The sequence below is a fragment of the Muscardinus avellanarius genome (genome assembly GCF_963383645.1).
Source record: "Muscardinus avellanarius genome assembly, chromosome: 1".
NCBI classification, from domain to species: domain Eukaryota; kingdom Metazoa; phylum Chordata; class Mammalia; order Rodentia; family Gliridae; genus Muscardinus; species Muscardinus avellanarius.
In genome coordinates, this window is record NC_137786.1 from 140,436,470 (window position 1) to 140,580,648 (window position 144,179).

Consider the following 144,179-nt stretch of genomic DNA (forward strand, 5'->3'; position numbering starts at 1 on the left):
GAAGCATGTGGTTGGAGCTGCTGTAAATTGCCCCCACCAAAGCAACACATAGTGGAGCTGCAAGGCTGAGATGCTGCTGAGATCCCAGAAATATACTGTCACCAGCACGTAAAACCAGTGTCAGAGAGTTGCAGTCTTGAGATTCCCAACCCAAGAGAGCTAAAGTGTGGGCTAAGCCCAGAAAAACCATAGAGACAAGTCTATTTGACATCTTGGAGTCCTAACCCCGACCCCCACCGTGTCCAGAAGGTGGTACATGGAGATTATTCCCTAGCTGGATGACTTAATGCCTGTCATCCTGAGTTTGGATTGGCTTGGGGGACTGTTACCCTTTTCTTCTGGACTATTTCTCCATTTTGCAATGGAAATTTCTACTCTATGCCTGTCCTGCCATGGTACTTTGGAAGCAAATAATATATTTTGATTTTATAAGCTTATAGCTGAATTTTGGATTTCCAAGTTGGTAGTAGAGTAAGTTAAGACTTTTTGATTAGTGAGATGGGATGATTATATTTTGCATTGCGAAAAGGACATGAGTTTTTTTTGGGGGGGTGAAATGCTATGGTCTGAATATGGTTCAATCTCTCTGAAACTCAAGTTGAGATCTAATTGCCATTGCAGTGGCATAGGGAAGGGGGCCTCTTACAGGTTGTTAAGAGGGATTAACACCACACTCATGGACCTGTTTGAATTTCTGCAGGAGTGAGTGAGCTCTTGTTTTCATGGGACTGGATCAATTACCGTAAAAGTGTTTTTGCCATGTGTTTTTGCCTCTTCCACGTGTGCTTGTCGCCCTTCCACTTTTCTGCTATGTTATGATCCAGCAGGAAACCCTTGCCAGATGCAGTTGCCCAGTCTTGGACTTGTCGCCTCCAGAACCATGAACCAAAACACATTTCTCTTCTTAAAGTACCCAGTCTGTGGTATTAGTTTATAGCAACAGAAAGTGAACCAAGATAGTCCACTCTCTCTGAATTCTGTGGTCTAAGTGTGAGGGAGGCAAAAAGAAAGTATAGCATCATCGCCAGAATCAGAAGAAAGCTCTTAGAGATAGGATAAGCAAGTACCCGTTGTCTAGTCTACAAATAGCAAGTCGAGAGCTCAGGCCCAAGGCAGAGAGCTGATTTGTGTTCATGAGCCTCATTAGGTCAGGGAGTTCCTGGCCCTTGGTTTGTGCTGATTCCAGAGTGTCTTCAGAAATAATCCACTTGGGGTCACCTTTTTAGCCTCTTGCTGATGAACAAACATTTTCTACCATCCCTACAGAGAGTGATTTTCTTTTCTCAATGACTTTGGTGATAGGAGCAAATAGCCCAGTTATTTGAAATGTCTATATTTCAAAGACACCATTCCTACTTCAATACCTGACCTGAATTTCATATGATTCCACCAGTTCTGAAAAAGTAAAGAAAAAAAGCACATATTTTTTGTTGCTCTTTTAATGAGCCTCAGATGTGTAGTCTAGCTAGGACTAGAGGATGGGAACCCCTAAACTGATACCACTTAATAGAGTATTGTGCCACAGTAAACATCTAAGAGACAATGAGACTAGGGCCGTGCAGCTCTAGTTGTCAGAGGTACCTCTCTGGTGTTCAAGAGAGTCTCTCTTCTTGAATGGGTAATTAGTACAGGTCAAATTTATTCTGATGTACTTAAAATTTGCCTGTATTAGTTTTCCATTACCATAACAAAATACCCAGGGTTGAGTACTTTATATAGAAAACAGTTAGCTCACAGTTCTGTAGGTTCCAGAGCGTGGCACTGGGATTGATGTGGCTCTGGTGAGGACTTTGTAGCAGAAAGCATCACAGAACTAGGAACACTGTGAGAGATATCATTTAGCGAGACAGAGAAAGAGACTGGAGTCCATGAGAATTATGTTAAGACCTTCCAAGGGCACACTCCCATTGACCTAATTACCTTTCATTAGGCTCCGCCTCCTAAAAGTCCCATCACCTCAACACTGCCACACTAAGGACCCAAGCCTCCAACACATGATTAGACCCTGTGGGTTTTCCTACTCCTCAGAGACATACATAGCAGCTACCACCATTCTTCCTTGGGGTACAAACCATAGCCAAACCATAGCACTGGTCCTGGGACAAAAATTCCCAGCTGAATCTAGAAGTGAAGGCTTTATTATAAGTGAGGATTTGTATCAGTAGCCAAGATTCTTTTATTTATCAACTGCTACAATACTTACAGGAGACGGATAGGCTTCTGAAGACTTCAAGTTTCCCTTGCTTGAAGGATACCAGGAACCTTGCTACATCTGGGCTTTGGAGCGGTAACCCCACAATACAAGGACTGAGTTTTGGAGAATCTTCCAAGCCAGCCAGGTGCCTTTTCCCTCTGATGGAATGTTTCTGTACCTTCTGTCTTGGGGTTCATCATGCATCAGGGGCCCAGGCCCTGAAAGCACCAAGGGAATGTCTCATTGCCTATATCTGACATGTTCTTCCTCTTGATAATGCTTTGCTCGAATTATAGTAGAGATGGATGAGAAAGTAGAATTCATTCTGCCCAAAGTCATGTTGAGCTACCTAGCAGAGTGCTTGGTGCATAGTAGGTACCTGATACGCACATACTGCATGGATGAATAAGGAGCCTTTGGGGAACATCCTGTCATTTAAGTAACTTTGGCTGAGGAGCTGCTTGATATACACATAGACCCTGGGCTCCTGCCCATCAGAGGGAGGACAGCAGTGTCTGGAAATCTGAGCATCTCTATTTTCACAGTGAAAGCAACGTGGCCTTGGCTGCTTTGTCACCACACCGCCCCTCTGCTGTGCTGTGCCTGATCAGAAGGGAAGGTAATCCTTTGCCGAGGAGAGATTTAGGCTGTTATCTAACAGACTGCTGATGGATTAGCAAGGTTTACTAGTAAAACCTTAAAGGGGTTAGAGTTTCATTTTCCTCTTCATGCTCAGGGAGCAAAGGAAAGGACCAGGCTAGTTGACTGTGCTTGCAGTTTAGGTTGGGAAATTAATGAAAAGAGAGGCAGGGTCGCAGTTGTCTGCAAGTTCAAGGCCATATGTTGGTATTGGTGAAGCCATGATTTCCTTGGGTATGTCTGGCCATGACACTGACTCTCCAGGCCTCTCGTCCCTTAGCTTCAAATGGGAAATAACAATGGCTGCCTGACAGGGACATTGTGTGATATAATGAGACCTCTGCCCTGAAAAGTGAAAAGGCTTTGAGCAGTTCAAAGTACTTCCCAGTGTGAGGCTGTGTCCCCCCCCCCCCATGCAGATCTCACACCACATGGCCCAGGCTTGTCCTGCAATAGCGGGTCCCCTGGGGCCCTGAGGAATGGCCTGTGGCTCCATTTGCTCAGAGGCTGCATGAAGGGGACCGTCCTGCTTTATGTCGTGTGGGTATTGGGAGGGAGAATGATGTAGCAGCTATGTGTGTCTCTGAGGAGTAGGGAAGCCCACGGGGTCTAATCATGGCACTGGGCAAAGGTGATATGGCAAGACGAGAAAGGAGAAGCCACTGGCAGTGCAGGAGACTCCTCCACAAGATCTTGACTCTTTATTTATTTATTTATTTTTATTTTTTATTTTTTGGTGATACTGGGGTTCCTGGAAACCCTTCTACCTCCGGGCTATGCTCCCAGACCTATTTTATACTTTTTTAAATTTGGAACGGCCGGGCGTGGTGGCGCACGCTTGTAATCCCCGTGTTTGGGAGGCAGAGACAGGAGGATCGCGCAGGTTTGAAGCCAGCCGTGCGTGCTGGCTTAGGAGACCCTGTTTCCAAATTTAAAAAAGTAAAAATAGGTCTGGGAGTGTAGCCCAGAGGTAGAAGGCCTTCCAGGAACCCCAGTACCATCAAAAGAAACAAACAAATAAATAAATAAATAAATAAGTAAATAAATAAGTAAATAAATAAAATAAATTTGGAAACAGGGTCTCTTAAGCCAATGCGGCTGGCTTCGAACCTGCGTGATCCTCCTGTCTCCACCTCCCAAGCGCCGGGATTATAAGCGTGCGCCACCACACCTGGCATGACTCTTTTATTTTTTTAATGTGGTACTGGGGATGGAACTCAGGGGCATTCTACCTCTGAGCTATACCCCCTGCCCTATTTTTTAGTCTTTATTTTCAAACAGGGTCTCATTAAGTTGCGGAGGGCTTCACTAAGTAGCTGAGGCTGTCCACGAATTGTGACCCTCAGGTCTCAGCCTCCTGAATGCTGGGATTACAAGCATGCGCCACCACGCCCGGAGTCTCTTGACTCTTGAGGACAGGGCCAAGCAGAGACTCAAGGTCGTGCCCCCCAGAGTCACCTGTCCTTAGAGTAAGTTTCTTCTTGTGGGGGAGGAGAGAGAGAGAGAAAATGAAAAGGAGGAGGAGGAGGAAGAAGAGGAGGAGGAGGAGGAGGAGGAGGAGGAGAAGAGTGTGTGTGTGTGTGTGTGTGTGTGTGTGTGTGTGTGTGTTACTGGGGGTTGAGCCCTGGGGTAGGTATTGTACCTCTGAGCTACACTTTTATCCCTATTTGATTTGTTTTTTAAATCTTGAAACAGGGCCTCGCTAAGTTGCTAAGGGTGGCCTCGACCTTGTGATTCTCCTGTCTTAGCCTTCCAAGTACTGAGATCACAGGAGTACAATACCATGCCTGGCTTAGAGCAAGCCTCTTATAGTCCTTTGGTATATCACTAATTCTCTTTTTCTTGTCCATAAGACTTTCTTAATTGATTTAGGCTCTAGTTGGAGAGGAAAATACAAAGACACAGAAGAGAATTTCATAATGATGAAAATCTAAAAGTGCAGCACACCACAGAAATTCAGAGAAAGGATGAATAATGTGGGCTGGAGATGGCTCCACAGGGAGAGGGGGCCGAGTGCCAGCAGGTGGGTGCAGATCTTAGACCAGTTGTTTAACTTCTTTGTGCCTCAGTTTCCCCTGCTGTAAAGGGAGAATAGTAAAGCACTCACCTGACTGGACAGGATCTGAACCTTCTCAATATTTTAAAAAAAGGCACCTGCCATTTGCTTTATGCTGCGGTTTTGTTGATGTGTGGGATTTAAAGAGGAAAGAAAAACGACAAGGAAATGGGGGGACAGCAGGTGCAGAAGGCACAGGAGTGAGCCGAGTGCATGAAGACAAATAGTGGAACCTGGGGCAAGAGAGGGCACAGCAGGGAGTGGTATTCAACAGATATCACTCCGGCTTCCACCAGGTGCTGGGAAACCACGCTGACTGAGCCACAGAGACATGCAGCCCGGGAGAGGGGCTGGTCTCAGTGGGAATTGGAGAACGAGACCTTAAAACCATGTTTACTTGAAGGCTCAGCAAGGTGACACTGGGTTATGTGCAAAGGCTGTTGAAAAGTGAGCACTTTTTTTATTAAAGATAAAAGTAAAGTAAGGGGTAATCATAGACATTCTTATTTAAAACTATGCCTAAAACTAATAAATCATAGTTTGTATTCATATGAAAAGGGAAGACTGCATATATATTTTTACAGCACTGTTATTTATTAAAGATAAAAGTAAAGTAAGGGGTAATCATAGACATTCTTATTTAAAACTATGCCTAAAACTAATAAATCATAGTTTGTATTCATATGAAAAGGGAAGACTGCATATATATTTTTACAGTTGTCTAAGTCAAGTAGGGCAAGTGCTTTATCAACAAAACTTGAGGAAAGCTCTGTGGTCTTTTATCCCTCTACCCACTCACAAGTATGCCCATTGTGCCAGCGAGCGTGCACACACACGGTGGAGGAGTTGGCCTTTTATCCTCGAGACAATTGTGCAAAGGCGTCTGAGGATGGTGCAGCATACTGAAAGTGGTACTTAAGCGGATTACTCCGGCTGCTTGGTGTGGGTGCTTAGATCTGGAGTGAGGCAGAGATGTGCACACAGGCTACTGCAATTATTCAAGTGGACCAAATCTAACATCTGTCTTTCATACTTTCTCCTAATGCTGACTAAGTGGCTCCGTGTTCACAACATGGAATACCATCCAATGCTTGCTGCTCTCCCTGGCATCTCTATTTGGAATCTCACCAACCCAGCCCTCCACTTCTGTAGGCCTGCCCATACCCAGAGAACACTGAGCCTGAAGCCCACCTCTCTACCCCCCCACCTTTGGGGTAGGGCCGCATAGGACCCACACCATGGCAATGGTCCCTCCCTCTTCTCAGGACTTCCTGTGTGCCAAGTACAGTGCCAAGAACTTTACAGAAACCATCTCATTTAATCCTCAAGATAAACTCCTGAGACAGGCAACATCTCCACCCCCCACCCCTACTGACTTTTACAGACAAGGCAATGGAGGGGCAGGCAACTCTGAGGCTGCAAGAGGAAGGGGTGGAGCTGAGCTTCGAGCCTTCGCTCTGATGGCTGAGTATCTGTGTCTGGGGGTCTCTAGGTCTTGAGTCCCTGCCTTTCTCTGAACTTTTAGGTAAGAGGTTCTGGAACAAGGAAAAGAACGTTAAGAATTGCTCACCTGGTCTTTCTGAGTCTCAACTTCCTTTTTTTGTGTGGTACTAGGGATTGAACCCAGGGGCATTCTACCTTTAAGCTACACCCCTAGTAGTCCTATTTATTTTTTATTTTGAGATAGGGTCTCACTATGTTGTGGAGAGCCTCAGGTAGCTGAGACTGGCTGTGAGCCTTCAATCATCCTGTCAGCCTTCCAAGTACTGGAATAACAAGCATGGGCCATCATGCCTGGCTTCTGCTTCCTTTTTGGTAAAATGAGGAGGAGGAGGAGGAGGAGGAGGAGGAGGAGGAGGAGGAGGAGGAGGAGGAGGAGGGGGAGGCATGGGCTAGACATTCTGGGTCAGTGAATTCTATTAAGCAAATGGAATCAGAGAGATTTTATCAAAGTGGATACTGGACATATGATCCCGAAACAATTTTCAGCTCAGATGTTGTAAGAGCCTTTTTTCTCACTATATATTACAATAATTTTATCCCACTGTGTCTTTGGTCCAGCCTAATCCCCTTTGTACATCAGCTTACCCATTTCCATGTGAAGCTTCATTCTCTGCTGCAGAGCTGAGGCCTGCATGGGCTTGGTAGGTGTGGGTGCTACTGCGGCTGGAGGAAAGGGCGGAGGGAGTGAGATGAGCAGATGGTGCTGGTGAAGATTAAAAGCGCAAATGTGAGGTTGGAGATGGGCATGTGACAGTGGAGTGATGCTCAGCTGGGCTGAGTCTGCACATCTGGCAGACAGCCACGGGCATGTGAAGCAGCCCTTGCAACAGGCTGGTGCTAAGCCCCGCTCTAGAACTGGGGAGACCTGAGACTTGGGGTGTCTGGAAGAGATGCTCAGGGGCCCAGCACTCCCTCTGCTCAGCTGGCTCACAGGGGTGGGGGGCTCCCTCCCCATGCAGCTCCAGGGCAGTCAAACCACAGGTGAGGTGCCTCCAGGGAAGACTCAAGCTCCATTCTGCCTTCAGGAAATTGAGATCAAATTTGAGATCTTGTCAAAAAGAAATAAGTCATCCAGCCCACAGCAGATCATAGCAACCCAGGGTTTGGCTGCCCTGCGGGGGTCATGGCTGGGAGCAGAGGAGTGGGTGGGGTCAACTGGGTGCCCCACTAGGCTCAGTTCCCCCCTTTTCAGGGCCTTGGGGCAGGGTACAGTATGCAGCCCTGGGGCTTGAGGAGAAAGGAATGACTGATACCCTGATGATTGTGCGGTTGGAGCGATGATCAGAGGAATCAACAGGTTTTCCTGAACTGAGAGCAAACAGCAAGAAACAGGAGAGGGCGTTAAGGCCCTGATCCTAGCACTGTCCGAGGCACAAGCGGTCCTGCCAGTGTAAACGCAGCTCAGCCCTGGGCCCTGGCAGGGACCAGTCATTCGGTTTCTGGAAGGAGTACTGTCACCCCTCCCTGAGCTTTGAGTATGCTCAAAGAATCCCAGCTGGAACTGGAGTCCTCAGAACTTGCTGCCAAGGAAGTGATACAAGAAGGCAGGTCGAGGGCAGTTGTGCACACCTGTAACCTGCAGCCCCAGCTGTCCTGGAGGCGGAGGCAGGAGGATAGCAAGGAGGAACTTAGTGAGACCCTGTCTCAAGATAAAAAATAAAAAGCACTGGGGCTTTAGCTCGGTGCTAGAGTGCCTGCCCAGCCTGTGTGAGGCCCTGGGTTTAATCTCTAGTACCTACTCTCTTTTGCTTAGTTCCTTTACTAATAAAGTGGAGATTCCTGCCTCAGAGGGTCATTGTGAAGCTTACATGGGGTGGGATCTGTAGGCCGGAGCAGGTACTTAGCAGACCCACAGGACACCAGCCTGTGAGTGTGAAGACCCTCTCACACCGGGAAGCAGAATTAATTCTGAACATGTTTTGTATACTCCTAATTACTCTCTCCTCTGACTAGATCCCAGGGAAAGCCTATATTTTCTTTCTTTCTTTTTTTATCTTTTTACTCACTGTTTTCTAAACTGTTCTGTGAGGTTAGTGTTTAGAGCATGCCTTGTAGGGTCGAATGAAATCTCTTTTTATTTTTATTCTTTTTGTATTTACTGGATTTTTATTTTTTGTTATTTTATTTTATCGGCACACTATATAGTCTCATGTCATAATGTGGATCATATTGACAGGGGCACACATTCACACAGTCCTTGGTGCCCTCCCCCCTGCTTTCCCTCCCCCAACACCGAGTGTCCAAATACGTGTCTAAGTGTGAATGTAGCATGGTTAATCTAGAGCCTGTATTTTCAAATGATGTTAGGTCCATCTATGAAGGTGTCGCTACCCATCTCGCTAACATGTCTGGGGAGGGGAGCAGGAGTGGGTTGGGATGCGGATGCTTCCGACAGCACTGTGTAAATGTCTGTTGTATCACTTAGAACCTCATGATGATGTATAATTACAATGCACCAATAAAGGTATAAAAATGTTTTTCAAGACATTTAGAAAATGAAATCTATGGCTACAAAAGTTCCTGTAGGACTGCTGGATGGGCTGGCCTCAGAACCCTTCCAGGTTCTACTACCCTTCCCCCGTTCTTCATGCCAGGAGGCCCCGTCTGCAGCCAGTCCTCCGAAGAGGCTTCCGACAGCACACCTGAGCCCCGGCCGCACCTCCTGCCCCTGCAGGGAAGGCAGGAGAAAGCTGTTCATTGTCTGTTATTTAGCACCTCTGCGGTGACTCCGAGGGTGCCTGGGCTCCATCGTGGCCACGCACACCTGAGGACAATCCCTTGGACAGCTCCTGGTACCAGCGGAATCCGCTTCCCCTGAACAATCTGTGCCTTGAAGGGCCAGGGTTGGTGCTACTGGTCCCTGGAACAGGACACGCCCCTTGATTTTTATGCGGCCTGGGTTCCCTGCACAGCAGTGCATGTTAGAGGTACTGAGGTGGGGAGGGGTGGCTCACACCGAGAGAACAGAAGTCTGTGAGACATCTCTTCTCACCTGCCAGAGGAAGGCACGCCTCAGGCGCAGCAGACCCTCCTCCAAAACGAAGATTAAGGCCCTCACAGGCACTTGGAAGCGTGAGTAATAAAATCTGACATTCCCCGCTGTTTGGGGGGTGAGGCTGCACCTCTAATAGCCATTTTCAAGAGCCAGGAAGGAGGAGTGCAGCCAAAGAGCGGAGAGAGGGGGGCCTGGGCTTCCAGTCAGACATGAGCCTGTTGGTTATGTACATGGGCAGCTGTTTCCATTTTGAAAGCTCCACTGAAATCTCTCTGAAAACAGATTTCACAGCCTCTAATTTTCTCCTCTGTGCTTTGTTTGGCAGCAAGTCTTCCTCCCTTTGCAGCTCGGTGGCCTCTTGAAGGGTGTTTGTTTGCACCACGGTATGAGTGGGCAGGTCCTGGCTTCGCGGCTGCAGCCTGTTGTCTGCCTGCCACTCAGGGATACTGCTGCGGTGCCATCGGTGACTGCAGCGGGCTCACGCCAACCACACGCGGTGCCCCAGTCCCAGGGCGAGGGGCTCTTGGATTTGGTTTGAAATGTCCCCCAAAGTGCCAACTATCCATTTTTATTTGAGGAACAAAGTTCTTAACATTTAAGCCAATGGCTGCCTCACCTGTGAGGAATCTTCTCTTTGGGTGTGATGAGTAAAATCTCCAGGAGAGTTTTCTTTCCTTTGTGTTTCAGAAAATGTCCAGCTTTGATTTCTTACAGGACGTGACTCTCCCCATTCCCAGACCCCTCAAACTTAACCCCACTGACGTCCTAGTCAGTCCCCCTCCCCACCATTTAAAAATGGAGCTTGGTCATATGTGTGCAGCACTACAATTCCCCAGGTACCTTCGCCTCCTAAGCCAGTCAGCCTTCTGTAACTGGAACACATTCCTGAGATAATCAACTTCTGAAGAAAAAAATATTTGTTGTGGCTCACGGCTGTGCAGTTTCCGTCCATGATCGGGTGACCCGGTGCTTTTAGGCTTTTGGTGAGGACCAGAACATCACGTGGCAGAGCAAACTGCCCACCTCATGGCTGGGAAGCAACAGGGAGGGAGAGACCGCAGGTCCAGTCTCCTTTGCCGGCACGCCCCCAGTGACCCAGAGGCCCCATCCTTAACATCGCCACCACCTCCCAAGAGCACAAAGCCGGGGACGAGCATAGCCTTCAGATCACAACATCGCAGTCAAACGTCACTTAACCTTTACAGCGACAGGAAGCAGATTGGACAAGTTCTATTCTAGTTTTTCAGAGAGGTTAAGCCACTTGTCCAGTCACACAGCAGGGAGGTAGGAAGCTGAGCGTACCATTCTTTGGAACTCTGGAATGGGGCTGTTCACGTTCACTGTACAACACAGATGCCACCTCCTACCCTAAAGTGATCAAGCATTTGTACTAGTGACACTTGCTGGACTTTTCATTTAGGGACTTGGAGTGCACAAGGAACCATGGATTTGGGTGGCTCTGGGAACAGTCTTTAGGGATGGAATAACGGTGCATGGAAATAGGGAAGTGAGCATTTGCACTAGTCAGGGTTCATAAACAGAAGCCCCTGTGCTAGCACTTTAAGCAGAGAACAACGTAGCACAGGAAGTGGGTATGTACATCATCAAGTTGGAGTGCTGGGCGGGACATCTGGGAATGGCTTCTAGGACTGCATTGAGCTCCCAACAGGGAGTCCCTCCTCCACTTCCCCCACTCAGCCCGAGTTCAAGAGCACCCGGCACAGCTGCCTGGGCTTCAGGAAGCGGCCACCTTTGTGGACGCTGCTGCCTTTGTCTCGAGGCCCTCAGAGCAGGGAGAGATGCTGAATGGCCACTGCCAAAAGCCTGCGGGGCCAGCAGGCTGCCAGCAGAAAGCGGCACCGGGCAGGGGGCAGAGTTGGGCTGGCAGAATCTAGCTCCCATCTGCAGCTGGTGCTGCTGGGCGGCTGGGAAAGGTGGCTCTCTGTTAGCTGATGTCCAGCCTCTGCAGAATCGGAGGGAACACTCACCACCAGGTATGACAGACACTGAGAAGGCTGAAGCTGTTCCCACCACTGTAGCCAACAGATATTCATTCTCCTCACCAATGAAAAGCCCCAGACACTGTGAATAAATATTCAGTTCTGGAGTGAAAATTCAAAAGGACTTTATTAGCACAGGAACAGCCCATGACTCAGTTGTGTGTTCACAAAACTGCAGAGGGACACCACATCTCTCAAGGATTGTTGATGTACTTCATTGTAGAATTGAGAATCTCGAACCCGTGGAGCTCTGTCAGTTGAGCAGCAAACCTGCCATAATCAGAACACGAAATCCAGGTCACAAATGCCATGTTTCAGAGCCATGCCACTGGGAAGCAAGCTGCCCGGGGACATCAGCCCTATCACCAAGTAGAAAGGGGAAGTGGCTGAGAAACCCAAACCCCTAAAGATCAAAGGGTACATAAGGCTCATTGGGAGACCATAAAACACCAAAAACACTTGCTGTGAGCGGCAGGTGTGACAGGCTGATGAGATGGGACCACGTTCCCAGGCACTCCCCAGAAGGCTGCCACTTTGAGCTCATCCCAGCTCCTGTGCCTTGCTTTCTGTGGCAGATTTTCTCTATTCCTTCCATTTATCAATAAGAGAACTTGCAAAGACCTCATATGTCATGCGGTCCAGTCCTCTTCTGATACAGAGAAGGAATTAGAGGTGCACAGCTCTAAGGAGCCACCTCACTCCATCCGCAATGGCTCTATATTAGGAATCATGGCTCAGCCCCAGGGGACACCTTCCAGAGGAAAGCATGATGGCATGTTGAGGCTCATTGGAGCAGGAGCAGAGCAGAGCAGGAGTCTGAGCAAAAGGAGCAGCAACGCAGAGGTAAAGCTGAGCTCCCATGTCCGTTTCCTGGGCGGCCTCAGATGTGAGGTTCTGCATGTATGCTTCTCCATGCTCTTTTCTCCAGCAGGAAAATGTTACCCTCACTGGACATTCCTCCAATTGTTTAGACCCAGGAAAATAAATAAATAAACACATACACACATACACAGAGTGGGGGGTCTGTAACATAAAGAGAAATAAATAAAGATAAGGTGCTATAGCTTGGATGTGTGTGTGTGTGTGTGTGTGCGTGCACACACATAAACATGATATTGGAGATCAAACTAAGGGCCTCATGTATTCTAGGTAAGCACGCTACAAAATAAGCTACATCCCTATCCCTAGAGTTTGGATCTGAAGTGTGCCCCAAAGGCCCATGTGCCAGCCTGTATTGGCAAGGACTAGAATCTTTAGGAGTAGGAGATGGGGCCTAGAGGGAGGAAGTTAGGTCATTGGAGGTGTGTCCTTGAAGGTGACACTGGGACCACAGTGCCTTTCTGTCTTTCTCTCTGTCTCCTGGCCACCACAAAGTAAACAGTTCTCCTCTGCCATTCTCTCCTGCTAAGGCCATGTCACCACAGGCCCAGAGCAATGAAGCCAAGCAGCCGTGGACTGAACGTCTGAAACTATGAGCCAAAATAAACCTTTATTTCTTATAAATTGATTTTTTCTGTTATTTTGTCACAGTGATGATACACTAACTAACACAGAGGGAGAGAGAAGGGGAGATGGTGTGAGGAAGACGAGGGACAGGGAGCAGATAAAGGGGAGGAGGATGGAGAGAGGAATGACGAGAATGCACTGGCTGTAGGTGTGGGGGGGAGCACCGTCACACAAATGCAATCCCTCTCTCGAGTTGGTGGCCGAGGGAGCCCCATTTCCTCATGGAGGTCTTCCTCTAGAGAAGCTGTTCCTGGGACCCCACACAGGCCTGTGCAGAAGGCGTAAGGGCTCCCAAGAGTTCTTGGAGTGGTACGTGGTCATTGGCAAGCCCGCTGCTCAGCCTGGCCTGCTCTCACTCAGATGTGACCAGCACTCGGGGAAGCCTGGCTTGCTGGTGGCCTACTGTACCTGGGCTCAGCTGTGCACAGCTTCCCCAAGGTGATGCCTGCGTTCAGCTGCACGGCTGTCTCCTGTGAGTCTCCGCCGGCCAGTTTTAACAGGACCCGCACCAGGTCTGTCTTCAGAAGGGAAGACGCGACATTGGGCACCTCCATGCAGTTGCCAAGGCAGAGGGCAGCGTTGCCCACCAGAACCTCATCCTCTGAGTTAAGCAGCTTCATCAAAATGCTGAACTCTACAGGAAAGGAAGAGAACAAGCCATGGTCCCTCCAGGGCCCCTATATCAGGAGGCTGAGGTGTTGGTGGATGTCAAGCTTCCAAAAACTTGGGGAAGGATGTGTTCACTCATTCATTCAGCCAACATCTACTGCTGCTAAGTGTCCCATGAATTCACGGTTTCTCAAGTGCCCAGAGCAGCACCTAGTACAACACAGCTGCTATGTGAATGAGCCATGTGTGCCAGGTCTGTCTTCTCACAAGTCCCTGTGCTCAGCCTCTATACCCTCCAGGGAGAGAGGTCCAGCCTGGCAGCCTGAGCGGGAGGCAATGTGCCAGCCTCCTGTATCTTTCCAGAAGAAAGATATTTCTTGTCCCATGGTAGAGCCCTATTAAGGAGCGCATCAGCAGGCTGGCTCAGCTGGGAGCCCTGCTCTGTACAGCTAAGGCTGATGAGGTTACTAACCTCAGACTCAGACTCCAGTATTTCTCTTTTTCACCAAAGATTGAGGTGTTTTGTTATTTGTTGCCCCCTCCCTCTGAGAAGGAAGAAAGCTGGATCAGTTGAAGTGGACTGCTGCAGAAGCAATTTCCATTTTACTTGGGGGGGGGGTGAGAGTTTCCCAGTTTTGACCTACTGTCTTCCAGCTGTCTTTTAGCTGGGCCATCTGCGTGGGTGACCTACCTGTGTGAGGCCAAAAGGCTAATGAAATGCTTTCAGGTGTGGAAGTGAACTGGCATCTTGTTCCATCAACACTGTGGAAGTCTGGAGAGAGGCTCCTAGCACTCCTCAGCCACCTTTGCAGCTTCACAGATGGATCCCGCTCTGGGGTGCGGGTGCCCCTCATGAAATTGTCACTTACTTTTATCCAGTTTTATTACTTCTTCCCGAGCTTCGTGGTAACTATTGGTGCAGATAGCTAGTATCTTTATAGCATAACGTGATGCAGACTGGCCTCCTGTCTAAATTTCAGAATGAAGACAGAAAAGTAAAATCAATCTATGATCATTCTTGACCAGACACCACAGGGAGAAGTTATATCAATGTGACTGGCTCTGGAACTTCTACAAGAAATTCCCTTGAGAATGGCATGAGGTTCCTGCTGAGGAGAGACGGACTGTCCCTCCCAAGCCCTCTAGCCTTGGGCAGGAATGTGAGCCTGTCATTACACCTGACACCCCCGGAAGGCCTCATGAGTGAGTAGCCAAGAGGAGCATGATGCTGTCGGCTGGCAGATTTACCAAGGAGGGAAAAGGCCCCTGGATCATTCCACTTGTGAGAACAAGGCTGATAGTTCTCATTGAAAACATCATGAACCTACATCACTTGTAAGAGGTGACAACTGTTAAGTCACAACACTTAAAGTCACCCAATGCAGGTTCTTTAAAATGCACAAAAAGTGTACATGTGCGTGCACGTCACCAACAGCCCCTGGTGGGGTTTCAAGAGTTGCCTGGAATGAACGGTGGTCACTGTCCAAGTGGCAGCCTTAACTCAGAGCCACCACCCCTCCCCCTGACATCCCCCTCCCCACACTTCCCTGCCCGGCTTGGCCTGGGGCTTGGTGCTGTCGCACTAACTTGGGTGAGTGGGACTCACTGGTCATCAGAGGCATTGCAGGTGGGACCCAGAGACTACAGCCTAATAATTCACTTTGCCCTTACAGAGGAACCCAGTTACTCGCTTGGATTCACACTCATTTCATGTGGAAAATTCCAACATCCTTTGGTCACATGGTAACTCTGCAGTCTCTGTATCTCATAAATGGAATTACATTCAATACTCTCCAGATAACTATAAGTTATCTATGAGTTATAGAATGAGTTATATAATGAGCATTATGAGTTGTGAGCAAAAAAATTGGCCTGAGAAGCCTTGCAGAAAGCCATTCGAACCATCTTGTTCAAGGACAGAGGCCATACATTTTGAAGTAAGGCTTGAAGGGTAAACGATTTTTATGGATGAATCTAAAGAGCAATTTATTTACTCAACTATCTTTTGCTGATGTTCAAAGCATTGTCTAGGTGGACAGCAGAAGATAATTGCTATTCTGGAAGTTTAAAATCTAGCAGGAGTGACACAGTGGCACATTAACTAAACAAAGCCTGCCTTCATTCTGTTCCCTGAGTAAAATAAAAGAGTCTTGGAGAATTTAAGAGGTTGTAATCAGTGCAATTATTTTACCTTCAGGAATTTAATCATTTTCTTCACCACTCCTGCTCTCAGGGCCTCCTCGATGATGTTCAGAGAGGAAGAGAGGGTCCGGCTCAGAACACCAGCAGCTCTCTGTGGGAACCAGAAAGAGGACCATTAAATGTCCATTTCAGAAATACTGACAACGTCTAAAAGTTATTGAGGAGTTTGGCGAGACAAAAGCCATTGTTAGTATTGGCAGTAAAATATGCATCTTAGCCGGGCGTGGTGGCGCACGCTTGTAATCCCCGTGCTTGGAAGGCGGAGACAGGAGGATCACGCAGGTTCAAAGCCAGCCTCAGCTGGCTTAAGAGACCCTGTTTCCAAAATAAAAATATAAAATAGGTCTGGGAGTGTAGCCCAGAGGTAGAAGGCCCCTGGGTTTCATCCTCAGTACCACCAAAAAAAAAAAAAAAAAAAAAAAGCATCTTGATTTTAAAACAATACAATGAACACGTAACATACCACACAGCAAGCATGGTTCTTTTATAAAGCTCCTAGGTAGGCAGCCAAAAGGGCTGAAGACATTGTCTCCCACACAGAGAGGCCAAGCTTATCTCAGCATCGCAGGACCAACTGGCTCAACTCTGAGCTGGGAAGCCCTTCCTGGGTCCCTCCTAGAGCTCTGCCTCAGCAGGGGCCCCTCAGGAGCTAGTCTGCTCCTGGATCCATCTTTTGTATCTTTTAGTCCTCAGTTATCCTTACCTTGCTTAATCTCTGTCTTTTAATTCTATTTTATGGGAGATTTCATTTGCTTTATTTCTCAGCTCTTGTTGATACATACACATGCATGCATGCACGCACACATGTGCATGTACCTGCGAGCAACTACTGTTTTAGGGATCTAACTATGTTAAATATTTCTCAAAATGCAAATGACAATTACTATTTCTTTTTCTATTTCCTATATCTCTCTAATTCTTTCTGCTTATCGTGTGTGTGTGTGTGTGTGTGTGTGTGTGTGTATCTTTGCGTTAATGCCTGGTGACCCTTAGCTGCCCAATCACACTTAAGAAAAAGAGCAATAAAGCTATGCTTAGGAACTCTGTGTTTATGGGAAGTTTGTTGAGTGGAGAGGTAGCACCACAAACTTTAGAAAGACTTCAGTTTTCTTTGGCCTTTCAGTTTGTTAGAGAAAAAATTTCCAAGTCTTAAACTCCATCTCCCTTCCCCGCTGCAAAACACTAATGCAGTGGTCCCCATACTCTTTGTCATAGTCCTGAATAAATCTGCCTTACTGTGCTTCAAAAAAAAGAAAACACTCTCATTTTATGCCTGGGGGCAGATGCCTGCCAAATGCAGTTCCCCACCTCGGACTTGGGCCCTCTGCTGTCCCTGGTGTTGTGAGATCTCTATATGCTGGCGGGGGGGGGGGGGGGTGTTGCAAAGCAAAACTGCTCTCACCCAGCTGCGATTCCTTCCTATGCACTCCACATGAAGGTTTGCACAGCCTTGCCCAATCACCACTCTTTTCCTTGTTCTCTATCTTCCAGATATGTATTAAAATTACTTACCCACTGGTAATCTCTTGCCCACAAACATTGTCAATGAGGGATTTTTTCCCCCTTCTTTTCCCAATACCTTTATCTCATTGTATTGAGGTCTCCAGAGGGAGATGGGATAACCTGTGCATTATATTATCACTACTGTTTCCCCAACCTGCCTCCTACAGATGCTAGAATTCTGCTATACCTGACACTAAAAATCCCTCTCTAGGCACAAGACAGTGGAGAATATCCTAACCAAGGCCCAGATTCCCATGGTGAAACTGCCTGGCTCAGCAAGCTGGGAAGCACCCACTGAGACAAGCGGGATCCTAGGAAAATCTGAACCAAGAGCTTCCCTGAGGTGTTGCAGACCAAGTATTAGATCTGAACCGCACAGAGAAGACCCACAGCCCTAAGAGCAGTGATGCTTATCACTGGGGGAGATCATGGGCACATCTGGAGAACTTGATGTAAGCAATGGTGCCTTTTTTAGGTTTTTGAAAAATATTTAATATTTCTTAATTTTAATTTTTTATTTTTTTATTGGAGCATTGTAGTCGTACATCTTAATGGAGTACAAGATGGTGGAGACATACATGCACACATCATCCAATTAGCCCTTCCCCAATTCCCACCCCATTTCCTCCCCCTCCCTTCTTCCCATGCTTGGCTTAGTGATTAACTTTGATATATTTAAGTGCAACATGTGCATTAGAGAGTTTCCTCTTCCCCCCTCCCATCCCCTTAGTTAGGTCACCTTATTTGCTCATCTATAGATTCTCCTTCTTCATCTAAAGTTCCTCCTACGACCCATTTTCTCCATAATTTCTGCATATTAGGGAGAGCATCCATGAGATTATTCAGTTAAAAAAAAAAAAAAGCAACGATGCCTTTCTAATGAAGACGCACATCCACTCAGAATTTTCTATAGAATTACTTGGAGTTCCAGAGAACCTGAAGATTTGCTACTTTCATTGAGCTCAGGTTAAAGTCTCTGCCCTATAACATCTGAACTGATTTCAGGGAAGTTACAAGAGTGCCAGCCCTAAACAAAGTATGTTGGATCTAGGAGAACCTTTTGAAAACCCTGGAGCCAGGCCCCAGTCCACAATCCTTGAAGGGCTGGTTTCTCACTTGGATATGACCTTGATTGTTTTTCTAGGTTTTAGATCCTGTCCTAATAGGTTGAAAAACTAGGGTGATTACTAGTGTCTGTGAAGAACATACCTTAGGATGATGGCAAATGGTCTCTTGAGTTATATTAATGTTCTTCGGGTATACCGTGCTAGCCTCAGGCCAAATGACAGAAGCAAAATAAAGAAACCCATTCCAAGGCCTCCAAGGCCTCCAAGGCCGGGATCGGAGCCTGCCGAGGGGTTAGGCTGGTGCTGAGGCCAGCGAGGCTGGGATAGGAGCCTGCTGTGAGGCAAGGCCGGTGCTGGGGCCTCCAAGGCCGGGATCAGAGCCTGCCGAGGGGTTAGGCCAGTGCTGGGGCCAGCGGCCGACATCGGAGCCTGCTGTGAGGCAAGGCTGCTACTGAGGCCTCTGAGGCCAGGATCAGAGCTTGCCAAGGGGTTAGGCCGGTGCCGGGGCCAGCGAGGCCGGGATTGGAACCTGCCGTGAGGCAAGGCCGGTGCTGGGGCCTCCGAGGCCAGGAGAGGAGTCTGTCGAGGGGTTGGGCCGGTGCCAGGGTCAGCAAGGCTGGGATGGAGCCTGCCTTGAGGCTAGGCCGGTGCTGGGGGCCAGTGAGGCCAGAATCGGGGTCTCCCATGAGGCAAGGCCGCTGCTTGAGCCAGCGAGGTCTGGATCAGTCCACCGGGTAGCCAGGACAGTACTGGGGCTGTCAAGAGTGGGATCGGTACTTGCAACGTGGCATGCACAGAGAAATATCGCAGAAAATAAAAACCAGATGCTTCCCCTAATCAGCAATAACTAGGAGGAGAGGGGCAACAGGAAGAGGTCAAGTTATAGAAAGGGCCCTATAGTGAAGCAATTAAGGTGACCAATCAGAGGGTATGGAATAGGGGAGGATGGAGCCTCCTTAAAACACAGGAGGTATATAAACAAATGTATCAAAGTTAATCACCAGCAAGCATGGGATCGAGAGAGAGGGGGAGGGAATGGGATGGGGACTGGATGAGGGCTAATTGGATGATGTGTGCTTGTATATCCTCTCAAGTCTTGTATTCCAATGTGATATATGATTATAATGCACCAGTAAAAATAAATTTTAAAAAATAAATAAAATGTTCCTAGGCTAAAGATAAACCAAAAAAAAAAAAAAAAAAAAGAAACCCATTCCAGCATCCATCTCCAAAGGGAGCAAACCATTATGCAGAAACAATTTCCAAGATTACTGGCTCTAAAATATGGCCTAATCAAGTCTGAATGTATGCCATTTTCAATATGATCCACATTAAAAAATATATATATTAAAAAAATAAAAAAGCATGGGTAGCTGGACATGGTGGTGCATGCTTGTAATCTCAGCATTTGGGAGGCTGAGACAGGAGGATCATGGTTCGCAGACAGCCTCAGCTACTTAGTGAGGCCCTTTGCAACTCAGTGAAACTCTGTTTCAAAATAAAGAATAAAAAATAGGGATGGGGTATAGCTCGGAAGTAGAATGCCCCTGGGTTGCATTCCCAGTACCACAATAAATAAATAAATTTTGAACCTTACTTTTTCAATAATAGAAAAAAGGAGCCAGGCATGGTGGCACACGCTTGTAATCCCTGCACTTGGGAGACTGAGACAGGAGGATCGTACAGGTTCGAGCCCAGCCTCAGCTGGCTTAAGAGACCCTGTTTCCAAATAAAATATAAAATAGGTCTGGGAGTGTAGCCCAGAGGTAGAAGGCCCCTGGGTTCCATCCCCAGTACTGCTAAAAAAAAAAAAAAAAAAAAAAAAAAAAAGAAAAGAAAAAAAGAAAGAAAAAAGGAATTCTGAATAAAACCTTTTGGCCTGTCTGATCTCAAAAGGATTTCTTGAAATAGGACAAATGAGGCAGATTATACTATATCAGCTGGTCAGAGTCCAGACCATGCAGAAAAGGGATTTGTAACTCAGGTTCTTAAATTCCAAGTGTTGGCAGATGGGACCTGAAGAAAAGTCACCAAATCCCCAATACTATAGGCAAATTTGGAATTTGTGTACTTGTGGGCATTATTCTAGGTGCACACCCACACCATACTTTGGAGAGTATGCAGAATTTCAGAGGTGCCAATGGCAAAAAGGTTAAGGCCAAGTAACACTGAAACAGAGTAAAAACAAGAGCAAGGAAGCTGTTTGTGGACTTCCCTGGAGGAACTTACCGTCAGGATTCCTCCATCCTGGCTGTTCAGTAGAGAAAGACACCTTCTGCTCACCTCCAACATCCAAGCCTACAAGCAGAGGGAGAGGGCAGAGCATTTTAGTACCCTGACCATTGGGCTCCTCTGTGGAGCTCCTGAGCAAACAACCTCACCACTGCCACTCTGTCCAGATATCTCCTGCTATGTCTTGTACTGCTCTTATTCCTTCTCCTGTCTGTCTTCCCTAACTCCAGGCAATACTTGGGTAACAGGAGCCAAATGACTCTGACTTTGCAAATGCAGCCTGCTCAGAATTCACACCCTGGGCACAAGGGCAGTTTTCTGAATGAATACTTGGCTGAGTGACTCATTTTGCCCTTAGCAAAGTGACAAAGTGAACCTCTGGCCTTCGCCATCCCTACCATTGGTATTTGAGTCCATATGCTCCTTTGTAAATATGTGGATGGCTGTATGCAACAGGGTAGGTTCAGGCTGTCCAGGGTTCCAGAGAGGGAGACAGAAATGCCATACCTCTGAGACAAAGGGGACCTGAAGACACAGGTTCATGATGAGTCCCAGGAGTGTGTATATGATCTCTCTGAACAGGTCCACGTCCTCCACACACCTGGCCTTGGAAACAGAACATGTTGACCAAAGACTTTGCTGTCTTACAACTTTTCATGGCCATCTCTTCCCTGATAGAAGGATCTCAGGGGTACCCACACTCCCTGAATCGTTAATGTCATGAACTTCAGTGATGTCAAAAGCTCAGTTCCTTGAGCTGCCATTAGTCTAGAAGCCATGGAAGGAGTCTCTGGTACCTCTCCCATGACCCTCTGGCTTGGCCTATCCCTGGGTTATAATGAAGCGTGAGCTGCTGAAATAGATGAATTGTTCCAGGCTGGGTGAAATTTGATCTGGAGGGCTCTGTGAGACCAGCTTCCCATAAAATCTATGGTCACAGAAGGGGTAAGCCACTGCTCCTGGACCCTGAGAAACATGTTTTGGAAAAGCCAGATAATTAAGAAGAATCCCCAAAGATGCCCCCAAAGAAGGTAACAGACCAATTTGAATAGAAAGGTTAAAATACCAGGAGGCCCAAGCAGGCATCCCCAAATTCTTTGTTGTTTGTTAAGTGTCTTCGGGTGGCAGGCTCAGCACTGAAGTTTCCCATGATGGCGACACACTGGCAGAGAGCCTCGGGGTTCATTATCTTGGGATCTCTCTTCTGCAAGTAAGTCAAAAGAGAAAGCAAAGCCTCAGAGAGTGGCAGGTGATGTCATAGGAATCTTGGGGAGCAACCCTCACTCACCCAAAGGTTGAGAAGCAGAGGGCTAAATGTCACGTGGGGACACAATGGGGTCACTTAGCAACAAACAGGATGGCGGCATACAGGGGTAGACCCCAAAAGCCTAGCTCCTCCACTAACTAGCTGGGAGGATCTGGGCAAGCTTCTTCCCTTCTCAGAGCCTCCATCGTCACAGCTGTGAAATTTAGGGGCATGGCTATGCTTCCAATGGTCCCCAAAGCTTCTACGACTTATCCTTAATGTCCTCTGCCTGATCAGCTGCAATTGCTACACATGTCTTCCTGACAGGGACGATTTCCATTCAGGGCAAAGAGTTGCAGGTTGACCTGAAGACAAGACTTTATGCAGGGAGGGGGCAGATGGCAACTGACACCCTCCTCACCTCCACCTAAGATGCAGCCCCCTTGCAGCTGTTTCTCCTCTGAAACTGGCCCTGCCCATATGCCCATAGGCCGCCTCCACCTGGCCCACCCGCAGCTGTTTTAATAACTGAGACTTGTGTAAATCCCAGCTGTGAATAAGTGATTAATCAACTGAGAGACAACAGAGGCTCTGGGGTGTAAATATGTTTAGATAGCTCTGCTCAAGCTCCCCAGTGCCTGTCATGGAGGAAGGAAGAGGGGGTTTACTCACCAGAACACCTGTGAGTGCAGGGGTAACACATGGGAGGTTGGTCTGGAGCCAGACTTGGAATCTGTTGAGAAAACGTCAGCCAGGATTATGTCTTCATGACATCAACTATAATATACATACAACATCTCAGATAATAAAGCAGTTATAAACTGGGCCTGTGTGAGTTACAGCATGCATAGGTAATGCATTTTGAACTGAAAACAAAACAAAACAACTCACTGGGTATGTAGTGTGGCTTTAATTTTTCTAGGTCTGGAGAATTGTCTTTGATGTTAAACAACAGTTCTCAGATGGCAGAATTCCTAGACCTCTGCCAAGCTGTCTTCACCCCCCTCACCAAGTCTGTATGTCACGTGTTATGCTGTGCAGATGGGATACAGAGCAAGCACATTTACTCATCGCAGTACTAGAGGGCCAGGTGTCTCCACATGCTGGAGCAGCAGTCCACACTCCCAGCCTTTCGCTATTTGGCTGGCTTGTCTGCAAGCCCACCCAGCTCTCTACTGCCTGACTATTTCTAAACTAAGATGCCTAACATTAGTAAAAAAAAAACAAAAATAGAAAAAAGACATGTGATTTAAAAAGATTTAAGTATAAAAATTAAGACCGTTACTATCTTCCCTAGCAGCTAAGCAAAACAAAAGTACAAAAAGCAGGGCAGGAGGAGGTGGTTACTCATAATGTCACTGGCAACGCAAGAGGAGGCTGCATTTTACGGCTTGTTCTCGCTTGCTTACTCATGTTCACTCAGCACAGATGTGCTGGACAGTTACTATGCACCAGGCACTGAAGGGAAGACGCTTCCCTGGCACATAGTAGGTGTGCTCACTGTGAGAGGCACCGTTGTAAGTAATCATCCCTTAATATCTGTGAAGACTGGTTCTAGGACCCTCATGGATACCAAACTCTGCAGATGCCTAAGTCCCTTATATAAAATGGTATAGTATTTGCACATAACCTATACATATCCTCTTGTATACTTTATTTTTAAAATGTTTTATTTGTGCATTGTAGTCACACATCCTAATGAGGTACAAGATATAGAGGCATACATGCACACATCACTCAGCCCTTCCCCAATTTCCACCTCATTCCCTCCTCCTCCCTCTTTCTCATGTTTGGCATAAATGATACTTTATTGTTTAGGGAATGACAAGAAAAACTATTTGTATATTCAGTTTAGATACATTTTTTTTCAGTGTTGTTAGTACACCCAAACCCACTGTGGTTGCCCTCCACTCAGAGGGAGTAGGATAGGAGTGAACAACCACAGCCCCCTGGGAGGCATCAGCCCTCCTACTCCGTGGATCTCTAAAGCACAGTGGGAGACTTCAACCAGCCTTTCTGTACACTGGGCTTCCTCCTCCTCCTCTTCTTTTTTTTTTGGTGGTACTATGGATTGAGCCCAGGGGTAGTACACTGGGCCGCCTCCTCCTCCTCCTCCTCCTCCTCCTCCTCCTCCTCCTCCTCCTCTCCCTCCTCCTCCTCCTCCTCCTCCTCCTCTTCCTCCTCCTCTTCCTCCTCCTCCTCTTCCTCCTCCTCCTCTTCTTCTTCTTCTTCTTCTTCTTCTTCTTCTTCTTCTTCTTCTTCTTCTTCTTCTTCTTCTTTTTGGTGGTACTATGGATTGAACCCAGGGGTAGTACACTGGGCGGCCTCCTCCTCCTCCTCCTCCTCTCCTCCTCCTCCTCCTCCTCTTCCTCCTCCTCTTCTTCTTCCTCTTCCTCTTCCTCTTCCTCTTCCCCTTCTCCTTCCCCTTCTCCTTCTCCTTCTCCTTCTCCTTCTCCTTCTCCTTCTTCTTCTTCTTGGTGGTACTATGGATTGAACCCAGGGGTAGTACACTGGGCGGCCTCCTCCTCCTCCTCCTCCTCCTCCTTCTTCTTCTTCTTCTTCTTTTTTTTCTTCTTCTTCTTGGTGGTACTATGGATTGAACCCAGGGGTAGTCTACTATATCTGTCTACATCTGTGCTACTCTCCCAGCCCTTTTAAATTTTTATTTTGAAATAGGGTCTCACTAGGGTGCTGAGAGTCTCGCTATATTGCTAAGGCTGTCCTTGAACCTGTGATCCTCCTGTCTCAGTCTCACAGTACTGGGATTTCACGTGTGCGCTACCATGCCTGGCTATACTGCATATTTTAACAAAGGTTGATGGTTCAACAAAAGTGGAAGTGTTAGGTAGCTAGATAGAAATGAGGAGGTCAGGGCAGGCCTGGGACACACCTGAGAGAAAGTTAAGTGAGCTCTCATGAAAGGAAACAAGGGGACCCCCTGCCAAACTGTGGTTAGAGAACTGCATGGATATTAGGAGGCTAAATTTACCCACCCTAAGACAGTCTCTGGCAGTTATGGTATCACTTATATTGCCCATTAGGCACCCCCACGGTGTTTCACTAGGCACCCATGGGAGAGCTTCCAACACGGCAAGTACAGTGCAATTGCACCAAGCTGTGGCTGAAAAAGAGGTAGTGGCCTCCTCAAAAGCATATCCATGAGGGAAAATGTTTCCAGACTGAATAAAGTTTGCCACATTGAAGAACTGCCGCCATTTTCCACTTCAATGTGAGGTGTTCTAGACGCTCTCTCTGGAACAGATCTCGTCGTCCTAAGCTGTTTTCCCATGTTGGGAAACAGCCTCTTCTGAGCCCTGTCTCTGGAATGTAACCCCTTTATCATGGCCTTCTCATATACTATATCCCCATGTCCCTAAATAAACCTCTTATATCCCCCTATCTGCGTTTTCCATTTCAATTCTTTCAGGAGAAACAAGAGATTATCATCCTATAATAGAAGAAGAATCACCAATTTCCGGAGCTAAAAAATTACCTCTCCTCCAGAACCAAGTCTGTGAGCAGTCCCATGGCGGTGCTGGCCTTCTTATCTGAGAAATCAAGAAAGGACAGCAGGGCTTCCAACAATCTGCAAAATACCCATGAAAGCCTCAGACTGGGCTGCCCTCCAACCACAGGATCCCCAGAAAGACAACCGTGAAGGAGTCCAGGGAGGAGTCAGCAGCCAGTGACAGGAACTGCAGGGAGGCCAGCCACGTCCTTGCAGCTGCAGGGAGGCCAGCCGTGCCCTTGTTGCAGGCTCAGGGCTCACCCACCTCCCCTCCCTCCAGGGAGCCTGGGGGGCTGGCTGAGCCACTTAATGTGAACTCCTGGGGGTTGGAGAGTTTTAACCAACGCTTACTGATTATCAGACACCACAGTGGAAGGAGTCTCTGGTGCTCTGCCACGTGACTCTGGCTCAGTCAGGTTCATCAGCTTGGGTGACATTGAAATGGCATGCTTACTAATATGCTGATGACTAAAGTGGGAGGCCCCCTAGCAAGGCGGGTGGTAGAACAGAGTTTAACAAGGTCTTGACAGGCTGCTGAATGCATCAGATGAAATTTAGCAGGGTTAAACTTCAAGTCCTCCATGGAGAGCTGGAAATTCTGTGTAATAACAGAACTGGAGACCTACATTCTAACTGGTTCATACAAAAAGGGTTTAAAGGTTTTTAACTGATTGCAAACAGTTTGGGCATATAGTCTGGTGCATGTGTCAAAAATGATAATGTAATTCACACCACCCAAACAAACTTACTGGAACCATAACAAAAGACGTAAGAGCAATGTGCCCGTGCAGCAGCCTTGTACTCAGCTTCTTCAGTGTGATTAGTACTGTGCTTAGTACTTAGCCTCCTACAGTGACACATGTGAAAATAAATAAGGAAGAGAAGTTGTGTTAGGTGATGAACAAGAAATAGACACATACTAAGTGGGCCTCCAAGTCCACCTGGTGGAAGGCGAGGAGGAATGGAGATGAAGGCTTCAATAGCAGATGCCATTTCAGCTGTCTCATTTATTTACTTGTTTAATTAACAACACTGAGTGTGTACCGGGCACTGTGGCAGGTTCTGGGGCCACAGTGATGAAACCTGGCTCCAGGGAGCCTGCAGGCTCATGGGGACGGGAGCAGCCATGCAGGCAGAGCACTGTGATGAGCTCTCGGACCACGAGGTGTGTTTGGGGGCTGCTAGAAACTTCTTACAGTGAGTACTCAGGGTGTCAGGGAAGGACAGCAAGCAGTGAAACAAGAGAGCCAGGTGGGTCCCCATTGTGGCGGCCTTCTGTGGCCTGCAGAAAGTTTGTTCTTCACCCTAGGAGCCCTTGTTCTCCTTGTAGCTAGCAGATGACGGCTTGGTGGTGGACATGGAGTGGAAGCACGGATTCCTGGGCTGCTCTCAGCCTATGAGTGGAAGGAGCTCCAGGAGACTGTGATTTAACCAGGTCCTCCAGTGACTCCTAGATACTTTATATGAAATAGTCTTATAGGCAACAGTGTCATCTCAGCATTTTAGAAAGAAAAATAACAGGAATGATGTGTATTTTGTTTGTTTGTTTGTTTGTTTGTTTGTTTGCGGTACTGGGGATGGAACCCAAGAGCATTCTACCTATGAGCTATAGCCCTAGCCCTATTTTTTATTCTTTATTATGAAACAGGGTCTCACTGAGTTGCAAAGGGCCTCACTAAATAGTAGCTGAGGCTGTTGGCAAACTGCCATCCTCCAGTCTCAGCCTCCAAATGCTGGGATAACAAGTGTGTGCCACCACGCCTGCCCCCCCCCCCACCACAAAGAAGGAGGCATTTAAAAACCAAGACAGAATGATCAGACACAGAAGAGAAGAAACAGAAGCAAACAATCCAGAGGTTGCCAAGGAGGAGCAAGAACGAAGCCTATGACCCTCCGGATGTGGTAAGGGCTGATCTGGGTCACTTCTGGGATCTGGGCTTTGGCAACTAGGAGAATGACTCTCCAGCCTTTTAAAGACAGGAAATTCAGGTAGAGGTCTGGCCTGAAGAACCGCATCCTGATGTGTTAAGGTTTATGGTATTCATGCACACTGAGATATGTCCAGTGGCAGGAGGGGACTCTAATCTGGTACTCAAGAGAGGGACTCAGACTCTCTCTGAACTAAAGCCACAGACAGAAAGAGGCCCCAGGTAGGATGCTGGAGTCCTTGACGTGGAAGAGTGACAGCATATAGGACTGGTGAAAGAATCCAAGAAGAAAAAGCCAGGAGGGAGGAGGAGGGTAGGAAGGGCAATGTCCTGACAGCCACAGTGGTGGAGTTTCAAGGAGGGAGTGGTCAAGAGGACCAAATGCCATAGGGCAGTCAGGTAGGAGAAAGACAAAAAGAGCCCATCGGATTGGCCATTTGGGAATGTGGCATATATCATCTACTTTTAGGGAGTTGGCTCTGCACAGCAGCTTGTTCTAGCAGAGTCCTTGATGCCAAATCACCTGAGGGAACCAGAGAAGATCCGGTGCATTCTGTAGGCCTTCAGGGGTCTGGACCTGCCTCAGTGGGAATGCTACGGGCGGCAGTGTGTGTTCAGTGTAAGTGGATGACTTCCATCAGTGAAAACTGTTCTAGAAGTGGACGGGCTGAATTGGGAGGTGAGCTCCATGTACTCACTAGCTGGGGAAAGACCCCAGTCCATTGGCCATGTGAGTGTCTACCCAAAATCAAATGCAGACCAATATAAAGAAAACACTGGCTCTTCCCCAGGAGAAGCAAGCACAGATGTGGTGGGTGTCATGCAGCTGGGCTGGACTGTTGCTAAGGTCACGGTAACTCCGGGCTCCTGTGAATCCCTGGCTTCCTCAGGAGTGTACTTCAGTGTTCCTGCTGCCAGAAATAACTTTAAAGTTTGTTCAGATTCCTCCCCCCAGTTTAAATCTGTCCTCTTGGTCATGAAGATGGAACCTAGTGAACGTGAGTAGCAGGAGGATGAGACACCAGTCTGAGATCACCTGGGTTTGCTCTTGGGAGACACAGCACAGGCCCTCACCGTGGGATAACGCTCATCCCCAAGGCACGTGCCACCTAAAGAGGACAGTGTGGCCCTTTCTACCTCCTCTTGTCTCCTCCAGCTCAGAGGCTGGTTTTCTGCTCTGCTGCCAAGCAACTGTCCCTGTGGGTGGACTTAAAGGTCAGAAAATGGTCTCATGTAACATAAATGCACCATCACCTCAGTTTATGACCCTGAAGAGAGAAATGATGACAAAAATACTATTGAGTCCATCCCAAGTGCCGGGCGACACAAGTAGCACTGCTTGCTGTGGCCAGCCACAAAGACTTCCCTGCCCTCCTACTCTGCCTGGCTCTAGGACAGAAGCTGGGGCCATTTTCTCCACCAAGGGTGGCATGTAACACAATTCTGTGCCAAAAGAAACTAGCACTTTCTTTTCTTTTCTTTTCTCTCTCTCTCTCTCTCTCTCTCTCTCTCTCTCTCTCTCTCTCATTTGGTGGTACTGGGGATGGAACCCTTCTACCTCCAGGCTATACTCCCAAACCTATTTTTTATATTTTATTTGAAATCAGGGTCTCTTAAGCCAGCGAGGCTGGCTTTGAACCTGTGGGATCCTCTTGTCTCCGCCTCGCAAGCGCAGGGATTACAAGTGTGCTTTTCTTAATAGGAAGGATGGATCCAGCTGGTGCTAATCTGTCTTCAAAAGGGAAGTGAGGCTGGGGGGTTGCAGCAAGGGAGAAATGTGAGCTTGTAGGAAAGGGTAAGAGAAGGATGGAGACCTTGACCTTGATAGCCTTAAGTAATCAGCTACTACGCTTCGTGCTTTCTTGGTATGTGAGAAAAGTGAGCAAGGCTCAAGTATTTGTGTGTGTGTGTATGTATGTGTGTGTGTGTGTGTGTGTGTGTGTGTACACATGTGTATGTGTATAGTACTGGGAATGGAGCCCAGAGGTATGATATCTTCAAGCTACACTGCAGTCCTATTTTATTCTTTATTTTGAAACAGGGTCTCACTAAGTTGTGGAGGACCTCACTAAATTGCCGAGGCTGACCTGCGATCCTCCTATCTCAGCCTCCCAAGTACTGGGACTACAAGCATGCACCACCATGCCTAGCTTCAAGTATTCTTTACAATGCAACAGAAAAAAATTTAACTGACATGGATACATCATCCCCCTTAAACATTATTATAAATCTGAGGTGCAAATGAGATGCTGGGGCCTATCAGGACTAAGCATCTTTCCCACATTACATAAATAGAGAGGAACACGCAGAGGACTTAAATTGAGGACTGCTTGGATCTAAGACCCCAGAACATTACTCAAAGTGACAGTGGCCCCAGGCCAGCTCCTGCCAGCACACGTTCATCCCTCCCATCCCTCATACGGAGGGAAACATTCCGGGAGGGATGAGATGCGCTTGAATTCATGCTGATGTGAGAGCCATGGGACCGTGAGCTGCCCAGCCCTGCTTCATATCATGCCATTTCATAGCAGAGAGTCTGTTACATCTCCTTTTGGCTTAATTTAAGATGGACTTTAGCAAGATTAGTAGTCATAAAAGTAATAAGCTGAGCTTTCCTGACTGTCCAAAGAGAGTACTGGACTGCCTGAGGTAACCGTAAATGCCACTCTCTAAGACACTAGAAAAATGCAAATTGAAATTCAAGCGATTCAAAGCTAGCTTGGGGGAAAAACACTTATGATAACTATAGCTATGTTTACTCAGAGACAAAAACCAAATGAAAGGCGCCCACATGATGGAGGCATTGAGGAAATGACTGCAGAGTCATTTGCAAAGTGAAATGTGCTTTTGGAGAGTTTAACTCCATTAACAATCCACCTGCCCGGTAGGCTGAGCTTCAGAGGGCTGCCAAGGCCTGGCTGAGAGCCACCGAGGCTGTGGCTGGGCAGTGATGGGCAGTCAGGGAGGCCATAGCTGAGGCCTACTGACCACCCTGTCCTCAGCATACGATGAAGTTCATCTCTGGATGGACAGGTGTGCCCCAAGAAGACCCAACAGGGCTGCAGATTTGGCTCCATGTGTGTGTGTGTGTGTGTGTGTGTGTGTGTGTGTGTGTGTGTGTATGTGTGAGTGAGAGTGAGAAAGACAGACAGACAGACAGAGAGGAGATTGGGACCAGATCTGGGAGAATCTGGGAACACCTGGGACACAGCTGAGTGGGATGCTTGGTGCTTGCTGCAGCCTCTTCTGCCCCATTTGTGAAGCAGGGTAAGAACACTTACCTTGTCCACCTCCCAGCATGAGGGGAGAAAAGATAAGGTAACACTGACAAAACTGGAAGACTAACTTTTGTTTTTAGGTTATATCTGAAATGTTGAAAAAGCAGGCTGTTGAAATGTTGAAAAATCATGGCTACAATTTCTTTTCATTTCGCTGAACCATATGAAATGGCTGATGTGAACCCTTTCTGATCTAAAAAAAATGGCAATTTCCTATGTTTGGACTAACAATCTAAGGGCAAACTGAACATTCATTAAATAATAAAAACCCAAATATATCAACTGAAAAGCATTGATCAGGATCACTGTGGTTCAGGTAATTTTGAAAGAAAGACTCCGTGGGAGGGAGGTAACTTCTATTCCTGTACATTCCAGCCTTGGGAAGACCTTGCTCTTGGCAACAGCATGTGTTTTACTGATACTCTACCATGGTTCAGAAAGGGCTTATGTATGTGTCAAATAAACAGGATCTCTTCAAACAGGAATAAAAGGGTAAGGCCAAGGCCTGAGGCTAAAAGGCAGAAGCAAGTGACCCATCTCAAGGCTGGGTTCCCAATCCAGCTATGGAAGCACCACCACTGATACCAACTACACCATCTGTGAGGTGGAGACGCCCTCCAAAGAAGTGAAAGTGATCATGGCAGTGAGTTCAGATAGGGGCTTGTCTTGTAGCACCTCGTGACAGAGTGTTCCCTTCAAAGCTACCGATCCTTCATCAAGGACCACATCAGTGACATGAGGAGGGAGGCAGGCCAGTCAGATGCAATGATGACCTGAGATGGCACAAGGAAGACCCCACTTCATCATCTTACCCGGTCAGGTCAAGGTGGCTGATGACCAGGCTCCGTCCGTGCTCTGTCTGGCTGAGCTGCAGCAGCAGGGCCAGGCTCTGTTGCTGGATGGTCAAGACTTTGGATGCCAACTGGGAGGGTATTAAACTGGCCCTGTCGGGGTGCATCACAAGCACACGCTGGTTTTCCTCTGTAAAATGCAGGAGATATCTGCCTCGTAAATAGTACAATGGCAGTTAAACCGGTTCTATTTTCCACAATCCCAATGGTGGAAACCCACTCTTCCACTTTCATTTCAGAGGCAGGATAAAGATGTGTATGTGCATGAATCTAGAGTCAGACTGCTGAGTCTGAATGAGCAGGAGAGTGACCTTAGCCAAGTTTTAACTCCTGTGCCCCTCCGCTTCCTCATCAGTCAGATGAGGACAGGGACCCACCCCCTGGAGCTCTCAGGAGGATTCTATGAGTCAATACATGATCGTGCCAGACAGGGCCACCACACACAAATTGGCTATGTCATTATTAGTGCCAAAAGCCTCCTTGGTGTGTGATATCTGAAAATAGGAGCAAAGGGAAAGGAATCAGCATGATTGTGGAATACTATAACCAGACTGGCCATCTGAGTTCTTTCTAGGAAACTAGAATGTCACGTGAGAACATTAATTTAACCCAGCATGCCCTCCTTCCCAGATTACACACTAGTCCTAGGAGGTGGCACTGAATATACCCTCTTCACCTGCTTCATGTTCTGGCCAGGTCCTTGAGTTTGCTGAGGGCAGGCAGGGACATAGGCACGGCATGAGACTGAACTATCAAACAGACCTGAGCAAACTAGAATTGGGGGGCATGGGACCCCCCTCCTAGACCTCACTGCCCCGGGGTGAGCACAGTAGGCAGGCAGAGGACACACCGGCGCTCTCACAGCCCTGCCCAATGATCTCACTCACAGCACATGCATCAAACCAAGTCTTCACTCAAACGTTACGTCTCAATCCTACAGTTCACGTTCACGATTACACTTGTCCATGTAAATAGGATCTACTGACTTTCAAAATGAAAAAAAAAATGTATTGGTTTGTTTAGTTTACATATTTTTTTCTTATACTGGAAAAGCAGCTTGTTATAAGTAATTCAAACAATGAAGAAGTAGTATAAAGTTGAAAATGAAAGTCCCCTTCTCTGGTGCCCCCCATCCCTCAGGTAAACCTGTTCCCTACAGAGCTAGTATCCATTCCTCATCAGAACATCAGAATAATGTTAAAATATTTGGCATTCTCTCCTCTAAGTGGCTTCTCTACCCTATTCAACAATGTATCTCCAACATATTTTCATATTCCTACTTTTAAGTATTTCTTTGGCAATTTTAAGCACTGCTTTGCATTTATTGAGATGCAAAATTCATAGATCTGAAGTATAACATTTATTTGTTTGCCTCTTTATATATGTATTTATTTATTTATTTAAGTACTGAGGATAGAACCCAGGGACGTTCTACCTCCGAGCTGTATCCCCAGCCCTATTTTTTTTTTATTATTTATTTTGAAACAGAGTCTCACTAAATTGCAGAGGGCCTCACTAAGTAGCTTAGGCTGTCTTGGAACCTGCAATCTTTCTGTATCCCCTCCCAAATGCTGGGATTACAAGTGTGCACCACCATACTCTGCGAAATATAGCAATTATATCTGAGACTCTGTGGAACAGTAGTCTCAGATGTTAGAAATGTGACTTTAAGGTTCACAGACCCTAAAGTAAATGGGCTGCTATGCCATGATGAGTTGCTTGGAGAGAGCACAGAAGCACCAGGCCCCGCCTTCCTCGCCCTCCTGTGGGGCTTCGCCAACACACGACAGCGCGTGCTGGTCCTATTCAGAAGAGCAAGGGGCCTAGATGATATTTCTGGGCATAACAGTCTTTAGGAAACACCCCCCTCCAATTGTCTAGTTTCCCAGGGTTTATTTTCTTACCTTCTTGAGGAGATTCTACTCTATTTAATCAAGAAAGAGAAAAGTATTACCCTACATTTAGCATTTTAGGGAGTACAAACCACACTGGCAAGTTCTGTCACTGGCTCCTCAAGTAGTACCATGAAAAGGAGACCCTGCTATCATCATTCCCTTTTTTAGTGTTTCGTGTCCATAGCCAAATCTTTTCCCATGAAAAACATTTCTTGAAAATGAGGGAAATAGCTGGGCATGGTGGCGCATGCTTGTAATCCCTGCACTTGGGAGGCGGAGACAGGAGGATCGCGCAGGTTCAAAGCCAGCCGAGCTGGCTTAAGAGACCCTGTTTCCAAATAAAATACAAAATAGGTCTGGGAGTGTAGCCCGGAGGTAGAAGGGTACCATCCCCAGTACCACCAAAAATAAATAATAAAAAAAAGAAAATGAGGGAAATACTTAAAGTCTTTATTTATATCAAAGTTGTAAAGGTGATTAAGAAAGATCATCTAAGAATGTAATGAACTTCAGAAGATTTTGGCAAGAGAAGGTCAGAGTTGACATGAAAATAAAAAACCCTGCCGCACTTCACTGTGTCAATATCAGACACTCATCAGTATCTGAAGATGATGGCCAGTCAACAATCAGATATCTCAAGATGCTGAAACTGGAACTGTGGTCAGCAGAAAGAAACAGGAAACACACTGTACACCCCATTGCCAGCATGTGAGCAGAAGTCATGAGTCTGCAAAGTGCAGGGAGAGGCCCTGGTGAGGAGACCAGTCTTCACACTGACAGTGACCTTGTCCACCATCTACTGGGCAGCTCTGCAGCACCCCAAGGCTGGGGAGGGGTGCACTGTGGACGGCTGGTCACTTAACTGCAATGCAGACCTTGCTTTCAGTCCACAGATGGTTTTGGAGGGAAGGGTGAGTGTGGAGGTGTAGATAACAACTCTTTAAGGCCTGGCCTTTCGGGGGCGGTAATGACTGTGCCAATGGTGCAGCTCTCCAATCAGCCGCGTGTCACTGCTGATCAGCCGTGATGACCTAGGCTTACCATTCTCGCTGCACACTGCTTGCCAGAGCTTAAGAACAGACACACAGACGGTCTCTTCAACCACATCTTTCCTAGTCACAGAAAAACACCTAGAAAGGAGAGGGAAAACAATAGAAGATTCAGAGATCAGGTGGTTTTATTTCACTCCAAGATTCAGCAAATGTGGGTTTAAGAAATTAATTTTTTAAATCCAGAGCCCCAGGTCACCAGGATCAAGGGACTGTCTGCAATCACTGAGCCATGTTCCAAGTCAAGGACACAGGCTGAGGAAGTCAAGGTTGCAATAGGTGGGTGGTGACCCGGGGCCAGGGATGACACAGAAACAGGTGTTGGCAGCTCCTACCCATCGCACCCTAAGCCTCAGGCTTCAGACCAGCACGACTGACATAGAAAATGGAGTAAAAAGAAGCTTAGCGAACCACCTCTTACTGCGTGGATCGTTCTTCAGATGGAATTCTAAGTAGGATCAGTAGGGACCCAGCTGATTCCACTCCCAGAAATGATCAGCAAATTCCAAAAGAGGAAAAGAACAAATGGCAATCTTGCAAAAAGTGGTGGAAGCCAGCAGGAATGGTGATTTCTTTGACTCTGAAGGGCTTGGAAGAGCCCTGGGACAAGCTGCCATTCCTCGCTGTCCATTTGGTGGCTGCACCAGGAAAGGATCCCAGGCTCCCACCTCAGGGGTCTACACTCCTGGGGAGGCCACACTGCTGACTGAGGGACAGGGACACAGTGACATCACTGCCGCGTGATCAGGATCTGGCTTCACACGCAGTGGCTGCCTTCCCTCTCCCTGATACCAGGCTAAGCATCCCTACCTCCTGATGACCTCATTGTCGCTGATGATGCTGAATCCACTGTGTGTTCTGAATAAAGTTCGCTCTGTGCCTGAAACAAATTCACAGAAAACCACGTCAGGTTCCTGGTCTGCCCAGCTGGTGTCTTGCTGCAGCACAGTGAGAGAACTGACTTGACACTCCCAGGAGGGAAGGTCAAGGTCACCACACTGACACTGGGCAGAAACAAATACCTGTACATTCTGCACAAGCAGCTGTCATCAGCCAGTCAGTGCCACCATCAAATGGATGACTTAGAGAAAGAGATCAGAGCTGGAATGGCCGTGAGGGCTAGTAGCACAACTCATCACTCTGCAATCTTTTTTTTTTTTTTTTTTTTTTGGTACTGGGGATGAAATGTAGTTTACTTTACTTTCGAGCTTCACACCCAGACCTTTTTATTTTGAAATAGTGTCTGACTGAGTTGCTGTGGGTCTAAGTTGCTGAGGCTGTCCTCGAACCTGAAATCCTCCTGTCTCAGCCTCCCAAATAATGGGATTACAGGCATGCACCACCACATCCTGCTACGCTGCACTCTGCAATCTCAGAGACCCTCCAGGAGCTGATTAACCTCTGGAAAGAAGCGATAAACCCGTCTGTCCTTAAACATTTATTTTGAAGCCATCTCCAGGCTTCAGAAAAGAACCTATAATCTCCAAAAAAACTGCTGAAAGAGATAGTTGAGCACCCTCCACTGTACACTAAAGGGGCATCAGAAACTCCATCCATTTATATGAACAACATCTGTCACTGAGTAACAAAATTATTTAAACCCTGCTGTCAACATTTATAAGAACTGGTAAAAGAAAACAGTATGGCTCTCATTAGTAGAAGGAGAGCTGATGTTTCCTCTGAAACCAGGTTCATGTTCTAAGCAGCCATTAAGTATACCTGAAGTGAACCCCACAGTTTATCTTACAAAGTCCTGCCTTGTATCTCTCTGTGGGGAGGGGTGTGCGTGCAGGATGTTTAGGGGACACTGTGTCTGGGTGTCTGGGGCATATGTGGGATGTGTGTGCGATGTATGAAGCACGTGTGAGGACTGAGCGTGTGTACAAGGTGTACACTGATGGAAGTATCTGTGATGTGTGTGTCTGTGTATGTTACGTGGCATGTGCATGAAGTCTAAGCATGTACATATATCAGGTGAGGAAACATGTGTGTGGTGTGTATATAATATGAAAACATGGAGTGAGTGCCATGTGTGTTCTGTGTTGCTTGTGTGTGGTGTCTACTGCATGTGTGTTGTGTGTATGCCTCTCTAAGAGAGGATGGGGCAGGGACAGGGTATACTTCTTGTGTTCGCCATTGAGCACCTACACCACAGTAAGTCTTCAGTATTTGTAGCGGGGGGGTGAGGGTGGGCGAGATTCTTTGCCTTGGAAAGCCAGACCTCTGAACCCCGTCCCTCCACACTGACAGTACTCATGACCTCACAGGCATCACTGGCTTACAATCCTTCATCATTTCGGTCAGGATCTCGATCCCCCCTGCATAGAACAAGGGCGTCTGGCTGGGCTTGGAAAGTGTTTCCAGAAGATTTTTGGTCGACACGGCTGTGTTCTTTCCTGAATCCAGCAATCTGAGGGCTTCCTTCTCTTGAAGGTCTGCCTTCTCCTGAAGATCTACTTGGTTCAGGTATTCTAGAAAAACAAGTAGGAAAACCCCAAACCAAACATAACCCTAATAAGCACTGCACACAAGAAGCCCCTTTCCTCCTCCCTCCATCTCGCTCACCCTTCCTTGTCTTTCTCCTCCCTTCCCTGCCTTCTCCTCCCTCCCTTCCTGGTTTCCTTCCTTTCTTTTGCAAGGTTGAGAAGCATAAAGCATTAAAATCATTCAAACTTTTCTTCAGCAAGGACAGTTTCAGGAACAATGCAAAGTTCATGGTCAGCCACTTAAAGCATCGTGGGGATTCAGAGCCGTGTAGAAGGCCCTACAGGAGGGTTATATACAAGAAAAGGAAGGTACGAGTTGAAGTGGGGGAACTGAGGGAAGAGCAACAGAGTGGCCTGGCCTGATGACACAGCGGGCCGCCTGAGCAGGAGCTGCAAGCTGCGGCCCTGGGGCCAGGGGCCCAGAGGTCGGGGAGGCACCCTGGGGAGACCCAAAGGAAGGACCTCAGCAGGAGCAGCCGCACCTTTCACCTGTGTCTGCAGCTTGGGGTTTATTTCTGAGATCTTCTCATAACACTGTCTAGACTGGAAAAGAGAAACAAGACCTTGAGGGGGTGGTTAGCCATTAGGGGTAAGGGTGATTAGAAGAGAGACACTGGGCACCACGGGGCTCTGCCTCTTCATTATTTCCTCCCAGCCCCCTCTGCTCCGGTGCACGGTAGACACGGAGAACACACAGTGCATCCAACTCGCCGGTGAGGCTTCTCTGGTTCTGTGTGGGCTACAAGTATGCGTGCAAACTTCACTTTTAAATGCTGTGCTTCAGATATAGACTGTGATGAAAAATACCCAGGCCTAAATTTTTGAGGATTAGGTCTGTCTGGGACAGAAATAATCATAAGGTAAATGTAAAACTTAAGACATGATATTTGCACTATGAAAGAACAGGCGGCTCCTGACAGCTATGCCCATGGGGAGTTAGGAAATAAATGAAGCTGGAGGCGGTGTTGACAGAGACTCAGGGATAGGATAGAGAACTGCCTGGTTAAGTGCACAGGCTGCAGAGAGCTGGCGAGGGCGCCAGCACCGGCCGCACCTGACTCAGCTGGGGAGCCTCACAGCGAGGGACTCTCACTGAGGAAACTGGAGATAGGAAGTTTCTGGAAAAAGAAAGACTCCAGGTCAGGGGCATTTTGGGGACAAGACAGCGTTGCCCACAGGAATATGAAAAATGACCAGAGCACAATCCAACCCATCACCAAAAGAAAAAGCTGAGGTTAAAAACAGTTCTGAGATATCTTGAAGGTTCCAGGCTCATCTAGAAGACTGAAATCAAGAAATGAATGGAAGGAAAGAACATAGTATTAAAAAGGAGGGAGGGCATGTACTTGGGATACTGAGACAGGAGGATTCCAGGTTCAAGGAAAGTCTCAGCAACCTAGCAAGACCCTGTTTCAAAAGAAAAAATAATGAAAAGGGGAGTGGGGGGTGAGCTTGGAGGTAGAATGCCCTGAGTCCTTGAGTTCAATACCCAGTACCAAAAAAAAAAAAAATCACAAGACAGAAGTATGTACACTAAACGCAACTTCTTCAACCCCAGATCCATCTGCCAGCAAGTGCTATTGGCTTCACCATTATACAAATCCATAAAGCCATCACTTACCCCCATCATCACCACGCTGCTTAAGGCCACAATTGCCTTTTGTTTGGATACTTTACTGCTGTCAGTAACTTTCTTTCTAATTGGCTCTCTGTTCTTACCTTACCATGTCAAAATTTATTCCCACACAGAAATCAGAGTGATCCTTCAAAATACAAGCTAGATTGAGCCAGGCGTGGTGGCACACGCCTGTAATCCCTGCGCTTGGGGGGCAGAGACAGGAGGATCACGCAGGTTAGAAGCCAGTCGCACTTGTTGGCTTAAGAGACCCTGTCTCCAAATAAAAAATAATATAAAATAGGTCTGGGAGTGTAGCCTGGAGGGATGGAGGGAGAAGGGCTTCCAGGAACCCCAGTACCACCAAAAACAAACAAACAAACAAAAAACCAAGCTAGATCATGTCAGCCTTTGCTAGACACTCTGCAATGGCATCAAGGCCCTCTGAGAGTCCTGGGAAGTCCTAGGCCCTGGGCCTCCTACTGGCCCCATCTCCTGTCCCTCTGCCCTCGCTGTCTTCACTCCCGCCGCCCACTCCTTGGACTTCTCTTCTTCTACATCCATTGGGTTCTCTCACGTCACTCTCTCCCTCCTTTTCTTCAGAGAGCTTTCCTTCACCAGTGTAGAAAACCAATCAATCTCATGATTCCCAATTGATCATTTTCAATGACACTTATCACCACCTAACATTATTAAGCTTACTCTATCTAACATACTACCTACTTTCTTATTTGATTGCTGTCTCCCAGCTTCTCCCACCATCAGGACTTGTCCCGTTCACTGCTGTACTCTTGCTGCCTGCACTGACAATGCCTGTCTAGGCTCACAATCTCACTGCTACAAAACACCTGACCACACAACTTAGAGGAAGAAAGACTAATTTGCTCACAGTTTCTTGGGAATTCTGGGTTCAGGCCAGGGTCTACGGATCTCAGGGCAGGGAGGCAGGAGGCAGAGAGAGGGAGAGCACGTGGGCCCTGCTCACATCAGAGGCCAGAAGCAAGGAGAGGGGACCACTGGACTCTGCTCTCACATCATGGCAGCCAAAGCAGAGAGCAAGCAAGGGGATCACAGGCACAAGCACAATCCCTAAGGCCAGGCCCAGGGCCCAGCTTCTCCAGACACCCTCCCAGAGAGATCCTCTACAATGGGCTTATCTACTGATGAGATTACAACCCTCTTGACCTAACTATATGAACCCGAGCCCTTCATCTGTATGTGACCTTAACAGCTTGACATACAGAAAGTACAAAACAAATACTTTATGAATAATTAAGTATATGAGTGACAAATGGTTGATTAAGTGAACAAGTGGTAGAAAGAGAGAGAAAGATTAATAATTTATTTGCATTGACTTCATTATAATAATCCTGTATTAGTTTTACAATTCAAAACAACAAAATGTTTTTAAAAAATGTACACTATGAGGGAAATTATTTAAAAAAATGTAATGTCTTATAAATGGAAAGGTATCCCAGGTTTGTGAATTAGAAAACTTAACACTGTTCAGAGAGTAACAGTCCCATTACAAATTCATACACTAGCCATCAAAATTCCATGTGGCTTCTTGGTAGAAATTAACAAGATGATCCTGAAATTTTTTTTTTTTAATTTTATTTTATTGGTGCACTGTATTCATACATCATAGTGGGGGGGATACAAACTTTTGTAGACATACATGCACACATCGCCCAGTCAGCCCCCACCCGATCCCCACCCCATTCTCTCCCCATCCCTCCTTCCCATGCTTGGCTTAGTGGTTGACATCTAGTATTATAGCAATTTATCCAAAATTAAAAATGATAATCTCACATAACAGTTTCATTTGTCTGATACCAAGTGTTTGATGATTTAAAGATAGCATTTCAATATTTCTTTTTGCTTTCTTTCTTACTAGAGCATATTTTTTTCTGTTTTTTTTTAGGTGAAACTATCATATATTTATATATTTATTTTTCAGAAAAAAATCTATCCTAATATGGAATATGAATTCTAGATACCCAAAACGATCTTGAAAAAGAACAAAGCTAGCAGATATATATTTTCTGATTTCAAACCATATAAAGCTACAATAATTGAAACAGTGTAGTACTGTTCTAAAGGCAGATATATAGACCATTGGAGTTAAATAAAAGCCTAGAGCTAAATTCTTCCCTATATTGTCAAGTTATTTTTGACAAGGTTTCCACGAACATTTGGTGGTGGAAATAATAATCTTTTAACTAAATATTGTTGAAAAATAATAATTACATGGAAAAGAATAAAATTGGATCTTTACCTAATCCCATATACAAGTATTAACTCAAAATAGATAAAAGACCTAAATATAAATCTTAAGACTATAAACTTTTAGGAGAAAATCTGGGTCATTAAACCTCACAACATTGAAATTGGCAGTGATTTCTTGGATATGATTTCAATGGCACAGGCAACAGAAGAATATACAAACTCCCTAAAAAATAAAAGAAAATATTGTATATCCAAAGACAATGTAAACAGAGTTAAAAGTTACTAATAGAATTGGATAAAATATTTCCAAATGCTATATCTGAAGGTATATTAATATTCCAACTAGAAATCCTAAAAATTAACAACAATAAAGGCAAACAATACAACTTAGAGATAGGTAAAAGACTAACATAAATAATGAATCTCCACAGATAACCAATCTTAGTTGTCTGTTGGATGGAAACTCTTGTTTCTCTGGTTCTGGTGAGTGTTACCTATTTCTTCTTTGTAGTTAATCTCTTTGAGTATTTTCTCTAGCGCTGGTTTTGAAGACATAAATTCCTTCAGTTTCTGTTTGTCATGGAACCTTCTTATTTCTCCATCTAATTTGATAGAAAGTTTTGCTGGATAGGAAATTTTTGGCTGGAAGTTGTTTTCTTTCAGAATTGGGAATATGTTACTCCAAGACCTTCTGGCTCTCATAACTTGGTTTGGGAAGTCTGGAGTGATTCTAATTGGTTTGCCTCTGAATGTCACTTGGCCCTTTGTTTTTGTTGCCTTTAAGATTCTCTGCTTGGCTTCCACATTGGTCATTTTGACAATTATATGGCGTGGGGATCCTCTTCTCGGATCCTGTCTAAAGGGAGTTCTATAAGTTTCCTGAATCTGTGTATCAACCTCTTGCTCTATATTTGGAAAATTTTCTGCTATTACTTCCTTGAAGAGATTGTTGATCCCTTTGGTATCACTTTCTTTTCCCTCCTCTATTCCAATTATTCTTAGGTTAGCTCTCTTAAGATGGGCCCATATTTCTTCAATGTCAGATTCCTGCTGTTGGATATTTTTTTCTAGATTAGAAACTATGCATTCATTTTTGGATTGCTCATCTTCTAAGAGCGAAATTCTGTTCTCCATGTGGTCTAATCGGTTGTTTGTGCTTTGAATTGAGGCCTTTACTTCATTAATTGCATCCTTTATCTCTTTTTGGCTCTCTCTGAGTTCTTTTCGAAGCACCTCTATTATTTCTACAGTTATTTTCCTGATTTGATCTTCTAGAAATCTCTGATTTTCTGTTTTATCAGGTTCTGATGTTGTGGGGTTGTGCACATTCATTACTCCAGTGTTATTCCTCTTTCCCATGATTTCGGAGGTTTGTGCCTTCTCTGGGTTCTTCCCTTGGGTCACTATGGCTTCACTTAAGGTGCTTTGGATCTCGAGTCTGTATTATCTCAGACCCCACTACTCCTTTACTGGGTTGTATCACAGAGTCTCCGACCCAGGGAGTCGATAGAGGCTGCTTTAAACTATGGGGGGTGCCAGGTTGCACGTTCTCCTATGGTGTGATATCTCTGCCATCGCCACTCCCTCACTGGGTCAAGTCCCAGGAGGCCCAATACTGCGATTTCTCTCTGTGGCCCGCAATTTGACTCACTGTTCTTGAGTACGCAGATGTAGCTGTACTGGACTCGGTGAATTCACTGCTGCTGCCGCCGCCGGTGGCAATATGGCGCCTCTGCCACGCCCTCGGCCATGAGGCTGGCGTATTTTTTCTTCTCTGGTTTTGATTTCCACTCTGAATCCCTGCAGCGTGTGCTGAGCTCAGCCACTGGGAGCTTTAAATGCTGTCTGCGCCGAAAGATCCCGCCTGGCTGTTCCACAGCGGCTCACCTGGCTTGCTGTAGCCGTCCGTTGAGTTCGCCGCTGCCGCCGGCAGTATGGCGCTGCTGCCGCGTCCTCGGGCTCGTGTGTCTCCTCTGTGGCCCTGAGCTCTATTCTCAGTCCGCTTTCTCTCTGGAGCCTGGTGGTTTTTTTTGGTTTTCTGGTGATGGTGTTTTCTGGCTATGAAAGGTGCTCTTTTTGTGGTAATCTGATCCTGAAATTTATATGATAACTCAAAAGAACCAGAATAATAAGAAGAGAAATCTTGAAAAGAAGAGCACATTGGGATAATTCACAGTTCTCATTTTAAAATTCAAGGCTACAAAAATTAAGGTATTGTGGTACTGGCACAAGGATATGCTTGTAAATAACTGGAATAAAATTTAAAGTCTAGAAAAATGTCATATGTTTATGCTTGACTTATTAAAATAACCCCAAATATAAAAGAATAACCCCTTTAATAAATGATACTGGGACAAATGGATATCTCATGCAAAACAATGAAGTTGAACCTATATCTTACATCATAATTTAAAAGTGAACTCAAAATGGATCAGAGCCACAAAACTCCTAAAAGAAAACATAGGTATAAATCTTTATTACCTTGGATTAAGTGATCACTTCTTAGATATGACACCAAAACACAGACAACCAAACAAAAATTCTAATTTAAAAACAGGCAAAGAATCTGAAAAGATATTTCTTCAACAATGACATACCAGTGGCCACTATAAGCATGAAAAGATCTCAACATTATTAGTCATTTAGAAAATGCAAATCAACATAAGGATGAGATCACTTCATACCCACTAGAATAGACATAATTAAAACAAAAGATGATAACAAGTGCTGAAGAGAATGTGAATATACTGGGATCCTCATACGCTTCTGCTAGAAGTGCAAAATTTTGTGACCACTCTGGAAAACAGTTCGGCAGTTCCTAAGAAGTTAAATATAGAGATATCATATGACCCAGCAATTCCACTCCTAAGAGTTGTAAACATAAAGAGAAAAAGAAAAAAAAAAACCCTGCATATGAATACTCACAGAAACATTACTCATAATAGTCTAAAAGTGGAAAGAACCCAAATGTCCATCAGCTGATTCATGGATAAACAAAATATGGTCTGCGTATACAATGAAATATTATTGAACAATAAAAAAGAACAAAGAACTGATACATAGTATAATATGGAAGAACAACACAACCATACTAAGTGAAATACATGGATCCCCAAAGGCAACATATTACATGGTTCTCTTACATGAAATGTCCAGACCAAGTAAATATATGGAGGCAGAAGACTAGTGGTTGTCTAAGGCTGATGTGGAAATAAAGGGGGGAATATTAAGACTGCTGATGGATACAGGAGATGACAAAAATGTCCTAAAATTGCTTGTGGTAACAGTTCTTCAAATCTGAATATACTGAAAACCATTGAATATATATATATATATATATATATATATATATATATATATATATATATATACATATATACATATATGCCCCTCCGATAGAGGAATAATATCTAGAATATACAAAGAGCTCAAGAAATTCACTGCCAAAAAACAGATAACCCAATCAAAAAATGGGCTATCTATCTATCTATCTATCTATCTATCTATCTATCTATCTATCTATATCTTGGTACTGGGGATGGAACCCAGGGGCATTCTACCTCCAAGCTACATCCCCAGTCCTATTTTTTTTATTCTTTATATTGAAACAGAGTCTTACTGAGCTGCAAAGGGTAAGTAGCTGAGGCTGCCCTTGAGCTGCAATCCTTCTGTCTCAGCCTTCCAAATGCTGGGATTACAAGCGTGTGTCACCACGCCCGGCTGATTATATATTTCTATAGGTGAACTGTATGGTATATGAATTATATATAAAAAGCCATTATTAATAATATACACCTTAGTAAGCTTATATATTATTTGGATAGTTATTTTGGAGTGATGAGATAACAAGTACATTTTTTTAGTTCTTTCAACTTTCTTTCTTTTTTTTTTTATTGGTGCACTGTATTCATACATCATAGTAGGATACATACTTTTGTAGACATACATGCACACTTTTCCCAGTCAGCCCCCACCCAATCCCCACCCCATTCTCTCCCTATCCCTCCCTCCCATGCTTGGCTTAGTAGTTGACATCTAGTATTATGGCAATTTATCTAAAATTAAAAATGATAATCTCACATAACAGTTTCATTTGTCTGATACCAAGCTTTTGATGACTTAAAGATAACGTTTCAATATTTCTTTTTGCTTTCTTTCTTACCAGAGAATATTTTTTTTCTATTTTTTTAGGTGAAACTATCATATAATTATATATTTATTTTTCAGAAAAAAATCTATCCTAATATGGAATATGGACTCTAGGTACCCAAAACGATCTTGAAAAAGAACAAAGCTAGAAGATATATATTTTCTGAATTCAAACCATATAAAGCTACAATAATTGAAACAGTGTAGTACTATTCTAAAGGTAGATATATAAACCATTGGAGTTAAATAAAAGCCTAGAGCTAAATTCTTCCCTATACTGTCAAGTTATTTTTGACAAGGTTTCCACGAACATTTAGTGGTGGAAATATTAATCTTTTAACTAAATATTGTTAAAAAATAATAATTACATGGAAAAGAATAAAATTGGATCCTTACCTAATCCCATATACAAATATTAACTCAAAATAGATAATAGACCTAAATATAAATCTTAAGACTATAAACTTTTAGGAGAAAATCTGGGTCATTAAACCTCACAACATTGAAATTGGCAGTGATTTCTTGGTTATGATTTCAATGGCACAGGCAACAGAAGAGTATACAAACTCCCTAAAAAATAAAAAAATATTGTATATCCAAAGACAATGTAAACAGAGTTAACAGTTACTAATAGAATGGGATAAAATATTTCCAATTGCTATATCTGAAGGTATATTAATATTCCAACTAGAAATCCTAAAAATTAACAACAATAAACGCAAACAATACCCTTTAGAGATAGGTAAAAGACTAACATAAATAATGAATCTCCACAGATAACCAATCTTAGTTGTCTGTTGGATGGAAACTCTTGTTTCTCTGGTTCTGGTGAGTGTTACCTATTTCTTCTTTGTAGTTAATCTCTTTGAGTATTTTCTCTAGTGCTGGTTTTGAAGACATAAATTCCTTCAGTTTCTGTTTGTCATGGAACCTTCTTATTTCTCCATCTAATTTGATAGAAAGTTTTGCTGGGTAGGAAATTTTTGGCTGGAAGTTGTTTTCTTTCAGAATTGGGAATATGTTACTCCAAGACCTTCTGGCTCTCATAACTTGGTTTGGGAAGTCTGGAGTGATTCTAATTGGTTTGCCTCTGAATGTCACTTGGCCCTTTGCTTTTGTTGCCTTTAAGATTCTCTGCTTGGCTTCCATATTGGTCATTTTGACAATTATGTGGCGTGGGGATCCTCTTCTCCGATCCTGTCTAAAAGGAGTTCTATAAGTTTCCTGGACCTGTGTATCAACCTCTTTCTCTATGTCTGGAAAATTTTCTGCTATTACTTCCTTGAAGAGATTGTTGATCCCTTTGGTTTCACTTTCTTTTCCCTCCTCTATTCCAATTATTCTTAGGTTAGCTCTCTTAAAATGGGCCCATATTTCTTCAATATCAGATTCCTGCTGTCGGATATATTTTCCTAGATTAGAAACTATGCGTTCATTTTTGGATTGCTCATCTTCTAAGAGCGAGATTCTGTTCTCCATGTGTTCTAATCGGTTGTTTGTGCTTTGAATTGAGGCCTTTACTTCATTAATTGCATCCTTTATCTCTTTTTGGCTCTCTCTGAGTTCTTTTCGAAGCACCTCTATTATTTCTACAGTTATTTTCCTGATTTGATCTTCTAGAAATCTCTGATTTTCAGTTTTATCGGGTTCTGGTGTTTTGGGGTTGTGAGCATTTATTGCTCCAGTATTATTCCTCTTTCCCATGATTTCGGATGTTTGTGCCTTCTCTGGGTTCTTCCCTTGGGTCACTATGACTTCACTTAAGGTGTTCTGGATCTCGAGTCAGTAGTATCTCAGACCCCACTACTCCTTTACTGGGTTGTATCACAGAGTCTCCGACCCAGAGAGTCGATAGAGGCTGCTTTAGACTGTGGGGGGTGCCAGGTTGCACGTTCTCCTATGGTGTGATATCTCTGCCACCGCCCCTCCCCCACTGGGTCAAGTCCCAGGGAGTACAGTACTGGGATTTCTCCTCTGTAGCCTGCAATTTGACTCACTGTTCTTGAGTACGCAGATGTAGCTGTACTGGCCTCGCTGAATTCGGTGCTGCTACCGCCGGTGGCAATATGGCGCCGCTGCTACGCCCTCGGCTGTGGGGCTGGAGTTTTTCTTCTTGGTTTTGATTTCCACTCTGAATCCCTGCAGCGTGTGCTGAACTCGGCCACTGGGAGCTTTAGATGCTCTCTGCGTGGAGAAATCCCGCCTGGCTGTTCCGCAGTGGCTCACCTCGGCTTGCTGTAGCCGTCCCGTGAATTCGCAGGTGCCGCCAGCAGTATGGCGCTGCTGCTGCGTCTGCCGCATCCTCGGGTGTGAGGCCGGTGTATCTCCTCTATGGCTCTGTTCTCAATCCGCTTTCTCTCTGGAGCCTGGTGATTTTTTGTTTCACTGGTGATGGTGTTTTCTGGCTATGAAAGGCGCTGATTTTGTGGTAATGGAGATTTGTTGTTAGCGGGGCTCTTAAGACCCGCTTTTCTCGGTCGCCATCTTCCCAGAAGTCTCAACTTTCTTTTTTATCGGTGCATTGTAATCATACGTCTTGATGAAGTTCAGGGTGACGGTGGCTTCCATGCACACAGCACTCTTGAGCCCTTCCCAGTTCCCACCCTCTCCTTCTCTCTCCCCACTTTCTTGTGCTCAGCACATTGACTGGTACTGGTAAGTTGTGTATGTACATCGTGTCCATTGAGGCGTCCTTCTTCAAGTCTCCTCCCCACTCCCGTCTCCCTCAGTTAGGTCCCCTCCTTCATTCTACTAGGGTTTCTTCTCCTTTGTCTGAAGGCCCTCCTGTTTCTCAATTTCTCCCTAGCTTCTGCATATGAGGGAGAACATCTGACCTTTTACTTTTTGTGACTGACTAATCTCACTTAGCATAATATCCTCCAGTTCCACCCATTTTCCTGCAAATGATTTATTTTTGTTTTTCTTTATGGCTGAGTAGAATTTCATTGAGTACATATGCCATAATTTCATAATCTATTCATCTGTATGGATACCTCAGCTGGTTCCATAGTTTGGCAATTATGAATTATGCAGATATAAACATAGATATGCATGCGGTACTCTGGTAGTTTGGTTACTATTCTTTTGGGTGGATGCCCAGGAGCGGTACAGCTGGGTCATATGGAAGGTTCATCCCCATTCTTCTGAGGACCCTCCACAATGTTTTCCAAAGGAAAAAAGATAGCCTTTTCAACAAATGGTGTTGGCAAAACTGGTTACTCATATGCAGAAAATGGAAGTAAATCCCAATTTTTCACCCTGCACAAAAGTCAATTCAAGATGAAGGAAAGACCTAGAAATTAGACCACAGACTTTGCAATTACTTGAAAAGGGCAAAGGATCAACACTCCAACATATAAGCATGAGTAAAAACTTCTTAAATAAGACCACAGAGGCAGATTGTGCAGATTCAAAGCCAGCCGCACTGGCTTAGGAGACCCTTTTTCCAAATAAAAAGTATAAGATAGGTCTGGGAGTGTAGCCCAGAGGTAGAAGGGCTTCCAGGAACCCCAGTACCACTGGAAAAAAAAAAAGACCGCAGAGGCAAAAGAAATTAAAACAAGGAGTAATGTGTGGGACAAAATCAAACTGAAGAGCTTTTGTGCAGCAAAGGAAACTACCAAGAACCTCAACAGAGAGTGAACAGAATGGGAGGGTATCTTTGCCAGCTGCTCCTCCGATAGAGGAATAATATCTAGAATATACAAAGAGCTCAAGAAACTCACTGCCAAAAAACAGATAACCCAATCAGAAAATGGGCAAATGAACTAAATAGATACTTCACAAAAGAAAAAATACAAATGGACAATAAAATATGTGAAAAATGTTCAACATCACTAGCAGTCAGAGAGATGCAAATCAAAGCTACCCCAAGATTTTACCTAATCCCAAGTAGAATGGCAATCATTAAAAAATAATAAATAAATGCTGGTGAGGATGTAGAGAAGAACTCTGATACACTGTTGGTGGGACTGCAAAGTTTTACAACCACTTTGGAACACAAGCAAATTTTCTCTTTTTGCTTCTGTGTTTTCTCTCTAGGAATTGAACTTACACTCATCAAAAAGGTTGCCAAACACATTACTACTACTGGTGAGGTTGTACTAAACTGACACCTAACATCTTTCCCAACAGCAAGATCCTGAGATTTACACTGGAACATACTGAAGGGTAGAATAGTAAAGGGTGAAATAGTATCTAATAACCAACTTGGAGGAGCATGGTTCTCCTCTGGGACAATCTGGAGCCACATTATGTGACCAAACATAACACTTACATTCCTCTGAGAACTTACCACACTGTAGTTCTTTAGGGCCAGGTGGATTTTTCCCATGTGGAAATATGCTTTTGTGCAGTTTTCATCACACTGCATAAAAGAAAATGCCTTATTAGATGTTTCAGAAGATGCAGTCATTAGTCACTACCCTACCTACCAGCTAAAAGTGATAGCAGAGCTTTGGTTCTCAAGACAGCTATCAGAGTTGACAGTTAAAACTTTTCTATGCACCTGTGACCAAACTAATTGATGCCTGCAAGAAGCCTGGACACACAGGTAAGCTATCAAATTAATGACACTTGCCAGTTTCATTTCCCTTCGATTTACTCACGAAGCAAATCAGAAATTTTTAGTTTAGAAGAACTCTTAGCACTAGGTAAACATTATAATCACCCAGGTGCTCATAAAAATCCTAACAGGCTGTACCCCACACAAATTAAATTATTCTCCAGGATGAAACCCAGGCATAAATAATTTTTAAGCTCTCATCTCTTAAGGAGATGTAACTGTGCAGTCAAATTTGATAACTACTGGTTTATTAGTAGAGAGAGGATTGACTCAGGGAAATCAGCTGAGTTTGCCAGTATATCTTAGTGGGCTGGGAAGTTCTTACCCCCAAATAAACTACAGTATGTACACTGCGAATTTAATAACATTTAACATGAAATGATGCCCCTTCAAAAGGCAGGATTGAAACTTTTGCCCAAGAATATACCTTTTACACAGAGAACTCTGCACCTTTCTGTCCCTAATTATTATAATGCTGCAGAGAATAATTTTGCACAGAAAAATAAACTAAGATTTAAAATACTCAGATAGTTAACCTTTATCAAACCCCTTTTAGGTGTAAGGCATTGTGCAGGTCAGATCCTCCCTAGGGCTTAAATTAAAGGCGTTTAGAGGACAAGTTCAGAAGTCTAATGTGTTCTGAGGGAATACTTGTTTTGCTATTTGCCAGAAGTGGGATGTTCCCCATGCCACCTACGTCTTTGGACACTCAGTTTCCTCTTCTGGAAAGTAAAGATGATGATAATAGCATCTCTCTATTGTTCAGGTTATGAGGAAGAATCATGTAAAAAATCTACAGCAACCAGGGTAAGATATCATTGGCTGCTATCGCTGTGGTTATAACAGCCATCCACTCCAGAGCAAACGAGAGGATTTTTAAATTTTAATAATAGAAAAGAGGGAGCAAGCGATCATTTGGGGAGAGGCATTTTCATGCGTGCCATTTCCTGGTTCACTGACACTTGGACTGTAGGAAGATGATATGAAGGGTGGAGACTGCTCAGTCCAAGCCGTGTACTAGGTGCTCATCTTGATGGCTCATGTGAATGATCGCGTATGTGCCTGGTCACAATCCAGTGAAACACGTACAGTTATTATCCTCACTTTACAAATGAGGGAACTAGGGTTGGAGAAGGTCAAGATCACATGGACAGTAGGTGGAAGAGCTGGAATTGGAAGTGTAGCTATTTAATGTCAAGACCCAAGAAGGGCTAAAAATGCTATCAAATTTCAATCTTCAGAAACATGCTAGGATAAAGATACACACAATGGAATTTTACTCAGCCATAAGAACAAAATTATGACATTTGCAGGAAAACAGATCAAACTTGAGAATATTATGTTAAGTGAGATTAGCCAGTCTCAAAAGAAAATAGTTGTGTGTTTTCTCTCATATGTGGAAGCTAAGACAGAAATTGGGAAACCAGGGTAACCTCAGCTAGCAGAGCAGAGACTCCAATGGAGGGATGGGGGGCTTAGAGGAGAGAGGAGGGGCAACAGAGATGTTAGGTACCAGTTGAAATAATGCTATGCATGTGTAACTACCAATGCTGATCTTGGAGAGTGTCAGGAAAGGGGAGGAGGAGTGGGCCCTGGGGGGAAGAGCTCCAAGAGCTGTGTGCATGTGTCTTCCCAACGATCTATGCCTTACTATGATGAATAATTACAATGCAACAGTGAAAGTATAAAACAAGGTGCCACAGAAAATGCTACTGAAAAAGTTTCATAGAAGGAAGTCTGTTTAAAGAGATGTGGTTAAAAACAGGACATGAACAGGAGGAGAGAGATGAACTGGATCTTAAGTGATGGGGAGAGGTGAGGAGAGAAGGATGGAGAGGGAAGGGACGGCAGAGGCAGGAGAGCCCAGGGGCTTCTGTGGGCAGTCTGGCTGGGACTGAGGGCTGGTGCTGGGTGGAGGGAAGATGGGACTGGACAGGGCGAGCTGGACATTACTCCACATGGAGGCCCTGAATGCCAGACCAGAGGAGGGTGAGTCATCCATGGCAGCGTGGAGACCAGCTGGTCTGGAGGACACTCAGAACTGACCAGAGGCTGGGAAGGCAGGGGGAGGAACAAGGAAGCCACAGAATCACTTGCACCTTGGCTGATGTCTTAAGTCCTGGAGACATGGGAGTGGAAAGAAGTGCAGACACCAGAGCTATGTCAAGGAAAGACCAGCACCAGCTCACGATAAATGATAAAGCTGGAGGACAGTGTGAAGTCAAACTGAGGTTTGAATTTCCTGGCAGACATGGTGTCTCACTAGCAGGAGGTCAGCAAGGGAAGGCTGTGGAGAGGACAGTGGGAAGATGGAGAACTGGCTTCTGGACAGCCTGAGTTTCAAATGTTGCCAGCACAGCTGTGCAGAAACCTATAGAAGGCAGTTGAAGTGCAACCCTGAAACGGGAGAGGAGGAGGAGATGGGGTAAATACATCTGAGAGTCATTTGCAACGATGAGAGCTGTTTTACTGAGAACAGAGGAAAGCTTGGAGGGAGCAGCTATAGAGAAGAAAGGCAGGAAGGAGGGCTATGAACCTGGCACATCCATGAAGGGTGAAACTGAGGGAACAGGAAAGGAATGGCCAAAGGGAAGAGGGAACTCCAGCACTTCAGCTCATGAGACCCAAATTCTCTCCAGGTTCCCAGTCAGAGCACCAGGTTACACAGAGGGCCGCCTGAGTGCCCCGCTCAAGGCCTTGGCCACAGCCCAGATGGGTGAGTCATCAAGAAGTGGGAGACTTGGGGCTTTGCCTACCTCTGACCCCAAAGCAAGGGCCACTAGTAGATCTTCTCACTACTAGGCCAGTTCTCCTTTGATCAAGTATCAGCTCTCACCAGGATTTAATTAGGTGAACCACAGATTGCTTTTAAAGAAATCCTGACTTGAGAAGAAGATGTACTTCATTATGTGGGAAGTATTCTGCCAATAAATAAATTATTCCCATCCTAATTGAGACCAGTGTTGTGGCCTTATCTTTCTTGACGAGGAACATCAGTCCTGAAATATCATCACACGGGCTTTTCTCTACTGACTCAAAAGTATCAAAAATATTTTATAGGCATGAAAGTACCAATCCTATTAATAATGGAGTGCTGGTGCCAATCACTACTGATATTTTAAAGACTTTTAAACAAAGTGAAACTTTTCCTTTGAATACATGGTTTCGCACAGAACTGACCGTCACTAGATATTAGAATTCCTTGTGTGTCTCTTCTGTGCCTCCAAGTGTTTACTCAAACCTCTTCAACTGGGAGCCTTGCTGGGTATTTAACAAGACTGGCTGCTGAGTGTCAGTGTTTTTTAACATAAGCTCCACTGGGCCTGCTTTGTCTCGGTCTCACCGTTAATTACACTGTGCTTCCGTTAACATTTGGGAACTGGCCAGAGTGCTACCTGAGTCAGCATGACAGTGTCTACTGCTCTGGTTTTTGCAGATCAGAAAAGATACTCCTGGAGGCCCTGCAAGGAGATTTTGTTTCTTCCACAGAAGGGAAAGATATCCACACCCAGAGATTATGGGGTTTAAGGTTTCAGGGGAAAGAATGTTCACAGTAGATGGTTAAGAGCACAGACCAACACAAGCTCTGTGATCCTGCTCACATTTCTGAATTTATCTCTGAGGCTCCATTGTCAAAAGAATAGAGAAAACAGTGGTAGTGAACAGAGGAGAGTATGATGTTCTGAGCAGGCAGCAAATGGTGGGTTTTGCTGTTATTGTTTAAACAAGCAAAACACCTTTGCCCCTCCCTTGTCCTATGGAATACAGGAAAAGAAATCATGATCAAACAAGGTGGCAACATAGGCTAGTGGGTCCATGATGGAGGTGTGAAGACTTGGAATTGTCACCAGCCCTGGACAACTCTTCTGACTTGAAGACCTCCACAGGGGACTGAGGCTAAGTTTACCACATACCATATCTTTAAGGGATAAAGAAACCAAGAGCCCCAGATGTCAATTTTGGAGAATTCCTGATGTTTTATGAGTCATCATAAACAAAGTGGCTTTCTAATTGATCCCCGTTTCCCTTGGTCCCCCATAATAAGAAAAAAGCAAGTAGATGCGGCTGCTGCGCTGCTACAAGCGTGTACTCTTGGCTCAGGGCATGCTCACTAGGCTAGGCTAGGTGTGCTACGCTGGAAAGTTAAAGCCACAGGGGTAAATTTGTTTCATTCTCCTGGCACCTCAGTTTTCCCTGATTCTAAGTTATCTGAAATAATACTGTCATATTAAAACAAAGGGATGCACTTTATAGTGTGCCATACAAAACTCACAAGGATTTTAAGTATGAAACACATGCCTTAAAAGAAGTTTCATGCTTCTTGTGAGGGGCTCATGTTTATTCTCCTCTGTTGTTAGTAGCACTTCGGTGCAGAAGTTTAAAAGTACTAGTTTTGTTTAGTTAAAGCCCCCTGCGACAGAGTAACATAGAAAAATACAGATAAAGCCGGGCATGATGGTGTACACTTGTCAACCCAGCATTTGGGAGGCTGAGAAAGGAGGATCATGGTTCAAGGACAGCCTCAGCCACTACTTAGTGAGGCCCATGCAACTCAGTGAGACCCTGTTTTAAAACAGATAATAAAAATAGGACTAGGGGTGTAGCTTGGAGGTAGAATGCCCCTGGGTGCCATCCCCATTACCCCACACATATACAAAAAAGGATAGAGATAATGAGTTAAATATTTAGTTATCTGAAATAAATTCCCTAAGAAGTGATTGTCCCATTTTAAAAATGAACATTTCTCAGATACCTGGCTTCCATTCTGATACGGGGCTAATATCTAGAATATACAAAGAGCTCAAAAGACTCTACACTAGCAAAACAAACAACCCAATCAAGACATGGGCAAATGAACTCAATAGACACTTCACAAAAGAAGAGATACAAAGGGCCAATAGATACATGAAAAGATGTTCTACATCATTGGCCATCAGGGAGATGCGAATCAAAACTACACTGAGATTCCATCTAACCCCAGTCAGAGTAGCAAGCATAAAGAAATCAAACAACAACAAATGCTGGCGAGGATGTGGGGAAAGAGGAACTCTTTTACACTGTTGGTGGGAGTGCAAACTAGTTCAGCCACTATGGAGATCTGTGTGGAGATTCCTAAGAAAGCTGGGAATAGATCCACCATATGATCCAGCTCTACCACTCCTGGGCATCTTTCCAAAGGGGTTGAACTCAGAGAACTATAGCAACATATGCATACCTATGTTCATAGCAGCACAATTCGTAATAGCCAAAATATGGAACCAACCCAGATCACCATCAACAGATGAATGGATAGCAAAACTTTGGGAAATACACAGAATGGAATTCTATTCAGCCATAAAGAAGAACAAAATTATATCATTTGCAAGAAGATGGAAAGCCCTGAAGAACATTATGTTAAGTGAGATCAGCCAAGCACAAAAGGAGAAGGTACCTATGTTTCCTCTAATATGCCCAAACTAGGGAACACAGAGGACACCAGAGGGACTCCAGATAATGAAGGGGAAATACCAGCAAAGTTTGAATGGAAAGATAGGAGAGGAGGAAGGCTGATCTTGATTAATGAGGGTCTATATCTGAATATGTATAAAATTATGAATATGACATGGTTATCCTGAACAACCATTGGTGGGAGGGGGGAAGGGAAAACAGGGGCAGGGGGAGAGGGCACCAAGTATAGTTTAAATGTATACCATTTATGTTCAATAAAAAATTTGTTTAAAAAAATAAAATAAAAAAATGAACATTTCTCACTTCTACGCACCTTTGATTATCTATTTTGGCCGACTTCAGAAGGAACACCATGCATGGTACTGTGCGACCCACCTGAGGCCTGACTGAAGTGGAGCAATATGCATCCTCTCCAAATAGAGGGTGTTAAAATGTGTTTCTAAGTGATTAGGGCTGGAAGGAGAAGCACATGCTGGGGAGGAAGAGTGAAAATACACAGCAATGACCTCCATGGCAGAAGAGAGAGGAGCCTTTCCACCAGGCAGGGAGCAGAGCAGCTGATATCATGAGAGCAGAGCGTGAGGTGTTGCAATGTAAACCTTGAGAACCGATCATCACAAAGCCTTTCTGGGGCGTCTGCTATGGGTAGGTATTTTATGTGCACTATTGTAACCCTCATTGTTCTATTCCACCCCATTATACAGATGGGGAGACTGAGGCCTTGTGTGCAGAGCCTGCGCCCTTTCCTACTATGATATACTGCCAACTCCCTTCTATTCATCACAGGACCAAGACATCCAGCCCAAGCAGGGCCAGCACCATCAAGTGGGAAAGGAAATATTCTCTTACCTTCAGAGCCCAGTCACAGTCCACCAGTGCCTTCTGGTAGTCCCCAAGTTTTATGTAAGCCTGCAATGACACAAACAGCTGACACTCAAACACAACTCTGTATCGAACAGTCCTTAATCAGTACAGAAATAGAAATCGCAGCTGACCAGGATGGTGGTGAGGAGTAACCTAGCAGGAAGTAGACAGCATGCTACACTGGACCACTGAGGAGAGAGAGTGACAAAGGAGCTAGTCCACGGTGAGGACAGGGTTAGCAGAACTGACAGGGGTGTCCTGAGTCCCAGGGCTAGCCACAGCAGAGCTATTCCTACAGCTGGGACTGGCAGGGCAGAAGGGGTAGCAACGAGGAAAACAGCAGAGGGCAGCTGCATGAAAAGAGCCGCCCGGCTCACCTCACGCAGCACAGAATTCTTCTTCCATCCATGTTCAGCTAGTCACAAAACTGAAGGCTCATGTGTTTTCCTCAGATGTGGGATGTGGGGGAGATCGGGATATAAAAGGGACTCTGGACAAAGTAGGAGAAATCCCAGTGAAGCAATGGAAAGGGTCGAGGGGCGGGAGAGCTGGCGAAAGAAACACTTCAGTTGACGTGAAAGACATACACACAATCACCAATGCTCATCTCAGTATCAATCGCAGGAAGGAGAGGGGGTGGGCGGGGTCGGGGGAAGGGAAGATCACCAAGTGCTGTGTGCACGGATGCTCCTATCCTCGGACTCTCATTAGGATGTATGATTACAATGCACCCATAAAATAAATATAAACACATAAAAGAGCTGCCTGACATGAACTGAGAACTTCACTAGAGACAGAGGCCAAGAGAGCCAGAACCCCAGTCTCACATTCCTCTATCCTTCTGATCTCACTGGATGAGCCCTAACTAGAGGGCTGGGAAGCCAAGACACTGGTCCCAAGGCCGACCCCAGAGCAGAGAAGAATCAGGAGCAGCACATGGACGATGGTCATCACATCCGCCACCTCCGCAAAGGAGTCTCCCCTGCTGGTGACTACTCCAGGACACCAAATGACAAAGGGAATCAAAAAGGCAGATCGTAGTATTAGAAGGGTATAGAAAAACTGGAATTTATGGGAGGAAAAAAATAGTGTATTCATTTTGGAGGATAGTCTGGCAGGTCCTCAAAGGGTTAAATATAGAGTTACTGTGTGATCCAGAACTCTCAGTCCCAGGTGTTTACCAGGAAGACTGCAAACATACACCCATACAACAATTTATACATGATGCTCATAGCAAAATTAATAACGGCCAAAAGTAGAAACAACCCAATGTTCATAAACTGATGGAAAAATAAAATATGGCATACCCCCATACAATGGAAAATTATTCAGCAATAGAAATAAAGAACTGATATATACAAGGGCATGGATGAACCCTGAGAACATTATGCTAACCGAAAGATGTCGGTCACAAAAGGATGACTATTATATTATTCTATTTATATAAAATGTACAGAATAGGAAAATATATAGAGATAGAAAGTAGATTAGTGGTTGCCTAATGTGGGGGTTGGGAGGGCCGAGAAGACTGGAGGTGACAGCTAGAGGATGGAGCTTCTTCTAGGGTAATGCAACGTTCACACGCTGATGTGACTATACTAAACACCAGTATTGCATAAATGAAATGGGTGAGGTGTATGGTATGTGAATTATATTTCAGTAATGCTATTACCAAAAACTGAAAAAGAAAAGGTTCTGCTCTGTCCTAATTAGCCCAGCAGGAAGGAAGAAACACAGGAAGCAGGCTGACATTTAAGAGCCCAGCACCATGAACCCTTAATCTCAAATGTCCCGGCAGTCTTGGAATTTTTTGAAACTGGGAGAATTTTTACCAATCAAAAATTTACTTAGAATTCAGTGACAAACTAAAATAACTTGAGGATTTAGTTCACAGTTTCTGAGATTAGGGGCAAATAAAAAATGAGAGGCAAGCACAATAGCTGCTAAAACTTCCCTATTTATTATTGGACTCAGCAAACAGCTAATATGTTTTTATCAAGATACACCACATAGATTTCAAGCACTCTTCCTTTGGAAAGCTCTCTAAGAAACAGTGATGATCACCCCCATGTAAGAAAGGACAACCAAGCACCAGGAGGATAAGTAGCTTCTCCGGGGTCCCATCAGTCACCAAGAAGAGAGCCTATGTCCCATGTAGTTTTCCATGATCAAGACTGCACAAGGAACTGCGACATTCCTAACAAGATGATATTTACATGGACAAGCCAATTATGGGGTCGGAGGGGTAACTCATGGGGAGTCTAAGGATTCTGCCAGAGTGAGGAAGGAGCAGGCGATACTTGGCTAATGAATTTCTGCAGTGCAGCTCTTTGCTGCCATAGAAGGGAAGCTGTGAAGCAGCGCTTTCATTAACTTGGGCTCTGTACTAATTGAAGAAGACAACTCTTTGAGCTACTTGCTCGATGAAGCTCCATTCCTTTCCTCTAGGGTCTTGGGTTCCATTTAAAAGTCAGAGAATGTGAAGGAGAAGTTAGCTAACTGCAGCCATGATTTTCTGACACTGATTTAAGGATACACACAACCCTGAAAGAATCTGCACGGGCTCCGACAGTTTCTCTACATGACCCTTTCATTTTTCTTTTTCTTTTTTAAAGGCTTGGATTCCACACCCTAGAACCTCCATTCTCTCTTGCTTTTCTACATCTTAAGAGGAACTACTATTTCCAAATGGCAATTAAACTCTAGACTTACCTAAATTATACCAGCAATCTATTGATCATAACATTAGCTCCAGGAGAAAAACAAAGCAATGAAAGGGTAGGTTTTTTTCTTTAGCAAGCAACACTCAATTCACAGGGTCCTTATTAAGTGTTTTCCAACCCTGCATGCAAACAGGGGAGGCATTTTAAAAATAGTCAATGATTCGTAACACCAGGCAACACATTTTGTGTTTATTTGTTTCTGAATAAGCTTTCTTTTGGGGGAAAGCTGGGAGAAATAGCTTCCTGAAAGCTTTTTATTACATTTACTTATATGTATCCACATCCACTCTTAATGTGATTCTTCAGAACTAATCAGAGAGCTGCTTAAAATTTAGTACAGTAAAAATGTAACTAATATAGATGAATTAGGGTATGGGCAGTCTGAAGGAGATATAAGCCTGAATTATTAACATTTTAAAGCCAATTCGATTTTACTGCTTCGCAATTGCTTCAGAGTAACAAGGCTGAATGAGCATCAGTAGGTAGATGTCTTTAAAGCCCAAATTTGGTGATAAATAAGAGGGAAATGTAATTATTGCATTAATTGCTTACATTTAAATGAGTCTTCTGAATTGTCAACAGAAGCTGAATTCCATAAATGGACTTATTATGCTTGCAATGTTATGTAACAATGATTTATCAAATACCTATTACAAAAAAACATTAGGGGGGAAAATACATAGCAGTTTTTGCCCTCAAAAGGTTTATATTTATAATCTTGCTAGGATGATAAAATGTAAACTGCTAAATCAACCTCTGGTTGTCAATTCACTCCTCATAACAACTTTTCTCCACAAATGGGGGTAGGTAAATGACACCTCATCTCTAGTCCGAGGTTTTCAAACTACTAATCTAATGAGGTTACACAGTGCTCAATGTTCTTATCATGAAATCGCCGCCACTCCCCAGACACTGGCCTCCTAACACCCTGTTTCTTGCGCTCAGTACCCTTCCTCAACATGCCGCAGGCAGACATCTAATCTTGAGTTACGGCCACTAGAGAGCTGACAGGGCTCTGCTGCAGCCTCTCCCTCCCATAGGTGACGCGGCCTCAAGTTCTCCTCACACAGGTCCTGCTGACAGGTCCTGTCAGATAATCATGTCCATCGATCCGCCAGTTTTTCAGGCCTGAGCAACAGAGACCTCCCCTAGACAAAAATCCAACAATTTTCAAAGATAATGTCACAGGTGACATTCTCGTTTCAGCTAAGAGCTGTCAGCCTCATCCCCTGTAGTGGGCAATAAACATCTGAGGGAGAGGTTTTGCAAGGCATTCTGGAAAACTGAGAATGCTTATAATACAAAATGGTGGGGGGGACTTGCAGAAGCGCCAAATGCCCTAGAGATTGGCGCTAGGTCTATCAGCTCCCTGGTTTATTCCCGTTACAGAATCTTACTGACAGAGAGGTTGATACAACACCTAAGAAGCTCATAGGACGTTAACCCTTAGGAGTTGAGCCGACCACCAAAAAGGAGGCTGCACGAACTGAGTGCTGGTGGCGCTGCAAGGTGTCAGACTCACTGCATTGCACTCGTGTTTCTCCTTTATCCACCTGGAAAAGTGCCTGTCACCGCCAGGGGTGTGCTGGGGCTGGCGCAGGTACATCGTGGAGAGAGCTGATACGGTGTGTGCAGTTCTGCCCCATCCTCCTCCAGGGACATCACACTGGCAACTTGAAAAATGATTATGTGAGAGCGTCTATGCCATGGAAACTGGTACACACTGCATACAAGTCAGCTCCTCCACACCCCAAACAAGAGCCCGCTGGCGTCGGTAAGCAGTCAGCAGCCCACCCGTGGTACCATCTAGTCTTGGCTTTGTCTGCCTTTATGAGTTTAGTGGCAGTCATCCCTGAGAAAACCCCATGGATGAGCCCGCGGCTCACTGACCTGGGCTCGGTTGGTGTACAGAGCTTTCATGTCCTTCATCTTCTCCAAGCCCTTGCTGTAGTGCAGGATGGCCATTTCATAGTCACCGTTGACAAAGGCTTTGTTCCCCTCTTCTTTTAGGGCTATGAGAATAAAAGTCATGCAACTCAGCGCTTACCACGCATTAGAAAACCCTTCCAGAAATCATTTCCTCTTCATTTTTCAATTCTACTTTACAAAGTAGAATTGAAAATTCTACTTTGAAAAGTAGAATTTTTTGAAAATTTTTTGAAAAGTAGGGCTTTCAAGCCCTAGCTTCCTTGGACCCCAAGGGCACTGACCACTCATTTCTCCCTGAAGATATTTCAGGACTAGTTTTTCAAGTATTTTTTTTTCTCCAACCTCACTCCCAAGTCCTCTCAGTAGCTTCTTAGGGAAAATTACTCTCTGATCAAGACTCAGAACCACTCCAAGCTTGCCACAGAGGCCAGAGTCTCATAGAGGGACACGGAGCTCATCACGAACAAATACAAAATCATGCAGATCTGCATTACACATACCACTGGGCGCATGAAATAATACCGAAAGCACTGTTCATAGGTATCTAACCCCAACACATACAACATATCTGTCTTCCTTTATTTCTCCTCTGCTTTCTTATATGTTTGTTTATTGTTCTATCTATCTTTCTTTTTTTTTTTGAGGGGAGGGGATATTGGAGGTTGAACCCAGGGGCATTCTACCTCTGAGCTATACACCCAACCCCTTTTAATACAGGATCTTGCTAGGTTGTTGAGGATCTTGCTAAGTTGCTGAGGCTGGCCTTGAACCTGTGATCTTCCTGTCCTGGCCTTCCAAGTAGAGCTTCCCTTCTCTCTTTCTTTTCTCTTTCTTTCTTTCTTTCTTTCTTTCTTTCTTTCTTTCTTTCTTCCTTTCTTTTTTGGTATTGGGCATTCTACCTCTGAACTACACTCCCAGCCCTATTCTATTTTATTTTGAAACAGGGTCTCGCTAAGTTACAGAGGGCCTCACCAAGTTTCTGAGAGTGACAAACTTGCAATCCTCCTGTTTCAGCCTCCCAAGTACTAGGACCACAGGACTGTGCCACCACTTCCTGTTCTCTCCCAAATTTCCAACTACTGTTTAGGAATCTGATACGATAAACCCAGCCATATACTCTAGGAGGCATTCTGGCTATGGAGTCTGTTGGAGGCTGTGTCCTCCTTCCTGTGTATTGTACCAGGAGGAGAGAACAAACCTTCAGTGACTTCTGCCGGGCCAAATCCCACTACCCCGGCCCATCACAAATCCACCGCCTGGGAATTCTAATGTCCTGGAACATCAGCATACCAGCTCTCCTGTGCCCTTCCTGGCATGAATTATCCCAGCAACTAAGAAGTAAAGACTGACAGTTACCATCTGCTAAGACTTTGTTTTCTCTTCTTCTCTTGGCTCTCTCCTTTGCATCCTTCTCCACAGAAGTCAAGAAGGCCCCTGGTAGTAGAGTGATTTTAAACATTAAAAGGAAAACCCAAAGGCTGTACTCAGTTCTTTAACTCAAGTGCAGAAGAAAGCTTCTTCAGCTTCGCAGCCACATTTCTCATGCACACACACAGGTAGGCGCACACACACCTGTGCGCGCACACACACGTGCACACACACGATTCTGAAGCAACTAAGATGACATTTTTTTAATTTGACATTAAATGGCAATCTGTGATGTATTATTATACATGATGGCTATGACTATGCTTTGAATTTGAATTATGTTTTTCAAAAGAGTTTTTCTTTGAAGAGAGACATTTTTTTTTGTTCCACTTAGCATAATGAGCCCTGGAGCTGAGCAATAGAGAAAATGTCTAGATTCCCTGAGCAGCTAAGAGTAAATTGGTTGATACAGAATAACTGAATTCAGTTTACAAAAGATTGGCCAGGAGGAAATACAGGAGAGCCTCCCCGTGCTGTCCCCTCTAACCACTGGTACTAGAATTAGGTGATCAGTGGGGTTTTGCTGATGGGTTGTAAGCCCATAGGCTATAATTTAAGAGTCTAGAAGTTACAATCAATAAAAATGATTATAAATAAATAATACACCCTGGGAAAAAAGAAGTTGTCCCTTACCTGGGCTGATTTCATCGGCATTCTGCAAAATATAGGTTTTCATGAAAACAAAAACAAATTTCAAAAATCACTCTCTGATTCATATGTATATAAGCCAAGAAAGCAAATCAATTACAAATGAGACATCAAGTCATTTCCTTTAACCACCAATACTGAATGGGTCAAAAAGGGGGTCACTCCACATTAGGAGCTCTGACTGGTGGCAAAATTATGGGGCTGAGTTCGTAGAACCCAGGCTGCCCAGGCCAAGGGTCCCACATGAGTTAAAAATCTGAATTAGTAGAAGTTATCACCTTAACAGTACAGCTTAAATATGGCACACAAGCTCAGGTGGTAGAGAGGCCAAATTTTCATTAAAACAAATTCAGAGTATTATTTAAAGACCCAGAGAGACCAAGGGAGAGGAAAAAAGTTTATACTTCTGTGTTGAAAATGAATCCAAGTGATTCTTGGAAACAAAAGACTATTTAAGCTTTACCAGACAGTCTGAGTGCAAGTCTTCCTGGCATGTCTGTCTGTCTATCTTACTAGAAAAGTATATATTTCTGTACTAGAAAACCTCAGTGGGAGCCTGTGGAGGGCTGATGGTGGTCTTGTTCAAGGTGGTCCTGCACCCGTCCTCCTCTTGTTCCTCTGCCATAAGCAGAAGTCTCTTTTCTGTCTCCAGGACAGCTTTCTGTTGTATAACCGGGTCATCGGAATTCATCTCCTGAATTAAACTGGCTAGAAGAGAAATCAGATGTGAATCAATCAAATGAGGTCTTCAGAAGGAAAGACTGTTCATTAGAAAGAATGTGTACAAAATTAATGGAGGAGATAGAAAGCAAAATAGAGCAATTAGAACCAATATGAAACAATTAAGAACAGGATTTGTTTTGCTTAGAAAAGGCTACAGAAGAGTTTAACTCTGGGCTACATGGAACAGAGATTTAAGCTGTTATTCAATTCCACAATAATTTTTGGAGCACTTATTAGGAGTTAGATATGCTGAATGCCACAGATAACAATGATGAATAAAAATTATTCTTTTATTAAAAAAAGAGCTTATGATCTCCTGTGGGAGACAAATGTGTAAGCACAGGCAGCTCTGAGATGACAAAACAACAGCCCTAATTCTCTCCCTGCTGGTCTTCATGGTATTGCCAACCCAGCTTAGATCCCATGGTCCATCCTGCCCTCCCACTCCACCTAACAGACAAAGCTCCAACTCTAGATGAGTCAAATTATCCACCTCTCTCAACTTTTATTAGGGATGCTGAGTACTGATGCGGAAAGACAGACACCTGGGTAAAGGAGTTCCAACCCAACTGGACTGTCAGCGATGCCCATCAACCAAACTATGTTATCCTAGGCAAGGCATTCTACTCTATCGCAAAGACTTTCGAGCTTTCTGGAATCCAAACCTCAGCATCTCAAACAGATGACCTTACTCATTCAAAGAGGAAAGGGTGGGCATCAGAAGTTGACTCTTTCAACTTCCTGCCATCAGAACTACAAAAAGACCTTCATCTACAACCATCCTTTCTTCCTACCACAAAGGACAGGTGTCTTTCCTTGTGCGTGAGGTTAAGAACTATTCCTGTCCTCAGGAGCCTATTATCCTATTTTGCACAATCAGGAACCTGCATCACTCATCAACCCATTCTGGGAAATATTTCTAGCCTCTTCCTTTCAACCAGCCTTCTCCTAAAGGTATTTACATATTTTAAATCTCTTCCAATGCCCCGTCTTCTCCCTTCATAATTAAAATTCTAAAGGCATTTTTCTGTTCCTGTTCTTTCATTTCCCACAGACTCTCCAAATAAAATTGCTTTTTAAATTTTTAGTTGCAGAATAGTTCAAAAATATAGAAAGCATTATACCAGACAATTTCCTCCCATCTCACTTATTAGTTTATACCCTTTCTCCAGCATGTTTTGGCTTCCAATATTCCTATCATTTAGCTTTTGCTGTATAACACACCATTCTAAAACTTACTGACTTAAAACCACCCTCATTTATTTAGTTTCCAATTCTCTGGGTCTGCCATTTAAGTTAATTCTTCTAGTTTCAGCTGGGCCCACACATCAGCAATCAGTCATTTAAGTAGCTCTGCTTTGGAGAGTTGGCTAGCTTTGCTGTAGCAACGGGAACACATAGGCAAAATGTGTCTCATCCCAGCTGGGGCGCCCAAGAACGGCATGTAAGACAACCCCAGTGCACATGTACTTTTTTTGTTTCTGTTGCGTCCTCTTTACAAAGATCCCTTTGGCCAACTCAGAATCAAGGGGTGGAGGAACACACTGCATCCTTGTTGGGAGGGAAGGGATTTGTGACCATCTCTGCAACTTACCAGAGTATTTGTCATGTGTATTTAAAATTTTAGATAAAAATTTTATAAAATGTGCATTCTTTTGCAAGCTACTTTTTCTCTTACTGTGATTTAGAGATTTGTTCCTGATGCATATGACAGCAGGTGATTCACTTTAATTATTATATATACTGCAGTTAATCCTTACAGATTACTCTCTTACAGATGGATTTCCAAGTGGTTTTTTTTAGTTTTTGCTACAGTATGTAAATGCTGAATACTCATATATATGTGCATATTCCCTCAGATATGTTATATTCTTCAAATATATAGCTATACAAATTTTTATTCCTGTAAGCAGCATTCAATAGTTCCCATTTCACATTTTTTCAATGCTTGCTATTATCAAACTTTTACCCTGTTGCCACTATAATGGATAGGAATGTTATCTTATTAATTTCTTTTTGCTGACTATGACTAGGATTGAGGACTTTCTTACTGATTTCAGGCTACTGAGATTGCTTCTTCTGTGAAGTGCCTATTCCTATTCTTGGCCAATTTTCTACTGGATCATTCATCCCACTATATTACTTTTCTTTCTTTCTTTCTTTCTTTCTTTCTTTCTTTCTTTCTTTCTTTCTTTCCTTCTTTCTTTCTCTTTGTGTGTGTGAGAGACAGACAGACAGACAGACAGACGATTGAACCCAGAAGCATTTTAGCACTGAGCTATACCCCTGCACTTTTTTTTTTTTTCAGTACTGGGGCTGGAACCCAGGAACATTCTACTTCTGACCTATACCCCCAGCCCTATTTTTTATTCTTTATTTTGAAACAGGGTCTCACTGAGTTGCAAAGGGCCTAAGTAGCTGAGGCTGTCTGTGAACCGCGATCCTTCTGTCTCAGCCTTCCAAATGCTGGGATTACAAACATGTGCCACCATGCCCAGCTACTTTATTTTGAAAGAGTCTAAATTGCTGAAGCTGGCCTTAAACTTGCAATCCTCCTGTCTCAGCCTCCCAAGTACTAGAATAACAGGTGTGAACCACCATGCCTGGGTCAACTTTATATAATTTCCTTATATATTTTAGACTGGGTGCATGAATTTGTAAACATCTCTTTGAGTGTGGTGTATCTTTTCACTTGTTTTTATTGAACTGTTAGTTGAAGTGGTTTTCCTTTCATTTTTAATGTGTTAATGTGTTAATGTGTATACCCATCATTTCTTTATGACTTACTCCTCGTGTGCCACTAAGGTTGTAAATATACTTTTTATGGTGTCTTCTTAATGTTCTAGTGTATTTAATCCATGGAGCTCGGCTCTGCATAGGGCAGGGTCACTGTGGGGAGTCCCTGCCCTCCCCTCACCGTCTTGCCATCCTTGTTGCCTGTGTGGATCTGCTCCAGGCTCTTCATTTCTTTCTACTGGGTGGCTTGGGGTTTTTTGTTTTTTCACAGCACCTAAGCCTCCATGCATTAATTACTACAGATTTGTAATCAATCTTGAGTAGCAGGTAGGGAGAATTCTCCCACCGTTTTTTTTTTTTTTTTTTTTTTTTGTGCAAAGTAGTCATATATCTCAAGGAGGTACAAGATGTTGGAGGCATACATGCACACATCACTCATGTAGCCCTTCCACAATTCCCACCCTATTCCTGCCCTCCATGTTTGGCTTAGTGATTGACTTTGTATGTTTACGGATGTGTGTCATGAATACTAGGGAATGTCCTTCTTCCCCTTTTCTACCCTCCTCAGTTAGGTCACCTTATTTGCTCATCTATGGTTTCTCCTTCTTCATCTAGAGTTCCTCCTATGACCCCTGCAGAAATTTCTTGGATTTTCCTGGTCCTTTACTTTTCCATGTTGCTTTTCTTTTCTTGGTCCTTTACTTTTCCAGCTTGCTGAATATGAGGGGGACTTGGATCTGAAGTGTATTGACTTGTATGGAATAATTTGAGAAAAACTGATACTTTTATGAAATGAGTCTTTCCATCCATGATCAAATATGTCTCTATTAACACAGATGTTCTTTTATGTCTTTTAAAGAAGTTTATTTATATTGACTCCATACTTTAATGTCATTGTTTCTTCTTTATGTCCTTTTTTGGTTCCAGGATACCACATTATGTTTAGTCATGTCTCCCCAGGCTTCTCCAGGCTCTGACATTTTCTCAAACTTCCCTTCTTTTCGATGATCTCGACAGTTTGGAGGAGTACTGGTCAGCTGTTTTGTAGAATATCTTTCAATGTGGATTTATTTCACATTTTTTTCATTGCTAGACTGGGATGATAGGACTTGGGGAAGAAGACCAAACAAATCATTTTCAGGGGCACATCTATCAATACGGTTTATCATGATGTTAACCTGTTGACCTAAGGTTGTGTTTATCAGTTATTTTCCTCTGTAAAATTACTCTCCCACGTCCCTTTCCATACTGTATTCTTTAGAAACAAGCCACAAAATGTATCTCACATTTATGGAGTGAGAGTTATACTCCACCTCTTTGAGGGAGGAGAAACTACATAAATTATTTAAGAATTACTCTGCATGGGAGAAATGTCTTACTTATTTACTTATTTAATCATTTATATCTGTATGGGCTCATGGATATTTATTTTATACATTGGATGATAGAATTACCATACTTTGTTGATTTTATTGCCAAATTATTCTGATTTTTGAGTTATTTCAATTTAATTTTATATTTTTACTATACAATTCCTACATATATTGTGATAGCTTTGTTTTGGAGTCCTTGTGGCCAAATATTTAAAAAGATATGATCAAGGAATCTCTTTTGAGTTACATATCTAAAGGAAATGAAATCAGTATGTTGCGATATCTCTATTCCCATGTTCACTGTTGAATTATTCCTAGTTTCCTAGTAGCCAAGATATAGAATCACCATTATTGTCCATCCATAGATCAACAAACAAAGAAAATGTGATGCATGCACACATACACAGGAATACTATTCATTAGTAAAAAGGAAGGAAATCTTGTCCTTTGGGACAACATAGACGGGACTGGAGATCATTGTGTTAAGTGAATTAAGTCAGGCGCAGAAAGACAAATACTAGCTGCATGGTCTTTTAAAAAGCTGAGTTCATAACAGCAGAGTAGAATGGTGGTTTTCAGAGGCTAGGGGCTGCGAAGAATAAGGAGACATTGGTCAAAGGGGAGAGTAAGTTCTGCGGCTCTGTTGAGTAGCATGATGTCTATTGCTAAAAATAATGTATTGTGTACTTGAGAATTGCTAAGAGAGTAGATTTAAATGTTCTCACCATGAAAAAATGATAATAAGTATGTTTTATATAGGTTTGATTTAATCACTTCAAAATGGGTACATAAATTAAAAATCCTGCTGTCTACCATAAATATATATAATTTTGTCTGTTAAACCGTAATAAAGCTAAAAGAATTAATTATGCCCTTCACTATAAAGTCTATTTTGATTGACATTAGTATTCAACATCTAATTTGTTTTGGATAGTATTTACCTAGTAAATAGTATTGTCCTTAAGTTCGGGTGAGCATTTTCTAGGTTTAGGCTTGCAAAGTCAATTGCCCTCTGACCATCTCCACTAAGATGTTTTACTCATCAACCTGATGTATCAACCTTCTTTCTTCTCTTCCTGCTTGAAATAGCCCCGTCTCAGCAAATGGCCCAATCTCTCACCTGTCATTCAACTCTTAGAACTCACCTTTGAGTTTTGATTCTGCCTCAGTCCTCACAGCCATCGAACACCAAAGCTCATCCAGTATAACAAGCTTCTAAACCTGCCTCAAATCTGGCAACAGAGTCCACTCCCGCTGCCCTGACTGAGCATAGCCATCATCTGTTTTACCTGCAGTATTGCAACAGTCTCCTCACTGGTCTCTCAGTTCTTTCCCTCGTCAATTTATATTCTACACCATGGCTAGAGCAGTATTTATTTATTTATTTATTTATTTATTTATTTATTGTGTTACTGGGGATAAAACTAGGGGCACTCTAGTTCTGAGCTATATCCTCCCACCTTTTTGTTTATTTTATTTTTATTTTGAAACAGGATCTCATTGGGTTTCTGAGGGTCTCGCTAAGTTGCTGAGGCTGGCCTCAAACCTGTAAACCTCCTGTCTCCGGCTCCAAGTATGGGGATTACATGAAGTGACTTTTCTAAGGCATGAGTCTGCTCATGTTCCTGCTCTAGGCAAATCCTTCAAACATCCATTGCTCTCAGGAAGCATTAATTCCTTACTGAGGCTTCCAAGGTCTTCCCTGGTCTGGCCCCTCCTCACTCAGATTGCACCTTTCTGTCCTTGTCTTCTTCCCAGCTATCTGGAGCTTTTCATTCCTTCCATTTGTGAAAAGCAGTGCACTCCTTCCATAACTCCCAGCTTCCCTACCTCTTGCTTCCCATCTGGAACGCTCCCCTGCCCTCTCCTCAGTGGCCAACTCCTGTTAACCCTTTAAACTTTTCTTATGCTTCACTTCTTCAGGGAAACCTATTCTGACCTCTGTTATGGACCAAGATGTGAACTCCCCCCCACACACACACAAAATCTGTGCTGGAGCCCTGAATCACAATGAGATCACATTTATAGACAGAGCCTTTAAAGAGGTAGCTGAACGAGGTCATAATGTTAAAGCCCTGATCTGATGTGACCGGCATCCTTATAAAAACACACAGCGATGGCCATGTGAATCCGCAGCAAGCGGTGGCCACCTATAATCCAGGGATAAAAACCTCAGAGAAACCAACCCTGCTGATACTTTGTTCTTGGAGTTCTAGTTTCCAGAATAGTGAAAAATACCTTTCTGTTGTTTAAGCCAGAGAACCTCTGGTATTTTGTTATAGCGGCCCTAGCAGGCTAATACAACCCCGTCACCTAAGTTAGATTCTCTTGCATTTTACAAATCTTTTTCTGTCATATATCTTCCTCACTGACCTGTAGATATTATAAATTATTTTACTGCGCTACTCAGTGCCCAGCAACACTCAACACATAGCAGAAGGCCCCAGAATGAACTGGACACATGTGGCCATATAAACTGAAATTAGTCACCAACGAAATAAAATTAGAAAGTCAGTTTCTGAGTCCCACGGCCACACTTCAAGGGCTTAGTAGCCATAGGTACTGGTGGTTTCCACCCTGGATAGTGCGGATTACAGAGCACGCCTGTCGTCACAGAAAGTTCTACGGGACAATGCTGGTACAAGCAGTTCCTGGATGAGCTTCTCGGCATGAGTAAAAGTTAAGACAGGTAAAGAAAGATGTGGAGGCAGAGGGAACGCCAGAGAATGAAACACCAGCGCAGGCGTGGGGAAGTCTGCAGGCAGTTTGCTGCTGCTCAAGTGCGAGGTGGGGAGTGAGAGAGGCATGCACAGGTCACGCGAGGACGAGGACGGCGGTCCTGAGGAGAGCTTGGAGTTTATTGTGACTGCAAAGGAAGCCAAGCAGAGAAGTGTCTGGGCCAGATTTGCATTTTAGATACATTACTCTGTGGGGAGCATAAGCCTGGTGGCAGGAATGACAATTAGGGAGTTGTTGAAAGTCTATTGAGAGGAAGGCGCCAGGGAAAGAAGCCACACTTTAAGGCTGACTGGATGGAGGGTCAAGAGGCTGGAGGAGCCCCGACTGAGAACAGAGGGGCAAGGCGGGAGAGGTGGGCTTCATTTGGGAGCAGGGGGCGGAGGGAGAAAGAGATGATGACAATTCTGGACATAGCAATTCTGGGGCACTTGTGGGATGCAGGGGATATGGCAGTTGAGCACAGAGGCTGAGGCTCTGGGAAGGAGGCCGGGTGGCAAATTAGATGGGAGCATCCCCAGCAGGCAGGTGTTAACTGAACCATGTGAAGACACGGTGAGCAGAGGACAGCCCAGGAGGAGCACAGAGCATGCCCAGTATGTATCACTCTGAGGTTACCCCAACTAGTTTTTAAACCAAAAATCTGTAGGAAGCAGCATTTTACCATATTTCTATTTACTTTCCTAAGGTTGCTTGTTGGTTGGTTGGTTCCTAGCCTCAAACAAGCTCCCTGGGATCTGGACAGGGACTGTCTGGCTTGGAATCCCTTGAATGTGATGAACTGGATTAGAGCATGCCCTCCGAGGTGCCACCTGTCTGAGCTGGGGAAGGGTCTTCTTGCGGAGAGGTACAGAGGAGAGATGACAATCATAGCCATCCATAGCTTCTGAAGGAAGGAAAGCCACTTGATTGCTGCCTTTGCAGCTCAGAACCAGAAATAGCTCTACCTTTAAACAGGAGAGAGTCCAGACTGATCAATGGAGCTCTTGAGTGGCCTCCTTGAAGGGACAGGCAGGCTCACCAGGGACGGAGAATCAGCAGCCCCTTAGGACTGGGGTGGGCACAAAATATGGAGGGCAGCTGTCAGCCTGAATGCTAACCAGACTGTTAACAGCATCTCTGTTACAATTAACAGTCAGAAAATATTGTCCCAAGGCTATATGCTATTTCTCAATACCTTTTCTGTTTAAGTTCAATTATATTTCTTTCCTAAGTCAAAAACCTGTCAGGCAACCCAGGAACTTAAGAATAATCACTTCTCTTTGGCCACTCTGTTTCTCCAAAGCAGAATTCAATTTGTTTATGATTTACTTACTGATTTCATCCACATTTTTAAGAAATCTCTGCAAGTCTTTGTCTTGATCATCAGCCATTGTGGAACAGAAGATCCCTATGGGAGACAGCATAAACGATGAAATTAATAATGAAACACTAAGCAGAACTGTCAGGTTTATTAGCCTTCTAAGACAAAGAGCCAAGTGATTATTCTGAAGACAGATTTGTGTTTATAAATAAATGTCATGAATAACAGCAGGACAATCCATTTCACTCCGACTGGCTATTTAAGGGCAAGGGACACTCATAATTTGTGGTGATACTTCCAGAAAGCTGCCAGCCCCCTCTCCACTGGGGAAATAATTCTGCAAATAATTCCTCCAATGCCAACATCAACCACAGTGATTCAGGGACCTGGGCTGAAGGAGGGCAGCTGACAGCAGCTAGGGATAAAGGACTCTGATGCCTGCTCAGAAGCTGGGGCCTGGGGTGTAACATGGAACCAGAGATGGGACAGTTTGCATCTAAACGTCCATACTTATTAAAAATGCATGCCTCTGGCTTGTTTCTGAAGACTGAAGCTACAAACTGGCTGAAGAAACTGGAACTTGATTGCAAGGTGCACTACCTCTTATCAAATCTTCTCCGGGGCAGTCTGGATTCAGAACCCTAGGTGTGTTTGAGTAAGAAGGCTGCAAGGTGTGCTCAGTGGTACCTAAAGATCATCCGCAGCTTGCAGATTCCTGGGCACTAGCCGGGGAGATTCTCAGGTCAGTAAACCTGGGATAGTGCTCAGGAATGTGTATTTTAAACACCTCTCAGGTGGGTTTAGTATACTAGTATAACACACTTGTAACGGCAAATTAAAAATCTGCCAAGAACAAGCTGTGAATTATTTGCTCTGATATCCCTGTCTCCACCAATTACCAGCTAAGTGAGCTTGGTTAATGCCACCTCTCTGAGCCTCCCAGTTCTCATGGGCGTTATGGAAACGGGAATGCAAACTTAGAGGTCATCTAGGGATTACTGTAGCACCAGGCACACAATGGGTGATAAATGTAAGTCCTCCTGATCTAGAAGAAGATTGGGAGTAAGTATGCACGGCTTGGCTAAATGATCGCTAGGGTTCTTCCCTAAAACTCCTCCGGAACGGTGACCATGTAAAGTGAATTAACTTGTACAGGCGACAAGGGTTAGAGTGGGAACTTCACGCACTGAGGCAAGCCCTCGTTTCCGGGTGCACGGGTGCCAGTGCCACCCACGCAGGACGCCAGGGCAGGGAGGAGAGGCTGGCGCGCTCCCGCTAACCCAGCCGGGCCTGCGATCGGCGGGGCCGCTTCCCGCGCCCCGTTGCCTGGCAACCGCGCCCCAGCGTCCACCCCGGGCCGGGCTCTCCCCGGAGGTCCCAGGTTGCAAAGGACACGGCCCCATTGCTAGGGACCAAACCTCCGTCCGCTCAGCTCTGAGGGTCGGTCCAGGACCAGGTCCCAGGGGAGACCCCTGGGCCTCTAGCTGCACTGACCTGTCGCGCCCAAGGTTGGACAGGAAATGGCGGCAGCGGGCGGAAGGTGCCCCGCCTGTGTGCAGGGAGGGGCGGGGCCTAGGTCCAGGGGCGGGGCCGGGGGCGGGGCCGGGGCGGGGGGCGTAGACAGCGCTCAAGTTCCAGGTCCACTGCCAAGTTCAAAGTCAAGGTGCTTAATGGGATGCTAGAGGCAGGTGGGGGTGGAGGGGGAGCGAGGAGGAGCAAAGCGCTAGTCTTGTCTCTTTCTTCTTCTAACGGGAGGAATCTCATTCCCATTGGTTTAATATCCTTGGCCGACATGGTCAAGGTCTACAAGGTATTCCTGAGAGACAAGGTTTGGGTTTGAATCTGGTTTTGTTATGGTAAGTGTGAGACCTTCAGACAGTTAAGTAACCTCTTGGGAGACTCAGTTTTCTCATTTATAAAGTGGAAAAATAGCCCTTTCTCCTAAGGTTTATGGCTGAAGTGCGTGGAGCCTCGTGCATAGGAATGGATGGTAGTGAATATCCAGGGGATCATTGTAGGATTTAGGGTAGAAACAGGTAAGAGACACATTAATTCCCTTTCCAAATACATGCACAACCCCTCAGAGAGATCCCATTCTATTGTTCACACAAAAGTTCACCATACGATGTGCTCAGTTACAAATGGAGAAAAACAGTTTTAGGAAAAATTAAGATTAAGCCAATGCTTCAAATCAGTTGAGACTTCTTGGCAAATTTGTGTGTATTTTATGGAAATCTGATAGAAACTGAGGAATCCCTCAGGATAGCGATCCAGGCATGGTCGACTAGATCCAACATTAGTTCCAAGACCGACTTGTGGCCTCAACTCCATAGGATGCATCCCATACCCTGTGGAGAACAGAGGGCTATCTGAATTCTTCACAAAGCACTGGTACCCAAGCAGTCCAACCTGAGTCCCTCACAATAGGGTACAGCACCAAAGGGGCTGGAGGGAGGCTCCTCTTCTTGGCAGCACGATGGATACACCCATATAAGCATTTGACCACACAATCATCCGTCAAATGTGGATGTCTGCAGAGGGCCAGATGCAGTGACAGTCTAGTAGAGTGCACTTGACGCAATAATTATCACGTACTGAGTGACTAAGAGCAGGAGCCAGTGTGCTTGGGTCCAAATCTTAGCTACTTATTGGTATTTATTCAAATGTCTCTACACCCAGTGTGGCGGTGCATGCCTATAATCCTAGTGCTTGGGAGGCCGCAACAGGAGGATTGCACCTTCCTTAACTCTAACCAGCCTCAGCAATTTAGCCAGGCCCTTGGCAAATTAGTGAGATTCTGTTTCAAAATAAAAAATTAAATAGGGGGTGTAGCTCAGAAGAGGAATACCCTGGGTTAAATCCCCAGTATATTATTATTATTATTATTATTATTATTATTATTTATGTGGTTCTGGTTATTGAACTCAGGGGCATTCTATCTCTGAGCTACATTCCCAGCCCATCAATCCCTGGTATATTATTTTTAAAAAGTCATTAATCCTAGTCCCAGTGTATGCATCTTCTACTGTTCCAAATGCCAGAGAACTTTTGCTCCAAATACTAGAGATTTTTTTTTTTTTTACACTAACACTAGGACTACTACTACTGCTGCTAGATGTGTGATCTTGGGCAAGTTACTTAATCTCTGTGCCTTAGCTTCCTCACCTGTAAAATGGGGTTGATAAATGATTTGTATCCCATCAGGTTACTGAGAGTTACTGTAGGTAACATGCTGGAACAGTGCCTGGAGCGTTATCAATAGCTAGTAAATGTTACTATTATGACTACTATTATTATACTATGATTAGTATGCATTACACCGGTGCCACTGAACCTTAGCTGTGCATAAGAGTTGCCCGGGGATCTTGTTAAACTGCAGTATTGAATCGGCAGGCCTGGGGGCTGAGATTCTGCACTAAGAACCCTCTGTGGACCGTGGGCCACACTGCCTGGCAAAGCGCAGGTGCTTTATCTGCCGTGGATGTAGCGGGGCCCAAGAGGTCCATAGTCACCAGGCTCGAGGAGATTCTCAAACATGGGACCAAAGGGCAGCAAACAAATGATCATTTCAGTTCTTATTGTGCTCAGTGTTCTAGGAAGGGTGAAAAGCAGAAGTAGCAAAGGATACTGTGAGAGTCCAGCTTGAAACCTTGGAAATCCTTGCGGATGATTCAGAGCTTTCACTGGCCAGTGGAAGAGGGCACAGCATGGACAGGAACCTGGCACGGATGAGGAACCCATGGAGACCAAGCTTGGGGGCTGATGCGGGAGCAAGAGGCAAGCAATGAGAGATGAAGCAGGGGCCAGGTCACGGCAGGCCTTTGAAGGACTTGGGTGGCCTTAGGGGTCTTCATTTAGAGTGCCATCGGCAGCCTTTGATGAGTTTTAGCAGAAGAATGACATGTTCAGTTTCCTTCTCTTTCTTTCTTTCTTTCTTTCTTTCTTTCTCTCTCTCTTTCTTTCTTTCTTTCTTTCTTTCTTCCTTTCTTCTTCCAAAATCATCCTGGCTGCAGTGTGGGCAACAATCTGGAAGCAGGACAGTGGGAGACAAGTGAAGAGGTGCTGACAGCAGGTATTGGCAGTGGAAATATGGAGGCATTGAAGATGCACTTTTTTTTAATCTTTCCATCTCCTAAGGTCTTCTTTGATTTATTTTTTAATGTTTTATAATTTTTCTTTTTTAAAAATTTTCTAGGGAAGGTACGCTTTGGAGGGAGAATAGGCACCAGGGAAGTATCAGCAATGACATGAGGTCTCTGCCTTGAGCCATGTTGGGGCTCTGCATTGGCTGAGATGGAGAAGACTGGAGGAGAACCAGGTTTGGAGATGAGTTCCAATTCACCATATTATTATTCATTATATTTATATTCAGCATATTACTCACTATAAGTGACCCAAGTATAGAGGCAAAATAAATTGATAATTGTCCTTTAATGTTTCTTCTTCCCTTCTTTGGATCCTTCAACACTTACCCCCCTAGTATAGATGGGGTTTCCCAGCTCTTCTTACACATGACTAAGTTCTAGCCAATTGGATATAAGCGGAACTAATGATCCTACTTCTGGGCAGTGTCTTAGAGAAGAATTTATTTTTTTTTCGTGCTGGTTGGAATGCTGACACAATGGTGAGAGCTGGATCAACTCTTCTGGACCATGAGGTAGAAGTAGCATGTTGAGGATGGGAAGCCACAGCCAGGCCCTGGGTTCTTGTGACCATGGAGTGGCATTTCTGCCACTTTGTGTACCCATCCCCATATTTCTATATGTAAAAATAGTTAACCACCCCTCCCCTACCCACTGCTTCAATAGCTGGGAATAGAAAGACATGTAAACCGCTACTATATTGGTTTTCTCTCACACCTGGCTAAACCTATGGTAAGTGGAATGAAACACACCATTCATTCGTTCATTCATTCATTCAACTAAGGTTCTCCCAATGCACAAATCCACATAGTCTAAGTGTTGTTAGACTGGAATAATGGAAATATTGAGATTTTAAAATGAAACACATGCTGATTTTTAAGTGCATCTTATCCAATAGACTGCAAACAACAGAACAATCTGACACTGAAACCACGCAGTTAGGAAGCGAATGAATAATGTTCTCTGTATAGTTAGAAGTTATATTATTCTTTTATTTTCTTCTTGGTGTTATAGTTCCACTTAACACTTTACCTCACACACTCAGAACACCACCCTAAAATAGGATATTTTTTGTTTCTGTCTTGGCATTGGGGATGGAACCCAGGAACATTCTCCCTCCAAGCTATACCCCTAGCCCCTTTTATTTTTTTATTTGAAACAGGGGCTTTCCAGGTTGCTGAGGCTGGCCTAGAACCTGCAATCCTCCTGTGTCAGCCTCCCAAGTACTGGGATTACAGGAGCACACCACTACTCATGGCTAATATAGGGATATTCTTTTTTCGTGTGTGTGGGTCTGGGGATGGAACCCAGGGGCATTCGACCGCCGAGCTATACCTCCTGCCCTATTTTTTATTCTTTATTTTGAAACCGGGTCTCACTGAGTTGCAGAGGGCCTCACTAAGTAGCTGAGGCTGTCCACGAACCACGATCCTCCGGTCTCAGCCTCCCGAATGCTGGGATTACAAGCGTGCGCCACCACGCCCGGCTTATAGGGATATTCTTATGCTTGAATATTCTCCCCTTGTCATCTTGTCATACTTCTCTTCCACAGAAATATCAGCAAACATCTTTGTAGTGTCTACTTTGACCAGACACCATGCTATGAGCATACTTCTGTCCTGGATGAGCTTACAGCCCAAGGAGGAAGACAGATGCATAAATAAATTTATTAGAGAACAGTGTAATAAGGGGAGAGGTGCTTGAAGGGGAAGGAAGAAGGAACTGGTGTTGGGCAAGACCGTGCAGAAAAAGGAATCGCATAGTTACTGTGGAGGCTGGGAGAGAGGCGGAGAGGAGTTGAGAGGTAGGAAACATTGTGATGCCTGAGAAGTTGGGGCGGATGTGGCAAGAGGGGAACAATAGGGAGAGTAGGAGGCGAAAAAGTGCCCAGGCAAGAGGCGACGAAGGAGGTGATGAGTTACCTGGGCAGGAGGGAAAAGAAAAGGTGATCACATTTGCTCCTGGGCCAGGCTGGAATACCAGTACTTGACCACAGACTGTGGGGCTGGTGTCTTCTTCAGAAGTCTCTTGGGTTGAGACTGACACATGGGTCTCTACCCTGCCTGACTCCATTCCAAGCCTGAGTTTCATATACCCATCAGGATAACTAGACTAGCAGTCTCCTGGGAGTCAGGGTTTTGCTTTATTTTGTCTTTGTTTTTCTCACACCTGGCTCTTAGTTGGAGCTAAATGAAGACATGTTAAATAAGTGAGTTAATCTCTTGCTCCAATGCAAGTTACTCGAGATGGGAAAGGAATAATAGTGTTTACAGTTTCTCTGCTTCAGGCTTCCCTGAAGGACAATCTGACACTGAAACCACGCAGTTAGGAAGCAAATGAATAATGTTCTCTGTATAGTTAGAAGTTATATTATTCTTTTATTTTCTTCTTGGTGTTATCGTTCCACTTAACACTTTACCTCACACACTCAGAACACCACCCTGTGTTCTTGTGTCCCTGGCTCTAACCTAGTGGTGAGGACCCGAGTTGGATATGAGAATAGACACCTATCTACTTTTTTGTGGTTTGTTTTTATTTTTGTTTTGGGGGGGCTTATGTTATTTATTTTGGCATTGGGGATTGAACCCAGGGGCATTCTATCTCTTAGCTTCAACCCTGGCTCTTTTTATTTTTTATTTTGAAACAGGGTCTCAGTAAGTTGCTGAGGCTGACCTCAAGCCTGTGATTCTCCTAAGTATTGGGATTACAGGTGTGCACCACCACATCCAGTGACACCTATCTACTTTTGATGGATATGTAGAATGAGTGAGCAGTGGACCTTTCTGGTTATACTCTATAAAGATTTGGGGCTTGTTTGTTACCGCAGCATATGATAGACCGACTTGTCTAATATGGCCACTTAAACCATCTACTTTTCACTTGTTACAACGATAAAAATCCAGGGACTTTGTGGATGTGCCTGTGAAGATTACTACTATTGTGATTTATTTTAAATGTCAATTTCTGTGTATTTTCATTTATATTCAAACTTGTAGATGGAAAAAAACTTTTATAGTGTTAGTGACTTGTATTTCAAGTATATTTCTCCTGGGGAAGCTTTACAAACCACACTTTCATAACTTCTGCCTCCACTCAACCTAAAGCCCTTATGTAGTATAAAGTTTTACTTTTTCTTTATGGCCCTCATAAAAATTGGAGAACATTGGTTCACCTTCTTCTGGATAGTCAATTTGAGACTTTTCAATTATTACAAGCCATCTCTCCTTTTTCTTGGTCTCTTTTGTTCTTTGCCCTTTCTCATCAATTATATTTTAAAGCTTAGAAGAGATTTAAAAAAAAATTCTTCCCCAAGGACACCCATGTAAGGAACAAAGTGCCCTCACCTTTTTTTTTTTTTTTTTTGGCTGTACTGGGGATAGAACCCAGGAGCATTCTATCTCCGAGCTACAACCCCTGCCCTATTTTTTATTCTTTATTTTTGAAACAAGGTCTCACTAAGTTGCGGAACGTCTCACTAAGTAGCTGAGGCTGTCCAGGAACTGTGATCCTCCAGTCTCAGCCTCCCGAATGCTGGAATTACAAGTGTGCGCCACCATGCCCGGCAAGTGCCCTCACTTTTACCTGCTGAAAGCAGAGACAAAGTCTGCCTGACATCAGGAGCCAGAATTTTCAAGATGTTCAGTTATACAGAAATGCCAGGATGTCTACTTACAAGATATCCCATCACACAACTGCTGGGGCTGCAGTTTATTTAAGAAAGCAGGGTGACGCCAACAGTATCCTCCTCTGGTGCCTTTCTGAGGATTGTGGGTCTTACAGGCTGATAAGGACTGGGAGGCTGAGCCTTCAGTGTAGAGCAGCACTGCCACCGTGTGGGCTAAATGTGTATGTCTGGGGTAACCTTGGTATCAACTGTTCATGCATTTTCTCACATTTATGTTTATTGAGCATCTACTACGTGTTAGGAACCTGAAAAGTCTTTCGGCGGCTGCTACTGCCGCTGAGATCTCTTCTGTGGACACTGAAATCAGTAATGTTAGCAATGAAGACTCTAGAGATGCCCAGCATTGATTCTTCATGTATTTAAGGTTCTTGGTCATTCATCTAGGAGTGATCCACACCACTCAGAAATTACAAAGATAGATTAGTTTTGTGATGTGGAATTTTCTTCGCCTCCAAGATCTGGGGAACAAAAGACACACAGAGACTCACAAGACTCCACGGTTACTCCGTTTCCTGATTTAAGCTCCATCACAATTGGTATGAAAGGTTAGAGAGACTGTTGTTTCTTTTGTTTGCTTGTTTGGTACTGGGGATTGATCCCAGAGGCATTTTATCTCCCAGCTACACCTCTACACCTTTTTTATTTTTTATTTTGAAATAGGGTCTTGCTAAGTTGCTGAGATTGGCCTTGAACCTGTAATCTTTCTGTTTCAGACTCCCAAGTACTGGCATTACAGGTGTGTGTCACTGTGAGAGAGTGTATCTTTAACAAATGCCTTTTCATATCTTTACATCAACAGTTTTACAGAATATTAAATGTACATCAAAGCCGGGCATGGTGGTGCACGGTTGTAATCCCAGCATTTGGGAGGCTGAGACAGGAGGAATCCAGTTCACAGACAGCCTTGGCCTACTTAGTGAGTCCCTTTGCAACTCAGTGAGACCTTGTTTTGAAAAAGTAAAGAATAAACAAAAATAGGGCTGGGAGTGTACCTCGGAGGGAGAACGTCCCTGGTTTCTATCCCCAGTACTGAAAAAAAAAAAACACATATGAAGAAACTTAGAAAATAGAGGAAAACAAAATCATCCATGATTGTTTTATTCCCAGACCACCACTATTAATATTTCCTAATAATATTTCTTTCCAGTCATTTCTATGCACATTTTTTGCAATGCTGTATCCATGCTTATAGAAGATTTTATGTTTTGCTTTGTTGATATTGCATAGCATCATTACCTGCTGACACATGCTGGGCATTCACAATGTCCCGCTCGTTTCTAGGGAATTTAAATGCATTTCCTGATGCCGTGTAATCATCTCAGGGATGCTACTGCTCTCCTCCAGACAGACAAGATAATGGAGGCTCAGAGGGGACACCCGCAGGCCTTGCCTCTCACAAGTCTATACCACATAATTCCATGTTTTCGTGACTGTTATTTAATATCTGCTTGACATACCGCTCACTTGTGTGCTCTTGATTCCCTGTTACCATTTTAGGTTTTTGGTTTTTAATTTAATATGTCTTGTTCATGTCAATTTTCCAGAAATAAGCATCTCCAAGTAGAATTTCTTGTACGTCTAGGATGACTGAGGTAGCTTCTCAGAAGTGTGCTTCTCAATCAAGATTCTGAATGTGAATGGTTGTTAATATTTCCAAATGGCTCTCCATAGGCTTGTAGAGATTTGCACCCATTGACATTAAACAGGTAATGTCTGAATAAATGTGCCACTTCTGGTAACCTCACCAGCACGGTTTTTAATTTTTCAAATCTAAAAGGTCTGATAAATGTGGTCTGATAAATGTACCTGTAGCAAATGGATGGTTTTCTCATGTCTTCCCCCATCAGAGAGTCTGGAACCTCTTGTCAGTCTCATGTTCCTCACTAGAGAGTTCCAGCTCCTTCTAGAACCAGAGTGGAAGATGGCTGTTGTCTCACGTGGCTCTACTTTCTTCAAATTGCACCTCCTTTTGCACAGCCCTAGAACACTTCTGCCACCTAGAATCCTTTAAACCAGGGCTGCTTAACCTAGGACCCGCCCAAGAGTCAATGGATAGAATTCACGAGCTTTGTGAACTTTATGGGAAAATTTTTATTTTATTTTTACAAATAGGTCACTGACATGTAGCATTCATCACTTTGTTGATAGAGGCAACAGCCCTCAGCATTAACAGCTGTGACATCATTTGCACACAGCAGCACTTGGGCATCACAGAAGTTACTAGACATACCACTAGAACTCGCACTAGGATGTACTCATAAACACACAGGTCACCATATCACACATTTGCTTAAAAGTATTTTGATAATTGTTCATCATCAGTACAGTTGTTTCTTTTCTTAATCACAGATATATATTTTTAAATAAATATTAAATTCTAGGATATTTTTCTGAGAAGAAAGAGGTCCATAGGCTCCACTGGACCACCAGTGAGTCATAGCAAAAAATAAAGCTATTTCCTTTTTTCTCTCTCTGCAGGAAGAATTCCAAATAATAAAAGTAGATACTACCTCTTCTAAGGGGTGAAGCCCTACTTCTTCCCCCTTGGGTTTTCACTAGACCTAGCAGTTCACTTTGAATACTAGAGTATGAAAAGGCTAAGTAGTGACTGTGCAGACACCTGGCAGACACACCTTTGCCAAGAGACCAAGGTTGGCATCACCATCAATAAGTCCCTGATCCACTACGGGAGGGACATGTCACCGGTGGGGCACTCTTCCCCAGCTCTATAACCCCAATCTAATTATGGGGAGACATCAGACAAACCCAGATTGGGGGATATTCTACAAATTTCTGACCAGTAGCTTCACAAGCGTGAAGGTCATGGACAACAATGGAAGATGGAGAAGCTGTCAGAGTAAGGAGACATGAGGACAACATAGTACCTGGATTCAATGAATTCTGGTACAAAAGGAGGACATTGGTTAAGAACAAAAAAAAAAAACGAATGAACTTTTCATAAAGTCCATATTTACTAGTATCGTAGCAGTGCAAACCTTTCCATTTATTTATTTATTTATTTATTCATTTATTCATCTTTTTGGTACTGGGGACTAAATCCAGGGGTATTCTAGCTCCTGGCTACACCCACAGCCTTTTTCCAATATTATATTTCGAAACAGGGTCTCCCTAAGTGGCTGAAACTGGCCTCGCACCTGTGATCCTCCCGTCTCAGCCTCAATGCCTGGCATTAATTCTTTAATTTTAGTAACCTTCCCTGATTATGTAATTTATTAAAATTACCAGAACCTGGGTGGAAGGGTTTACAGGAACTCTGTTCTGTCATCAAAATTCTTCTGTAGCTGTAATATTCCTCAAAATTAAATGTTTGAAGAAAATCCTCAAACTTTGTGTCCTAAGCCAGTCTCTTCTCCCAGTTTCTAGGTTACGCATTCGTTCACTCAACACACATATTGAGCGTCTCCTTGGTGGCATGGGGATCGCGCACCAGGGCAGAGATGCTGGCCTCCAGGAGTTTGTGACCTTCCATGCAAACATGAAAGGGCTGCAGTTACGATGCTGTGGGATAGATGCCGCCATAGAGATTTGCAGAGTACATAACACAAGCAGAAGAGAGGGAAGAGAAGTAGAAATTTCCCTGAACAGGGCGCGGTGGACTGAGTGGAGAGGAAGAAAAGGGGTTTGGGGGAAAGTAGTTTTTCCCAGGGAAGCGTTTAACAGCACGCTCTATCACACCATCTCCTGACACCTGGTACTAAGAGGCCATGTGGTCATACTTTAAAACGTCCCTCTGTTTAATTCTCTGCAGCGCTACTGTGTTCTAAGATGTTTATTGTGAAATCTGTACAAGAAAGTCAGCTCAGACCAGGCGTGGTGGCACACGCTTGTAATCCCCGCACTTAGGAGGCTGAGACAGGAGGATCACGCAGGTTTGAAGCCAACCCCAGCTGGCTTAAGAGACTCTGTTTCCAAATAAAAAAAGATAAAATAGGTCTGGGAGTGTAGCCTGGAAGTAGAAGGCCCCTGGGTTCCATTCCCAGTACCCAATAAATAAATAAATAAATAAATTAATTAATTAATTAATTAAATTAAAAATAAGAAAGTCAGCTCAGGAGAGTATAGTGGTGACTGTTTGGGTGCCTGCTAGCTCCTAGAACAGTGTCTTGATTCAGGCAGTTATAATGAAAACTACATTGACTGAGTGTCTTATAAATAGCAGAAATGTCTTTCTCACAGTTGTGGAGGCTGCAAACCCATACTTGTGGCCCCGGCAGCCGGTGTCTGGAGAGGACTTGCCTTCTGGTTCACCCCCAGCCTTCTTCTGGCTGCCTCCTTGTGTGGTGGAAGAGGGGAGGGAGCTCTCTAGGGTCTCTTTGATATGAGTATCAAAAAGGGGTTCTAAAGCTGGGTGTGGTGGAGCACTTTGGGAGGCTGAGACAGGAGGATCGCGGTTTGTGGACAGTCTCAGCTGCTTAGCGAGGCCCTTCACAACTCAGTGAGACCCTGTTTCAAAAAAAAAAAAAAAAAGACTAAAGAATAGGGCTGGGGGTGTAGCTTAGAGGTACAATGCCCCTGGGTTCCATTCCCAGTACCGAAAATAGGAGGTTCCACACTCATGACCCAATTGTCTCCCTAAGGCTCCACCTCTAGATATGTCAATTGGAGGTTAGGGTTCCAACACAGGAATTATAGGAAGAAAAAAGAAATATTCAATCTATAGCAAACATGGTATTGTGGGAATGCTACTTGATATGTGGGCGATGACAATTCTCTGCTTCTGGACCTGTTCCATGTGGTAATTTCTTTTATTAATGAAGAAGTAATAGTATTCTTTTGGCTTCAGGTAAGAAGTTGACCTCAGTGAAGGAGAATACTGTACACTGGCTCATGAAATTGAAAAGTGAAGGGACTTTGGAGCATGGCCAATCCATAGGTTCTGGTGTCTGAGATGTTTTCTGCTTCCTGTGCTTTGGTTTTAATCTCTGGCAGCCTTTCCCCTTGGGACAGCAGCTGGAAGCTCAAGACTTCTCTTATTGGTTCAAATTGAGCTTCTTTTTATGTTAGTTTCTGTAAAAGTCTTAGGAGTGGAAGGAACATTCCCAAGGAAAAAATCAAAGTGCTGTTAAGAAAAGAAAATGAATACCAGCTGGGTAAATAGATTTGTCCACTACAGAGTTGTTGTGGGGATTAAGAGATAGTATTTTAAAGTGTCTGGGACATGATAATAATAATTAATATCATCATGTAATTATGAAAGCGTTTTATGCACCATAGGGTACCGGATCACTGTTGGATATCATTACCTCCGGAGGAGGGCAGCAGCTGTAGACAGCTCAATTCAGGAGGAGGAGGAGAGCTCTTCTCAGGCCCCAGGGGAGGCCATCCCTTTCAGCCTGGGTGGCCAGATTGGAGGAAAGGCCTGGTCTTTCTGTGATTCTCAGCATGACCACTTGGGGGCAGCCGCCACCCATCCTGTGCCCTTCTCTGCCAGTCCCCAGCTCTGGAGCCTGCTCCTTGGAGTTCTCCCCTCACTCCTGCCTATGGCCCTGCAGGAGCCCACTTCATCCTGGGGAGGGGATCGACCACATCTTTATATGTGAGCAAAGGACTTCCGTGCTTTGTCAGGGTTATAAGGAGGTTTTAATAAGACTGAGGCATCTTCATCAGCAGTTTGTGTTTGATGAACAGTCTGGCCAGGAGATTCCAATGGACATTTGTCAGGCTCTGGCTGTTGGGCACTTGTAGAATACCCCTGTTCCTCTGCAAGGTTGGTCATATCTGGAAGATCAGTTTCCTGACCCAGAGGTGGCATTGCTGCAGGGACAGGATATTGCTTTGGAAGCACGGTGTTAGCCTTGTTCTCCAGACTTCCCACAATCGTGTGACTACTCCGTGTCTTGTTAATAAACTCCTTGCTTGGTGTAGTCAGTCAAATCCGCTTGTGTTTCTTGCAGCTAAGAATCAGGACTAATATAAATACTAACACTGATGTGTCACATGCCCAGTGCCGGGCCTCTTTAAATCCTTAACAACACTAGGAGGTAGGGATCTTCATTTATAAGTGAGACAAGTGTATAGAGGTAAAGGACTTGCCTGTGGTCACACAGCTTGCAGGCACTGGAGCCAGTATTCCAGTGCAGGACATGCTACTCCTGGGAGCCCACGATCACTCAAAGGAGCTAAATTCTAAGCACCACTGGGGCAGGAGCATTGTCTATTCTATGCATCACGGTACCATCATTACCAAACACAGTGCTGCTATATAGCAGGCGTCAACAAATAGTTTAACCTTAAATGATTTAACATGAGAATGTCATGTTCTCTTTTCTTGCAGTGTTCCTGGCTTGTGGCTGCTCTGGCTCAAGCCTTGGGTGAAATTATAGGTGGAACTTTTCTTTGCAAGGTCTCACTTTTCTCTTTAAGGTCTCTCCTCCTCCTCTTCAGCATCACATAGCCTGCTTGCTCCAGGCCCTCTGTGCATTCTGACTTTTCTAACCACCATCCAGAGCTCAGCTAACTGTCTGTCCTTGGCAGGTGAGTTTGGACAATGGCTACAGATATGTCCCCCAGTGTCTAGTGCCCCAGCTGCAGTGGGAGCTCAGGGTTGTTCCTAACAAAGGAATCTGGAGCTGAACAAAGTCCGCTGTCCCTGTGATGGGGAACTCTCTTCCCCTAGGCCGGAAGAGTGGCTGCCCAACCTCTGTGCAAAGACACTGTCCACTTTCAAAGCCTTGCTAACTGCCAGGATGGTCTTCCTCTGGTGTGTTTGCAGCCATTTCCCTGTAGTGTGGGGTCCACTTGAGTCTGCAGGAGTAATGCCTATTGGTCCACTCTCTTTTCTCGGAGATAGCCTTCCTGACTTGGGAAGACAGCCACCTGAAACCTGCACTCTGCCTTCCTGTCCTCCTGCCCTGCTCCACAAGAACAGTCTGACCACAACGGGCTGGACAGGCGGCTTGCACGCTCACCGTGACATTTATGACTGGGTTCACGCTCACCATGATATTTATGACTGGGTTCAAATCCTGGCTCTGCCTCTTGCTAGCTGGGTGGATTAGGCAGGTTACTGAAACTCTGTAGTTCATTTTCTTCATCTTTAAAAACAGAGTTAATATATGTGTCTGTCACAGAAAATTGTCCTCAGGACTAAATGTGTAAATGCTTATGGAATGCGTAGAACAGCCCCAGACACAGTGTTGTAGAAGTGTTACAGAAAAATCAAGCTGTCAGTGTCAATATCACAAGTGTTTTTGAATGTCTACACCGCATCCCCTCTCATTGCATTGAGAGCCAATTTAAATCCCAGAGCCTTTTCGCTTCTTCTATTTAAAATACACTGTTACTGAGCCCCCTCTCTGCCAGCGTGGGCTTTGGCAGTTGGGTTTTCAGGAGGTGCCTCTGTTCCCATGGCCGACATCATCTCAGCAGCTTGCTTTCTCATCTCCAGTGAGGCAGGGCTCATTTGGGAGGCTGGCTCTGCCTTCCCAGGTGTGTGTGTGTGTGTGTGTGTGTGTGTGTGTGTGTGTGTGTGTTATAAAGTGTGCTGGGCTGGACACTGTTGGGATTTCTGGCCAGGTGCCCCAGAACTAAGATGTATCCTAGCCTCCTGTCTGCCTGAGTTTCTCCATGTGCCCTCCAAGGGTCACCTACGATGGAACTGCATCCCTCCATAACCCTCACACTGCAGCCTCAGGTTCTCTGGGGCTGGGGAAGGGGACAATGGAGGGGCTCGGCCAGGCAGGGCTGGGAGCAGAGCTGCCGCTGCCTCCTGGCCTGGACCAGTGGGGGCTGCCTGTGAGAGACCCTGTCCCTACCTCAGGGGACCCTCTTTCTCCTCCCTTCAGCACCAGGATGTGGGGTGTGCAGGACCTGGGGGCTGGATCCCTGGGCTCCAAAATCTGGCTCCGTCAGAAAGATTCTTCAATCAGTGGCCCGGGACCACCCAGCTCTGTCCCTCCAGCTCATGGCCGCCTGTCCAGGAGGCCCTGGAGGACCTTTTGGACCTGCATCAGGGGAAGCTATGGAGGCTCGCAGCGCTCAGCTGAGTTGACAGCCATGCTTCTATTTCTCTTCATAGGGAGAGGAGGCAACACAACACAGTCCCTGGTCTTTGAGCCTGGGCCTGGGGACCGGCAAACCCTTCCCAGATCACACCCTGCCTCTTATGTATTCTCTCCTAGCCTCCCAACCCAGAATTTTGCCACCTAGGGAAGAAACTCCAAGTAAGGAGGTCCCCAGCCTTTGCTTGGCCTGCTTTGTCCCTCTGGTAACCGTGGCTTTGAGACAGACACTGGTAGACCCGGGACTGATGCTCCTGCCTTTGGGGTCCCCTCACCTCAATTTTCCCAGCTCTGTCCCATCACAGAGGAGCTGCTCAATGGCTGGGCACTATCCCCAGCCTGGGGCAAGGAGAGGAGTGGTGACCCCTGAGTAGGAGTGAGGCGGGCAGAGTGTGAGCTGCTGCTGGGCCCCGCCCAGCCCCAGGTGTGGGCTTCCTCCGAGGCGCTGCTATGTGGCCATAGCTTAAAGGTATCTTTCTTGTTTCCATGTTTCCTGCAATAGACCCTGTGTGCACATGTACACCCATGCACACAGATGAACCAAGCCAGTGGCCGCCTTTGGTATGCATGTACATCATTACTTCACCCTTGCATCCATTCCCCAGTCAGTCACCTGGCTGACCAATCTTCAGTTTTGCTCTGCGGCAGGTAACGTGCAAGGTGCTGGGATAAAGTGGTGAGAAAGATGAATGAGATACGGAACTTTCCTTCACAGAATATAGTGCTCAGTGGGAAAAAGACAAATGAGAGACTAAATGAAACATGGTGTCTTCGGATATAACCAAACAGTGTGTAGAAAATTCCCTCTCTGGATAATGCATTCCCTGACTGGGGCTGTGGGTCTTGCAGCTACCTGCAGATTCCTGTGGTGAGGGGCTGAGGTGACAATAATAACCACTCATAACTTCAAAGAAGCATCTTAGTATTTTATCAATCCAATGCCACCAAATTGGTGCATGCTGGTTGTGTATTTGTCCTGAATAGAACATGAAATGGTGGGGTAAAAACGGGGTCAGGTGACAGGAGAGGCTTACCTGACAAAGGATGCTTAAGCCAGACCCACTGGATGAATTAAGAGTCCTGAGGGCCTGGGGGAGGGGTGTGCTAGAGAATGACTCAGAGAAAGAAGCAGGAGGCCACACAGGGCCCCAGAGGGGAGGGAGGAAGAGCAGGGCAAGGAAATTCAAGCTTTTCACTATTTTTGTCCCTGTAGTGTGAAGGGAAAATAGTGTAAGAAGAATGTGGAGAGGTTATTAGGGGCCTCATCAATGACATTCAGAGGGCTGATGAGCAGAAACCTAATTTTATGGGGATTAAAATGTGGCCACCCCATGGAATGGCAGATTATAAGAGAAATTAAATCTACTACTATTAAATAATTGCATTTAAATAGCGAAGTGTGCATACCCATGTTTATAGCAGCACAATTCACAACAGCCGAATGATGGAACCAACCCAGGTGTCCCTCAGCAGAAGAATGAATAAAGAGAATGTGATATATATGCACAATGGAGGTTTACTCGGCCACAAAGAGGAACAAAATTATGTCATATGTAGGAAAATGGATAGAACTTGAAAGCATTATGCTATGTGAGATCAGCCAGGCGCAGAAAGTTAAGGGCAGTATGTTTTCTTTCGAGTGGAAGCCAGAGAGAAAACAGAAAACAAAAGGGACTTCAGATTAAAGAGGAGAGAGACCAGTAGAACAGTGGAAGGGGCTGGGGAAGGGGCAGGAAGGGGGAAGGAAACTTGCGGAAAGAAGCAGGTCAAATAATGCTGTTTCTATAGGAAGGTGTCGCTACCAACCTCACTAACATGTAGGGGAGGGAGGAGGGGGACACACCAAGCTATGCGTGCAAGTGTACCACTGTGAATCGCACTCCGCTATATAATTACAATATAGTACACAATTATATTAAAAACAAGTGCATTTTATGTTCACTTAAGAAGTCTCAATCTAACACACAAGTTTGAGAGAAGGAGCTATCCCCGAGGAGGGTCCTCTGGGGCCTCCTGGACAGTCGGCAGTGGCCTGTCCAGGGACAGAGCTGAGTGGTCTAGGGCTGATGGGTAATGCATCTTTCCGAGGGAGTCAGATTTTGGAACCCAGGGATCCAGCCCCCAGTCCCGCACACCCCACATCCTGGTGCTGAAGGGGAAGGAAGGGAGTCCCCTGAGGTAGGGACAGGGTCTCTCACATGCAGCCCCCACCGCGCCACTTGGTCCAGGCCAGGAGGCAGCGGCAGCTCTGCTCCCAGCCCTGCCTGGCCGAGCTCCTCCATTGTCCCCTTGCCAGCCTGTGAGTCCCCAAGGCACTTGTTTAAACTGCACATTCCTGGACTCAGCCCCAGAGATCCTGAGGCTGCAGCCTGAGGGGAGCGGGGTTGGGGGGTTGGGGGGGGGGAGATTCCATTGTAGGTGGTCCTTGGGTGGCAGGTGGAGAAAGGCAGGTAGACAAGTGGCTGGGCAACCGCTCAATCTTGGGGCACCTGGGATGTGGCAAATGGGGGGAAATGTGAAAGTCAATACATTAGGAGAGGCCTCAGCAGGAGCTCATGAGGAGCATCTGAGTGAATGAGCCGGCTAGGTTACAGCTGTGCTGGAGAGCAGTGGATCTGAATTCTGATTCAGCTGGATGGCTGGGGTGGGTTCAGATCTAGGGTGTGGCCAGGACACAGGATGGAATGAGCAGGAGGTGGCTGAAGATGAGGGGGTCAAGCTGAGGGGCTGCAGGGGTTGTCTACTCAAAACACTGGAGCTGCCTGGTGGGAGGGTGACACTGAGCGAGGGGAGGGCCAGGAGTCAAAGCCACGGTCTTCACTTAAGGGACATAGGTGTCTGCACACAGAAGTGACAGCCTAGGAGACCTGATGACATGAGTCTCGAAGGCGCATCCCACCAAGATGGGCTGTGTCAATCTTATTAAAGAATTTTTATTTTTATTGAGTGAAATTGGGAGCTACTGAAGATCTTCCTGGGGGAAGGAGGGAAGAGTTGTATGGTGAGAGGAGGGTTGAGTCACATTCTGTGCAGGTCATTCTGTCCAGTTGAGGCCAATGGATTAGAGGCTACCAGATAAAATCCAGTAAGGCCTCCCTCATCATCCAGCTTCTGCATCCCAAATCAATTGACATGAGACTTACCCCGAGGGTATGAAGGAGCCTACCTCTTACTGGCTCTGCTGGAGTGACTCTCATAGGCCAGGGTGCCCTACATTGCCTGCCCCAACAGCAACAGGGCTGGGGCTCCTGCTGCAACGGTGGTCTTCACAGACCACCTCACTGAAGCATTTCCAAATGTCATTTAGAGGAAATGGGCACGAAGCCCTGTGCAGCAAAGGAGGCAGAGGTGGACAGGGAAATAGACCTGAATGACAAGGGGCTAGGAAATCTTTTTCTAGCTACAAATCAAGTATCTGTTCTCCGTGCATGCCAGCCAGGAGGACAAGTGGATGCAAATTTTATTGAGGGAAGAAGAGGAGGAGGTCACTGTGAAAAAGAGACACACAGTCACTGGCCCTCCACTCCTGTCCCCCAAGATGGGATTGCTGACAAGTCTCCTTGAGACAGAGCTGCATGTGAATTTTCTTTTTTGGGTTTCACAATCACTTCCCATCTCTTCTCCATGTATATTCATTCTCCCCTGATCCCAGGGTGTTGAATACAAGCCATAAACTGACAGCTCCTATGTGTCTCTGTAGTGTGCACCTCAAATTTTCTACTCCAGTGTTTGTAGGTATCTCAGATATAAGGTGCCCAATTCTTGCACCCCCCATCTCCTTTACTTCTTTTAGAACAAAAATGGTGACTCCATCCAGTTTAGACTTCCAATCTGGAAGTCATCCTGATGCCTCTCAACCCCACACCCAACCCAATGAACAGTCCAGCTGCCTTTACCTTTGATGTGTACCTCCCACACTCCACTGGAGCCAGCTTGCCCCAGCACACTGCCTTGCCCCATCTGGATTGCTGCCTCCTGACTGGGACCCTAGCTTCTTCTCTGTGCCCTCCTGTGGTCTGCTATCCACTCAGCAGCCAGAGGGATTATTTAAAAACTCAGGTCCTGTCAGATTCATGCCCCAAAATTTCTTTTGGCTTTTCCATCTCACATGGAGAAAGATAGAAAAATTCTAGCAATGCTCTGAGGGGCCCTCTGTGACCTCATGGGCACGTCCAGCTCACCTCCAGCTCCTTACTCTCTGTCCCACCCCAGCATTTGCTCTGATCCAGCCACACTGGCCTCCTTGTTGTGCCTCAAGGAAACCAAGTCCCTGCTTGAAGCCCTTCTTGTTTGCCATCCCCTCTGCCTATCCTCCTTCAGATACTCCTGTGGTTCAATCCTCACTTCTTTCAGATCCTGCTCAGATGTTATCTTTTCAGAGGGCTACTCGACTGCACTATTTAAAACAGATGCTCCTTAATCTCTTAACACATGGATTTACTGCTATCCGTAGCCCTTACTGTCCCCTGATTTAGCCATGATAGGTTAAAGAACTCCAGGGTAACAAATCCCAAATCAAGTGGCCTGAAATATAAGGGTTATCCAGCTTTTCCTGGCTCCAGAGGGCCAATTGTTGAATTTCCAGAAAATTTGTGAGTCAATTATACATAGCCATTTTTACAAGTTAAATTATATAAACCCGCAACTAGCTGTGCATCAATTCTTAATTACTTTTTATTACATTTTATTATTGTAATGTTATTATAAATTACTATAATATGTGCTCTTGAAGCAATGAATGTCTATTGTGTCTGAATGGTATAAATAGTATAATGACATGCTAACTCCTCACCTGGGGATGCCATGCTGAAATCAGTCATTTACGAGTATTTGGATACTGCTGAGATCCGTAAGAGCTACAAATGAAGGATTTGTGTATATATTTTTGTGGTACCAGGAATTGCAACTAGGGACATTCTACCTCAAACTATATTCCCAGCCCTTTATATTTTGAAACAAGTTCTTGCTAGGTTGTTGAGGGTCTCGCTAAGTTGCTGAGGCTGGCCTTGAACCTGTGATCCTTCTGTATCAGCCTTCCAAGTAGTGGGATCACAGGTGTGGGTCATCATATCTGGCTGATTTATTTATTTTAGTTCTTGTCTAGACTTAAAGTGATGGAGTGAATATTTACGATGCAGAAAGCGTGCTTGCGCATGCACGCATGCGCGCGCGCGCGCACACACACACACACACACACACACACACGACAGTATTCTGCTAGTATTCAATAACTTACACTGGTTTTGAGCCAGGTGTGGTGATGCACACTTAGGAGGCTAAGACAGGAGGATCATGCAGGTTCAAAGCCAGCCTCAGTTACTTAGTGAGGTCCTCAACAACTTAGTGAGACCCTGTTACCAAACAAAATATAAGATAGGTCTAGGAGTATAGCCCGAGGTAAGAAGTCCCAGGGGTTCCATCCCCAGTACCACGCACACACACACACACATACACACAAACACACAAAAAAAAACAACTTAGAGTTGTTTCAACAGTCACACCATTGTTAACAGGGTGGAGTTCTGACATAGATCTTCATTGTTTTACTTCATCTTACTTCTTTACATAAGTAAATACCTCCACCAACACCAGGTTGGAACTATACTCATTTGTGAATTGGAACCATGGGCTCATGGGAACAAAACTTCAGCAAAAATGAATGAAGGCAGCTGGGTGTGCTTGTGTGTGCCCATAATCCCGTACACTTGGGAGATTGAGATAGGAGGACTGCAGGTTTGAGGACAGCCTCAGCAATTTAGTGAGGCCCTCTGCAAATTAGTGAGGCTCTGTTTCAAAATAAAAAATGGAATTGGGCTGACGGTATGGTTCAGAGGTAGAACACTCTTGGGTTCAATCCCTAGTACTGCACAAAAATTAAAATAAAGACAAAGAAATAACAACGTAAGAATCAATGGAGCATATGCAATTTTCCCAAAGGACTGTGCATTTATTATCTATAAGTTGCATCCTTTATCTCAGTACAGTTTATATTCAGCACACACATACAGGTACACAAGCTGCCCTGCCTCCCTTGGAGAGCCCGTTAATCATCCCACCACTGGCGATATCATTCTCATGTTCCATCATAGGCCTTCCAATCCCATCCCTCACTCTGGGCCCAGGTGAAGGCACCTCCCCCATCGAGAGCACTGATTGCTGTGCTGGGTGGGGGAGAGTGCTGAAATCAAGGCTGTGGCTCCAAGTGACCACCACCTCTGCTCATATCCCATTGACAAAACAAGTCACGTGGTCACACCTGCCTTTAAGTGAGCAGAGAAGTGCCATTCTACCAAGGGCCAGGAAGGAAGGAGACTAGAGCAAGCACATCTGTGAACAGTTCTAATGACTCGGCTCACTAGGTGTCTGTGTTTACGGTCCGCCTCGCCTCTGCTTGAAGTAGCTCCTATTAGAGGCTGTTTTGCTCATGGCTGTGTCTTGAGCACCTTGGTGATGCTCAGTACAAACTGAGGGAATCTGAGGGGAAAGCATCCTGGAGCAGGAAGGCTCTCCCGGACCAATGAGAGAGCCATCATTTCATGCTCTGTCCAATTCTTCTTCTTCTTCTTTTGGTGATACTGGGGTTCCTGGAAACCCTTCTACCTCCAGGCTACACTCCCAGACCCATTTTTATACCTTTTTATTTGGAAACAGGGTCTCCCAAGCCAGTGTGGCTGGCTTTAAACCTGCACGATCCTCCTGTCTCCGCCTCCCAAGTGCGGGGATTACAAGCGTGTGCCACCACGCCTGGTGCTCTGTCCAATTATTGATAAGCAGTGTGTTTCTGTTTCTCACCATCCCACACACCCTGCCACACGCAGCTGGAAATCTGTGGCAAAGGAAATCCCATAGATGCAAGTGGCTGTGTCATTACAATAGGTGAGACACCGGGGACACGAAATGAAGGACATGTTACCCTCAGCTTCATGCAAATGCAAAGTCAGCTCTGAGAGTGGGTACCCTAGGGGCACCCCTTGGCCCACCCTGGTCTTGGCTCCGCAGCCAAGCCTCCCCCAGGAACTTTTTTTTTTTTTTTTGGTGGTACTGGGGTTCCTGGAAGCCCTTCTACCTCCGGGCTACACTCCCAGACCTATTTTTTACATTTTTATTTAGAAACAGGGTCTCCTAAGACAGCGCGTGTGACTGGCTTTGAACCTGCACGATCCTCCTGTCTCTGCTCCCAAGCGCGGGGATTACAAGCGTGCGCCGCCACGTCCGGCTCCCCAGGAACTTCTGACTTCATCATCTAATGGACAATCCCAACTGCAGTGGCTGCTTCTCCCAGACACAGCCAGACAGCAGCACATGCAGGAGAATTTTGAGTTGAGACAGTTTTCTGCACTCTTGGCCAAGCTCAGAGACTTTAATACCCTCCAAGGGCTGAATTATGGCTCTGAATTTTCACAGGCAGAGCAAAGCAATGGGAGGGGGCATTACTTATTCTGGAACAAGATTCATGCATGCATCGACTTCACTGTGGTGAGCTGGAAGCTCGGGTGTTGGTTGTTATAACAATTGGGTTTGATGATATCACATGCCGGGGATACCAACAGCGCTCACTCCCATTTATTGAGTAGCTTCTATGAGTCAAGAAAGTACTACACTTGGCCTTTGTATACACTATCTCATTCATTAAGGGGACCCTACCTAACTCAGTTCCCTAGGCACTCCTTGTCTGTCAAAGAGGAAACAAGTTTGGAGAGACTCTTCAAGCTCAATCAGGCAGTGGTGGAACTACGGTGTGAATGAAGTCTTTCTGAATCGGCTCTCTGGCCCTTCTATGCTAGGAGTCTCTTAGCATAAGAACTGAGAGTAAAACAAAAATAGAAACTTCCACTCAGATACCATAAACTCAAAACACTGGGGTTAACTGGCCTTGTCCACCAGGTCAACAAAGAAACACAACAACAACAAAAACCCCCAAACAAAAACAAACAAACAAACCCCTCAGCCGCATCCACATCCGCATTTGATTTACATAACAAACTCTCGTTCAATGGAAAGAAATCTCATTTTGACCATAACTGCTTTTTTTCTTTCAATTTTTATTGAACACAAGTATTCTGACAGAATGCAAAGTCGAAATTCTCAGTTAGTACTCAGTATTTACACCAGTGAGAATGGAAACAAAGGTGGTGTTGATGTTTCACTTGGTAAAAAGTTTTATAACAAGAGAGAAGGCCCCCGAAGTACAGAATGCTGGGTAGGGATGTTAATGGAGGTCTGAAAACCACCATCCAGACAGACAGCCTAGGGTGAAAACCTGGGATGTGGGAGGTTCCATAGAAAAGTGTGAAAATAGAGTTCCACTTCAAAAGCTGCACTATATACACCGCGGCCCTTCAGGATTGGGAGACCCTGCTCATGGCACCTGGGTGCCCTCACGCACAACTTGGCCATGCCGGTCTTTCTGTGAATACATATGTTTGCACATACACATAGAGACACATCGACACTAAAAATGGTGGAGTTGATCCCTCCTTCCAAAAATTACAAAAGGAAAATTAAAAGCTTTTATCTCTTAACATAAAAGATAGAACATCTTGAAAATAAATTGACTTCCTCTTTAGAGAAATCATTGCTCTTTAAAAAAGAAAGTTCATGCATGCTGAGACAAAACGTATGTGTAAAGCAAGAGAGGCAGACCAAAGCGTGGGCCATCTTGGGTTCCAGCTAATGGCGGGGCCAGGGTTTTAGGGGGGGGTCAGCTGCCCTGGGCCAGGTTATCTGAGCTGATTCTGTCCCTCTTCCTAATCATCAGAAGCCAAATCAGGTTGTCCTGACCACAACCACTTGGAGTGAAATACATGGGCTCCAGGAAGTGTAGCGTGGGCTTGGCCATGTTGGTCAAACCATTACTATCCCAAGATGAGGAACTGATTCCGCCCGACAGCCCAGAGACCAGAAGAGCCTGCCCCTCATCACGAGGCCCTCCCTGCCTCAGATGCCCACCTCCACCATTCTGCTGTCTTCATCTACTTTGTCTTGAGGGCCTGTGCGTTTGAACTATAGATCTGTGCAGGCCCCTGAGTCCAAGGGGCCAGGGTGGGCGGTGTATTCTGGGATCCTCCATTTCCATCCCCAGGAGCTGAGAAAATGCAAAATAACCCCACATTTAGCAAATGACAAGACCATTATTTTTCACAGTTTGAAATTATAATCTAGCATTGCCACTTGATCAGACTGCAGAAGTGTCAGAACCTTGGGGGGGGGGTGCGGCCCGCGGAGCGGACGCGGAGGCGGTCTCGCCACCCTGACCTCGAGCTGCTGGGTACCACAGGAGAGGAGCGCGTGCTGGAGGGTCAGCTTCTGTGGACGCAGCGTCCTCTTCTTTAGCAGCGTCATCTGTTTGTCCTTTCCTTTGTTTAAAGGCTTCGATTCCTTTGAAGAGTTATTTTTGTTTCCTGAATATTTTTCTGAACTATCTGCTATACCTTCCACAACCAAACTATGTTGAAGTTTTATTTCAATACTATGACAAAAACACGTTTCACACTAAAATATTCACGCATCCACAGTGCACAAGCTTGCAGTTCTAAAGTAGAATGAGAAACAAAAGCAAAATTTCTATACAAAGGGCTGGCTTTTCCCTTCTCCCCCCTCCCATCCCCCTTAAAGTTTCTGTATTTTTCCCCCACTTGGTTTCCAATCCAGGAAAGTTGTGTTATGACTCCGACAGTAGTTTTTTTCTCTCTCTCTTTGTTTCTACAAACGCTGTCTAAATGAACAGAAGGCCGATGTTACTTTACTTCAACAGATTTCCAAAAAAAGACACTAATTCCCTGAAGCACACATGCTCTTCCGCTCAAATCGAGATTCTGGGCTTAAAAGGAAATGGTATGTATATATTTTATTTGGCTTTCTACAAAAAGGGGATGTTTGGGGTATAAATGTGTGTTCACCAAGACCAGCCCCAACTATACAATCTTCTCTGCTTCATTCAACAAAGCCTAAGGAGTCCTTCAAAAGGAAGGGCAAGAATGCCTGGGAGGCAGACCCTCCGTCACAGATGCAGGCAGGTGGCTGCTAATCAGAAAGTGGTCTAACCCCCAAAAGAAACAAAAAGAACCAAAAAGAGAACCGAAAGGCAAAACAGTTCCAGAATCAGATGGATTTTTACCTGAGTTGGACACAGGCAAAAAGTTAAAATCAGAAACAGGGGGGGAAGAGCCACTGTAAACAATCATCTTTTGTAAAGTCACCCTGTGCCAAAGCAAGCCCACGACATCCTACCTACTTCTAGGCGGTATGTGTTTAAGAAAAAAAAAAAAAAGGCAGCTATTTGCATGGACATTTAAAGACAACCAAAGTCAAACATTTGTCAACCTGTAAACACTGGAAAACAAAGTTGGCAGAAAGGAAGGGGTAGGGGAGAAGAAATGAAAATCAACAAGGAAAGGAAAAGAAAGCAAAAGAAGTCAGAATACTGCAAATTGAGATCTACCCCCAGAAGCTGCAATTTGGCATTCTTTCTACAAAACAAGAGTCTACGTGGGAACTGAGTTCAGCTAGAAAGGGCGACACACTTTGCATACTGAACAAATACAAAGTGAACAGAAGTGATAACTTAGTGATGAGGTTTTACAGACTTCCAACTGGACTGAAAGTATAAAAATAAAGTGTGGACTTTGTTCATTCGGTTAGTCTTAGTGCCTAAAAGTATTTCTCTGAAACTGGTCTGAGCCAATTGGGTGACACCAAGTGTGGTCTTCCTGAACCTAGATACTTTTTTTTTTTTTCCTTAGCTTCCTAGATTTTTAATTTGGGGTCCTTTTGTTTGATTTTTAAATGGTTTCAGGGAACGGAGTGTCCTAGTTTGGCTGTGGGTTTAACCTTTTTGTCTCATTTTCTTACAAGTGACTGCGCAACAAAGGAGCCCTTTCTATAAACCTACAAAAAGGAGATCCCCTGTTTATCTGTTTAGTTTTCTTTTTTAAAGGCAAAAGACACTAGAGGAATGAGATTGTGTGTGTGTGTGTGTGTGTGTGTGTGTGTGTGTGTGTGTGTGTGTGTGTGATATTGGAAATGCTCTGGTGAAGCTGCTGTGTCACTTTCAATTTTGATCTTTGCTGGCCGCTCGTCACCCATCATGCTTTGCTCTCATTCTCCTTTGTTTGTGTGGCGTCGTTGGGGACCGTCTTGACTTCGGCTGATGCTGGCTTTGTTTCTGACTCCTGGCACTCCGACTTTGCTTCTACAGGGCCCTTCCTGCAGAGAATCAAAAAAACAGCACGGCTGAGACCAGGCTTTGCAGACATCTAGACATCCCCTGCCCAGCCCCCAGGCCTTGGGGGCTCCAGTTACAGCTCTGTTCTCCAGCCCTGGATGCATTCTGCCTTCTTCAGGGAGCTCTACAAATCATGGATGCCTGGGCTGTGTCCCCCGAAATCCCGGACATAGTGACTTTTAAAAGCGCTTAGCTGATTCTGGTTTTTCTTTTTTTCTTTTCTTTCTTTCTTTTTTTTTTTTTTTTTTGGTGGTGCTGGGGATTAAACCCAGGACCTTGTGCATGCTAGGCAAGCTCTCTACCAAGGAGCTACATCCCCAGCTCTACACTCAGGCAATTCCAGTGTGTAGCCTAAGAAGCAAAGCACTGAGGCAGAAGAATGAGTCCTTTCCTGCTCCAGCAGCCTCAACCCCAATCCATGCTGGGACTATTTTACCCTTGAGACAGGGAAGAGGCTCCAGAGGCAGCCTCACCTTGACAAGCTACAGCTCAGCCTATTACAGGTAATACAGGCCAAGCTGGGTTCCCAGGAAGGGTTCCAGCCCCGCCCCACCCCACCTGCTGCAAGCCACCTCTCTTGCCTGCCCTCCGTCCCACAGCATGCTGTGTTTCAGGACTGTGCCCTTCTCGTGGCCTGTTGGGTAAGGTGAGAAAATACCGTCACCAAGGTTCCTCGGGAGTCTGGTGAGAGGTAGAGAGTGCCTGCCTGCTGCAGGGCACTGGAATGGGCAGGGACAGTTTAGTCCCTTCACCCGCATGCACTGAGACTCAGGGCTCCTGGCGAGGGCCTTCTTGTAGCTGCAGAAACCTCCATAAAACCTTGGGTCTGCTTCTGCCTCTGTGGGCCCAGGAGTGAGAGTCAGGCCTAAGGATGCCCTGGGGCAGCTGCAGATCCCAGCCTCGGGTGGTGCCACTGTGTTTGGCATCCCATTTAAGAAACCTGAAATGTTGATGGCTCTCCCTTGAACTTGAGACCCAACTGGCACCTGGTACTTGGGAGTGGTCATCCCAGCGGCTCTAAGGGCAGCAGAAGCAGGAGTGGGTGGGTGGGGAATGGGCAGCTCAACCAGAGTGCAACGGGGCCTCTGGACAGCATCCTTCCCCGGGGGATACAGGACTTGGGCGTGGCTCTTTTCTTCCCTTATTCAGGTGCCTTTCTCATGGGGACTCAGCCTGGCCCTGGACAACAGAGTAACTATGGGCCTGGGTGTCAGATAAGGGCACCTTGGCCTCCCTACTGCCTTCCCAAGCTATGCTCATCAGCGTCCCACCTGCGAGGCACCCCCAGGTAAAACAGAAGCACTGCTAGGATGATAAGGATAAGACATAATTAACATGGCCTAATTAGAGAGCCCACTGCTGCTCCCCTCTGCCTATCCGCTGCCTGTCCCTGCTCCTGCCTTGTCCCGACCCCTTGCTTGACAGGCGGCTGTGAGAAGCCCTGGGTGAGGCTGAGGATACATCTAACAAGGAGGACACGGCACAGCACAAACGCACACCACCACGGGAGACACAGCCCGACCACAGGCGACAGCAGAGAGAGGCCGTACTCGGTCTTTGCTGGTGCAGGTGACACAGAGTTGTCTGCAGTAGAAGGAGCAAGCTCAGGGGCTTGTCCACCGGCCCCAGCGGCGGGAGCAGGAGAGCCCAGGGCTGCAAAAACATCCTTTGCAAGGTCAATATCTGGGGTCTTGAAGTTTCCTTCGTCCATTTTAAAGTCCTCGCCCTGGGAAGGGTTTTTGGCGCTGACGGAGGCAGCCTCGCTCTTCGGGCTAGCGGGGGCTGTGGCTGCCTCGGGCGGGCTCTTTGTGGCGCCGGGCTGGGTGGGCTCCGGGTCTGGGCCTTTGGTGCTGGGAGCCTCCTGCTTGGCCTGGGGGGCTTCTGTGGCAGGGCCAGCCGCCGCTGCTAGGGGACTGGTGGTCCCGGCTGGGGCGGGGGTCGGCTTGCTGGCCGGAGGGGCCTTGGACGCCTCTCCCACACTGGCTGGGGTGCTTGGGCTAAGGACAGCTCCTTGATTAGCCAGGACGCTAGAAGACAAATTGCTAGCGGCAGGGGCCGAGGGTGGGGTGTCACTCAGGTCAACGAGGGGTGCCACCTTGGGGGCCGAGGCCGGGGGCGGGGAAGAGGCAGCGACACCGGGCCCCTTGGGAGGGGTGGCCTGGCCAGCGGGCACAGAATTTGAGTCCGGCGCGGCCGTGGCCGGCGGGGCAATACTGGAGGTCAGGGTTGTGGTCTCACTGGTGGGACTGTTCTGAGCAGTGGCAAAGGTTTCGGTGATAGTGTCAGAGTTAGTGGTGACGGTGGTGACAGAAGGCAGCATGTCCTCGACAGTGGCTGTGGTGTCGGCAGGCAGCCTGTGGGGAGGACAGGAAGTAGAAGAGAATAGACGATGAAGCTGAGACATGACAGAGAGCGGGGCAGAGGGCCGAGGCTGAGGAGGAGGGGCCCGTGGGTGGGCATGCAGTCACAGAGAGACGAGCATGGGAGAGAAGGGACACGCCCAGGTGGGCAGCAGAGGACACAGGAGACGACATAGAACATGGCAGTCTCAAAGAGACTGGCCCTTCCTCCCTGCTGACGTCCTCCAGCTCTCTGCGCAGGGCTCCCGTCTCCCACAGACCTATCTGGGGCTTTCTAGCATCTTCCCGGGATCTCCACTCCACCAGAGGCAACTCCCCTGCAGTGTCTCCCTGCTCTTCCTGGGCCCAGAGGACTCTGCCCCAGGGACCCGCAGGACTCCCCCGAGGGATGATGGGAAAAGTCAGGAATGAGGCAGACAGCAAGGGATCCCAAGAGCCCTGCTTCTTCCAGGCACAGAATTTTTTTGGTGCTGTGAAACTCTCTTCCCTTTAAAACCATGAGACCCTTGAGAGCTAGGCAGGCATTGTAAACACAGCTGGTCAGGGGCTCTGAGGACCACGGAGGCTCCTGATCAAAGGAGGGCCAGGAAATTACCAGGTAGGTCGGCCAACTTCTCTAGGAAAAAAATGGAAACCCCTAGAATTCTAAGAAACCCTAAATAGAATCCACCAGGCCTCTCTCAATGGCTTCGTAAGCCATTTCTAGAATATGTGTGTAACCTGGGAATGGAATCTAGGGGTCCCTCACTTATGGGAGTCCTATAAAGGCACCTACAGTCTCCCCAAGTGGAACCAAGAGTGCCTTCTCTCTGAAAAGAGAGTGGGGTCAGGTCAGGCATTTCCTAGCCAAGTAGTTCTTCTGGCAGAGGGCTCCAGGATCGTGGCCTGCCATGTTCCTGCACAGGAGGTGGGGGTAGGGTGACACGGTGGGTTGGGGGCTCTGCTTAGGAGGTGCCAGCCCCTCCCGGCCCACGTACTCGGGCTCTGTCAGCGGTGTGGTCTCGTTGGGCTCTGTGTGTTTCCCTCCATCATGGTTCGGGGTCCGCTCCTCCTCAGTTCGAACTTCCACAATGGGTTCCTTAGATTCATCTTTCCTGTGGATAGAGTTCAGCTGGTTAAATTCAGGGCTGTTGGCGGCATCTCGAGGGCGAGCAGCCATGACTCAGGGTACCTAGGCCTAGCCTCAGGATGGCTGGGTGAGCCTCTAAGGATAGATAGGAGTGTCTTGAGTTTCATCTCGACCCTTGCTAGCCATGTGACCCTGAGGATTTGATCTTTTAAAATTTTTATTGGCGCATTGTAGTCATACAGCTTAATGTATGCTTAACATTGCCCAATTAGCCCTTACCCAATTCCTGTCCCATTCCCTCCACCTCCCTCCTTCTCATGTTTGATCTGATTTAATCGTCACTGCTTCCATGCCTTCCTGTGTAAAATGGGGCAGATAATAGTATGTTCCTTGCCTAGTTATGAGAATTAAGTGATATTTTTGCATGCAAAGCATTTAGCACAGTTCCTGGTACAGATAATTGCTCAAATACACACACACATCTACATATACTTATAAGTACGTACATATAAGTCTGCATACATGTATGTCCATGCATACGTGATGCCTGGAACATGGTGGTGCTAAACAACTTGTCTTTTTATTAGATTTTTTTTTGTGGCACCTAAAATGGAATCTAGAGATATTTTACCTCTGAGCTACACCCCCAGCCAATTTTATTTTTTCTTTTGAAACAGGGTCTCACTAAGTTGCTGAGGGCCTGACTAACTTGCTGAGGCTGGCTGTGAACCTGTGATCCTCCTGTCTCAGCCTCCCAAGTACTGGGATTACGGGTGGCCACAACCTATTTTCTTTTTATTAAAAAAATCTTATTGGTGCATTGTAGTCATGCATCTTAAGGGAATAAAAGATGGTGGAGACATACATGCACATATCACCCAAGTAGCCCTTACCCAATTCCCGCTCCATTCACTCCCCATCTCTCCATCCCATGCTTGGCTTAGTGATTGACTTTGATATATCACAATCTATTTTCTTGCTGCATTCCTTCTCAGCTTGTTCCAGCTCAGCCCCACACAGTGACCCTCTGCGAAGGCTCCCACCAACTGGCCCAGGATATTTCTCCACAGATGCTGCTGGAGGGAACAGTATCTGGTTCCTCAGCTCTACTCCACAGGGACAGGGATATTAATCCATTTTGTTCCCTGCTGTAACATAGAGCCTGGGAACAATACCTTGCCCTAAGTAGCTGCTGGGTAAATATTTGCTGTGTGATGAATGCATGCATGCAAGCAAGGTGAGTATGTCCCTCAAATGCTGATTCCTCCACTGTAGCTCCTCTTTGGGCTTTGTGTTGACAGATCTCCTACTTTGACCTTTGCTGGGAATTTTTATACTTTGGTGAGTTTCTAACACACCAGATGGGGGTTGGGCCCAAGAGCTAGTTTTTCAAACAGGTAGTTGGCCCCTGTCCCAAGATCATGTTTTCAGGGGCCTTCCCTGATGCTTTTTGCCCCTTGGAATTTCTACATGAAGAAGCGAGGCTGAAGGAGGGGGGGTCATTGCAGGTTCCGGGGCTCAGGGTGGCCACAATTGGGCTCTGGGAAGAGTGGGGAGGGCCCCAGGCCAGCAGAAGGGGGGTCGACACTCACGAGAAGGCGGCCTTGCCCTCCTCCACGTCCTTGCCCTTGGCTCCGGGCCCGGCTTTCCCACACAGGTTGACGGCGATGCACATGAGCAGGCCACACTTGTTCAGGAAGTAGCAGGTGATGTCCACGACCACCAGGAGGAGGACAAAGATGACAATGAGGATGCCCACGATGGCCCCGGTGCTCAGGCCTGCAGTGGGGCTGCCGTTGGCTTAAGAAGGAGAGAGATGGCCGGTGGTTAGCAGACTAAGGTGTGAGCCCTGAACCCCAAAGTGTGAGCCCTGTAGGGTGGGGTGGGGCCTGGAGCTCAAAGCCTGTCCAGAGGGATGCCTTCCCTGGGGCCTTTCTATGACCTGGGATCCAGGCAAGAGGCTCTTTCTAGGTCCTCCAGAGGGAGGGATGATGGCCTCATCTCATCCAGGGGACAGGAGTGTAGGGCTCCCACAAATCAAGGTGCGAGTGGGGACTGGGGTGGCTCCATCTTAGCCCTCAAGCTTGGGAGCCCTTCCCACTCCCAGACCCATGCTCCGCTGGCTTCCTAGGGAATCTTGGGGGCAGGATGAGCCCAGTCAGGTGGTGTCTGAGGACCCTAGATGAAGATGCTCTGTGTCCTCTGGGCTGTGGTTCTGGGAGTGCCAAGGAACAAGTCAAAAAGGAGTTCCCAGGGCTTCTTGGGGGGCTTGTGGGCATGTCAAGCCCAATGGGATGAACAATACACGACTCCACTTCCTCTCTTCTCTTTAGGAGTAACTCCAAAGCAGAACAAAACTGGAGTACTGGGCTCACGGGTCACCCTTCCTTTGCCGCACCCCAGGAAGACAAATGCAGCCCTATGACTGGAGGCCTCCCCAGGCCCGGCACGTGAGGTGAAGGGTCTGGGAATACTCACCATTTGAGAGCCAGACATGCTTGAATCAGACTTCGGGAAACCCAGAAGACTCACCCAGAGCCGCATACACACATAGGCACGCACACAGGCAGGCCCACACTCAGGACAAAGGCCCACAGACAACACAATCCATATCCCAGCAGCACCTGGCTCCTAGGTCCTGGCTGGCTCACTCTGAAAGACCTGGCTTCTGTTTCTATCTCTTCTGAGGTCCATCTACAGCCCCCACAGGGCCCTGGCCTATTAAGTTATCACGGGAACACCCAGGTTCAGCCGTCTGTGTGGCTACAATGGATGTTCGATTGCTTGGGATGGATCTGCTGACCTCTTGGTGGTTCCTACAGGTGTCTGGGAAGCAAGGGCCTAAGTGGAGCGCTGCCTGTGAGTCAGTAGGGCAACAATGAGACCAAACTGAAATATGGGCACAATATTATGAATCAATTTCCTTTTGAAAAGACAAAGGTCCAGAATTGTGGCTCCATCCTACCACTAAACCCTGTCTGAAGCTTCCTGTGCTCTCAGGGCCCACTGAGGTCACCCAGCTCTGTGGACTGAACTGCCCAATGCTCCCTGAGGCTTTGCCCTGCCTGACTCCATACCCAGCTCACTATGCTCAGCCTGCCAATCATGTATCGTGCTGGATAACCCAGGGTAACTGCTACTCTGGATGATCTACCATGCTTTTTATTTTTTTAATGCAACTTGTGTTTTGGAAGGAGCTCCTTTGCCTGCCCCAGGGGTCCTTGCCCAGGTACTATAGAGTCTCTTTAGTGGGCAATGCCACCTTTTCTGGTCCTTATTTCAAACTCTAGTCCAGGGTACAAACCACCATCCCAGCATGCAGGAGAAGACAAAGCACAAACTATTTCTCTAGGCACAGTGAGTCTGGGCTGGAGGAGACGCTCTGGCTTGCAAAGACCTTGGTTTGCTTCCCAGCCTGTTGTCCTTAGGCTCTCTGGCGGATTTCTTCCAACCCTGCACTGAGGATTTCATCTGAACCCTAGGAAGACCTGAGACTAGCTAAGTGCTCTGGCTACCTTGTCTCTGGGCTCTGGCAGCAAAAACCTAGTTGTTGGCTCCAGACACCAGCCAGAGTGGGTCATTGTCTCAGTGGACGGCTAATGCAGAGACACTTCTGGTGGGTTGAATGAGAACAAAGCCATCCACTTATTTCTCCATCCATCTATATTCCAACCAAAAAGTCAAGAGGGGGGGGGGGAAAGGGAGAGGGAACGGGAGGGGGAGGGAGAGGAGGGGAAGGAGAGAGTGGGGGGGGCCTTCCTGCTTTTTAGGATTCCAAAGTGTTTCCCTGAGCTTTCTGTCCATCCCATGACACTGGTCTTGAAGCCACTGCAACTTCCCAACAGCAGTGCTTGGTAGAAGGATAGTGCTCACTTCTTTCTTCTTCTTTTTTTTTTTTTTTTTTGGTGGTGTTGGGGATTAAACTCAGGGGCATTTTTATCTCTAAGCTACACTTCCAGATCTTTTTTTTTAAATTTTGAAACAGGGTCTTACTGAATTGTTGAAAGTCTTGCTAAGTTTCTGAGACTGGCCTTGAACCTGCAATCCTCCTGCCTCATGCTCCCAAGTACTAGGTCTGCAAGCATCCACCACCGCTTTTGGCAGCTATAGTACTTTTTTGATGTAGGGGAATGTTTCTGTACTTTTGAACTCAATGCCACTAATGCCACTAATTCTAAATTCTGAGGCTTTTACATAATTATCTTATGTGACTGCTCATTTCTGTTTCTTCTTCTCCTCTTCCTCTCCTTCTCTTCTTCCTTCTTGTTATTAATACTGGAGATTGTATTTTATTTTTTTTATTTTGAAACAAGTTCTTGCTAAGTTGCTGAGGGTCTTGTTAGGTTGGTGAATCAGATCTTGAACCTGTGATCTTCCTGCCTCAGCTTCCTAGTACTGGGATTTCAGGAGTGTGCTGCCACGCCCAGCTGACTGCTCATATATTTAATGATGAAAAAAGAGCAACTGAAAAGCTGCTCTGTGTGCACAAGAGGACAACAGCTGGGACGGATTCTGCTCTGGGCTCATCAGGCCCATTGGGAGGCTGTACTGGTTCTGAGCATGTTCAAGGGGAGGGGCAGGGGCTCAAAAAGACTGTAGTGTGATGTAAACAGAAGGAGGGACCATGATTTCTCTTTCATTTGATCTAAGATTCAAAGCCTTTCCCTGACCCTAAAGGCCCTCGATGTGATGTGGACTGTGCACATTACCCCTGACCACTGTAGTCATGCAGGATCCTTTAATCACTGTGCTCCAAGGAGGCCAGCCTGCACCTGCTTGCTGAACACACGTGGTCAGTCTCTGCTGGAACACTGCTTTTCTGATGGTCACTGTGTGGGTGGCTCTCCATTGTCTCTCAGGCCTCAGGTCCTTGTCACCCTGGAGCAGCCTCCCCCATTTCTTATTTAGTGAGGCTCCTCCATTTAATATCTACCTCATTACCCTGTCTCTCTCTCTTCTTACCATTGCCTGCCATTTTCTGTTGATTGACAGGTTTACTGTCTCTCGCTGTCTCTGCTAGGACAACCTAGCAGGTGCCCTGACTCTCCTCTGTCTTCCCAGCACCTGGAATGACCCTGACTCATAGCAGATGTTCATAGCACAGTGTATTTGCTGCATGAATAAATGAGTGTTCATCCTGGAGATAAGAATGATACTTCCAAGTAATTGAAGGTATGGCATAAGGAGAAAAAGCAGCATTTTTGTGTGTGTGGTGCTGGGGATTGAACCCAAGGGTATTCTACCTCTGAGATACACTACCGGCCCATTTTATTTTATATTTTATTTTATTTTTGAAACAGGGCCTCACTAAGCTGTTGAGACTGCCTGTGAATCTGTCATCCTCCTGTCTCAGCCTCCCAAATACTGGGATTACAAGTGTGTACCACCATGCCTGGCTAAAAAGTAGCCTTGTTTTGTATGGCACCACCAGAAGATGTTAGTTGTGGGGGTGGGGCAGATTACAGCTCCATAAGAGACCCACGCACAAAGCCAGTCGCAGACAGCGAGAGCTGCCTCCCTAAGGGAGCTCCCTGTTGCCAGAGGCATTCCAGTGGAGGCGGGGAAACCCTTGGCAGCAATGTTGTAATACTCTGGATGAGGTTCCTCCACAGGGCCTTGGACTGAGGATGCCTGCATGTCCCCCACAACCACGAGAGCTGTCATTCCAAGTGAGACGTTCTACAGGACCCAGCACACGGTACAGATTCCCAAACGCCATCTCCATAGTGTGAACCAAGAAGGACTTTTGCCTGGAAACTGAAATGCTTGGTAGATCCCATTTTTAATCACTGATCCATATGATTTCATTTTAGCATGAAAAATAAACACCTGTGAACTCAATGATTCTCCACCTGCCATGGAATTCCTTGGGTTCTTTGTCAGGAACTTAGAATCTGGGGCTCCCTCATTTTATGGATCAGATTCAGTGAGGAAGAGGCTCAGAAATCAGGATTTAAACAAGTGTTGCACATGATATAGATGAGAACCACAATCCTGAGGTCTTCTCTCCCTGTATCACAATGAAGCATAATAGTCCTATCATTCATCACCAAGGAGGAGTGGGTCTCTGGCCAAAAGTTCTGACAAATGGACTTGTCCTGATGTTCTGGGTAGACTGGGCAAAGCAGACTCTTTCCTATCAGAAAGAGGCCACTAAGCCCATCACTGGTAAGAACGAGACTTTGAGAGCGAGTGAGATGCTCCTCAAGCCAGAGGGAGAATGCTCACCTCATTTACAAGAAGTTAATAAACAAGGGGAAGGCAGTGGTAGAAATGAAAGGGCTTGGAGGCAAGTCGACATTCATTTTCTTTTCGTGGATGTTACAGAATTGTTTAGACCAGGAAAGCTAGAAGGACAAAGGTTATTGCCTGTGTCTCATGCAACATTTCATAAAAGGAAAAATGCAAAAACTTCAGGGGTCTAGCTTTCCTACTCACAAGTGCACCTTGCACGCAAAGGAAGCTTCTTGGGAGCAGTTCCTCCCAGGTCTCTGAGGTCAGAGCTGCCCAGAGCAGTGAGAAGAAGAGGCTGGGCTGTCTTTGTCGTCCCTGGCTTGGGAGAGGCTGGTACTCAGGTGGGAAATAGCTTGCCCAAGGCTGAGACCCACATATGCCTCTTTTCTTATGCTTTAAAATGGGACTCTGGGTCTCACACTTTACTGATGGCTCAGGTGGACCTGAGTCCCTGTGCCACCTAATCTGGGTGCCCAAGTTCCTTCTCTAGCCCCTATCCCTCCTCATGACTGTCAGACTCTCAGAATGGCTGAGTTGGGGTCTGATTCACTTCATACGTGTCTGTTTGCTCCTTTCTGGAACTGGCTACATGGATGACTGGTCTAAGGGACTTGTGAGAGGTGTCGAAGTCTGATTAAAAACAGAATACAATTTGCCAAAGTGAACCTTGTCTTGGTTTCTCTCCATCCCAAGATTCTTCGGCCTTGCAGCCTTGTTGGGTTAAAAGTAAAGGATGCTGTGTTACTGGAAGAGCTCGCTACAAAACCATGCATCCGGTGGCCCAGAATGTGTCCCTGTCCTCAGAGTAACCACCTCCCCAGTTCTACAAAGGCACATTTCCCTCCCTCTGTCTGCGGAGAATCTAAGGCAGCAATGAGCTGCTTCAGATGGCTGAGAAAAACAAGTGTTCCTCAAGAGGAAGGGCAGGAATTTCCTTTGGCTACAACTCTATGAATCAGGAGGAAAATGTGAGGCCTGATTTAAATGTCTCTACAGGCAATCAGTTATTGGGCATCTGTGAGGTGGAGGGAAAGGGCTTGTGACACCTTTTTGGACACACAACTAGATAACAAATAAAATCGAAACACACTGGTAGGTTCACATGAGCTGTTATATCCTTTAATAATGCAAAGGTGTAAACTCCATAAAGGCCTCGCTGATTATCTACACAACACTGTTAGCATTCGTATTAGTAGAAAAACATGATCCAAACTTGCTGTATAAATATTCCAAAAATGAGCAGAGAAACCCCATGTCGTGTGGCATGTGGACAGCACTGAGACAAGTGCAGAGGCAGGGGCGTTGAGCGAGGCTGAGGGCTGGCTCCCGCAGAGCTCTCTCAGGCTCTGGGGCCTGCGGCCTGCGGCCTTCGCCAGGGAAGTCAGTGTCTGGGTGAGCTGAGGGGAGTGCACAGTAATGCTGCCTCCTGAAGGGGGAACCATCCTGGGCTACAGGCCTGTCTGAATGGCCCTGTGATCATGATCCCACAGATTTTCCAGCCAAGGGCTGTGGCCTTGGGATGTGCTGAGGACACAGGGGCATGTCAGGTCTTGTCACATTTAGGGTTAGATTTCCAAACATCCCTTCAAAAATACTGAAGCCGTCCCTCTCTTGTGGTGGGTCTGGGACCAGGCTGAAGCAGAGCCTGGAGCTAGGTCCCCGCCAAGGGTGAATACATTGTGATTTCTACCCAGGAGAACCCTGGAGAGGACTTCGCCTGCCCTCCTTACAGCTCTCCCGAACTGTCCTGAGACTCTCAGGCCAGACCCTGGAGGCCTGTGTGCCTCTCCCAGCTGCTCTGCCCCGTGCCCAAGAACCACCCTGTTTCACTGCCCTGGAGGCAAATGAGGTGAGGGCTGTAGGGAGAGGTTCCTTGGCCAGGCGAGACCCCTGCCTCCCTGAGTTCCCAGCAGCCTAGAGCCTCTACACTGAATGCTGGGGACACTGGCGAGTATGACCCACAGTTTGGGGTCATTTGAATTCCCAAAGGGAAAGGCTACTCTTTTAACACTGAAAAAAAAAAAATAACGACAGAAAATAAAATTAAAGAACCAAACGAATGAAAATTAAACTTCTATGGAGACGTTCAGAGATGAAATAGGCAGAATGGTGGGTGGCCACAATGGGAGAGGTGGTTTTGTTAGATAGAAGGTCCCTCTCCAAGCACGCACACTCACACTACGGGGCAGGATCCAGCCCTGAGTCCCATGTGTCCCACCTTCACAAAGACACTGCCCCCCTCCTGGGTTAACTCCCCAATAGCAGACAGGAGCACCTGGCTTTTCATGAGCCTTTTAGGAGTGTCACTGACCCAACTGACCAATAGGAAAGTTAGGACATTTGGGAAGTGCTGGCAGGCTGACTGACACTCCGGGGTCAGGTGTTCTGGGAGTGGCCCGTCCCTCCCCTTCTGCACTTGTGAGCATAGTGGTGAAGGTCAGAGCTGTGCCTGTTTCACAGTGGATGCTTCCAACCTGCTTGGTGCACAGGTGCTTATGGCGACAACATGGGTCACAACTGGACCACATCCCCCAAGATGGAGGACCTCCGTGCCGACCTGTGATGTGCTGCTGTGCAGCAGAAGAATCCCCCTACCCTCTTGCTGGGAGACAAGCACCTTTCAAAGCCAACATGTGTTGGGCACATCCCAGGCTGGCCCTGTTCACAGAGACAGAGGACGGTACTGGCTATAACACTAGGACCACAGTACCTTCCAGAATGTCCATCAGCCCCAGAAAATATTCAACCAATTCAATTTTTTTTGCTGCATGGGCAACAGGGGGACTTAATTTGCCCATCATGTGAGCAAAGCGCTCAGGTGAGTCTTCATGTCTGGCTCTTTCAACAGGGGCACTTTTAAATACTTAAATGCAAGCCAAGCCAACTACTTATTGAAGGGTGCAGCAAGAGCACAGAGTTAGAATGAGGGAGGCGTGTTGTGATTTCAACAATCTGAAGCAAGCTTTAGAAGGGACCCAAATTTTTCCTCTGCTACATTTTGGGCCTGAACAACAACAACAACATAAATTCAATAAGTAGCAGAGGTGCAGAAATTTCTCTGTAAACCTAGCACAATGCTTTTCTTTTTCAAAAATAGTATTTAAAGGAAGAGCTTTCCAAATTCTTTATACTTCCAGTAAAAAGGGGGCGGACTTCTTATGAAGTGGCACAGAAGTATCTGTGAATGGCAAAAGGTCAGGAGGTAAAGCTTATTTCAATTGCAAAACCTTCCTCTTCCACATGAAATGCTTGCTTGGCGACCACGGTGGGACCATGGTAGTCCTGACAGGTTCTTCCAAAGGGGGCACTGATCATTTTCATAGGAACTGGGCTTTGAAGCAAATTTAATTTTTATGTTTGAGTTCCTAACAGAGCAAAAGAAGAGTCACTGCAGAGAAGAGCAATGAGACAAAGGTGTAGGATGCAGAATTGCCTCCCAGGGTGGCTGCAGGTGTCAAGCAATGGGTCCCCAGACACAAGGTGGTTGTTTAAAAATAAATGTGGCAGTGGGGATGTCCAAGTGACGTCCAGGGTGGCAAGTGTGACGACAGACACAGGAAGGGGAGGGCGGGGAGAGAAGGAAAGAGAAGGCAGAGACAGAAACAGAGAAAAAAAATAGATAAAAAGAAAAAAAATAGGTCAAATATAGGAAACACAAGAATCAAAGGTTAATTCAACTTAGTAAGTTAAACTGACACAGGTTAGGGAGGAGTTCAGTGCGGTCAATACCACAGGCCAGGTCAGAAGCTCAGCAAGGCCAGAAGCAGCACAGCAGGACTAATGTTGGGGTTAGGGGCCAGCGAGCAAATGAAATTAAAGTGAGAGAGTAGGAGCCTCCACAGTGAGATACAAGGGTTGGATTAGGAGAGCATTACCTTTCACTAAGGTGAAGCCTCTTAGATGCAGACAGGTGTATGATCTTCTAGTCTCTAGTGCTTTTGCTCGCCATGGTAGAGATGTCTTGGGTGTCTGTACTACTCTGAGCCGATTGGGCATGAGGTGGGCACCGCCTCTGTAGAGCTGAAGCATACCTTTCTCCTACTGCACAAGTCCCGCCATTGTGCTGTTAAAAAGTTCTGAGCACCTCACCTTCTACCACCCTGCTGACCACAGGGCTCAACCACAAATGTATGTCTTGGAAGGCAAAGAGATTTTATTCTTGGATCCTAATACAATGGCCAAGCAAGTACAGAGCTGCTTCCACATCCTGTACAGTAGACACCCAAAGCCACTGTGGACAAGCTGAGCAACCCCCAAACCTCTCTGGCTTAACTGGGCACCTGGATGGTTCAGAACAAGGATCCTGGAGGATGAGGTCTCCCTAATATTTTTTTATCACTAACACCCAAACCCCAGAAGCCGATGCTGCTGGCACTACCCAGCAAGGGAATGCAGCATGCCCCACACACCTGCTGACTGAGTCTCACCCCAGGGAACAGTTGTCATAAGGAATCTGTCTTGCTCACTGAGCGCTTACTCAACCCCTGTGCTTCCCCCCGACCTCCTTCCTATGAGTCCCACAAAGGCAGGGAAGATCTGGCCCTCACATCATACCGTCAACTTCATGGAACAACTGACCAAAGGACAAAAGGAAAGAAGGGGCAGAAAGAAAGCAGGGCCACCTCCATCTGGACAGCTTAGTAAGCAGCACTGAGGCCAATTCCTGCAGCCACGCCCAGGTGCCTGGCTGAAATCACATCCACCCCCGCCTACACTGGGGAGCCTTCCTATCAGAACAACCCACACTGCTTCTGATCCACAGCTTAAAACTCACCTGCTAACTTGCTGGAGGCCCCGCACATCTCCCAAGCACACCCATTCATGCACAAACAACCAAGAAGAATCACACCCTGACCTCTTGCTTTGTTGCTGCCTGACTACATCAGTTTTTCACATACAGCCCAGCCTTGTAGGGAGTCCATACCCTTCCTGGCCTGTCTCCCACTGGGGAGAGAAATCATGACAACTGAGCTGAGTCCTGGGCAAGCTCTACAGACTGAGCCCAGGGTCACCTTCCCACTATGTCTGGACATGGTCCCCTCCAACAATCTGCAGCTGTCAGGCCTATGTCCTCTCTTCTGCCTGAGGTTGGCATTTGGCTGGCCTGGGAAAGCAGAGTGATGGCTAAAAAGCTCTTTCTTTGAGAGGCTGGCCAACGAGGGGACTCGTCATCAGTGACAAAATAGTTGGGCCTGAAAGCTGAACTCTCACTTTATTCCCACACTTGAGTCGGTCCTGGATCCCTAGAGACAGATCTGCATCTCTTAGGAGCTCTGCTGCCACCATAGTCTCTAGCAGACTGATTGCCTTTCCTTGATGGTGCTTTCAAGCATCTGTCTTCTCCACTTTCATCTCAAGAGATTCAGTTTAATCTCCGTTTCAGTGGAGAGGGCCTTGGCAGATAGCGTGTCACTGACTGGGCACCATCTCTTCCTTCTCTTGGGGTCACCATAGAGAAGATATCTGGACCACAGTTGTGCAGATGAAGCAAGCATCATATAGAAATCATGTGGTCCTTATATGGAATGGCAGATGGCAGATAACGTCTCATAAGGGATCCTTACTAAACCAGCATCCAAGGCAAGGCGAGGGCTGGGGCATTTTGCATCTGAGGGGTCCCATGAACTGGTCGGCATCGGTCCTTCAAGGCTAAATACGGCAGGACCTTTTCCCCAGGATGCTTGACCAAGCCTTCCTGGGGGCCCAGTACATCTCAACCCACTGCACAGAGAGCTACAAGGCAGGACTAAGCTTCGCAAGGGCAACCAGTCATGAGGATGGCTGTAAGCAAGCAAGTTGTCAGGGTTGTTCAGGCGCATTAGGAGGTGCAGCATTTGTGCATTAATTCAAAGCAGGAAATTAACGGAAAGCAGAGGCGGCTGTACCTGGGATGGCTGTGGGCTGGGCTGAGGTCCTGAAGACAAAGTGAGCCGCCTTGGATTTTCCTTGCTGGTTCTCAGCCACCACATAGACCTCATACTCGGCGTTCCACTCCAGGGCCTTGAGCATGACATGGTCACTGCCAGACGGGAGCCTGATCTCTGGTTTCCACTCGGAGGAGAGCTTCTGAGAGAAATCAGCAGGAGAGACAGGAGACACCAAGAAGCTTGAATAAGAATGCTGGTGAGACGGGCTCAAAGGCGGGGGTCAAAAACTCTTGGTATAATATTACAAAAATAGAGCCGGGCACGGTGGCACACATCTGTACTCTCAGAACTTGGGAAGCTGAGACAGGAGGTCAGCAACAAGACCCTCGGCAACTTAGAAAAACCCTGTTTTGAAATAAAAGGTAAAAAGGACTGAGGGTATAGGTCAGAAGTATAGCATCCTTGGGTTTAATCCCCTGTACCAGAAAAAGCAAGAAAGAAAAAAAAAGAGAGAATGTGAGGGGTATTCCTTTGGGTGGTGTGGGGGTATTTCTGTATTTCCTGACATTTAATTAAACAACAGCCAGGATCCCAGGTTTGAGGCCAGAATGTGGTAAAAAAAAAAAAAATCTTAGTGAAACCAGTTTCAAAAAAAAAAAAAAAAAAAGAAAAGAAAAAGAAGAAGAAGAAGAAAAAGAAAAAGAAAAAAGAAAGGCCAGGAGTGAAGCTCAGTGGTAAAACACCCCTGGGTTCAATGCCTGCTTAATCAATGTCTCTATATTAATATTCTCTTCCTCTCTCTCTCTCTCTCTCTCTCTCTCTCTCTCTCTCTCTCTCTCTCTCTCTCTTTCTCTCTGTCTCTCCTCTCTGCCTCTGTCTCTCTCTCTCTCTCTCTCTCTCTCTCTCTCTCTCTCTCTCACACACACACACACACACACACACACACACACACACACACGACATTCTCCTATTCTCTCTGGGCCTGAAAAATTTTGAAACAGATCAGAAAGTCAATCTTAAATGACTGCAAATACAAACAGTGGCAGATGCCAGTCTGACATGGGGCCAACCCCTTTAATGTCTCACAACCTTCAGGGCATGCAGGGGCTTGAGGACCCTCCCCCTCAGCTCAGGTTACAGTCTATGCTGGGCACATACATAGGCCTTTCTAGAAGAGTAACTGACATACTTCTTGTCTTTAGAATTCTGCTTACATTCAGGTGTGTGACTCAGCTTTCTGACATATAAAAACTATCAAGATTATGTATTTGTATATAGACCCACATATATATCTGTACGTGTACAAGTATATGTATATATATATATGTACTGGGATTGAACCCAGGGACATTCTACCCCAGATCCATGCCCCCAACCCTTTTCATTTTGCATTTTGCAACAGGGTCTCACTAAGTTGCTGAGGCTGGCTGTGAACCTGTGATACTCCTGTATCAGCCTCCCAAGTGCTGGAATTAAGGTGTGTTCCACCACACCCAGCTCAAGCGTCCCATTATTTACTAAAATTATCTTTTATGGAGCACCTACTATGTGCCAGGCACTGTACTAAAGGGTGTCTACACATTTCCTTGTGTGTCCCTGGGACAACCCTGTGGGTTTTTTGTTTTGTTTTGTTTTGTTTTGTCTCACTCTTATTCACCTGATGATGGAGATGTGAGAATGAGGTTAGTAACTTCCCAAGGCACCCACAATCAAGGTTGGGACCATATCCATCTAGGCCTAAAGCTGTACTTCTCCCTTTCATAGCAGGGAGCTCAGCCAACAGCTGTTATATTTAATTTTTAAAAAAAAATTCCATGCCTTGCCGGGTGTGGTGGCACACGCTTGTAATTCCCGTGCTTGGGAGGCAGAGACAGGAGGATCACGCAGGTTCAGAGCCAGCCGCTATGGCTTAGGAGACCCTGCTTCCAAATAAAAAATATAAAATGGGTCTGGGAGTGTAGCCTGGAGGTAGAAGGGTTCCATTCCCAGTATCACCAAAAAAAAAAGAAAAAAAAATTCTATGCCTTTCCCCAAGGCCTGTGACCCAAGGCACATGCTGGGCAGGCAAGGAAGTTAGACAAGCATTTACCTAACAGTAGGCTGCTCTTTGGAAGAGCAGAACATGGCAGCAAGGTCACCTGGAAGGTGGCTCGGCAGCCACTGTCAGCCCAGGCTGGAGCTGGATGACTGTTACTGTACAGCAAATGTCTTGCCAGGCAAATGCTTTGTATTAACCAAAAAGATGCCTTTGGGAATGCGGCCGTGCTCATGCCAGGGCCCCTGACTATGATGGGAAAGTGCTAGGAAGGGAGCTCTACTTCCTTCAAGTCTAGCCAGGAAGCTCGGGCTGTGCTGCACGTGAGCTTTACACATGTCACCACGGGGCCCTGCTTTAATTTAAAACAAAGAAATTGAGCTGCTTGTCTTTACTTTTCTTTCTCTATCTTCCTTGGCAAATATCATTACAAAAGAGACAACCAGACTATAGAGCAAATATTCAATAAAGCAAACATTATGTTACGTAATATATATTAATAATATATGATGATATTTAGCAAACATTAAGTTTTGAAGTAAGAGAGAGAGAGAGAGAGAGAGAGAGAGAGAGAGAGAGAGAGAGAGAGAGAAGGAGAGAGAAGGAGAAAGGGTGGTTAAGGTGGTTAGAATCTAAAGTGGCCCAGCAGTTTGCTCCAGTTGTCATTTTAACACAGCCACCATGGCTGCTCAGGCAAGCTGATGCTGGAGACGGCCTCCTATGGGAAGATATTTCTAGCCGGAGCTTGCATCTTAGCAGTAATTATAGTTACCATTTATAGAGGCTCCCAAGTGTCGGGCACATTTCAGGCTCTTTGCATATATTATAAGGAATCTTTACAACAACTTGATAAGTTCTTTTATTCCCGTTTAACATAAAGACAAATGGAGAGTTTAGAAGATGGGGTGAGCTACTGAGGTCATATGCTGATAAGTGGTTAAGCAGAAATAGGATGACTCGCCTGTCAGGTTCTGAAACCCATGCTCCTGTCTACAGAGCCACATTAGCTTAATAATGGCCAGAGGCATTCCATCAGGGGTGTCATTTGCTTCCAGTGGAGTATGGGGATCCACCTGTCCAGTCCTGGCATCCTTTTCTGCAATGAGGAAGCCACAGAGACTTCTCATTTGGTGATACCTCTAGCTGGGCCTTCGGGAAGTCAACTTGCATGCCAGCTGAAACTTCACTTGGCTTAGAAATTCAATGGGAAGGAGGGATGAGTGAAATAACAGCCTGCCCACTGGCTGAGAAGAGTGACTTAGGGCTCTGTGCTGGACCAGAAGCCTAACCAGTTAATGGCCACATGCCACACCCACTGGAGACTGATCATAGGACAGAGAGGGAGGAAGTCAACTTTTCAGAGAAAGCCTTATTTAGGGCAACTTGAAGAGAGGAAACTGCTCTCTGGTTTACATTTTCTACTATGAAGAAGTCCTAGCAACAGACTATTGCCAATGCCCAAATACTGTTCCTGACTCTCTCATCAACTGGTTGTGGTTGGTGATGGCTGAGCATCATTTTAAAACCAGGGAAGGAGGAAGTGATTCTTGGTGTTTGGGATGAAAGCTGGAATGATGGAACTCTTAGGTGGGTCATGAGCGAGTCAGAAGGAGAGGCTTAGAGCCCAGCTCAGGGTTAGCAAAACAGACCAGCTCAGGTGATTAGACAAAGAGCAGGCAGAGACCTTCACTGCTTAGGACCCCAAGGGAGCCTTGGCATGGGTAGAGCCCAGGCTTGTCAGTGAGATGAGATGGGCCTGGTTTCAAACTCTGGCTTGCTTAGCTGAGGAAGACCTCTAATGATCAGGTAATGTAGCTCCAGTTACTATAAAATTGGGATGATGGCAAGACCCACTTCATAAGGATTTTGTGCAGAGAGCATAGGTTTAGACAGTGCCTGGCCCATCATACACTCTATCAAAATGAGTGATTGTTAGACATGGGTATGACACTTGAAAGAAAAGTATTAAATGATAGCAAAATAAGTCTATAAAAAAAAGTCCAAGAATCAGAAAAGTGAATCATGGTGTAACTCTGTCACCACCCCAACCGTTTTAAAAGTTTTCAAATGGTGGAGATGTGGTCTAAAGGTAGAGGGTAGTCTTGGTAGTAAAAACCCTGGCCAAGGCCCAAGAGTCACCGGCACAGCACAGGACCAGACCTGTCCTACCCCTGCCGCACCTGGGCCTCGCACATCATTGCCCTGACCAGGCAGGTGTGAGAGACACAGGGTCAGGGTGGATCCTAGGGAAGGAGGCCACTCACCGCGCGATACTTGACAAGATAGTGTCTGATGGGGGAGCCGCCGTCATCCTGCTTGATCAAGTTGACCTTAATAGAGTTTCCGTCTTCTCCCATCTGTCCTTCGAGCTTAGGTGCACTGGGTTCCCCTGAAAACAGCCAGTGAACTCACGTGAAATTTGGTCCACAGAATGATAAGCAGGTCCATCAGAATTTCAGAAGTAGTGATGGAGCAGGGCTGGGTACATTTTTGCTTTTCCATAAATTCAAATGGAATCAATATAAAACCTGGAGCTCCCTTAGCTGCCTCTCTCAGCCTTAGCTTCCACTGAGGGTGTCTTTCAGGAATGTTCCGGGAAACTCTCTCCCTATTAGCAAAGCTCGTTTTCTGTTTTAGTAATGGGCCTTTTCTCTCTCACTGGCACCAGCATTTCCTTTTGGCTGCTCTCACTACTGTAGATAGGGGTTTTGTATGCCTGGCACATCTTGATAGACAGCCTGAAATACAGGAAAATGTAAGTGTTTTGAGTAGAAAACTTACACCCATAAAATTATTTTTCAAAACAGCCTAGTTTTTTTCCTGGGTACATTAGTCACCTCAGAGGCCCCAGGGTCCAATCCCTGATGGTAGTAAATGATACTGCATACTTGTGGCTAGCTTTTCATGAATTAAATTTTATTGCTGGAATCATTTAAGAAATAAGTTTCCAGTCATGGTTAAATAAAACACAAATTGCCAAAGGCAAGTTTCCTGTTCCTATACTGCATTTATGGTTCAACGGAATGAGCGATAATCCTTGGCACCTTAATGGATTAAAGCAACAATCGTTACAATCCTTTTCTTTGTGAGAGGAGAGAGAAAAATGGTTTTAGCCACTGCTCCACAGGAAGTCAATGATTCTTTATTTGCAGTGTGTGCTTGCTCAGATTTGTGGTACTGAGAATCCAAGTTGGGAAGAAAGGTGAACCTCACAGGACAGACTACCATGGTGCTGGGATGATTCATCTGCAAGAAGCTGATTGACTTTAGGAGAAACTATTTCATTAGTATAAGCTGAAGGAAACAAGGTGAAAGAATACCTGATATAAAGACTTAAAATTAAGATTCCACAGGCTTGGGAATCCAGCACTTCCTAGGAGGAAATTATCTAGCTCATGACCTGAGAGGAGGAACCTGGGGAGGCTATACAGCAGTTACCTTCTGGGTGGGCCACCCTGGCTTACCAGGAAAACAATCACAACATGTGACAAAAGAGGCTTTCTCCAGGCTTTGGATACTAATTGTCCCCACCCCATACCACTGGTCATATCCGAGAAGGCAGCTAGCAAAGCCAGGGTGTAGCTTGGCCTCCTGGGTCAGACACTTTTGTGAACTTCCTCCCTTTGCTACATAAAGGAATCAGGGAGATAAAGTGAATGGAGAACCCTACCATCCCATAGGGTCAGCAGCGCGCACATCGTCTGGAGCTTACTAGAAATGTGTGTTAATTCTCCCTGTAACGAGCTCCTTGGTGTGACCTGTGTGCACATTCAGATGTGAGAAATGGCAGCAACAGGGGCACATAAAAGCTACCTCAGGGAGGATACATAATCTTGATGTCTGAAGGATATCTAGAAAAGGTTGTGCTTATTATTTGTTTTTTTTTTCAACGAGTAATTAAAGAAAACGAAACCAAAAGGAATTCAAAGATAAGTGCGCTTCTGGCAAATACTTGTATTTGCCAGAATATTCCCTGTATATTAAGCCATTATGTACCCACTAACCCCAAATACTCCCTGGAAAATATTTAGAAATTTGTTTTAGATATGTCAAGGTATGTAGGCTTTTCAGACTACTTTGGACATTTGGAATGTCTGAGACAATAATTTAGTTATGTCTACATTACGACAGATGTCCAGTGCTAAAGGAAGCCCACAGTGGAATGTATCTTGGAGTAGGTGGGAGTGATGTAGAGTCAGCAAGTCTGAGTGAACAAATGGGAGAAGGCACACTAGAACCTGATAGGTTCTCTCCTCTGAGTGAATTAGGGTAGCCAATGCATCCCAGTCAGCCTGGACCACTCCAGAACTTAGCACTGCCAAGTTTGCTACCCCAGAAAAGCCCCCAGTCTCAGGCAAACTCAGGCATGGTTGGTGACCCTGAGAGAATAGAAATGTACACTAACCACCATAATTGCCCACACTGAGAATCACAACATGCTGAGTGTTGAATGGTCTGTCTGCCTTAGGAAGGAGAGGAGTCTCATCAGGGAACATCAGTGGGCCTTCCCACGCCCACCACAGGCGAGGGCTGCATTCTCCCCCAGGCCTCCTTGGGAGTCGAGAGAGAGGGGCTGCTTCGTCACAGGCTTTCTCCTGGCAAGAAGCAGTGTGGGTTTCCAAGGCTGAATCAATTCCACAAAACATCTCTTCTGAACTCGCCTCATGGGAAGTCTGATCCCTCGGCCATGTCACTGCCTCGGTCTCTATATTTCCAAAATATGGGCACCGGATCAAATTCTCTCTAGGGCTCCTTCCAGTTTTGCCGCTGTCCTGGAGTGGACTGCCAACTATGCCTTGGCTATTTCTCACACCACCACAAGAGAAAGAACAAACCATATATGACCTTCAGCCAATTTTCAGGTGAGAAACCCTAAGATCAACAATTCCATATCTCTAAGGCTCAAATTTGTCAACTTTTTGCTTTACAACTTTGAAAATCTTTCTCAAAAAAGTCCAATCTTTGAAAAGAGAATCTCTTCTATTAAAAAACACATGAACAAAAATCTCTCCAAGGAAACCTGGAAGAACCCAAGAGCCCTGATGAAGGGACTCTCTTATCTCTGATTTGTTTCAGAAAAAAAAATAATCATTAGAATCAAATACACACAAAAGAACCCTAAAAACTGGACCATAGTTACAAGTTGGTTCTAACATTTACCAGAGTTAGAACACTATAATTTTCTTTTATTTTATCTGAGTGACTATCATGTTACTCTGATATGTATTATTTGCTCATAGAATCTAAACCATTTTATATAATATAATATTTAGGTGTATCATTTAGAGTGCTTTGTCTATGATTTATTCAACAAATGTATTGAGTGTCTACTAGGTACTGGGTAATCTATCAGGCAATAAAGTCTTAAAAGTAATCAAGATATGCCTTTTGCTAGCCAAATGCAAAAAACATAGGATCATTAAAAAAAAAGGAGGGGCCCTTGGACAGAAATATAACCTTTCCTCTGAAGGCATTTGTATAGGAAGATCACATTCACCTAACATCATAGAGATTCTAGTAACTCATGTGGTTTGTATAACTTGTAAGTACATTAAGATTTAGAAAGAGAAATTGTTTAATCAATTGTCTTATTGATTTTCAAATGTTTTGCCATAATCTGTTTTTCTTTAAAGATTAGAAATGGGGCTAAGGAAATGTTTCTTAAGCTCGCTACACAAAGCCACGCCTTGTCAAGGAAAGGGCTATGGCCTGAGCAATGGGGACCTGTTATTCAGGAGGCTTACTGCTTAATTGAACACATTAGCAGAGGAAATGATTTAGAGGGTCTCAAGGTTCTAGGGTGACTGCTGTGACTGAAATCATTATGGGCAATTTCAGCAAAACTAATATTGTAATTATTTGTAAATGTTGGTTTGCAATTCAGCAGCAATAGGCAGGTCGCTTCAATAAGACCCCTGGGGTTAATTATACCCTTTGAGTTTAGCTTCAGCTATGACTCAAAATTTTCCCTAAAATATTTTATGTAGACTAAAGCAGCGGCACCTTAAAAATAAACCTTGCCAATAATAAATATGAAATTCTGGGCAATTCTGGTATTTTCTAGTGGAATGTAAATTCTGAACTCAAGAAAAAAAAAGAATGTAACATAAAGGCCCCCATACTGTCAGATATATTTGAGGCAGGCCCTATGAAATTCCCCTTTAGAAACCACAATTGAAATGTGTATTTCTGGCCATGCAGATTGTAGGTTTTTCCTTTGTAATTACTGGGCTTCCATGTCCTTAATTCTGAGTCGGCTTCATGCCCTTCTTCCTATCAGCAGGAATCCTGGGATTGAAAACTACTGCTGGATATATAAATTCCATAATGAAAATGATAGCAAGTCCAGGGCATTGGGAAGCAGTTGCAAAATTTAGAAAAGAAACAATATTCTACTTTTCACGCAAAGAAGTCCAAACACTAAGAGCTGTCTATTCTGCATAAAATACAGGGGTGCCAGCCAGCACCCCCCCCAAAGGTTCTATCTTTGTTTTCTGTTCATGTACTTCATTTTCTCTCCCATAGGAGCCCACATAAAGTTTCAGGGTCTGAGTGTTAAACTAATGATGAATGTAGGGTTTACATTAAACTCTTTTTACTATCAAATAGCATTTTTCAGGCATTAAAATTCCTGTTCATTTTGCACGTCATGGCTCCTGTCTCCTTTGGTTGGTTATTTTTCCCAAGCAATTTGAAACTTGTATACTTTTTAAAAATTATTTGCTTTTGAAGATGCCAAAATGTATGACTTAGCTACTCAGATATGAAACCTAAGCCTATTCCACTTTTCCAACTCAGAAACATTACAATTCCATCAAGAGGTTATTGACAGGTCCTTAGGGATCAGCAGATTGCCTAAAGGAAACTGGGATTCAGAATGACTAGAACACCAATTCTCTTTCCTCGCTATAGATTTCAAACAAATGAATCTATGTTGCATACAGTCTTGGATTCTGGTGACCCCCTCATGCATCTTTATGTAACCTGCTCAGCTTTCTTGATGGTCCAAGAGATTAGCCTGGCCTTGTTGAGTGTCGACTTGCCTTCAGCATCGTTTCCTTCAAATCAGGCTTCTGGAACCAAGTGTTCTCTCCTCTTTTAAAAACTGAGGATGTACTTACTCTGAACTGACCTGAATCCTTGCCACCCCAGTCACTGGTTTCAGGAAATGTTGGGATACAGAATGACTGGGTATTGATGTGGCCAGTTCCCCAGGGTTTGCAAAGAAAGGATGCTTAGTTCTCTGGGACCAAGCTTACAAGAGCACCTGACCTGTAAGTCTTTTTTTGGCACCAGTTTTCTTAGGAATTATGAATGTGTTTGTTTTGGGGGTGGGTGGCAAATGGCTGCACAAAGTACAAACTAAACAGCAACAAACGAGCCCTGACAGGCCAAACCACAGAAATATCCATTCTCTTCTTGTGGGTGTCATGAAAACACCGACAGATTAATTGATCAATTATCTCTGTTTCATCATCCTAAAAAGAAAATATGACCATGAAGGTATGGCTTGTGGTTATGGGGCTGATCCAGGCTGAGGAAGTTAGGACAAAAATAACTACTATTACCAAAAATCAACTCGTCTCCTGCCTCCATGGCCACGGAGGGGTGGTGGTGGTGCACATTTTCAACACTATTTCATGGACCTTGGATTGGTCATGAAGAAGAATGAAGCTCCTGGGATGTTTTCGTCCTCACACTGGTAAATTTTTTGTGGGGGGGGGGACTAGCAGCCAAAGCCAGCAGCGACCCTTAGCCCCTGCCCACAGGAGGATTCAGGCTGATACACATCACTGCCTCTTTCTTCAGACCCTTCCTGCTAACTCTCTACCCTGGGAGCCGCCAGTGAGGGAAGTCCTTAGAAATAAAGGCAATTAGAGCAGAAACCCTGGTACAAAGTCTGTGTCGACCTGCCAGAGACCGTGGCCATCCAGACACACAGCTGTAAAAAATAAAGGAGGGTGTGGAAGGGGTGGTTAGTGATGTTTTCAATCTAAGAAGGAAGAGTGGGTGTTAAAGAATTTAGTTCATCAGAATCAGCGTTTCCTAGTACAAGTCAGTGTCAGTAGCTAAAGAAAAAAAAAGATCATTATGAAAGGGTGGGGAGGGAGCCATGCTCAAACATGCGGCACCATGGCAAAGAGGGCGAAGGGACTTCTCACCACACACATGCCTGTCAGGGAAGGTTGGGGGGTCCCATTTACACAGAGTCCTGGGCCCTTAGAAGCCCTGCACTTACCAGAGGCCATGATGGCAAAGATAAACTTTTGCAGGGAGGAGTGTTGCAGCTCACAGAAGCAAACTCACTCCTGCATTTCAGGACGGGTGCTGAGGCTTGTTTGTTCCTACACCAAAGCTCTGCAGGCTCGGGAGCCAAGTCAGTGTGGAGGTTGGTGATCAGTCCTCCTTTCTTCCTACCTTCTACTTTGAGAGCTGCTGACACTGCCCAGCTGAACTTAAGGTGTATGGATGGAGCATTGGGCACAAGTTAATCATGCCCCAGGTAATTTTGGGGAGAGGACAGTGTCTGACAAAAGGTGGACAAGGAACCTGAATTTGATCACTTGTTTTGTGTATAACTCTCTGACATGAGAAAGACGGCCAGCTCATCAAAAACTTTCAAATTCAGCCCCAATTCACCTAAAATCCTTACCGATGCCGAGGAAAAGCAGGTGATAACCACCCTTCGCTAAGCTTTATTTCTCTCCCCTATAAATCTTATTTGCTCTGATCTCTATATTCTCATAAGTGCTATAATGAGAGGTAATTTCCTGCTGCAGGTAGCAGCTCACCTAGGACCTCTTCCTGACCCTTATAGATGGTGGGAGAGGGTTGGTCATGGATGAGAACATAGTTTGATGTGGGGTAATGACAGCTTGGAAATTCCCTAAGACACTCTGGGAGTTGTTGTAGTACTGGGCACTTTTTTTTTTTTTTTTTTTTTGTCGTACTGGGGTTGGAACCCAGGGCCTTTTTCTACCTCCAGGCTATACTCCAGACCTACTTTTTAAATTTTATTTGGAAACAGGGTCTCACTAAGTTGCTGAGAGCCTCGATAAGTAGATGAGGCTGGCTTTGAACCTGTGCGATCCTCCTGTCTCTGTCTCCCAAGCGCGGAGATTACAAGCGTGAGCCACCATGCCTGGCTCTGGCCACAGTTTTTACTGACAACCAACATCATTGCTAATAGCAGGTGTGTTTCTAGGGCAACTGCAGAAAATGTTGCCCAGCATTTCGTGCCTTGCTTAAATGTCTGGGAGAGGGCACTCTTCAGAGGAGAGAATTCATTTCTCCCTTTTGCTCCACTTCATTCTGAATTATATCATTGCACAGATCTGACCAAACCTGTTAGCCCCACCTCCAGCACCTGTACACACTGGGATCTCATGGGGAAGGCCTGGGCCTTTTTCAAGAACATCAGCCACTGAGAAATCATAGTCTGAAAGAAGCCTGCTCATGGCCAACCTTAAGGAAATGCTAAAACCACAATATTTTGGGTGGGACTTGAGTTTGGAAAATGTACGCGCGCATGCGTGTATGCATGTATGTGTTTTACTGGGGAATGAACCTAGGGACATTATACCTCTGAGCTACAATCCCAGTCCTTTTTACTTTTTGTTTTGAAACGGGTCTCGCTAGGTTGCTGGGAGTATCACTAGGTTGTTGAGGCTGGCCTCAAACCTGGAATTGTCCTGTCTCAGCCTCCCAAGTACTGGGATTGCAAGCATGTGCTACCATGCCTGGCTGAGTTTAGAAAATCTGAACTCTCAATAATTCCCTTCTATAAGGCCGACAGATGAAGATAATTCTTAAAGGTAGGTTGGATTTCTTATTGTGGATGGCACTGGGTATTCTTTTGTCTTGGGGACGTCTACAGTTTGATTCATACAATATCAGGCAGCTCCTTTCTGGAACTGAGGGTGGTTCCTACGGAAGCTCAGGAGTCTGGTTGCAAATGGGAATAAATTAGGACAAAGCTGTGGTTCGTGCAAAGCAGAAGTCCTCAGAGATCGTAATGGAGGATGAAGGAGAGGGGATGCACACAGGGCTGGCACAAGTGGGGAACGAGACACAAAAAAACAGACCAGGAACAAAGAACATGCAAGACGAGCGGTTGACAAAATTGTCCGCGTGGATGTCGCCCAATCAGTTCTCAGAGAAGTGGTCTCACAGGGACCTCTTGCATGCACGGGCACACTGAGAGGTTATTGGTGTTAGTTTTGCTTTCGTGATCAATGCAGCCTGTATGTGTCTCAGGGTGTGATGTGAAGTAAAACTTTTCCAGTTAGGAGAGAATAGAATGCATCTGACTCCCAGGGCAGGTTCTGAATAGGTGTTGAACTTTAGTGGGGGAAGCTGTGGGCAGAGGCTTCCTTCTTCTCTCTTTATGGAAAGTGAGAAATGTTTTAACAAGGTTGTGACAGGCACAATATTAACTAATTATTTTGTCACCACGATGCACTTAATTAAGCTATGATTTTATTTCCTTTGCTGCGAGGGTCAATCATGTGCTCCTTGGTTGCACGGAGATCTCCAGTCACGATAATTGGCGAGTGACTTTCGCTCGATTTGTCTCCCTTGCTTGGGGGAGGGCCACTCTTGAAAAGTGACACCTTAATAATCACAGCCAAACTGCTCTCATCCCCATGCTTATTTCAGAAAATCCTCAATGTGCATGAGTTTGATGAACCATTCTCATTGGTTCGGGACATATACAACCTTTGCAGTGCATTTATTTTCCTCTGCAGCCGGCAAGGCTGCAAGCATGTTCATGGGCTTGTGACTCATTTTAGAGCAAGTGTGGTTTACAGAATGACTGGTATAAAGTTAAATAACAATGCTATAAGGCTAATTTACAAAACATGTGTCTGGGAAATAATTGTTATGAACTCTCTGGTAAAAATTCAAGTTTGCGAACTGTGCTGTGGCTAACGTAACTTTACTGTAGAGAGCGGCTAATGTGACCAAATGTCTTAAAGCAAAATATTAAACCAAAGGTTGTCATGTTATCAAATTGCCATGTCAAGGCTGTAAGGAATGATGAATTCTGGATGTGAATTGAGAACAAGAGGAAATTTTTCAAATGGCTTTGCTTAGGAAATCTGAGACAGGAAGCAATGAGTGAGCCCTAGGTGCCAGGCTGTGTTCCCAGATTTATTTCACTAATCAGAACAAAGAGTTTTACCTTCTGTTCACCAGCGTGGACGACATCATCAGCACCATGCAAGCCACATGACAAAGTCACATGATACGCACGCACATGATTGGTTGAAAGGAAAGTGGAGGAGGTCACATGGAAAATACAAAAAAATTAAAAACTGATGTAAACAATGGGCAGGGAGAAAAATCAACAGCAAAATCACAGACTAAATAAAAGGAGAAATCAAATTAAATTAGCAGCATATTTAGGAAACATTGGGAGGACAGGAAAACTGCCCAGAAATAGAAGAATTGTAAATCATTAAGAGCATTTGGTTAACACCAATAAGCATTAGATACAGCTGCAACACTGCATATTAATACCACGATAAGGAGCATGAACACTTGTTTTGAAAAGGGAAGGTGTTTCTGTCAGGACCCGGATGTCAAAGTCAATCTAGGAGCCTGTCAAAGGAAATACAAAGCACGTTATTATTCGCAGATCCCAGAAGCTTTTCTGCATCCTTGGGAAACAAAGGCGATGAGGTCACGGGTCACCCAGGAAAAGTCTAGAGATCGTTAAGGTGTAATCCATGAGTCCTGCAAGAACAGAAGATTGCATTAAATTAAGAAAAGTTGCTTTGGGTTTCCGCTAGCAAAACGAGGGGCTACACGAGCTGAACAAGGCTGGGGGTACAGGCCAGAGATGGTGGCCTTGAGGGTCTTAGCTCACTTCCCAGCTCATCTCCCCACAACATTCCCAACGCTTGAGGAGACTCCACAAAGCCATGGCACGTATAAAAGGAAAAGACCAGAGCAGATCGTGTTAGAGGTTCCCCTCTGATGGTGAGCCCAGTGGCTCTTGTCAACACAAATTGCAGAAACTGAACCCCTGGTCAAGCGAGCTAAGAGCCTGATATTAAACCTATGTGTGGTGGTTTGCGGATGAAATTACACCTTCAGACATGTGGCTGCAGTGATAAGAAATGAATGTGAGATTTACAATGTAAAAAGTAGTTTTGTTTGGTTTGTGCATTCTTTTTGGTTCTATGTTATGCCCTACATTCCAATTTGGGACTGAATGACCTCATTTATTTGTTTTTGATGGTACTGAGGATTTAATCCAGGGGAGCTCTACCTCTGAGATACGCCCCTACCCCTATCTTTTTAATTCTTTATTTTGAAACAGGGTCTTAGTAAGTGTGGAGAGCCTCACTGAGTAGCTTAGGCTGTCCTAGAACCTGTGATTCTCCTGTCTCAGCATACACCTTCAAACCCAGCTTGACCTGATTCTTAAAAGGCATTTTTTTGGGTTTCCCACCTTAACTTTCACAGGCCTGAGGAATTTTTGTTATTGCCAGGTGAGGCTAAGAGAGAAGGGCAGAGAAGGGAGATAAATTTATCTCTCCGCCCCACGCACACTGCTAATTAAAAATAATTAGAGAAAAATGCTTTAGTCAAGTTATATATGCCCTCACTACCATGAGCTAATAGACTGCATTTCTTATCATTTGACATTATGCAGGTTCCAGGAAGGGGGCCCTGCAGGGACTGTATACAACTGAGAAGTCTCTCTCTTTATTCTATTCTGTTCTACTTAGGATAGCTGTATTCACTTATAACCATAAATGGATCGACACACACAAAAAACTTAAAGATACTATTTATTTTAGACTGAGGATTGATGGGTGATGGGCTTTTGTATACTCATAGCTCCTGTGCTGAGTTCCACTGAGATCACGTTGCCTTTTGTCTTACTGGCGAGGCATTCATTTGTGTCTGCTAGGTCCCGGCTGCTGCCCAATTGTGACTGCCTCTCCTTTATCTCATTCTCCATTGGGATCTACGATTTGGGTCAGTAGACAAGCGGCTCAAAATAAAGCAGATTCAAAGTTTCTTCCTTTGGATGTCACAAGTAAGCATTTTAATCTGTGGGCAGAAATGTCTGATGTTTAAAAATTAAACACATGTCAGGAGAGAAGCACTTCATTCCTCTTTCAGGCAAAATCTGGAATCAAGATTGTTTCACTGACAGAGAAAACCCAGCTACGGGGAGACACCTTAAACACGACACAGTTGTGCGTATGAATCCTGGAGCTTTCTCCTATTCTTTGGGGACATGCGCACCCGGCTGAAAAAGGTCAGGAGGAAAACTACAGAAGAAAGGCTGCTGTTAGCTGCGTTCCTTTTCCAAATGCAAACAACAATAACAAGACAATCTGCCCCACCCCCCCAAGAAGTCCCCAAATGCAAACCCTTATCATCTGAGTTAAGCCTGTGTGAGCACAGCTGATTGTCACCCACTCTGCTCTGCTGACAAAACAAAACCTCAAAAGCATCAGGAATTAAAATTCACCGCAGCACACACACAGAGGAACACTAAGAAAGCAGACCCTTAGCTGTGTTCTGCAGGAGAGAAAAAGAACCATTTCATGCAACACGCAGGGCCAGGAAACTCTTTTCTTCACGGTTTAATTGTGTATCAGAGGTGTTGGTCCAGAAAACCGGAGCTGTACTTTGCATACCTGCCTTCTGTCTTCCTTTGACTACTGCTCAATAGAATGTGTGCCATTTTCTTTTCTCTGTGCACCCAGAAATATTATAAAACCTGAAACCCTGACACAACTTTGGTGCTTGAGCACTACAAGCATGCACACACACTCCTGACGCCGGCCAGGGGACTTAACGCCCCTCCATACACATCTGACTTCATTTGAGCATTATAAAGAGCAGCTTGGAACTGCACAGTGGCTGACTTAAAGTCACGTTTTCAGTGATGGGGAAAGACAATTCAGCCAGGCCTTTGACTCTACTGTCAAGAGCTGAGTTCTATCACTTTCATCTGAATTTTCACCCAGAAAGACCTGGGCTAGGTTTCTTCAGTCTACCATTTTTTCAGCACTGAGGGAGAAGCCTGAAAAGAGATGGAAAGCTCTGTGCGCAGCATCGAGACAAAGGCAGCCAGGCTGTCAGGAGGAGGCGACTCCCACCTACCAGTATCACCCTCTACCTTTCCTGAGCAGACACCTCCTCCCATTCCTTCCCTTGCTCTGTCTCTTTTTTTTTTTTTTGCCACTACATTAGTGTGTGTGTGTGTGTGTGTGCTTGTGTGTGTGTGTATGCACCCACACGCACTTTAGAGGGAGACATAGCAAAAGCTGGGGAGGAGCTGGTGTTCTTTGTCTGCTCAGCGTTTCCCTAATCCTCTGTTATTTTTAACATGGAAGTTGATTTGGAAAGGCCTCCTTATGTACAGAGTATTCTACACGTAGTCACCCCCCTTCTTTTGGGAATGCTTGGTTTGCTCCTTCGGCCAAGCAGGTAGTAGCATGCTTTGAAAACCATTCTGGGCGAGGAGCCTCCATGCATTCACAACTGTTGCTTTTAATAAAAGGGAAAACAACAGGCGGCACTGTAACACAGAAGTCGGCTCTACAACACGCAGGCCAGAGGTGGAGCCGAGAGCAGCTCAGCTCTGTACTCACTAGATAGTTCTGTGGTTGCAAGGGCAGGAAGAGGCCAGGTTGCTATGGAAACATGAAGGACAGAAAGGGTACAGAAAGGTGAAGGAGAGAATGAAGATAAAACCATAAATTTATGTGTGTAGAAATAAATCTTTCTATATACATATAGGTATATGTATATATATTTTATGTATATAGGCATCATTATAAAGACAGATGGTGAAGGGGATATTATTTCACTCCCTTCCTCCCTGATATATGAATATTAATATAAATATTTTAAAGGCAATATCCCAAATTTTACTGTTGAATAACTCTCATGCAGCAAGAAATAACATCTCTCATTTATTCATATTATTAATTCCAGCTGTTGTGTGCTTGACACTCTGTTTTGTGCCTTTTGCATTTAATTTTTAATTTTTGCAAACACTCACGAGGTAAGTGGATTCTATCTTTCATTTTAGAGGTGAGGAACACGATATACGAGGCCAGGGTGCTACAGGCAGAAAAGCAGAGCTGGGATCTGGGCCCAGGTCAGTGTTTCCAAGGCTTGAACTCCTATTACAGCACCCAGCCTGGAATGGCCCCATTGTGGAGTTGCAGGTGTGTTTCTGAGTCAAAAAGTGATAAAAGAGGGCTTCAGGGATTGAGTGGTCTGCTGAGGCTTAGCCCAAACCACAGTAGCTTCTGTTGTTCTAGGGAGAATAAAGCCAACAAGCTAAGCTCAACACCCCAAAGAGTGCAGCTGGAAGCTCTCAGTGCTCTGGAGGATTCATGGGCTTAGCTCCTTGAACACAGAGCAGTGAAGTTACATGGCTGGAAAGGAGCCAGGCTCAGCCAGGATGCCACAGCCTGAGACTGACCACTGGACATTCCTGCTGGGTTTTAGTTGGTGACCCAGGGTGGGTGAAGCAGAACTTGGTGGATGCTTAATGCTTGGCACTTTCTTTAGGAGTGAGCTAGTAGAGGGTGACTATGTTTTCTACTTTAGAGAGGGAGAAAAGCAAGTCTGGCTTGCAAAGAGTTAAATAATTTGCCCAAGTGACTATTGCCAGGCACATCTACAAGCAGATTCAGTTTATTTTTTTCACAAATATTTATGAGAAATGTATGCATTTACGGATAAAGCAAACGCTGTAGGCATCCCTATCTAATTTCAATGTTTGAATCCAACTGTGCCAATTAAAATAAAGGGTGAAAACACAACACCTCAAAGTATTTAGTAGATATTTTTCTTGGTAAATTCCTTTGGTTTCTCCAAATATCAGCTTTGGTCCAGCCCACTGGGAATCCAGAGGATTGGGCTGGCTGTGGCCGCCTCAGGGGTCTGTCTGCAGGGTTTCCTGTCCAGAGCAACACACTTCTCTTGCGTCCCTGGAATCTGAGAGGCCCCGTGTCTGTATCTCTTTTCATTTGTTTCTCTAAAACCTGATGTGGCTTTGTGCCAGTAGAGTTGAATTATCACCCGGTAAAGGGGATAACAGTAGGCAGATGAAATAGGGCTGGTGGGAGGGAAGAGGTAGAGAGAAGGGTGAAGAAAATGATACTCACTAACTGGTGAAGACAATGGGAGAAGGGTAGAAGAGCTAGCAGGAGCCGCTAAAGAAAGAAAAATGAAGGTCAATTTAAAAACGGGAGGAGGGCAGATGGTGGAGGCACACAGACACTGAGTGAGAAAACGGCAATCCTGGGGCGTCAGTACCAGGAGCTGAAACTGAGTTAAAGTTAGGAAGAGAACCACCATGCATGCAACAGGTGGCTGGCAGACCAGCAGAGCCAGGCTTCAGCTAAGGGATCGGGCCAGGAACAATTGCAGTCCTCAAATCCAGGCTGAAAACAAACAGCCAATTTGGCAGGACTAGCTGTCTCCTAGGTCCGAGGGACAGCAGGAAAGAGAACCTGGACCCCAACTTAAGGTGAGCCTTAGAGGAGAAAAATACTCTGGCTTTTCATGTTATAATCTGGTTTTTCTTCTTCTTCTTCTTCTTTTTTTTATACTGAGAATTGAATCCAGGTGCCTTCTACCACTGAGCTACACTCCCAGCCCTTTTTATTTTGAAATAGGGTCTTGCTAAGTTGTTGAGGCCGGCATCCAATCTGCAACCGTCCTGTCTCAGCCTCCCAAATCCTGGAAGTACAGGTGTGTACTAGCTTCATGTCACATATCATGTATGTGTTTATATAGAGACACATGTTTACATATATGGCACACACCGAAGAACTTACATGCCTCACTGTCTAATTTTAAAAGCTAAGTGAAATGGAAATGATCATCCTACTTAGTGGTGAGGGTGAAGATTATAATCATTTGACATACAGATAATACTGAAAGCACAACTGCCTTCCAGGAAGCTACTTACTTACAGAATGTGAAGATCTGGGTACTGCTTTGGAAGAGTGATACAAATTGGTTGTGTTGTTCTTGCTCCCCCAGAGAGAGGGAAGATCTAAACAAGTAACCCTAGCCAACTTTCTGCATGGAGGGTAGTTGAAAACTGCATCCTTGACCCCCAGCAAGGAAATGGAACTTTAGTTTTTCATTGGCAAATACTCAGAAGTTGTCCCTTCAACAATCACAAAACAACGTCTTCTTTGAGATCTAGATGAAAAATCGGAAGAGCATCAAGATATCTGGGAGGCTGAGACAGGAGGATTTCAGGCTCATGGCCAGGCTGAGCAACTTAGTGAGATGCTCTTTCAAAATAAAATAAGCAAAATTGGGCTCGGAGGTAGAATACACCTCAGTTCAATTCCCAGTACCACCCCAAACCAAACCAAACCAAAACAAAAAGAAGTACCATTCAGGCAGTGAAATTCTACAGGTGTGTGGTTCAATCATGGAGAAAAAACAGAATCATAATAAATTATAAACAGTTTTGACAGGGAAGTGGCTCCTCTTAAGGCAAACAGAGATACCAGGTAGACATTTGTCTCAAAAATACATGAACTGGAACATTTCTCTGGGTGAGAATTCTGTTTGCTTAGAGTCATAAGTCCCTCATCACCTTTATGCACTTTTCTGGACTGCATGCAAAAGAACCTCCAAGCAGGCAAGCCATGCATTCTCCTGGCAGCTCTGTAGCAGGAGACCTCTAGGTGTTTAACAAAACCCTTTGCTAGTTTCACCTGCTTATCCCTGGCTTTGCTATATCTATACCCTTGAATGTGGAAAAGTCTATTAAGGAGCCAAGAAAGCAGCCCCATTATTGAGACATTTGAATGAACTTTAAGTGGTTAGTTAATGCCAAATGCTGGCCTCAACTAGGTCCCCAGAGCAGGGGCCTGGCCTCCATCACTCTCTGCTCTGTCCAGCACACCAGCCACTGCTGGTCCCATACCTTCTCTTTCTTGGGGCTGATGGTGCACTTGGGGCCCAACTCCAGTGTTGCAGGATCAGACTGTGCATCTGTACCCCAACATGAGTCGGTGTCAGGAACCAATGCCACTGGTTATTAGGCTGGATGTAAGCACACAGCTACACTGATGGATAATTATGTAGTTCAAGCAACCTCTGGGCCCTTCTTAGAGTAGTAGTGAGAACTCAGAGAAGGTCTCTCCTAAGATTTGTCTTCATTTCCTAGTACCAGAAGATAGTGCTTGTCACAGCAGTGATAAACATTGGCATTATTTTCCCAGTGGTATAGTTTTAGATAGGTCTAGGGACACCAGGCTACTCCCTGGCCCAGGCCTTTACATCAGCAGCTCTGGGAAGCTTATGAGGGTGCAAAAGAAAGACCCTAATAAGGCTTCTTTAGTGACCATCTGATGTTCTCAGATGTTTATTACATTCTGCTAAAGTTCTAAAAAAAAAAAAAAAGGCACACCCAACTCTTAAGTCTATGCCTCATTTTTACTTATCTAAAGGAAGTTAGTATTTTCTAATTAGTATTTTCTAATTCTTTAGGCCAAAACTTTTATCATCATGACTGAGCAAAACTGCCCTTTCTGTACCTCTGCTGTGGTATCATTCATGGTCTACTTAGAATGGACGGATGAGGCCACCATCCTCCAAAGGGCTTCTTGAAGTCATGGTTACCGTCCTTTTCATACTATCAGACAGCACAGGACGAGACTGAGATGGCTTTTTTTGTTGTTGTTAAATTAAGAACTAAAACTAATTTTTAAACTAATTTAGTTTATTTTTTATTTTTATTTTTTATTTATTTTTAATTTTTTTGCGGGTCTGGGGATGGAACCCAGGGGCATTCGACCTCCAAGCTACACCCCCTGCCCTATTTTTTATTCTTTATTTTGAAACAGGGTCTCACTGAGTCGCAGAGGGCCTCACTAAGTAGCTGAGGCTGTCCACAAACCGCGATCCTCCGGTTTCAGCCTCCCGAATGCTGGGATTACAAGCGTGCGCCCCCACGCCCAGCTAAACTAATTTAGTTTAAAAATTAATTTAGTTTAAAAACTTTAAACATCCAATTTTAAAAACATATCCTCTGCTATTAAAAATGAATAAAAACTAAGCAACTCATCTCTATAATAAGAACTGAGCTGGCAATAAATGCAAACCACCGGTGACCTCTGAAGCCTGTGACTCAGGTGCTCCTGAGTCAGTGCTCAAACTTCAGTCCTTGGTCCCAGCCTCAACAGCAGACCTCAGCTCAGTCTTCCTCTGTTAAGTGTGAGAAAGTTAGCATTCGTAGACTGATCACATCCAGAAGAGAAGAAACTGGAAGATTAGGCTAAAGGACCAGTATAGGGTCAGTGGAAGGATCCAGAAGGAAGAAGCTCTCCCACCCAGAGCAGCTCCTCCTGAACTCACTTGGAACACAGCTGCCAGTCCAGAGCAGGCAGCTGTCAGTCCCCTCTCCCCAGCTCCATCTCCCACTCTGACGTCTTTCAGAGCCGGTGTATTCAGACACCAACTCGGCTGAGACAGTGGATTTAGCACTTGCTCAAAACCTCATACCACCCACACTTAGCTACTTAGTTTTTGCAGTTGCTGCACTATTCCTGAATAAAATTTAAAAAGATATGTTTCCCCGAGTGCCTTTCAGGAGCCAGCAAGCAGCCTTTTATGAAGTGTGCAGCTTCCTGAATATCTTTTTATTTTTCTGGGTCTGCCTGGGTGATACTTCCCATCCTAGCTCTCTGAGCTCAGCCAGGAAGAAAGCCAATCCTTGGTGAAGTGAAGCCCGGGGGCATCTCTGCAGGCTGAAAGGGTCAGTCCACAGCTCTAATCCTTGGAGCAGCAGGCCAGCTCTCTACTACCTTTGGTTCCTTGTGTCCTATATTCATAGTTTCCACAATTAGGGTGTGAAAATTCTTTCAAGTTCTTTCTCCCTGATAGAGATTTTGACTCCTGGTCTGGCGAGGCTGCTGTCACTTTTCTGGTGTCCTGGCTAAAGGTGTTATCTTGGTGCGACTGTGGAGTTAATTCGGAGCACCCGGAGGCTTCCGCCATGCTTGGCTCGGCACACGTTATATCTTTGCCACAGGGTAACCATCACACACACACACACACACACACACACACACACACACACACACAGAAATTAATCAAAACACACAATTTCCAAAGACACAGAATATTGTCGCATGCTCTAGGACAGGAAGTGTTAGCCTCTTGGAGCCACCTACAGATGTTAACAAAGGCACGGCTAGACTAAAGTCAGTGTGGTTAGAGCCCGGACAGGATCTTCTACTTCAGCCTCTAGGGGACAAAGAAGGGGCCAGAACTACATTAAGAACTAGGACTAGCAGAGTTAACACTATGGGGACAGGGAGTGAAGCCATGAAGAGGCACTTACGTGGAGGAGGGCTATCTGCATTTCCCATGGATGGAACACAGACGAAAAGAAAAGCCAAGAGACAGACCCAAGGGGGAAAAAAAATAAGACGTAAAGAAATGAATGAAATCTGCAGGGCACACGGAGCTGGAAACTCAAATTATCAAATTATTTAAAATCCAGAAAGGAGCAATCCCTGTAGACGAAGATGAGATGGACTTTTCTATTTCCGGGGAGAGGGAGTCCCTCCGCAGGCCCATGGCTCCCAGCATGAGGAAGCAAAGAATCCTTTCTCCCATGTGCATTTGAATCCAGGGGCCAGGAGAGCCCAGGGAGGTCTGGTGGCCATGCAGGAGCCGGGTCCTACAGCACTGTCTTCAAGTGGGTGGACCCGGAGCCTCTCCGGGCAGCAGCTCTGGTCTTGCCTAGAGTCTGGCTGCTGTGGGAAGCAAGGGCAAAGCCGGGCAGGCATGGCTCAAGGAAAGAAGGGATGACTGCGGGAGACAGACATGCAGCCCTCAGCAGGATCGGGGAGAGGCAGCTCTTTGGAAAGGGCCGGTCAGGCAGGAACACCATGATGACTGCTCCTGGTGGGTGAGGGCATGGGGTGGAGAGTGAAGCAAAGGAGCAGAAAAGTCCAAGGTCATGGCTCACAGGTCCTTGAGCAGTCTCCAATTCTCTATGACTTAATATCTCTGTTGCATCAAAACTCCCACCACAGATTATATGAACTGTCACTGTCTCTACTTTCTTCCTGGGAGTTGCAGGGTGTTTAGGGCCTCTGCTGCCCAGGTCAGAAAGCAATTCTCCTGAATCCCTTCATACTTGCTGCTGGTTCCTCCCCGCTCCCTGCAATCCTGTGTACATGATGCTCCCTCTGGCTGTTATCCTAACAAGATGGACCACCTACGAGGAGAGTATCCCCAAGTCCTTTGAGAGAGGATGGAAGGAGTGTGTTAGCCATCAAAGAACTAAGAGGTGGGGCTGCCATGAGCAGTGGGATTCAAAAGCCCCTACTGTCTTTTACAGCATGGCACAGGCCAGCTCAGGGTCCCGGCTGCCCCCAGAGAGAAGAGAGTGGGCGTGAGCAGGAGGTGGGGCAAAGGCTCTACTTACGGACTGGCTGCGTCTTGAACCCGAAGGCCGCGCTGATCTCGCCCAGTCCCTTGCCGTTGAGGGCTGCCAGTCGCACCTCGTATGTCGTCTCTGGCTTCAGGCCCACGATGGTGACGATGCCCTCCATGTTGGCTGTTGTGAGAATATGGGAAGGGTCACAAAAGAGTGGGAGCTTCCTGGCGAAATGAAATGGAGCTATGGAAAACGGTAGGGCAGGACCTCAAAAGTCAAACAGAACCGTCACTTGATCCAGCAACTTGACCCTAGGTATACCCATTATGAAAGCAGAGACTCAGACAGAAAACTGTCCTCCCATGTTCACAGCAGCAACATTCACAACAGCCAAAAGGCAGAAATGACCCAGATGACCTTTCATTGATGGATGAATGGATAATCAAAAGGTGGTCAAGACCAATAATAGGATATCATCCAGCCTTGTAAAGGGATGAGAAGCACATATGTTAAGAATTTTGCTGTGAAGCTGTTTGTTCCATCAGAGTAAAATGGAAACTGTTTTTCTCTTTTGCTCACAACACCAAGAGGGATGTCTGGTAGGCTGTATATTGGTGTTCAACTGGTACTTTGTGAACCAACAAATAGGAATGCAAGTGAACTAGAATTAGAAGCAGTTAAAATGTTTTATCTTATGTGTGGAAGGTAGAAAGAAAAAAGGAAAGAAAAGGGACTCCACAGGAATAGGAGACCTGCAGAGTAGTTGAACGGTTGATAAAGGAGGGAGGAGGGAGGAGGGAAGGGAGAGAGGAGGTGGGGAGAAGGAAACAGACCAAATAATGTAACGTACGTATGTGATTGCATCACTACAAATCTCTCTCTCATGCACAATTGCAATGCACTAATAATTTTTTTTAAAAAGAATGAAATTTTGTCAATGCTACAACATGGATGAACCTTGAGGATACTATGTTAAATGGGATAAGCTAGATATAAAAGGATAAATATACAATTTTACTTCTGTGAGGTACCTAAAATAATCACCTACAGCTAAGTGTGGTAACACACACCTGTCATCCAAGTGCTTGGGAGGCTGAGACAAGAGGATCACAGGTTGGAGGCAGCCTCAGCAACTTAGTGAGAGCTTATTTCCAAATAAAAAATGAAATAGGGCTGGGCATGTAGCTCAGAGTTCAATCCTCAGCAACGCGCGTGCACACACACACACACGCACAAACACACACACACACACACACACACACACTCTACACAGAGGTGAGAGAAGAAGGGACTGAAGGGAGGTGAGAAAAGAGAGTATTTAGCAGGTAAAGAGGTTCAGATTAAGATGACGGTAAAGTTCTGGAGCTGAATGGTGGTGATGGTTGTGACTTCATACTACTGAACTTAGAGATGGCCAAATGAAAAAAAAAAAGGCTAAATGTAATCTACACATGGTGATACATGTCTGTAATACCAGTACTTGGGAGGGTGAGATAGGATGATCACATGTTCATGGACAGCCTCAGAAACCTAGTGAGACCCTATTTCAAATAAAAAAAAGGTTAGAGGTGCAGCTCAAATGTAAAATTCCCTGTGTTCATCCCTAGTACCACACACACAAAAAACTGTTAGATGTAAAATTAGTGTTATGTAAATCTTACAACAACAACAAAAAACTAGAATTGATCTTTAAAAAAAAAAAAACCTGGCACAGATTTTGATTGTAACATGGGATTGAGATTTAAGAAGTGAAGTTAAGAAGAAGAGAAGAAGAGAAGTTAAGAAGTGAAGGGATTGTTTTCTTCTAGTATCCAATCCAGGACTCTTTTGTATCTAATCCTGAATACACAGCAATTCCTCTGGGTCCCACTCCCTTCCCACCCTCCAGAAGCTAAAGGAGCGATGGCGTTTGTGTTGGAACCAATGTTCACAAAGACTGTGTTGGGTCAGGTCTCTGAATGGCCGTGATCCTGATATTCCAGCACATTCCCATTTCCATGCCAGTTACCACGTACGGGAGGGAGATGGGAGATTTCTACAGAAACACGATGTATTTCACTGCATTATTCCAATTCAACCCCAAAGGGGGAGTTAGATATAAATATCCTCCATCCTCAGATGGAAGAGCTTAGCCCTTCAAACTGCAGTAAAACCCAGAGCATTTCTTAATCTTGCACTTGGAAAGGTATCATAGGACTAATTTCAGCACACACTTGCTGGCTCAGCTTATTTAGTTCTGTCATAATCCCATGGCAGCCTCTGGGTACAGATACCCAGCTAGGACTGGCCAGGGTGGGGAGAGACCCTGGAGCCCAGGTAACTCACATGTGCAGAGCAGGATGCAGTGCCCATTGCCCTGTGCTCAGCACCTAAGCAGAGCTTCTGCCCGGAATGTGAGTGAGATGGTGCATTCAGTCCTAGCAGGATTCTGAAGGCCAACAGCTCTCCATCGAGATGTGACGGTGACCTAAGTCTGGAGGGATAGTTCCTAATTCTGTAGGAACCCAGACGGGATGGCAGGTGGTGACCTCTGGCATGCTCCAATAGGTAAGAGTGGTGTGTCATCTACTCAAGTGGACAGCTGGGATTGGTGAGGGCCGAGTGTGTGTGTGCACCCAACAACAAGGACCGAGGCACTCCTAACCATACAGGAGACACTCGCCTCCCCCCAACCCCGACTCACCTTCTTTGGCATCATACCACTTGAAACGCCATGCTTCTTCACCCAGTGCCCTCCACTCGGCCTTGTATTTGAGGATGGGCACTCCACCTGTGGCCTCGGGCTCATCGAACTGCACCTGTGCTGTGCTAGAGTATGGCTCCACCTGGCTGATGGATGGTGAAGACGGGGTGTCTGTGGAGAGGACACACATGAAGAGCCAGGTGAGCCCAGCCTGGCCCAGGACCACAACTTCCAGTCCCAAAGAACACCTCTCACTTCTGCTTTACTCTTGGGATCCTGTCACCTGTGTTCAGTCTTCCAGGCCCACTTTACCTTATGGTTCTCCCCCAACACGTTCGGTGCTTCAATCCTCTCTGCTCCCTGACTATCTGGCTCTGCGGTCCCTGGCTCTCTTTCCCCACTCTCCTGGTGCCTCTAAAGTATCCAAGATGCTGGGTGTGGTAGCACGCTTGGGAGGCGGAGACAGGAGGATCGTGCAGGTTCGAAGCCAGCCTCGCTGGCTTAAGAGACTCTGTTTCCAAATAAAAATATAAAATAGGTCTGGGAGTGTAGCCTGGAGGTAGAAGAGTTCCATCCCCGGTACCACCAAAATAAGTAAATAAATAAATAAATAAATAAATAAAGTACCCAAGGTGGGCCCGCAAGGGTGGAGTGGCATCGATGCCACCATGAGGGCACTCACCTGCTTGAACAAGGATGAATTCCAAGGACTCTTGTCCGATGCGGTTCACTGCAGTACAGTTGTAGTTTCCAAAATCATTTTCAGAGTCCGGGGTTACCTTTGGAAGGAAAGAGCCCTTAGAGTTACAAGAGTATTGTGGGATGGCCTTAGATTCAGATCTTTATTTAATGGATTAAGTTATTTACTGCATTAAAATGTGAAGCACAAATCATTGACTCCAGCCCAGCCTTGAGCGAGAGAGAACAGCCCAGGGCTCATAGGAGAGGGTCATGCAACCTCCTGGTTCCAGATTAGTCACATGGACTGCATGGGTGCAGCCTTGAAAGGTGACCCAGGAGAGGGTGAGGCTCAGTCTTTCCTCCAGCCAATGGCTTCCCAGTTCAGGATGTGCTGGAGAAGCAGGAGAGAAGATGTATGCTCCCTTCCAAAGCCTACCTGTCATCAGACAGACTTCTCCATCCAGCTCCTTCCCCCACCCTGACTCACCTCCAGGTAGCTGGCAGAGGGGGTGTTGTAGATCTTGATATTGCTGTAGTTGGAGCTTGGCAGCAACTGACCGTCTCGGAACCAGGAGATTGTAGCACTGGGGTAGGCGAATACCTCACAGGTGATGTTCACCTGGTTCCCCTCCCAGGTGTACACAGCCACAGGGCCCTGTAGCTTGGGGGCATCTGCAATGAATAATAATGACTATCAGGGTGGCCATTACTAACCTGGAGCCCCCGCATCCTGTCTTCAGGCACTGGGAACATGGTGTGCCTCGAAGCAGAGCTAGTGGCTGGTATTGGAAAAGTCATGGCCATTTCGGTATTCCTGTGCACAGACATTGCACAGGAAGGCTTGTACGAAGCCTGGGGATGGGATCATGTGTGTGTAGAGTCTTGGGGTCACAGCTCTGAAACAGCCCAGGGCCAACCATCAAGGGGATGCAGCAGAGGTTGTAGGGTGCAGCTTGGGCCACAGCTTCCTTTTTCCCCTCTCATCTGACCCTGCACAGCCCTGCCCACAGAGTTTCCCCAGCCATTCCTTACATTGCACTTCGAGGTACATGGACTGGGAGTCCTGGCCGATGGTGTTGCTGGCGGTGCAGATGTACTCTCCAGCGTCTGTGTACTGGATGCTCTTCAGGGTGAGGGATGACAGGCGGGCATGGCTGCGCACCACCATGTGCCCGTCCAGAGTCTGCCAGAAGAGAAAGAAGCATGTCAGAGCCCGGGGAGAGGCAGAGGGCCACTCACTACAGCAAGGTGGGGGCTAGGAGGCTAGGCCATGGCTCCTTTGACCAGTCTCACATCCTTTCTCCCCTCTGTGCCATCGGCTAAGTCTGACTCTAGGTATCACCTAATGGGGGAAGGTTTGGGGAGTTCCATGGAACGTGGGTGCACCTCAAACAGAAAATGGGACTCAGTTATGTCAGACAGAATGGATTGTGTGCCAAAATTGATGTGAGGTAAAGACAGACTAGGTCCCCTAAGACTGCTCTGGGATGTGTAAAATGGAGGCAAAAGCTCTGGCCAGCAGAGGTTTTGGCAGCAACAGGGAGACCCTGGGGAACCTACGCTCTCATCTTCTCCTTCCAGTCCCCTGTTCCACAGTGCATGCACACATGCCCAGTGTAAGAAACTGTCTGAGAAACCAGGTTTCTGCCAATGCCTATCCTTCCTGGAGGCTTAAAAGTGAAGTAATCCCATTAACAAAAGTCAAAGTATAAGCTGCTGAGCTGGAGTGAGAGCCTCTTCTCCAAGGACAGAGAGCCCCAGGCAGATCTGGGATCCCTGACACCATCGTCCCCGCCATTTTTGGCTCTTGATAACTGGTAGTAAGCTTCCCAAGTCTCTGGAATTATAGCAACTGGTCAAGAAGAGAAGAAGCATATGATCTTGTGGAGATGGGTTCTGGATTCTTTCCAAGAGGTTTCTTTCCTTGGCATTCTAAGTAAAATGGTAGCTGGCACTGGAGGGTCTGGGCATGTGGCACAATTCCAGAACTTCCAGAAAGTTGATGATGTGAAGAATGAGGCATGTTCCTTGCAGGCTGGGCCCCAATTATATCCAGTATATGGTACTCTGTAGAGATGGCCAAGAAGGTACTTTGATTCTGACGTTGGCCATTTCATGGGACTCAGTCTTTATAGAGAATGAAAGGGCACTTGGCTTCAGGTTCTTTTATTATGCTGATTTGGAAGCCTGGAGCCCAAAATTGCAATGCCTTCTAACAGCCTGAGAAGTAGGCTGGGAAGCTCAAAAACAAGGTACCATCAGCCTCCTACAGTGGTCTCAGCAGATCTATCCCAAGAAGTCCCTTTCACCATTGTTTATAAATCTGGTCTGCTTCACTCATCTGAGCCCCATCATATGTCATAACGGGAAGCTAAAACATGCTGCCAGTAAGGGGAAGAAAAGCCAAGCAAAATCATCACAGCCTTTTGCTGTAAGAACCTCCCTGGTGTTCCTACAACCAGCAAATAAAAGAGGCTGTTTGCATGAGAAGCTGCATCCCAAAAGATGGCACACACTAATGAGAGATGCCAGCAGACAGGTGTGGGGCACTTCCTAGATATCCAGTTCATTGAAGACGCTGGATTCTGGGACTTTTCCTTATCTTGTGGGCTGACAGTGCTGGCTTGTCAGTGGCTATTTCTATATGCTAAACAAAAAATATTTACCCGTTAGTCTGCATTAGAACTATTGAGAGCATGAAGCTTTTCCTGTGGGTATCTCTACAGAGCTAGTCAGATCTGCTTGTTACTCTTGTTTGCCCAAGACACAGAAGGGCTAAAGACAAAGGGGACTCAAGGTCCATCACTGGCTTTCCTCATCATCTCAATGATGCCAACTATGAGATGAATTACAATTGTTTGCCACCCAGACTAGACTTGCTGCCATATGCCATGATCCTCAGGAAGCTAAGAGAACTCGTTCATATGCAAAAGAGGCAGAGAAAGTCACAGAGACAAGGGACATTAACAGCTACAGATCAGGGGATGAGCACCTTTGCTCAGAAGAGTCTAGAAAATGGATGAACGAAGCTCAGGAAATGGATGCAGGGACAGTTGTGTGCTCTTTTGCTTTTTTTTTTTTTTCTCTCTCTCTCATCTCTTTCTTTAAGTTCCTATCTGTGAAAATTTATCTCATTTAATGATGTTAACAGACTGGTAGGCAGTCCTTTACAGAGAATTCTTATTTTGTAGTGGTTCACTGCAGGTGTGATGATGGGATTACTTTCCAGATGCCTAGCTTTCCCTTTAAGGACACACACACAGATTCCAGTGAGTCTAGACTACCTCCCCCTGATATATTTTATTCTAGCACTGGACAAAGCCAGCGAATGTCACCCATGAGCCACTCAGACCAACAGCCAGGTTGACCATCCTGGCTCACTCAGAGGGAGCAGATGAGCTCTGAGGAGGAGCAAAAAGGTCATTATGGCACAAAGATCCTTTGTGTTTTAGTTTTAAGAACATATGAAGTACGATTATAATTATTCTTCTCATCAAAACATTTTTGTCTCCCTTCCTGCAGATAAAAGTGCTAATGCTTTCCAGAGCTTACTG

The 144,179-nt window shown here is 45.6% G+C and overlaps 2 protein-coding genes across 26 annotated transcripts in view; both read right to left on the reverse strand.

Annotated features, from left to right (window-relative positions):
• Positions 1-11,581: 11,581 nt before the first annotated feature.
• TTC12 (tetratricopeptide repeat domain 12) lies at positions 11,582-71,285 on the reverse strand (the record flags this gene model as incomplete). Its single annotated transcript, XM_080717902.1, has 21 exons — positions 11,582-11,657; positions 13,302-13,527; positions 14,372-14,471; positions 15,694-15,795; positions 20,504-20,572; positions 21,014-21,112; positions 21,573-21,710; positions 22,425-22,485; positions 25,246-25,338; positions 31,279-31,447; positions 34,254-34,342; positions 35,072-35,141; positions 36,544-36,732; positions 37,230-37,290; positions 49,035-49,106; positions 55,602-55,661; positions 60,230-60,351; positions 61,625-61,702; positions 62,330-62,351; positions 62,889-63,052; positions 71,228-71,285. The coding sequence occupies 21 exons, from the start codon at positions 71,283-71,285 to the stop codon at positions 11,582-11,584; spliced, it is 2,118 nt and encodes a 705-aa protein (XP_080574028.1).
• A 26,862-nt stretch (positions 71,286-98,147) lies between these two features.
• The window catches only part of NCAM1 (neural cell adhesion molecule 1), a gene marked incomplete at both ends in the record, with an annotated part of 327,730 nt that continues 281,698 nt past the window's right edge, over positions 98,148-144,179 (reverse strand). For 4 of the 25 annotated variants that reach the window (XM_080700236.1, XM_080700233.1, XM_080700231.1 and 1 more), the window contains 8 exons: positions 111,316-111,395; positions 113,836-114,013; positions 118,117-118,241; positions 137,310-137,441; positions 139,945-140,115; positions 140,627-140,723; positions 141,113-141,297; positions 141,658-141,808. In XM_080700236.1, coding sequence (XP_080556362.1) covers positions 111,316-111,395; positions 113,836-114,013; positions 118,117-118,241; positions 137,310-137,441; positions 139,945-140,115; positions 140,627-140,723; positions 141,113-141,297; positions 141,658-141,808 — 1,119 coding nt within the window. Of the gene's footprint in view, positions 98,269-99,837; positions 100,642-101,624; positions 101,742-103,308; positions 103,517-111,315; positions 111,396-113,835; positions 114,017-118,116; positions 118,242-130,476; positions 130,519-132,006; positions 132,055-136,214; positions 136,230-137,309; positions 137,442-139,944; positions 140,116-140,626; positions 140,724-141,112; positions 141,298-141,657; positions 141,809-144,179 lie in introns of those variants that run through there. The other 21 variants (XM_080700222.1, XM_080700238.1, XM_080700219.1 and 18 more) reach the window with 11 other exon arrangements.